At 43.3% G+C, this 144,179-nt stretch overlaps 2 protein-coding genes across 2 annotated transcripts; one reads left to right on the top strand and one right to left on the bottom strand.

The window, feature by feature from the left end:
* Positions 1–28,546: 28,546 nt before the first annotated feature.
* LOC308301277 (inactive hydroxysteroid dehydrogenase-like protein 1) lies at positions 28,547–42,536 on the bottom strand. The gene is made up of 7 exons (XM_080745201.1): positions 42,383–42,536; positions 41,146–41,326; positions 38,807–39,075; positions 36,242–36,430; positions 33,553–33,636; positions 32,121–32,240; positions 28,547–30,081 (listed from the first exon to the last, which is right to left on the bottom strand). The coding sequence occupies exons 1-7, from the start codon at positions 42,422–42,424 to the stop codon at positions 30,010–30,012; spliced, it is 957 nt and encodes a 318-aa protein (XP_080601327.1). The 5' UTR covers positions 42,425–42,536; the 3' UTR covers positions 28,547–30,009.
* A 1,197-nt stretch (positions 42,537–43,733) lies between these two features.
* Positions 43,734–125,546, top strand: tbc1d32 (TBC1 domain family, member 32). Its single transcript, XM_080744668.1, has 35 exons — positions 43,734–43,759; positions 45,705–45,873; positions 48,518–48,685; positions 49,440–49,605; positions 51,313–51,384; positions 53,234–53,359; positions 53,778–53,856; positions 54,081–54,184; positions 54,730–54,791; positions 55,835–56,342; positions 60,065–60,124; positions 60,615–60,699; positions 61,136–61,273; positions 62,264–62,329; positions 64,379–64,524; positions 79,097–79,230; positions 81,252–81,486; positions 82,445–82,524; positions 83,530–83,668; positions 84,895–84,982; positions 85,460–85,563; positions 86,850–86,969; positions 87,524–87,612; positions 105,630–105,740; positions 106,184–106,292; positions 107,048–107,141; positions 107,683–107,802; positions 109,431–109,514; positions 111,896–111,951; positions 114,560–114,585; positions 115,777–115,880; positions 116,894–117,036; positions 121,142–121,264; positions 123,257–123,445; positions 125,328–125,546. Exons 2-35 carry the CDS (start codon positions 45,719–45,721, stop codon positions 125,445–125,447), a joined length of 4,203 nt encoding a protein of 1,400 aa, XP_080600794.1. The 5' UTR covers positions 43,734–43,759; positions 45,705–45,718; the 3' UTR covers positions 125,448–125,546.
* The last annotated feature ends 18,633 nt before the right edge of the window (positions 125,547–144,179 follow it).

The following is a 144,179-nucleotide window of genomic DNA, read 5'->3' as shown; positions in this document are numbered from 1 at the left end:
ACATCTCAGGTATTGAATTGAATGGTGAATGTCAGATCATATTGTATTATGGTGTTACGGCCAGCAGTAAACCTGCACCCAAGTCCTTATCGTATCACTTAAGAAAACAACAAAAAGACTTTGTCTCTTTTGTCTCTGCTAAAACATGATAAAATAAATTCATTGTTGAAAAGCTGTTGTCCTCCAACATATGCATGGAACTACAATCAGAATTCTTATCAACAAGACATTAAATCAAGTAATTTGATTGGCAAAGTTACCAATATTCTGTTTGGCCAGAGTGTCCACTGCAGCCTGGAGCTCGGTCAGCTTCTTGTCCATCGTGGATTTCAGAGATCTGATGTTTTTGGAGTTAGTTGTCGCTCGGCCTGACTGCAGAGGTGTCCAAGTCAAGAGGATCAAGATGCCTTCAAGAGGATCTCTAAGTTCCCTAAGCATCTGTTGGGTACTGCTCACACTGGGCCCAGAGAAGGCCTTTTTAAATAGGCAGGCAGGACAACTAACTCCTCCCCTTTACCTTCTATTGGGAAACACTTGGTGGTGGAAAGTTACCCAAGTACTGTACTTAAAGCTTTCCTTTTTTGAACCCAACTTGTTTTGTAGCCCAGTTCAGATGTATTCCACTCCATAGAATGGATGCTTTAATCAATGCTTTGCTTGATTGATTGATTGATTGAATACTTTATTAACTGTTTGCTAAAGAGTACGAGGTTCAGTTGTACAATAACATACTTGGGTGGTCCCCAGTTCAAATATGATTATTTATTTCGTGATCCCCAGTTCAAATCTGATTATTTTATTCTGGGTGGTCCCCAGTTCCAATATGATTGTTTTGGGTGTGTTCCAAGTTCAAATTATGAGTATTTTGCGGGGTCCCCAGTTCAGGTCATACGTTTTGCTAACTGCAACATGTGTGACATGCAGTCACTCTCTCAACCCATCAACTAGGTGCCAGACAAGCTGATAAACAACTGGCTGTGGGTGTGAATAAGCTCAGATCGTTTCATCAGAATTAAGATAACTGATAACGTATGATGACTCATCAATGTTGACAGTTACTGAGAAGTCAGACTTCCACAGAAAAGGTAGTTTGAATTTCAAAGGAGAGTGAACCGGAATTTCAAAGGAGAGTATTTTGGAGGTGAATGCTGGGAGAGAATCTTGACCTTTTAACGGTTTGTTACCTAGAATTAAAGATAACTCGCAAGTTTCGTCATGAATTGAAACACGCACATTCATTTAACCACGTGAACGAAACATAATAGGTGAAAATAGTGCTTGTGTGTTCATTCGTGCATGTGTGCATGTGCGTGTGCGTGTGCATGTGCGTGTGCGTGTGCGTGTGCGTGTGTTCCCCTGCAGTAGACTGAATTAGCCCAACCCATTGGTGTGTGATGTACCTTGACCACAGAGATTACTACCTTGGAAGTTGTGAAAAAACAAGACAATAAAATATCTTGTCAGGTTACATAATAGACCCTATTCACGGCCCGCCCACGCACTCAGCTAATTTCTCAGCAACTTCCTGGTGCTGACGTCAGCTTTGAAGGGTAAAATAACGCAGAAATTGCTGGACTTAAAGCCAACAAATCATTATTTTGAACGGTAAAGTAAATTATAACGCTTTGTGCCTTTTACTATCTTGTGTTCTTGATCATGCTAGCAGGGCCGTAGCGCGTCTAATCAGCGCTCTATGCGAGCTCTCTCGAATGCGCCTCTCTCCACTCGCGAGCGCATGTTTTGGCGTGATTTTAGTCGGTTTTGGGCCGGTTTGGGGCTGGTTTGGGTCCACTCCCTCCATTTCGGCGCCCCCTCTAGGATGGCGCTCTAGGCAGCCACAAGCTTGCCTATAGCTAAAACGGCCCTGCATGCTAGCCGTATTTATACTTCACTATTCGGAAATTGCATTAAATTTGCGATTTCTGTGTTAACTCTATGAGCTTTTAGGGGAAACCCTTCGACCGTGACGTCAGCACCAGGAAGTTGCGTAACGTGAATTCGGTCAATAACAACAAACAAATGAAGCTGCCTTCTCACGCTTTGGCTTAAATAACCCACCAGCTGCCAGTAGAGGACGAGGTCTTCACGGGTCCAATTGTAACTACCCGAACCCAAAAGGACCCGGGGAAAATGGAGCCGGACCCATTTGGACCCGTCTATAATTTGGAATTTCAGAACCGTTACCCGTCTCGCCCCGAAACGTGACGGACCCGGTCCGACGGCCCCGTACTATTAATAGGCAAATTAGATCCGATACCCGCGCAGAACGAGAGGTCCGAGACCCGAACCTGTGGCCCCGAAATGAGGGAATGCCAACGTTATTATTAAGAGTTGTATGAGACTTCTTTCTTACCTAAACGTCGCCATGGTAATGGTTGCAGCAGCAGCTGCTGCTGCTGCTGTCAGCGCGGCGCTGCGTCTCGTCACAACATGATCTTTTCCCAGACCAGTAAGTCAATCAATGTGGACAGTTTGTAAATACAAATAAATCCATGTCTTCTTTATTCCTTCTTCTTTGGCTAGCCAATGATGCTAATGCTATCATTTTCTGTCGCATGTTGTTGATAATAGTCTGCTTTGAAGTTTCCATTATGCTTTGCAGAGCATGACAAAACGCGATGACAACTCCATTGTGATTGTGAACCACAAACCAACACGTTACGTTAATATCTTTGATAATAATACTATAATTGCCCCAGACACGGCAGACAGTGGTGTCCTCCTCCTGAGGCTGAGTTTCTAAACAACTTTATTTCACTATATCTAGGCTTAAGATTACCTGCTGTATCATTTAGGGCCATCTTGTGGCGAAATCGTTGTAGTGCACTTATATGCATCTTTTTTCAATCTCGGCTGACTCGGTTCCCCTCGGGTATCAGGAACCGGCATTTTCACTATCAAATACCCAGGACCCGTGACATACGGCGGCGGCTCCGACCCGGCCCCGACCTCACTGCGCATAAACGGCCCCGTTACCCGGCTCGGGGCGGGTCGGACCCCGGGTAATTTCGGATCTCGGGCAGGTCCGAAGACCTCTAGCTGCCAGTAATCATTTGATTAACTGCTGATAGGCAACACTTGAAGAAATCTGGCAGCTGGTGTTTTTTTTTTAAGTCATAGCGTGCAATTCTTCCTTGTTTGTTCCTTCATGTGAGTTATTGTGTAACCTAATATGTGTGATGTTTTCGTGTCTTGTTTTTTCACGACTTCCAAGCTTGGGAGGATATTATTTTCTCTGGTCACGGTACATCCCATAGTAGCGCTCACTGGCCGTCCACCGCGCCGAAAGCCGGACGCTCTTTGGCACTCGCCCTCTCTCAACCCCGGGGCAGACCGAGGGCCAGATGGAGGGATTAAATCTCCACACTGGCCTGGGAATGCCTCGGGATCCCCCAGGAGGAAGTTGCTAATGTTGCTCTGGAAAGGGAAGTTTGGAGCTGCTGCCCCTGCGACCCGACACCGGATAAGCGGTTGAAGATGGATGGATGGATGGATGGATGGATGGACTTATATTTAGTGGCGTAAAATCATGGTGATAGGCCCACCTCCACCCTAGACACAAGTGCAGCTTGTGCGCACTGCGCACACACAGCTTGGACACACACACACACACACACACACACACACACACACACACACACACACACACACACACACACACACACACACACACACACACACACACAGCTGTTGTCACCATGTAATCACTTACACACACTATCTAATCCTGCAAACCAGTCTGTCAGCACCACGGACAGCGACCAAAGCTTACACTTACACTATCTAACATCAGGATGCCCATCGACTTTCTATACGGGAGAAAGATGCCCAGAACATTTTTTTTTCTGGGTATTTAAGTAGGATGTGAGGGGTCTACTCGGGGCCGACTAGGGCGCCCTAGCTAAATCATTAGAGCATGCCCTGGGCTACATCTGTGCAAAACTTGGCGCTTTTAGACTGATTAGCACGAAATATCCCTAAGGCCTCGACTAACCACAGCTGATGATGTCTCCAAACTATTAAAAGTTAGAATAGATTCGACACAAGATATCTTGCACAGTATGTCCATAAGCATCCAGAAATACACAGCTCATTATACAGTATGCCTTACACAAACACAGCATTAATGAATGGATATGGTGGCACGTATAACACACATTTTTCAAACATGAGATTACAACTAGAAAATATTGTTCCTTCGAAACAATTGTGGGCTCGCTTCAAGCCAGAAAACAATGGCTATAAAAGTACAAAATGTCAAGATCGCAGGCAGTGCTCTCTTTGACGTTACTGACGCAATCGGACGCTGCATGCGTGATTTGAGGCATTTTGTTCCAAAAATGTGTTATGCTAAAGTTGACCAGCTGGTGGCGCTATAACAGGCCAATGTGAGAAGGGTGGCATCTGTTCCTTGACCTAGTGTGAATGTGCTTGCAAGATGTCACGCACATCGCAGGCTGTGTTCATGATTTGAGCTGTTTTTGGCCACTTTATCGCTGCTTGCAGCTATATATTTTTTTTATTTTTATTTTTTTGTGCAATTCATAGGTATGTTAGATAAAGGTCCTTAGATTGCGTCTAGAATGTTTCATGCAAATTGCTAAAAAAAATCCTAGAATAAAAACGGGTTTAAGCGTTTCACGAACTGCTCAAAATGATATAGCGCCCCCCTTTGGCCAATTGGGGTAAGATTGGTTTTAGTGATATTTGGACTACCACTCTACATCTTTGCCAACTGTTACTTTGCATGTATGATTTAGAGGCAGAAGAATAATTTGCATAAAACTGCAATATTCATTGAATTATTAAAAAAGCATGTTTCAATTAAAAAAAATCCGATCTGACAGATCTTTAGATATTGGTCCAAAGTTTATGTAAAAAAGGTTTTGTGCACGTGACGCGAAAATTCCCGAATAAAAGCGGGTTTAAGCGTTTTACAAACTGCTCAAAATGGCGGAAAATCGAAAGGGCGGAGCTTACGTAACAAAGACACAGATGTCTTCCGCTTGAGTCAAAGCACGCGTGTAAGCAAGTTGCATGTCTTCAAATGAAACGAGTCATGACTTATACCTGTTTGAAGTTTGAATTTTCAAACGCTTCGTATAGCGCCCCCCTTTGGCCAATTGGAATAAGATTGGTTTCAGTGATATGTTGACTAACCCTCTACAATGTAGATCATTGTAGATCGTGCATGGCATTTGGCAAGATGTAGAGTCTACATCTTGCCAAATGCCATGAACGTGTAACTTTGCATGTATTGCAATATTCAGTGAATTATTAAAAAAATAGTGTTTCACTTTTAAAAAAATCTGGTTACCGCATTGGTCCAAAGTTAATGTAAAAAAAAAACGTACGTGTAACACAAAAATCCCAGGAGGAGATAGATTTTTACTGTTTTTCATATAATTCAAAATGGCGGGAGAACTAAAGGTCAGAGGTCAAAAGTCAGAGCGTACAGGTTGTTCGGCATGAGGAGACTCATAAGTGTATACAGGTTTCATGGCTGTACCTCAAACAGAGCATGAGCTATGTTCAAAGATTGCACTTTCGAAGGCTTCCTACAGCGCCGCCATTTGGCCGATTGCTGTAAAAAGTAATAGCACACGTCGCCACTGTAAGCTGAACACATTGATGTTTTTATTTTAATTTTCTGTCTAAGTATGTAGGAGTAGAAAGGAACCAAAGTTTGAGGAGAACTTGCACTGAGTGATTGACATACGGACCCATTATTCTCATAATGGACTAACCCACACCGGCAGCAGCAGACACGCGCAGCCGCGGGTCTGCCGCCTCGCCTGCCACGCCGATACGCAGCTGTTTTATTTTTCCAGCGTTGCCGCGTGGTGAACATGTTCTCCAATGGTTGTCCCCACCGGGGGAAATGAATGTGCTGTGTGGCAGCGCGTCGCATCCAGTTGGGGTTCACGTGCGTCGATACCGCAATGCGAAGCTGCGCAACCGCCCGCGTCCAGTGTGTGCTCCCCTTTAGTCTCCCTTAAGCCGGGTCCAACAGGCCTGTGTGGGAACATGGCTCTTCTGCTGTGTGTGTGTGTGTGTGTGTGTGTGTGTGTGTGTGTGTGTGTGTGTGTGTGTGTGTGTGTGTGTGTGTGTGTGTGTGTGTGTGTGTGTGTGTGTGTGTGTGTGTGTGTGTGTGTGTGTGTGTGTGTGTGTGTGTGTGTGCGTGCGTGCGTGCGTGCGTGCGTGCGTGCGTGCGCGTGTGTGCACTTTGGTCCTTTGGTTCTTGACTCCTCTGTAGTGTCAAAATGGACCGAATTAGAATTAGTGATACAGTACGTAGGTATACAGTGATTGTCAAAGTGTAACTAGTTAATAAGGCATCAGTAGTTGAACCACTTAAACCAGTTTGCCGGGTCTGCTTTTTATAAACCACTGTGAGCCTCATTCTCTGTACAGTTGCTTGTAAGTATTGAGTAGTTGGGAGTTGCCGTTGTTTTGGCCTGGTTTCTAAAGTGTTGCTGCTTTAATATTTTGTTGTTCAAACCAGTGGTTCTCGGTCATGTCAAGGACCCCCAAAATGTATTTGTCCATGGACAAATACATCTGCTACTAATATTTGACAATTTGGCCAGTGTTTAATTTGTCATTTTAGAGATATTAAAAAGTCCTTAAATTGTCACTTTAGAAATGTGCAGATACCGCCTATCTCACTACCTATTCAGAATCGTACCACAAAATAGTGTGTTTGTATGTTTGTCCATCTGTTCAGCAGTTGTTCAATTGTCTAAAAATCATAATACCAAAATCTATAACGCCGAGCCTTGCTGACCATCTACTTTTCCACCTTCAGATGTGTCTCTACTTCTCATAATCACAAAATGTTTACAAACTTTCTCCAAATATTGGCCTGTAAGCGGCGCAGGGCCAGACAGGGGCACCACACAGTATAGGTAGTGCAGGGCCAGACTGGGGCCCCACACAGTATAGATAGTGGCGGGCCACACTGGGGCCCCACACAGTAGGCGGTGCAGGGCCGGGACAGACAGACACCTGGGCACTAGGGACACTTGAAGAGGTGGACACCTGGACAACACAGCACTAGGGACATGGGGGCACTTGGGGAGGTGGGCACCTGGATAACTGGGTACTAGGGACATGTGGGCATTTGGAAAGGTGGGCACCTGGACAACTGGGTACTAGGGACATGTGGGCATTTGGAAAGGTGGGCACCTGGACAACTGGGTACTAGGGACATGTGGGCACTTGGAGAGGTGGGCACCTGGACACCTGGGCACTTGGAGAGGTGGGCACCTGGGGATTGGTGGGCACCTGGACAACTGGGCACTATGGACATGTGGGCACTTGGGGAGGTGGACACCTGGACAACTGGGCACTAGGGACATGTGGGCACTTGGGGAGGTGGGCACCTGAACAACTGGGCACTTGGGACATGTGGGCACTTGGAGAGGTGGCCACCTGGACAACTGGGCACTAGGGACATGTGGGCACTTGGAGAGATGGGCACCTGGACAACTGGGCACTTGGGAGAGGTGGACACCTGGACAACTGGGCACTTGAGACATGTGGACACTTGGAGAGGTGCGCACCTGGACTACTGGGTACTAGGGACATGTGGGCACCTGACCAGCTGGGTACTAGGGGTATGTGTGCAAGGACTGACTGGAGATACAGATCTCCATATATGGCCATATCAATTGGATCACTGCCGTAGCCGATCTAGATGTGAGCGGCCCGAAGGGCCGCGAACTTCTAGTACACCTAAACTTTATGTTGGTTTGTTTATTATTGAGAGAGAAAAAACAATCTTGCACATTAAGTTCATCTGGGGACCCCTCCAAATAATTTGGGGACCCGTCTGGGGGTCCCGACCCACAGGTTGAGAACCACTGATCTAATCGTCAGACTGGCTACAGTGGCCAGGGGTCGTCTAAATGTCCTTGCACGGACAAATGTGTCCGTGGAAAGACTTGTCCAATTGGCAAATTCTAGATTCAATTTTACATTTATAGGGTGCGGTGGTCCCCAGCTGAAGACCCTGCAGCTAAACCTCTTTATTGGTATGTGGTCAGGTTTAGGCTTAGAGCAGGGCTACTCAACATAAGATGGCTCAGAGAGGCCACTCAGCAAAATACCAAAAGTCCAAAGGCCGCAAGCTAAACATGACGGTCCTATTTTGGATGTTTATTTTACAACACACTACATGAGTAGTCAAAACACACAGAAAAACAGCCACATTTACTATCTATAAGGCCAAACCTCATTGAACAAAAATATTGTCATGACTAATGATGAACATACAAAATAGCAAAAAAAGAGGTCTTGTATAAAACACGACAAAAATTGTTTCCTAGTGGCTGTGGAGAGAAATGTATCCGAAATAATTTGTCCACACTGAAATTAGACCAAATATATTTCATTGGTTTGACCATAGCGGGCTGCATAGACACTGAGGTTGGATAGCGCTGGCTTAGAGCAGTGGTTCTCGACCTGTGGGTCGGGACCCCAAATTATTTTGCGGGGTCCCCAGATGATTAACTTAATGTGCAACATTGTTTTCCTCACTCAAGTAAACAGTAGACAAACCAACATCAAGTTTAAGTGTATATTGGGTATCTGCACATTATCTTAAGTGACAATTTAATTACTTTTTAATACCCCTAAAATAACACTGGCCAAATTGTCAAATATTAGAGGCAGCAATTGTGAAAATAGCCGATCTACATGCTCAGAACGCCTCGCAAGCTCTTAAAGGAAATTGTTGGAAAATGGAAATAAGGCATTGAATTTCTTTATTCTATGTGTACTGTGCAGTGTGCATGCATGGATATGCTATTCATTATCTGGGTTAGGCAGGCAGTGGACCTAATGGAGTAATATCGATATCGAGGTATTCGACAACGTAATCAAATATCAAAGGTTTTCCTAATATCGCCCAGCCTTAATTTGTACGTCCATTGTCCAAACATTGCAAACATTCACCGGGCTAGGCTAACAATAGCCATGTTGGCTATTTAGGTATTACAGCTGTAAATCTTACATTAACAAGCTGTCACTTCAGAAGCATCACACATAACCCAACAATAACAGACCACACAAACTTATACATTCCTTTATTTATGGCACTATAAATTGTGATATGCATCACATTTGCATAGTATATACTTTAGGGTTGATGGAGTGACAGCCTCCATCACTTTCTTTATTGTTTTTATTCTTGTTAAAAAAAAAAAAAAAACAACAACAACATTGTTTTAACAGTCGTGAATCCTTACTCCTTCAGCCACGTAAAGGTGGCTGCAATTCAAGACTGGCCCCTGTAAAAAGTCGAGAGACATTTAACCTCTTAAACCCTCAATACTTAGTAAACCTGAACGTAGTCTCAGTACTCAGTCTGCCCCCCCCCCCCCCCCCCCCCCCCCCACACACACACACACACACCAACCCCTTTGCCGAAAATAACCCCCCGAGAATAGAATAGGGATATGATGGTTCAAAATGGTTAACAGACCACAGATTTGGCGACCCCACCGGTCTGCAGCAGTATCTCTGAGGACCCCCTAGGGTTCCCGGACCCCCTATTGAAGACCCCTGCATTATACCATCCAGGAGAGAAACACATGCATACTGTATCACACAGTGGCGTCAGAAAAAGCTAACGTCTTGAAGACACCAGTCATGTTGCCATACCTTATCAACAGGCATGATTCATTCATTTTGAGAAGTACATTTTCTTTTTTTTCCCCTGTTTTTAAGGTTTCTTGGGCTGCATATGGCAGCCTGGAACAGTTGTTCAAGTGCAGCTAAACTTGGCATGTTAGTAACTGTGCCACAATTAACAATAATGCATTGCACCTGTGGAGCTGAAATGTGGAGAATACAATTATAAAACCTGGTTGAAGTGACCCTTTTGTAAAATTTTGCATTTGTAGTTATTTTACTGTATTTTAACAACATAATAACCAGCACAGATAGACAAAGAGACATTCATGTATTTATATTTAAAAGTAACTTTCATTTTCCCCCCTGAACCCAGGGTATGGCAGCTGCATACCCCTGCCATACCCAATTGACGCCCCTGGTATCACAGTATGCCTGGCACTTTCAAGTGACATCAGAGTGACATCAGAGAACAGTAACAGTTAATGTCACTGGGAGAGCTTCATGGCTCCTCCCCTGCCGTGCCGTCTACAGTTCATCGGTGTGGGCTCTGCCTGCTCCTTCACCGCTAGAGAGGAGGGAAGCACATACAAATACTGCAGTGTTCAGTTTGTTGACTAAGACCAAAAGATTTTGATACCTAGTCGACTAAGACTATAAATCAGAACTTGCTGTCAAAATTAACACTTATTCTGTACAGTCAACTTGCTTTAAACCATAAAAAAGCATGCTTTAAAACCCAACAAACTAACTGTAGTCTACACCCCCTCATTGAGATTATTTGTATTAGTTTGTTTGTTTGTGTTTGTCCCATTCCTAAGGCCGCGCTCACACATGTGCGTCACGCATCATCATCTTATCGTCTGAGAATGGCCACTGGGAGCGCCGTACTAATGCATTCTCAATGCAAGGTTGTTTGGTATTTTGTCGTTGCCGTGTCTCTAGCTCAACCGCAGCCTGTACGCTCTTGAGAGACACGGCAACGACAAAATACCAAACAACCTTGCATTGAGAATGCATTAGTGCGGCGCCCCCAGTGGCCATTCTCAGACGATAAGATGATGATGCGTGACGCAGATGTCTGTACGGCGCCTAAGCCAATAACTGGCAGAAGACTCAATGACTCTTCCAGGAGTCTCCTACTTGGAGTGGGAATGCATATATATATATATATATATATATATATATGTATGTATGTATGTATGTATGTATGTATGTATGACACACACACACACACACACACACACACACACACACACACACACACACACACACACACACACACACACACACACACACACACACACACACCAAAACAAAAAAACCAAACAAAAATCTAATCATTTAACCCTTAAAGTTCTGTTCGCGGGTCATTTTGACCCGGGGGATATTTGGTTTAAAAAAACAATTACTTAACAAATCATCATCATCATACATTGACTTTGTCTCAATTCCAAACAATTCATATGATCTATTATGGTAAAATAAACAGTTAATTTGGAGCATCTGGCAAGAGAAAGCACTGTTCAGTGTGTCCTACACCAGACGGGAAGACACAGACTGCTTGCAGGAGGTGCAAGAAGCTCATCTGTGCCTAGGGCTGTCACGATTAGGAATTTCTGGAGACGATTAATTGTCATACAAATAATTGCCGATTGACGATATTATTGTCTATTTTTTATTATTTTTTTGCCACTATGATAGGAAAAGCTTTTATAATACACATACTGTAATTATATTAATGAAGTGCAATGTAATTGCTTTTTGGACATCTAACCCTAACTTCTAAGTTCTCTGTCCATTTTATTTGTAAACAAACCCTGCAACAGTGTAGGGTTTTAGCCTGATGTAAATATAATTGCACAGGCAGATAGACCTTTTTGACTCTTTGACTTCAGTCATTAAACAAAGTTAACAGGTCAGGAAAGAAAATCACTTTCTTAACAAACTTAGTGCATACAGCAGCATTCAAGCTTCTCTTTTTCTCTTAGGCTTTGAAAACAGTAGAAAACATCACAGGGAGGGGACAAGTAAACCATTCTCCTTGGTGTACAGTAACAGTTGTAAAAGTGTAAACTTTAAAATTAGCGCATACACAGCAGCAGTCAAGCTTCTCTTAGGCTTTGAAAGCTGTAAAACTGTAGAAAACAGTAGAAAACATCACAGGGGACAAGTAAACCATTTCTCCTTGGTGTACAGTTGTAAAATTGTAAACTGTAAAAAAGAAAACCTAAACATAACAGGAGGCAAGTATACATACATTCCTTTTTGCTACTTATAAACTATAAATAAAAATTGCACAGGATCAACAAAAATATCTCTGCCTTTTAGGCTTAAGCTCTGTAAACATAAATTGCACAGGTACTGAATAGCTTTGGTCCCCCCCCAACAAAAGGGTAAAGAAAAATAAATATACAAAACAATACTATGGCCTTAATGGCCTAAACATAGGCCTATCCCTGTCATTAATCACATCATCAGCAGCCCATCAATCTTTTCACTGCTTGCTAGCCTGGGCTGCCTGGGCTGCCTCGCTTGCCTGGCTACGTAGGTTTCTGGCAAGGAATACCAACATATTGACCTTGTTTGGTTTAAGGCAATTTCTCACTTGGCTCACAATGTTTCCAGCTGTACTAAATACTCTTTCGGAGGCAGTACTAGTTGCACAAATGCACATGTACTTTTTTGCTAGCCTGCTCATCAAAGGGAACTTTTTTTGGTTATCACGCCACCATATCAGAGGATCTCCCTCAATAGGCTCCAACTCTTCTTGCAGGTACCGTTTCATTTCATTTTCTGCTCGCACTCTTTTTGAAACCACCTGAGTAGCATTTTGGACTCTCCTTTTCTGCAGCAGGTCGCACAGCCGCTTCTTCTTGGGTGCAGGAGGAGGGGGTGCAGGTACTACATCACCTTGTACTACCTCAGCAGCTCTGTCACCGTCTTCACCTCCATCACCGTCGTCGGCGTCGCCTCCTTCCTCTGGCTCTCTCATCCCAGTCATCTCCTCTAGAATATGGCTCCTAGTACCGTCATCTCCGATGTCCTCCTCCTTGTACCTGTAGTAGAAATTTATTGAGTAACAAAAATGTGTGTATTATATACTTGTTTTCTTTCCATTCAATCAGTGGTCAAGGTCAACCAGCTACAGCTGTCAAATCTTAACAGCTGAGTTCTCCCCCACGCTTACTCTCTCACTCAACAGTTGTTCTCGAGCCTAGAATACACAACACTAACCCAATGACATGACCTTCTGGTTACCTTAGGGACAAAATAAAGATTACATTTATAGAATTCTATAACATACCTTGGATCGAGGAAGGTGGCCTTTTTTTCAAAAGGAGTTGCGGTGGAGGCGCGCTGTACTTTTCATCAAGAACACTGCCCATTTTTTGCTTAATGTTTTCTGTGAGTGTGGTCTCATCTGGTTGTGGGGAGAGTGTATCTTTGACAAGTTCCAGCACAGGCTTCACAGCTAGAGGACACGGTCACATACTTTTCCCCACCCATGACATCAGTGAGATCAGCCACCGGTTTCAGCGCAGCGTTGATGGATTCTAAGACGGCAGCGTCCTGCCAGGTCGGGTTGAGGTGCCCATGTTCTCGGTCAGGGACGTGCTGGGTCCCTGATTCAGCCCGGGAAAAAGAGTTGGAGAGGCCCTCATTTGTTTTAAATTTAGTTATATTTCGTCGTTGTCGGGTGGAAACCTTATGTCCAAAACCGTTTGTTTTGTATTTATCATTTTAAAAATGATTTAAACTAGTGAAAACAGCCGATCTACATGCACACAACGCCGCGAGGCGTTGTGTGCTTGTAGATCTGCTGTTTTCACTACTTTTGTGCAACGGCCTTGTATGATGAAGCAGGGCTTTGCTTTGCGAAAAAATTTCTACATTTGAGATACAAGGTTTCTGCCCGACAGTGACGATTTACTTTGTTGGCCGCACAGCCCCCAAAATGGAACGAAGGCAGACATTTTATTTTTATTTTTTTCCTAATGGCCAGCCTGGACCCGCCGGGAATGAACCGGCCGTTCGGGAGTTGTCCCGCTTTTCCCAATGGCCAGCACGTCCCTGTTCTCGGTCATCTATCAGGACACGTCTTATGGCAGGGAGCTGCTGAAGTGTCCTCTCTACCATCTGTTGTTTGGTACCCCATCGTGTAGCAACATCCTCACAAGAAAGATACGATTGTTTAGGCCTTTGTTCATTATATGAAGAATGAAGATTACATAACCCGATATTTATTCAAAATGCTGTTTATAGAGAATGTTTCTACATTTACACTACACTATTTATGAATGTTGACACACTACTAAATGCATTTAGCAATGGTGTGTGTGTGTGTGTGTGTGTGTGTATGTGTGTGTGTGTGTGTGTGTGTGTGTGTGTGTGTGTGTGTGTGTGTGTGTGTGTGTGTGTGTGTGTGTGTGTGTGTGTGTGTGTGTGTGTGTGTGTGCCAAAATGTGTGTGTTTCTAACAAAATATGAATTAATGTCTTGATAAAAAACGTATATAGGTTCTATGTAAACTATTACACAAGTCGGAATTTGTTAATATATTTAATGTATTTATATTTTCTACACCATGTTGTGTTTGTCTGTGATAATATAGTCATTCTAATGTTTTTAAATTAATAATTTACCAGAATTAGACTGCGATCTGGGAGATTGGCTGCGCCTTCTTCAGGTCTCTCCTCTTTAACCAGCTCAGGTTGAAAGTCTTGACCAGATTCCTACACAGTCCCAAGGCCCGACTTGTTTTCTCATTTTGGGACGCTATGGCGTTTGTGACAGCCAAGTGGAGGTTGTGGCCAAAACAATTCAGCCATGGCCAATCGAGTTGTCTCACTGCAGCTTTGATGTTGGCCCCATTATCAGTGGTTATGCAGGAGATTTTCTTCTCGTCTAATCCCCAGTCTGCCAAACAAGACTTGAGGGATTCAGCAAGAACATCTGCTGTGTGGTTTTCTGGAGTCTATTTTGTCTCCAAACACCTGGACCGCAGAGTCCAGTCAGCTGAGAGGTAGTGGACAGTTAGGCTCATGTACGGCGTCATAATGATGCTTGACCACATGTCTGTGGTGAGTGAGAAAAAAATCAACTTTACTCAACTCCCTGAGAATGTCATCCTTGACATTGTTATACATATTCGGGATCGCCGTCTGGGAGATGTATGTTTTGCCTGGAGGGTCGTACTGCTTATCAAACGTGAGGAGCATTTCTTTAAACGCTGGTTTCTCAACCGTATTGAACGGCAGCATTTCCATGGCAATGTACCGCGTTACACTGTCTGTTAACGCAGTGGTTCTCAACCTGTGGGTCGCGACCCCCAGGGGGGTCGCCAAAAAATTTGGGGGGGTCGCCAGATTTTTTGGTAAAAAAAAAAAAAAAGAAAAATGCCTGGAAAACATTTTTATAAAAACATTTCATAGCGAAAAATCGACAAAGTGGAATGGATGTGTGTGTGACAGTGTGTCCTTGGCCTGGCTATGTATACATGCATTGTGTGTAGCAGCACGTGATCCTCCTCCTCCCTTAACCCGGAAACTCACTAATCTCAATTTAACTGGACAGCCACGCACATGAGCGAAATGCACCCAGGTAGAAAATAAATAAAACATTGTATGACCACGATATAAAAGTCATGGACAAGTGGGTTATCAGAAAACGTCCGCACCCTGAAACAGGCCAAGAACAAGCGTCTCAGGAGGAGCCACCAACAACAGGTGAAGATAAAGATGAAGATGAGCCGGCATGTTCTGCAAACATTGCTGCAAAACGAAAACATGTGTCAAAGTCGGCAAATCCCACGTCCACGTCCAAGCGCCGAAAATATCAAGCAGAGTTTTTGCAGTATGGGTTTACGTGCCATGTGAAGGATAACATTGATTACCCACTGTGTGTTCTTTGTAATGAGTTACTTGCTAACGAGAGCTTGAAACCCTTCCAACTTAAAAGACATTTGCAAACGAGACATGAGGATGATATCAACCAACCATTGGAATATTTTCGTGAAAAGGAGAGTGGCCTGGGCGGACTACAGACAAGAATAACTGAATATGTGTCAATCCCTTCCAAAGCACTGGCAGCTTCTTTTGAAGTGGCACATCTTGTGGCCAAACAAAAAAAAACATACACAATCGCAGAAGAGCTCATCCGCCCAGCAGCCCAGGCAATGGCAAGGCATATGCATGGAGACGCAATAGCAAAATCATTTGAGACCATCCCGTTGTCAGATGACACTATGTGCAGGCGTATTGGTGAAATGGCAAATGACATTAAATGTCAGGTCACTGAGCGAATGAAGAAAAGTGGGTCGTTTTCACTGCAGATGGACGAATCAACGGACGTTGCCAACTGCGCCAATTTGCTTGTCTTTGCAAGGTACAGCCACGAAGGAAAAATAAATGAAGAGCTGCTGTTTTGCGTGTCCCTGGAGGGGACGTGCACGGGACAGGACATCTTTAATGCAGTGGACAGTAAACTGCGCGAAGAGGGACTAAGTTGGAAACACTGCAAATCTGTGTGCACAGATGGAGCTGGTGCTATGCAGGGATCAAGAAAGGGATTAAAAGCCAAAGTTAGGGAGGTGGCGCCCCATATTAAATTCACCCATTGTATGATTCACCGCGAATCACTGGCGAGTAAGCCCCTAACCCCAGAGCTGCAGGAGGTGCTACAAACGGCAGTTAAAATAGTAAATTTTATCAAATCCCGCCCTTTACAGTCCAGATTATTTGCAACACTTTGCCAAGAAATGGGATCTGAGCATGAAACCCTACTTTTCCACACAGAGGTGATGTTAAGAGCATATGAATGCAGCTGTCAGTGCTGTCAGATACGGTTACATTATATTGTTTGGAAACCAGTGCATAGTTTCCCATATTTGTTTCCCCTTTGTTTGCTGGACAGTTTCATGTAACGTTACGAGCATAATTAATGCAGCCGTCAGATCCAGTTAAATAATATATTGTTTCTCCCTTTTTTTTTTGCTTTTATTGCTGGACAGTTTCATGTGGCTAAAAACGTTAAGAGCATAATTAATGCAGCAATAAGAAAATAAATGCGTCATTATTCATATCACGTGTCAGTGTTGTTTTCTCTGCATAACTTTAAGACGTAGCCTAGTAGTGAAAACAGCCGATCTACGAGCTCACAATGCGGCGCGGTGAGGCGGGGCGGGGGGGGGGGTCCGTAAGGGCCGGGGGTCGCGAGTCAAAATGTGATTATTTTGGGGGTCGCGGCCAGAAAAGGTTGAGGACCCCTGTGTTAACGCACGCCATCTGACACTGCTTTGTTTGTATTTGTAGGCTGAGGATCGGGTGAAAGACTCACCAAGAGCCAGTTGACGGGCTGGCCCACCTACTGTTGGGGTGGCTGCTGCCGCTTTCTTTCCAAGTTCAGCGTATTGTAGTGGGTGGTGGGTTTGCAGATGTTGTTTCAGATTTGTTGTATTCGAACTTTTGACTGGCACCTTTTTCGGCAAAGTTTACAGATCGCCTCTTCCACGTTGCTGGGCTCCCCTTTAGCGTTCGGTTTAAAACCGAAATGTTCCCACAGCGGTGCAACGGTACGTGGCTTTGAAACCAAAATGTCAATGTCAGCTGTGTCACCCTCCATGACTCAAACTAGTAATCCTAGCCAAGGCTACAGTAGCTCAAAACTACGAAAACACATCCACATGGCAAAACCGTGTTGTTGTTGCTCTGTCTGCATGCTGGAGTGGCTGCTGACTTCTGGTGCGTCGCTGCCGTCGCAACACGAGGACGTAAAACATATAACTTTGTGGATAGAGTTACACTTCTGTTCATTTCAGCCAAGGTTCAAGTTTATTTTATTTGTGATTCCCCCAAATCCATATAAAAATACACATGAAAGATGATAAAACATTTTTTTTTGCTTTTTTTTTTTATGATAATCGCGAATATGGAAAATATTCGCGAATATGAAAAATAATCGCGAATAGACGATTATGTATTAATCGTGACAGCCAAATCTGTGCCTCACATGCAGTCCGTGTTTGTGAAGCATGTGTCTCCGATACATACAAGTGTACATTCATATGTGACGTTCATGTGTGTTCACATGAAGATCATTTTGTAACAGCAGTACATTTTACATGAATTTCAGCTATCAGTAAAAACACCTAGCTTTCAGTAGTTAATGTGATATAGCAAAGCATAAATGCAAACATGTACCATTTATATCATATGAATTGTTGGAATTGAGACAAAGTCAATGCATGATGATGAATTGTTAAGTTAAAATGTATATTAGTATTGTTTTTTAAACCAACAGAGTACAGCAACTTGCAATGGGCCTGGTGTACAAGATACACTACACCACTATGATACCCAAGTACCTGTCAAAATACTTTATAAACATTAAGGATGTCCATAATTACAACACCAGAGGCAGCACCACAGATCACTTTCAACCCAGAGTCAAAACCAACAAAGGGTCAAACTCTTTTTTTTCTGCTATACCACCAAAATGTGGAAAGCCTTACCGAAGGCCATAAAGGAGTGTGGATCACTAGCATCCTTTAAAATTGCCCTGAAAAACCACTTACAGGCAGCAGCCGTTCGCAACTGGTAAAAAAAAAACTAACCTAGCCCAACCCTACCCTCCCCTGCCCCTTCTTTGTATGACCCGTGAACAGAACCAAGGTGAAGTGAATCTGAACAGAACATAAGGGTTAAAGGTGCCATGAAAGCAGCTTGAGCAACACTTACCCCTTGGCATCTTTGCAGAAGCCCACCGCAGTGCAGATAGCCTTGGCATCAGCATTCTGTTCCACCAACGGGGCGATCTTGTCAATAGAAGAGTCGACCAGATGCTCACACTTTTTCTCAAAGTAGGAGGGCAACTTAGCACACGCTGTGTCAAGTGCATGGATTACTGCCGCCTGAGAGAAATACAGAGAGGTTCAAAGCAGTGTAATTGCTAATCATTTGCATCACAGGCTGAGGCTATGACATACTGTACATAGATATGACAGATACATCAGGCTATGACAGATGCTTAGATATGACATTAAGACATGCACACAACTCACCTTTGTTTTATCGTTCTCCAGCTCTCTCAAAGCAGCCGTGATGACAAACTTACATGTGGGACAGCTGATACCAGATGCACCATCGTCAAATGCAGCAAAGGTATCTGAAATCATTTACATTTAAATTAAATTACATTTCTTAATTTCTTGAATTTTCTTTCTTTTTTCTTTCTTTCTTTCTTTCTTTCTCTTTCTTTCTTTCTTTCTTTCTTTCTTTCTTTCTTTCTTTCTTTCTTTCTTTCTTTCTTTCTTTCTTTCTTTCTTTCTCTTTCTTTCTTTCTTTCTTTCTTTCTTATGTATTTATTTCGAACATCATACAATACAAAGTCACAATAAAAACAATAGTAAAAATATAATATAAAAACAATTCCCATCATCTCAAACAATAAATCATAAATGTGTTTTTTTTTCCAGAGAGTACAATTCCAGAGGACGCAGCAGCAGAATAGTTCTGTACAGAGATCTATGCAGAACTCTGTATTTATGGCTGTCTTTTTCCCCAGCTGTCCAATCACAGTGGAGGAGAGGCGTGGACTAACACCATGCACTAAAACAACATCTGAGAGAGCCGAAGAATAAAATAAAAACATTTTCATGAAACATTAACATTAGGGTTATTGATCATGTTATTGATCATATTCCACATTGTAATGGCTCTACCTGCTAGTGTGACTGATGATTGCGACCGCCAGGTCGCAAGTTACTATGAAAAGCTCCACCGGCTGTCAGTCTCTGCCTGTCTGTCTGTCCGTCACATCACACTTTTGGCCTATACTCTTATCTCCGGCACCGTTGCCCCTATCCGTGCCAAACTTTGTACACACACTCCTTGGCTGGCAAACCACAACCTCCATCCCTGATTTCTCACATGGCCCTCTTCTAGCGCCACCAGCATCAGGCAGATTTGAGCAAACCCCATTTGTGGACACTGCTCCTACAGATTTTGGCCTAAAATCACACAAAGCGGTACACTACACAGTATCTCTAAAGTCATGTCATCAACATGGATCTGTCCCATTTCCCATATTCCCTCCTGATTGGTGACAAATTGCCTTCTAAAGTTTGTGTATGTGACCTGACGGTCGCTTATTTCCCGATTAGGGAGTCTTACTCGTGTATGTGCCATTTCACTGTCACTGTTGTGACACTGCGTTCCATTCAAATGAAGTCAGGCCCTTCATTAATCACTCATCATGTACATCAGACAATTGGACTCGAGTCATGATGACTCGACTTGACTCGGACCCGAGTCATATTTTTGACGACTTGCGACTTGATCGGACATAAGGACAAAAACTTGAGACTCGACTTGACTTGGAAGACAATGACTCCCGACTCGACTCGACTTGAGACACGCTGACTCGGACGACTTGCCGCTACGCCACTCACCAAAGCAGTCGTGAACGCCACGCTAGGTTCACACTTTTATTGATTGATTGATTTGATTGATTGGAGACAGGCATGTAAGTGAGAGCACAAGCACCAGACACACACACACACACACACACACACAGCATGAATGGCTACTGCTGCACCCCAGCCTGATGCAGCCACTGCCAGTTCTGCTGCTACAGTTCCGTGCAGTTTGCATATAAAAACTTCCACTCCGATGGTAAACAGAGGAACACTCAATGCAAGATATGCAACGCTAAAATCAAAGACAAAGAGGGAACGACATCAAACTTTATCCGCCACTTGAAGACTGCGCATGAAGACAAGTAAAACCAAACATAAGAAGATAACATTAGAACTAAGTGTGTGTGCGCGTGTGCATGTGTGTGTTGGTGATATACTGTCGGTCGATCGTGTTTTGAACATTAATAAGACAACAATGTCACTCACCACTGTCACGAACGTTGATCTGTGACTGCATAAATAATTATCCAATTATCCATCATGGTAGCAAGCCTCCGTCTTCCAACACTTTCTCACTTTTCATAACATACATCCCATCCAGTCGTCAGCAGGGTTAAGAACTTCACTAAATAACTCCCACGCAAAAGCTTTATTCCTTTTCATTTAGCCTCCGACAAGTTTTCCACTCCACTGTTATTCTTGGGAGCTTTTCGCATGGCCCGTAATGTTACACAGACAAATGTGACCGACCAGAAATGTGTTGCCAGCCTGTGGTGGTTGCGTAGTCATTCTATAGTTTACGACGGGTAACGACATTTGGTGTAACTTGGGGTTACTTGCGGTCATGAATGGGACCCCATGCCAGCAAAACAAATGATGCACGTGTTGTGGAGTAGGCAGCTAAATTTGTGCCTGATGAGAAATGACTTTAAAATACAGTACTAGTAGTACAAAACAAAGCATGCACGTTAAGATTATTGTGTCTTGTTTGTTTTTGTTTTTAAAGCAATAGGCCTGTAGCAGTTTTGTAGTCTATTTTTTTTTCAGAGGATATACCAGCCAGGGGTCTAAATTGACCCTTACAGGTCTGTACTGACAGTGTACAACCAAATCCATTTGGTTCTAGGGGAGAGAGACCTCGGAATTTAAAAGTTTGAGAACCTCTGCCATGATAGAGTATTATGGTCAGAGGGTAGGCTTAGTGTTAGGCTACTGTTTTTTTCCTACTGAATGTTAATTACTTAATAGTTATGGTCACAGAGGTATCATTTACTCAACTTGACAACCTTGTGACTTGACTTGACTTGACAACCTTGTGACTCGACTCGACGCGACTCGACTCGACGCGACGCGACTTGACATGACAACCTTGTGACTCGACTCGACTTGACTTGACAACCTTGTGACTCGACTTGACTTGACTTGCCCACAACAGAACAACTTGAGACTTGCTTGAGACTTGGACCAGATGACTTGTGACTCGACTTGGACTCGGATCAGAGGGACTTGTACAATTGTCTGATGTACATTTCTGGTTGTTAAACACAAGGAAATTGGCACTGAGAAATGAGTTCACCCACATTGTTGTTTGAGGGGAATGCCAAACGCAGTCATGCTGTCACGTTATAGTTTGACAACTTAATGTTGCAAAAGGTTTAGCTGGTAGAACTTGATCTCCTCTTGTCCTTTCAAAAGCCAGCAAATCTCTATGACTATCATTACCTGGGGATGTGCACATACTCAAAGTATTTGCAGACCTTAGGTTATGTGCTGTGTGCATGTAAATCAAAAGACATGAAAAAACGTTTATAAGGATTCATTTTCACAATAATGTCACGCTCGTGTGAACATTCTCTCTGAGATGTATAGCGCTCTCTCGGCTACACTACACACAATTTGAATGCTGAAACATACTGTAGCACTCTCCCACGCACCGAGTCAGAGTCTCGGAGAAGTCTCTCTCTCTCTCTCTCTCTCTCTCTCTCTCTCTCTCTCTCTCTCTCTCTCTCTCTCTCTCTCTCTCAAAGGCTAGCCTAGTGCAGCTAGACTCTATCTGACAGTGTTGTTTTTGACAGCAAATTTTGATTTAGTTTTAGTCATAGTCTTTTGAATAAAATGTCTTTTAGTTTTAGTCATAATTTAGTCACCTGAAAAGTTTTAGTTTTAGTCTAATTTAATTGAATAAATATAAGGTTTTATAGGCGACTAAATCTACAGTTGATTTAGTCAACTAAAATTTATTTTGACAGGCCTAGTCCTTCCCTAACGTTTTAGTCTAGTTTTTATTTTGTTGACGAAAATGTCAATATATTTAGTCTTAGTTTTAGTCATCACAGCTTAGTTTTTATTTCGTTTTTATTTCGTTTTCGTCAGTGAAAAAAATGCAGTCGACAAACATTTTTCCTCATAGTTTTAGTCGACAAAATCAACACTGCTATCTGACTGCCATTTACTGTAACACACAAGGGCAGTGTGGCAGGAACGGACTGAATGTGAACGGAGATGCAGTGACTGTTGTTGCCACGTCTGGTCTGATTATTATAAGCCATGTTGACGTTGGGCTTGTTTTTACGTAAAGATGCTTGTAAATAATGGTGGTTGCGGTTGTGAGCTTGTAGATTGGATCGGCTATTTTCAAATAGCAGCTAGTAGGCCTATATAGGTTTAAAGTGCTCATGTGGCCAATATTCACTTCTCTTGGGCAAAACGGGTACCCCTGTCCCGCATTGGGCCTGTTTGGAGGTGGTAAGGGTATAACGATAACGTAACTGAATCGAAAAATCGATTTGCAATCATCTACTATATCGATATGCAAAAGCAAAATATCATAATGTTTTACCATGCAGTCAATCGATATCGAATCGTTTTGCAATGCAAATAATCAATTTTATGGAAACTAAGTATTTTGCCTGGTATTTGGCATTTTTAAGAGGGAAGATAAAAAAGTGGGGTCTAACTACTTTTTTTTTTACTAATTCCATTCGATAAATGTGTGTAATCTCTCTGTTCATGTCAAGGTGCGGGTTTGTCCATATGTGTTGAAATATAATGTCCATATATTTGCTGGAGAATCCATAGAATCCATAATAATAGATATTCCCTTAAAAAACATGCACTATTGACACGTTTCACACGTATTTAATTTCTTTGCTAAATAGTTACTATACCGATTTTAAATCATTGAATCGAATCGTATCGCCATGAATGAACCAATATCGTCCATGTATCGTATTGTCAACCATGTATCGTGATGCGTATTGTATATCGCTTTTAAATGTATCGTTACACCCTTATGAGCATGCATTGCATTTGTATTGCTGAACATCCCTAAACAATGTAGTTGTAGCAACTACTACCATTCAGGCAACAATTCAGGTGAATGAGGCTTTTGTATTAGGCAGATCGACCCCCTGCGAATGTTTTGCGGACCCCTTGGGGGCCTACTGTGTAATATGTGGAATATAAACATCTTTTACATCACATACCTCAGAAGTAATGTCCATGGCTAAGGCTGCCGTGTGCATGCATGCACACGCATGCATGTGTGTTTGTGTACATGCAGTGTTAACTACTATTAGTAAGGGGAACATAAGAAAATCTGCAAAGTAAATCGTTACCAAGAAATTTCTCCACCAATGTGTTTCTAAAGGTGTATAATAATGTGTACTAACTAACTTTACTATACAGGAAAAAAATAGAAAAAATAAATCTGCTTTAAGTAACATGTGAGGGGTCAAACTAGGGTTTTTTCATGATGCTGAATCCATTGCAAGCATTTGTTTTGCACGCAAAACATTCCATGGGCTACAAATGGCCCCCACAAAACGGTGAAAAGTGATGATTCGTCACTAAACCATCGTTTTGTGGGTCCGATTTTAGCCCAAGGAAGGGACTTTTATAGGCGATGTCACCTGTGCTATCACCTGTGTCACAGTGACATGGAACAACCCAAATAGTGTACGTACTGACTGACTGACAAGCTGTCGCAATTAGACAAAAATGTGACAAAACATGGTTCAAGTCAAAGGCCCACTTAGCTGTAATAGCTGCAAACGGGGGGGGGGGGGGGGGGGGGGGGGGGGGGGGGCATATTGTACATCATAGAGATGCTGTATTCTATAAAGACAGAGTTACTTGAGGACAGGAGATCAAGTTCTACCAGCTAAACCTTTGTTTTTGGCAAGGCAACAGGCATTCTCTAAGACACACCTGTAGAACAATGGATGGATACACTACAATGTGATTTAATTTATTAGACAGGAAGAATGCTTCTCACAGAACTGCCAAGGATACAAACACAGCAACTTGAAGAGAAAATCTAAGATATGCCGATTGAGCAATGGAAAAAAAAAACTTGAGAGTCTAAACAGATTATACCTACATGATGAGTGATTAATGAAGGGCCTGACATAATTTAAATGGAACGCAGTGTCACAACAGTGACAGTGACATGAACTGAATTGAACTGAACAACCAGTTTAGTTTTTCTTTTTACTAGGACTGGGACTGGGGGAAAAATCGAATTAATTAGAGGCTTTGTAATTAATAAATTGAAATTAATCGCATGTTTAATTGACCTGAGAAGCAATTTTATTTGAAACACATTTTGGTATGCACATTTTTTAAACCAATTTTTCCCATCCACTGGGCTGAGCAAGCAAGCGGTCTGATCGGTGGTTTCTCCCATTGCGTGCACTGGGGTTTGTTGACTGTTGGTTACCAGTATGATCGCTACACCTGAAACTTGTCCAGTGAGTTCTATGGTGCACTCCAGGAAGTGTAGCTGCTACTTTGATGGCAGCTAATGGGGATCTTAACCAGCGGCGTCAGTTCAGAAAAAGCTAAGGTATGGCAACATGACTGGTGTCTTGCACGCGCACGTGCAAGACACCAGTCATGTTGCCATACCTTAGCAACAGGCATGATACATTTATTTTAAGAAGAACATTGCATTTTTTTGCCTACATTTCTATGGTTTCTTGTGCTGGATATGGCAGCCTGGAAAAGTTATTCAAGTGCATTGCACCTGTGCAGCTGACCTGCGGAACCTAGGAATATACAATTTTCTCAAAATGGGGAGAATAAAAGTGTGGAGAATATAATTATAATACCTTGTGAAAGTGACTATTTTGTAACATTGTGCATTTGTAGTTATTTTACTGTAATTTAACAACATAATAACGAGCACAGATAGACAAAGACACATTCAATTCATGGATTTATATTTAAAAGTAACTTTTCCTCCTGGACCCAGGGTATGGCAGCTGCATACCTAGGCCTACCATACCTACCATACCCAATTGACGCCCCTGATCTGAACAATGAATACAGGGTTAGAATATTTTCATGCAAATGTTTCTAACTTTGATCAGAGGTGAGCAAACGTTTAGGTTTGAGGTGTGATGGTGGTTGCAGAGCGCCAGGGGATCCATCGTGGATCAAGGGTAATTCCATGCATTTTGATCGTATTCGTAGTTTATTCTTGTAGTTGTTATATTGTCATTATTGGACACTTTGAAACACTTTCTCACATAACTGTTGGGAATCAGCTTTACTTTTACGGTTCTGCCCTCCTTTGCATTGACCTCGCGTCACCAGTCTCTCCACCTCTGAGGAAAAAGCAGTAGCGTAAGTTCAGAAAAAGCTAAGGTATGGCAACATGACTGGTGTCTTGCATGCGCGCCTTCATGCGCATGCAAGACACCAGTCATGTTGCCATACCAATCACCCGACCGGATCAAACCCAGACATTGGAAGGGATCCCTGGCTACCTTTGCATTAGTAGCAAATACTGTAGCTCCTTCTGAACAGATGACATGTTTTTTTCCCCTGCATCATTTTGCAATGTTGTCTTTCACAGCATGCTGTCTGACCACACCAGCACAGGGCAGCAGTGGCTCAGGAGGTAGAGCGGCCAAATGGTAACCACAAGGTTCGCTGTTTGATCCCAGGCTCCCCCAGAGTTAGTGTGGAAGAGTCCTTGAGCAAGACTCTGAACCCCTAACTGCTCCTGATGAGCAGGTTGGTGCCTTGCATGGTGTGTGTAAATGGGTGAATGTAATGCACAATCTATGTACCATTTACCACCACACTCCATGAATCAATTAAACAAATAAAACAAAGGATTGAAGCAGAACATGTTTGGCTATATTCAGGGAATTAAGAGAGGCCTGCTACAGGTCTGTTGGAGGCCTATTGAAAAGAGCATTATGTGGCGCTCAGTCCTGGAAAAGAAAAGCCACAAATGTCTTCTAAATCCTACCCACTAAACAACTTATACTAGACGTCTAAGTTTATACGTATAAAAAATGGTCTACCCAGAGGTGCACGTTTAAACTTAGACTAGACGTCTAATATACGTCTAATAGACGTCTAAGTTTATACCTGGGTCTAAATTTAGACGTCTGATAGACGTCTATATTTAGACCTTAACGGCCGGCAAAAGTAGTGAAAAACTGACCTTAACGGCCGTCAAAAGTAGTGAAAAACTGATGCCTCTGGTGCTTGAGTTCTGTTCTGATGCTCTGCATTTTTTCACTACTTTTGACCCAGGTTTAAACTTAGACGTCTATTAGACGTATATTAGACGTCTAGTCTAAGTTTAGACGTCTAAAAAAACGTGCATATCTATACCTCTGGTAGACCATTTTTTATACGTATAAACTTAGACGTCTAGTATAAGTTTAGACGTATATTAGACGTCTAATATACCTAAACAATGTTGCTGGGTAGGTTTGCTTGGGGGGAAAGCCATAACGTTTCTATATCTGTGGTTGAGTTTCTGATGTCAATGATATGTATCAGACCCCTATCAATAAATATTTTTGTTCCAGAGACCACCAGAAGCAGACTTGAGCTTGTAGATCTGCTATTGTTTAATAGCCAACCAATGTGCTATATTGTGTAGCTAAACTCTAAAATGGCACATACGCTTTCCTGGTTTCAATGGCTTAAACAACATTAGGAAGGAAGCCCAAATAAGCACCTACACCTGACTACAAACAATTAAAATGTCATCCAGTGTCAGTGGTTGGATCTCGCCCCCTCCTGGAATTGTCTGGTAGGACACGTAGCAATGCATGGGAATCATAAGAATTCCCTGTTGGAAGAGCAGAAGTTTACCAGGTTCAATCATAAACCGTGTGTACTGGACTTTACCTAAACAGTTAGGGTCAGGGTTATGGTGAACTAACAACAGACTTTAACACAATATTACCATGAAAATATTGATGTAGGCCTATACTCTGTTGTATTATAATGTAACTAGCCCTTACCCGTTCAAAGATATGAGCTCCGAAATGATGTGTAGTGTGTGGGTTATGGGATGTGCACTGTGCACACAGTATATGAGGGATGGAAAGTAACTTTAACTGGTGCTTGCATGATAATATGTAGGAGCATCAATGTAAGAAATACCCGTTTCATTTAATGGCTATAGAGATACTGTGTACCGATCTGCATGATTTTTGGACAACATCTGTAACAGGGCAAGACAAACGACCCCCCTCCCCGCCCACCCGCCTGCCTGCCCACCCGCCTACACACACACACACACACACACACACACACACACACACACACACACAGCTGGTTAAACATGTTGCCTCATGCTAGATGCAGAATAGATATGCCTCATGCTAGATGCAGAATAGATAGTAGATACACCATAAAAATGCTAATATACAGCATACGATTTGTGAAAGTGACAAACGGGCTTCACAGTTATGTCAGGTGTGTTCATATGCTAATGGTGATGCGATTTCAGATCAATTGCTCCAGCCACTGAGGAGAAACACTGTTACAGACGGACACTCAGACAGACGGACGGACGGACGGACGGACAGACAGACAGACAGACAGACAGACATTCGGAAAATTATATGTTTGATAATAGGTCTGTTCACATTGTGGTGCTCCCTGTAACTCATTAGATCAGGGGTTCCCAAACATCTTTTTTTCAGGGCACCCCTATGAATATTATTTTCATCCGAGGCACCCCTACAATATATTCATACTTTCCACTCCCAACACCTTATATTTATGCCATATTTTAGTGATTATGTTGCGAGGAAAACTTTGAAAACAATAGCCATTTTGATTAGAACTGACTGAAAATAACTTTGTACTTCAAGTTTAAAATTATACTAAATATTGTCCAAATAACTTCCAAATATTATCAAATAATCTCGCGGCACCCCTGGACTGCCGTCACGGCACCCCAGGGTGCCCCGTCACCCACTTTGAAAACCCCTGCATTAGATAATACATCCTTTATGTCAGTTAATTACCATTGTCCCCCCTATGCCTATGGACTGAGGGAGATACTAGACTTTTGAGGCCATCAGGCTGAGCTGAGGCTGTGAGTCAATCTGCTACACTATAGGAACAACATATTGACTCTTGATTGGAACATCAAACACACAGTGATACAAGACACCCATCAGATTATACTGTTGTTACTTTATGGAATCAGATATTATTTCAACCCTCTACAATGACACACTGTCTCTCTGATTCACAATAATACATACACTATATCGTCGTTGTCGGGTGGAAACCTTGTCCAAAACCGTTGGTTTTGCTTTTATCATTTTAAAAAATGATTTACACACAACGGCGTTGTGTGCTTGTAGATCTGCTGTTTTCACTACCTTTGTGCGACAGCCTTGTATGATGAAGCAGGGCTTTACTTTGCGAAAGAACATACACATTTGAAACTTGGAGACACGAGGTTTCCGCCCGACAACAACGATATTATACACTGGCTCATGTTTGAGCACATTTAAAGAGCTTGTTCTGTGTTCAACAAAAATAGAAAACAGATTTTCTGAAAACAATGTCAATGTGCAAGTACAGTATGCGTTCTTAATGTATACTTAGAGCAGTGGTTCTCAACCTGTTGGTCGGGAGCCCTGGGGGAGGGGGGGTCCCCAGATGATTAACTTAATGTGCAACAGTGTTTTCTCACTCAACAGTAAACAAACCAACATAAAATTTAAAGGGATATTCCACTTTCAACAGGGAGCAGTGGTAGGGCTTCTCTCCACATACACACCCATTGTAACTTCAAACTCCATTTTAACCATGATAGATTCATTAAAAACACCCATAATTTTTTCTGGTGACTCATAATACCCTCCTAATACGTGAGCAGGCTGTGTTTTTTCTTTAACTTTTTTCATATATTTTTAATAATTATTTGGGAAAATGGAAAAAACTAAATACAAAAAAAATATTATTAAAAATAAATAAATAATGGGTGTTTTTAATGAATCTATCATGGTTTAAATGAAGTTTGAGGTTACAATGGGTGTGTGTGGGGAGAGGCCCTGGGCCTGGAGGGCCTGGTAACATTTACATCAAATATCTAAATATTCAATCAAGCAAATTAAAAACTGTTTTGAATTCATGTCAATTTGTGTTTTCAGATATTTAACCACTTGAACCATCAATACTTAACAAACTTGACCTTTTACTCTGTACTTAGTGTGCTCTTTTTCCCCTCTACACCAAACCTCTTTGCCAAAAATAGCTGATATAAGCTCACAAGCTAGTAGATCGGCTATTTTTGGCTAAAGTTCTCAGAATATGGACGCTGGGGTTCAAGTGGTTAATATAAAAAAGGTGAAAAAAAGTTACTACCACACAAAGATTTGGAGGACCCCCTGTAGTAACTGTGAGGACCCACTAGGGGTCCCGGACCCCCTGTTCAAGACCCCTGTTCTAAAAGTCTTAGGTGTGTTTGTTCAAGTACATCAGTGCATCGGAAACATCATGAACTATCAACTGTTTACCAGAACTTCAAGAACTATTAACTTCTGTGTCATAACTTTACGAACAACCACTACAGCAGTTAAAGAATGTATGTTTCACATAGGGTGATGGTCCTGTTGTCATGGTTGTCTTCTGTAGTCAGGAGAAAGCTGATCTCCAGGTGAAAGTGAAGACTGCTCTTCTTTATGTTAAGATCAGGACCATTCGTGACGCCAGCAGCCAAATCCACTCTGGAATGAATTGCATCACTCCAAACTGTAAAACATAAACATTATGTAAATATAATGAGTAACTGAGACGAATAGTCTAATGCTGCATTCACACTGAGAGAAGCCAAGCTAATGGTTGGCTTGGTAATTCAATGTAATCTCTATGCAAACCAGCTTTAAAAATGTCCATGCTCGAAAAAAAGCTTGGAAATTTTAAAAGCTGCTTTGCATAGAGATTACATTGAATTACCAAGCCAACCATTAGCTTGGCTTTTCTATATGTGAATGAGGCATAAGTCTGTATTTTAACATTTTGGATAAAAACATTTTTTTTTATTTACCAGACTGTAAACCACAAACTAGAAGTTTTAATTTCTTAAAGTCTTAATGTACTCTCCCCTCATTTTGTTGAGTTAGATTTTTTTACTTAAATCATATATATTAGGAATTATAAGACATAATACTTATGGAAAGTGGAGAAACAGTATATCTCCAGCAGTTTGTGGAACAAGTCAATTATGGACTTATACTGTTATTCGTCTCAGGTACTCATATTTAACAGATTAAAAAGGACTAGTTTGTGGTTTACAGTCTGGTAAATCCAAAAATATATATATATAAAAAAAGAAAATTACTTATACTGTTATTCGTCTCAGGTACTCAATTATAATGAATAAACACAACATTCCATACTGTAAATTATAAACACTATGTAAAATATAATCATTACAAATAAACACTCTGGAATGCACAGCGATGATGTATTTCAGGGATATCAGCAGGAAGTTTTCATGGTCTTGACAGTCAGCGTGCCATGCCAACATGAAGTTGAATCATGACAGTCACAGGTGACTACGTGCTGTTTGAATACTAATGAAGAGTGGCAGATCTATACGTTCGTGTCAATTCTCTCGCCAGCGGCCATTAACCCATTGACTGCCCCGAAAAAACGGCGTCTCCAGATACTCCAGAAATAGTTTCTTTCAACTCAGGATGTAATGATCACTGGAACCATTAGATAGTAGTCATTAGATCAGGTCAGCCAACACAGGGATGCTGACGGAACCCTCGCTAAAAACCCCAGGACAAAAATCCACTCGTCCAAGACACTTTGCCCACCTGGCTCCCAAAAGCAGATAGCACTTACCGTAGCACTCACCTTCCCTCGATGACCATACATGAAGCTAGATAGCATTATTAGGTTTTAGAAATGTTTTTTTTTTTACTGATTAGGTACTTGGTCTACCTATGTTATTGTTTTTCTAGATTGATATTTCTATGCATTTGTTGTATTGTTGATGTATTGACATATTATTTATTGCCTTGCTTATTATATTGATGTATTACCGTGTTTATTATAAGTCAATCTGGATTAAAAGCATCTGCTAAATGCCTAAACTGTAAATTGTAATTACATCAGGATGTACAGTAATGATCATTGGAGCGATTAGATAGTAGTAATAAGCCACCTATCTTGTTCACACCAGGGTGTTTTAATGCCATAGAACCAATCCTGGAGTGTATTGTTGGAAAATATGCATCGTAACGCATATTCTGTTGCGGATCTTTTGCTTTTTGCAGACTCTTATCTCCGGCACCGTTGCCCCTATCCATGCCAAACTTTGCACACACACTCCTTGGCTGCCAAACCACAGATATAAAAAGCTAGATGCCTCCTCCGCCGCTGCAGTAGGACAAACAGGACTGGCGGAAGTGTGGAACTGTGGAAGGCACTCTGCCCCCTGCAGTGGGAAAGAGGGAGTCCCGCATCTGACTGGCCTACCGAGCGTCTCATTCTGTGACGCCCAAGAAAGCGTCCTTCAGAATGACGGAAGCTTGCCAGTCCTCTTTTACCAACGCCCCCAGAGCGGAGGAGGCGTCTACCTTTTTATGTCTATGTGGCAAACCACAACCTCCGCCCCTGATTTCTCACATGCCCCTCTTCTAGCGCCACCATGAGGTTGCTTTTAATGCCACTTACAGGCCGATTTGTGTATACATTACATGCTTATCTCCCGATTAGGGAGTCTTACTGGTATATAGGTGAACTGACAAAACCATTTTTTTGAATATTGAATTGCTAACCTGTAGAGCATGGAGCCAGTACCCGGTGGTGTGGTGAGAGATGCCCAGGGTAGTGATGGCATGGCGGGCATAAACCTCTGGGGTGGGCACCAACCATCCTAGAGATCCACTGGACGATATCTGGATGAGAGATTACATTTATCATGGATTATATTTAAAGGACAACTTTGTTTTTTTACAAGAAGGGTTCATATTTTAGATTGTAATTAGAGAAAAGAAAAAGTGAGTGTTAAAACGTTTTCATTTGCTTCGTTCTATTGTTTTATCGCGGCTACCGTGCTAAAATGTTGGGCATGCATACGCATGGGGGCATGCGTACAAGTGGCTAAATATGTATTTTTAGACACAATAAGCCAGCAGTTTCTTTATTGCTATTTACAGTAACACTACTAGCCCCCATAAGTCACATTCAACCATGAAAGGTTGCGTTGTATCTTGGGAATGGGCTTATTCTGTGTAATATGACATATTTAGCCACTTGTACGCATGCCCCCAACCACTGAAATAAGAATCTCTAAAACAATAGAAAGAAGTAAATGAAATCAATTTAACACTCATCTTTTATATTCTTTAATTACAATCTAACTTATGAACCCTTGTTGTAAAAAACTAAAGTTGTCCTTTAACACTGTCACACTGTATGATGGATTACATTTAACAAATGGAACTAAAGCCCATTTTCCACTGGCCCAACTCCACACCACACCGCCCACTTGTGCCAGGTTTTCCACTACAAGGACCTGGGTAGAGTGGTGTGAAAGTGGTACTAAACAGTGTACTAAAAAGTATCCACTCTAGAGTAGGCCAAATAGGGCCAAACACTTCATAATGACTCACTGACTTTTCATTTAGACCACCAGGATATAGTTGTAATACATGATAATAGATTCTATTGTGTTATAACCACTATTATAATCTATCATAGTGTATTTTAATTATCATAGTAATACATTAATACTTTATAATGTATTATAATCACAGTTATAATCCATTACAGTGCATTATAATTAGGATAGTTGTAATACAAATTTATATTGTATTATAATCACAGTTAAAAGGGTCAATTTGTTTCTTACCGATAGGGGTACTTTTTTGTAATGGAAAATGTAGATATTTTATGTGGTGCGGTGTGGTGTGGTGCTAAAACTGCAGTCGAAAAGGGGCTTATATGGACCCTTACAGGTCTGTAACTCTGAGAGTGTACACATGGAACCAAATCCATTTGGTTCCTTGTGTACACTCTCAGAGTTAAAGGAGAACAGGTGACCAGTTAGGGTTAGGTAACTATGGTTACTGGTATGGTAACTAACCAGGTGAACAGTTTTAGGGTTAGGTAACTATGGTTACTGGTGTGGTAACTAACCAGGTGAACAGTTTTAGGGTTAGGTAACCATGGTTACTGGTATGGTAACTAACCATGTGAGCAGCGTACCTGGAAAGGGATCAGGCTCTGGATGAAGATGCCGTGAGGAGCGTACTCATGATGCAACGCTCTGGAGAACTGTTCCATGTAGCCCTGGAGAAGAGACACATTCACTACTTTATGATTTATTACTTCATGAAAACTGTTCCATGAAACCCTGGAGGAGATGAGAAACATAGTCACTAATGTATGTTTTTTATGCGATTAATTTTTTTTATCTAATTAATTACAGGCTCTGTGATTAATTAAAATTGTAATCTAATTAATTACAGGCTCTGTGATTAATTAATCACATTTTAATTACACATCGAGTTTTTTAAATCAAAATTTCCCATCCAATGGGCCAAGCAAAGCACTCTGATCGGCTACTTCTCCCTTTGCGTTTGTTGTCTCTTCTTGGTTGGTGCATCGCTATGATCGGTATGCCCGAAACTGAAGGTTCTGTGGTGCAAAAACTAAGTGTGATTAAAATGCATTAATTGTTTTAATTAATTAATCGCAATTAATCAGTTAAAGTCCCAGCCTTAATGTTTTTATTTAGTTTAAACCAGGGGTCTTCAACGTTTTCAGGCCGAGGAATAGATTCCATATAGTTTCATTGTTTGACAGCACAATCATCAGTGTATGTTGGATTCATGTCAATGTGTGTTTTCAGATATTTAACCACTTCAATACACACAATACAATATCCCAGAGACTCAAATAAGGGACACCTTCTGGCCGCCCGCCGAAGGTGGGTGGCCGAAAAAAATATTGTGTTTTGAGGGGGGTCAACAGACTCAACACGCCTGAAATGCATAGAAAACTGCATTTTGGCACAGTCAGACACTCAGAGAGTTATCCCTACGGTACAGTCACAGACACTCAGACAGTTATACCTACAGTATAACACACAATACATTACAAACACGACAACAGGTCTTACATCTGCATCAGGCTACATCTGCATCAGGTTACACTTACTGTAACATCGCATACATATCATAATCATAAGGAAATTAAATGCTTCAACCACACACCAGATATATCTAGCCCATAATAAACCCATGGCTTGCCATGTAGACCTACATTTTACTATAAGATACACTTCAATTGAGGCATAGGGCCTACTGTACATAGTCTACAACACTGGTTCCCAAACACTGTGTCCCATTTGTGAGTCACATAATTATTTTTATAGGTCCTTTAATTTTTTGTTTTCTTCATTTTATTTTCATGATTTAGTAATTTTATGAATAACTAAAATGAAAGTCTAAGACATTCCATAAATTAGAAAACACATATTTAAGAAGTAGTGAAAATAGCCGATCTACAAGTTCTCAACAGCTGTGCATAGTGATGTGTTGTGAGCTTGTAGATCTGCTATTTTCACTAGTTTGGGTAAATGTTTCATTTCTCTTTTTGGTCTTGGGCTAAAATGTTTTGGAGCCACTGGTCAACAATATACTGCTACAGAGAAAGGGGGAACAAGTAATCTGCTTGGAGCTCTTCAACATCCAGATTCTCAAGAACCCATAGATAGTATTATAGCATTTTGCCACATACAGAGTACAGAGTACAGACACACAGACACACACAGCTCACCTGCTGCAGAAGAGACTCATTCTTTCAGAATGTCCCACAGTTTTGGGGCAAAACGAGCTTTGGCTAACAAACCTCATCTCACATGCAGGTACTTATTTAATTTCGGTAGAGAAATGTTAGTTGCAACTTTAGTTTTGTGTCGCCCGCGCTGGCTCTCATTCAACAACGCACAGCAGCTGAGTTCATGTTACACAAGGACTCGCGCAGCACGCACGTAAGTGACGAGGCACCCCCAGGGTCCTAGAGCCCTTCAGATACAGCACACACACACAAAGGCAGGCAGACGATGCCTGGCGCACGCACAGAAAAATATATATTTTATGTGCATAGTCCCTTTACCGGGACAAGCGCATTCCCTTACGGGAAGCGCCTCTTTCAGTCAGAATACGGGGCGTCCCGGCCAATACGGGGCGTCCCGGCCAATACGGGACGGTTGGCAACCCTACCGTCAATACTTAATAAACTTGACCTTTCAGTCTGCTCTTTTTCCCCCTCTACACCAAACCTCTTTCTTTCCAGTACCTCCAAATTTAAGCTAGTTGCACTGCTGCGTTTTAGTTGCTTTTTTCAGGCAAAGGAGAGAGAGAGGAGAGAGAGAGAGAGAGAGAGCAAGGGACCCAGTGGCAACAGTTGCACAAATCGGAAAGAATCTACCCTCTAACCTGAAAATAAATACGAAACGGGCGGCAGTGTGCAATTTTCGTGCTCCGTAATTTGCGCCAATATAGGCCCGAAAAACTGCAGCAATGTGCAAAGACCTTTCCAGTCAAACCCACATCATATATTCATCCAAAAACTCGAAACATTATTTCCCGCTGTGTAGCTGCTTTTTGGGGCGTAGTTGGGGTACCATTAACCTTGGGATAATAAAGGTATCTATCTATCTATCTATAACCTTATTATGTAGGTAATTATGCGAGGCGACGCAGTGTGAGCTTGTAGATCTGCTATTTTCACTAGTTTGGGTCCTAGTTGTGACGTGACGACTGAAAACTTGATTCCATACTTAAGTCTCCTTTAATGTGTGTGTGTGTGTGTGTGTGTGTGTGTGTGTGTGTGTGTGTGTGTGTGTGTGTGTGTGTGTGTGCGTGTGCGTGCGTGCGCGTGTCCTCACACAGGTGGAAGCCAGCATCACCCTCCCAGCCACCGGGCGGCAGCGGTGAGCTCCAGATGAGATGTTGACCAGGGCTCCTCTGTGGCGCGCCACCATGCCAGGCAGCACGCAGCGCGCCAACAGGCTGGCACACACCATGTTGGCACCCAGCGCACGCCACAACTGATCCTCTGATTGGTCCACCAGGTTCTGAGAGGAGGCCAAGAGTTAATAACAGTGATGATAAGTGTAATAATAATAATAATAACTAGTGAGACACCTAAGGGAAAATAGCAGATCTACATGCTCACAACGCCTCGCGTTGCGAGGCTTTGTGAGCATGTAGATCTGCTATTTTCACAATATTTATCTGTGGAACCGAGTCACATTAAATGTAAAACCTACAATTCCAAGTGCTTGTAAGGGTGTAGGTCCCCAGTTCAAATATGTTTATTTTGGGGTCACGGCCTAAAAAGGTTTGAGAAGCCCTGGTATAGAGCATTAACAAAATCATCCACCAGGGGCATTGACAACTCATTCTTATGAATAAATAAAAAAAATAAGCGAATATTCGACTTCGGTGAACAACGTCGAATAGTGACTTTGATATTCGAATATTTTGTGAATGCCCTATTACCCATATATGGAGTCCCCTGGTACCCATATATGGAGATCCATGTACTGAATGGAGATATGCTGTGAGAGCCCAAACATGCTTGCTCAGTTATTCGTTATGTGAAAGTCCTATGACGTCTATGGCATCTGACATCATACATACAATCCCTATTATGCCCATACATGGAGATCCCTGTCTGTAGAACCAGCCACACAGATATGGGCTTATATATGGGCATTCCCATATGAAGTCCTGTTAGATATGGGCTTAATATTGATGACATCAGGGATCTCCATATATGGGCATAAAAGGGATTCTGTTAGTGTGGTTCCCCTGACATCACATCACAGTGATGTCAGAGCGTGATGTCAGACTGTAAAATAATACTTTTTATTATTTATAACACACTAGGGATGGATGGATGGACAATTAATTGGTCATCATATCTGTATCGGCCGATTTTGGCCTTACATTACCGGTATGGAAACAATATCAAAATTATATTTAGATTTTAGACAATATTTTATTTTATAATAATTACGTTGAAATGTATATAATATATTTTTTAAAGCCTTTTGTGATGATGAAGGCTGCAGATATCTGTGTTTTCTGGGGAATCTTTCAAAAGGGTCAAGTTGGAACATTTCTAAATAAAAGTATATACATTCAAGGTGTGTTTATGTTGGGATACGAGCCACCATTTCAATAAGGATGCATCCATAGTTTTGGAATAAAGAGGCATTGCTTTTTCAAATTCAGTGTTTGTATGCCTTAACCCAACTCGGCTGGACTAAATAAAGCAGTATGCCTTAACCCAACTAGGCTGACTAAATAAAGCAGTATGCCTTAACCCAACTAGGCTGAACTAAATAAAGCGGTATGCCTTAACCCAACTAGGCTGAACTAAATAAAGCAGTATGCCTTAACCCAACAAGGCTGGACTAAATAAAGCAGTATGCCTTAACCCAACTAGGCTGAACTAAATAAAGCAGTATGCCTTAACCCAACAAGGCTGGACTAAATAAAGCAGTATGCCTTAACCCAACTAGGCTGAACTAAATAAAGCAGTATGCCTTAACCCAACAAGGCTGGACTAAATAAAGCAGTATGCCTTAACCCAACAAGGCTGGACTAAATAAAGCAGGGCATTTCCGAAAGCATCGGTGGACTGTGGCACCCTCAGGTGTTCAGAAGAAGTACTTCTTCTTAGTGTTTTACTAGAGTAAAAGTAGAAAGCCCATATTCAACACGTACTTGAGCAAAAGTACAAAAGTTATGGACATCAAAATAGTAGTAAAGTACAGTGCAGCATGTCCCGTTTCACAAGTTCAAACTGTATTAACAATAAAAATAAAAAATCTTTCTGTTCCTATAATTGGTCTTCAGTAATGCTCATTATAGCATTTTACGTTAAGGCATTTTACAATGCCTTTTACGACCTTGCAGACGTATTCGACGGGAATCGAACCTGCGACACGCTGTCAGGTTGCGTGGATGACTCCTGGTGACGGCCCTAGTATCAGTGGTTCTCAACCTGTAGGTCGGGACCCAAGGGAGTCCCCAGATGATTAACTTAATGTGAAACATTGTTTTCTCACTCAATAGTAAACAAACCAACACAAAGTTTAAGTGTATAGAGGGTATCTGCACATTTCTAAAGTGACAATTTAAGGACTTTTTAATACCTCTGAAATGAAAAATTAAACATTGGCCAAAGTGTCAAATATTAGAGGCAGAAATTGTGAAAATAGCCGATCTACATGCTGCTCACAGTATGTAGATCTGCTATTTTCACAGAGAGAAAATAACGAGTTATACAAAATGTAATGCCTCAACTCTTAGTGCTCGTCATGGTGGGGGGTTCCCCAGTTAAAATATAATTGTTTTGGGGGTCCCCAGTTAAAATATGATTATTTTGGGGGGTCGCGGCCTGAAAAGGTTGAGAACCACTGGTCTAAATGACCTCTGACCTGTGATGTGTCCAGGGCGGGCTCCAGACAGGTGACCAGCAGGCCGACGTCCTTGTCCCTCACGGCCAGCAGGACGGCCTTGGAGGCGGCGTGTCCCAGCAGGGAGAAGTCTACCTTCAGCACCTCCACCTCCACCCCGTAGCGCTGGGACAGCCCCGCCCACAGCTCCTCCTCCTCCCCCTCCTCCTCTGATTGGCTGACGAGCAGCAGGTTGACGCCCCGCCGGGCCAGTTCCTCCGCGTACGCCCGGCACACCTCTGAGGACGTTCCTGAGGATGACGATGACAGATCGAAGATGACTGTATTATTTAACGAACGACCTCTCTGATTGACCGAATTCGCGTTACGCAACTTCCTGGTGCTGACGTCACGGTTGAAGGGGAAAAACTACTAATATCCCATAGAGTTAACACAGAAATCGCAAATTTAATGCAATTTCCGAATAGTAATGTATAAAAAACGGCTAGCATGATCAAGAAAACAAGATAGTAAAAGGCACAAAGTGTTATAATTTGCTTTATCGTTCGAAATAATGATTTTTGGCTTTAAGTCCAGTGATTTCTATGTTATTTTACCCTCCAAAGCTGACGTCAGCACCAGGAAGTTGCTGAGAAATTTGCTGAGTTTGCGTGCGTGGGCGGGCCGTGAATAGGGTCTATAATAGAGACATCTACAGTAGGGCATTAACGAAAAAGTCGACAAGTCGACTCAGTCGACTTCATTACACAAGTCAACTCCCACCAGAGAAAGTCAAAAGTCGAAGTTGAAAAAAATATCATGTATGTTTAGGCTGTCTGATTCTGCAAACAGTGTCGTTTTAATTCTGACTAACCCTTTATTGAGCTCAGTTAATAAAGGGTAACCCTAACTGTGGAACCATTGGCGTGTGAGCCTGTATAAGCATTTATGATTTTATGTGGACTATCTCTGCCTTTATTTGTTATGTTTATGTTGCTATGGACCAAGTGTCCTTAATAAAGTTAGGTTGATTGAACCACTTGCATCCCTATTCCGGGAGGGGAACGCTCACCAAAAAAAAAAAAACAGATCTACAAGCTCACAGCGTGTCACAGTCACACACCATGACGCGTTGTGAGCTTGTATATCTGTTGTTTTTGGTGACGAGATTCTGTGTCTGATCGATGAAGAACGCAGTACGCAGTACAGTGCGACTCAGGTCCGTTTTACTAAGTGGTTAAACTGAAGTGATATTGATGATAAATTCCAAATATGATCAAAGTATTCTGAGATCACCCCTCGACTGGCATCAGGGCACCCTAGGGTGCAGCGGCACCCCCTTTGAGAACCCCTGGACTATAGGACAATGTGTCCTAACTTAACTTAACCCTCAAAGACCTGGAACGCGCCCACGTCACGTTAGATTTTAACCATTATTTTATGCTTTAACTATTGAAAAATAGCAGATATACAAGCTCACAGCGCGGCACCGAGTGCCGCGCTGCGAGCTTGTAGATCTGCTATTTTTTTTAAATCGTGAAAATGTGTGCAAGATCTTTGACCCGACTTCTAAATCCTTCCTCTAAATCAGCTGTTCTCAAACTTTTTTGTGTTGAGGACCCCCAAAATTACAGGTATTTGGCCACATCTCAAAATATGCCGTTCCAGGGACCACCCAGAAGCAAATATTTGAGTTACAAATGTTCGCTTTTAAATAGATGTATTCAAAGACATGCAAAAAACAAATCATGATTTTTCTAAAATAGCAGATCTACAAGCTCTGTGAGCTTGTAGATCTGCTATTTTTCAATAGTTAAAGCATTCAATATTTCTAGGCCTAAATGGCTTTAGAATGAATGATTGGGTGAGTTATACCAGCAGCGCAGAATGGTTTTAAAGTCACAAGGATCAGTCTGTCACGCATGGTAGTGACCTATGATCTATGGCTGTGTATGTTATTTTTGCTATTTTGGAAATGGGCCATGGCAATGCCAACCCCTATGAATTGAGTACAAAGGACCCCATTGCTAACAAGCCATAGTGCTTTCTTGTGGTTTAAATCCTATCAGTAGACAATGTATCTGGACTCTTCTGTCCTGTACTTTTACTATGAAAACTGATAATAAAGTAATCAATCAATCAATCAATCAATCAATCAATTAATTTCTTTCTGAGATTATGCCTCTGTAATGATGTGATGTAATGATGTTATTATAAAGATTAAATGTGTGCAGCCTGTTGCAACATAGTAGCCTTCTTTTTTATGTATTATGAACAATAAAGATCTAGGATTCAATTGTGATATGTTTCTATTGCCATTCTGTGCCACACACACACACACACACACACACACACACACACACACACACAGTTTCCCTTACCGCTCAGGACGGCCCAGGCGCCGTACCTCTCCCTCAGCGGGGGTCCGCGCCTCACGCGCGGCAGCACGTGCACGCGCAGCATGGTGCACGCGCCCCGCAGCAGCACCAGAGCCCGACCGCACACGTACAGCGCACCCACCACCACCAGGGGCTCGAACCAGCCGCTGACGCACGATGACACCTTCACACACACACACACACACACACACACACACACACACACACACACACACACGCACACGCACACGCACACGCACACACACACACACACACACACACACACACACACAGAGAGAGAGCGATACCGAATTGTTATTCAGGGAGAATCAGTCAGAGGACAACTTCACACAGGTGAATGCTACTCTTAAACTGGTAGGAAAGTCCAGTGGTGGAAAAAGTACTCAAATGTTTTACTGAAGTAAAAGTATCAATACTGCAATGTAGAAATACTCTACAAGTACAATATTTGGATCCGAGATGTAGTGGAGTAGAAGTAAAAGTATTGGACATTGGAAATACTCAAGTAAAGTACAAATAACTCAAAACTGTACTTAAGTACAGTACTTAATTAAAAGTACTTAGTTACTTTACACCACTGGGATGACAAAGCATATCCTTACCTCCCCGTGGCCATTTTACTGTAAACACCAGTTATTATCAGTGGTCCCGGGACCACCAGTGGTCCTTAAGGGGTTCCAGGTGGTCCCCAGCTAAATGACGGAGAGTTGGTAACCAAATGGACCCTTGTAGATCTTTAACTTGAGAGTGTAAAATGAAACCAAATAGGTCCATTTGGTTAAATTTTACGCTCTCAAGAGTTAAAATATTGTTCAACATCTGCATGAATTGATCTACAAGCACTCTACACAATTAGAGAATGTAGAAGAGTTATTATTTTGCTATGGTACCAACATCAATACAGCAAGGAATTGTGGACAAAATCTGCTCCAATGATGACAACATATTCTATAGTTTTGGGTCTGAGAGGCTAAATGTCATCAAATGGTGGTTCTGTCGCTCAAATGCTGAATAAATATTGGATAAATGAATAAATATGAGATACATAAAGTGGTTCCAGTGTACCGATAAATAAGCCAACAAGCTTACAATGATCTCATTTTAGTTGACCTTGTACCAGTGCAAACTTCTAATAAAGTCTTCAATCAATCAATCAATCAATCAATCAATCAATCAATAAATCAATCAATCAATCAATCTATTAATCAATCCATCAAACCTCTCTGTAGAGCAGGGAGAAGCTGTCCACCGCCGCTGCCATGGTAACCAGGTAAACAAACTAATGAACTAACGACAGATCTGTAGACCCATATGAAACCATTAATAATACTGTTAATAAACAGATCTCCTCATCATAATCGCGTCCTCTTCAGTTCAGGACACATACGGAACACGGAAGAGAACCACAACAACAATGGCACGTGGGAGGGTCACGTGACTGACTGACGGGCTCGGCTGTCACATGACGTCACCGTACCATCCTGACCGGAGAGTCATATAATGTATTTTAAATAATTATTGTATGTTTTATATTTATATGTTAATGAGGTCTGCGTGTCTGCTGGTTCCCATACGTTGTTTTATGTGTTTTCATTATAATTACCGAGAATTCATAGCGATAAATAAAAAACTCCATATCCCACAATGCACCCTGGTGTTTGGGCTCGGTGTTGTTGCCATGTCTGCTTTTTCCCCCGGTGAGCAGCATGGTTTGCATGGCAACAGCTTGCATGCAGTAGTGGTGTAAAGTAACTACCGTTATAGCCTAAGTACATTTAATCAAGTACAGTCTGTACCTAAGTACAATTTTGAGGTATTTGTACTTTAGCCTACCTTGAGTATTCCCAATTTCCAATATTTTACTTCTACTCCTACATCTCGGATCTAAATATTGTACTTTTACTCCACTATAATTATTTGACAGCTTTGTTACTTAATTATTTACATGCTGACAGTTTTAAAATAGCAGATCTACAAGCTCACAATGTGTCGTGATGCGACACATTATGAGCTTCTAGATCTGCTATTTTCAAAATATTTGTACTTTTACTTTTGGTACTTTATTTAAGTACATTTTGATACTACATGTTTGTAGTTTTACTCAAGTAGGCCTACATTTTAAATTCCAGACTTTTACTTGCAGCAGAGTATTGATACTTTTACTTAAAGGAGTAGTTCACCAACCACTGGGCTCAAAACTTTCTATTGACAGTTGACACTCATGCCATGGAGACTTGAGTTCAATAATATGTTTTTTGTGTTTGTCACATTCCTAAGCTAATAATTTGATTACCCCCATTGATTCTGGATGGAGACCCAAATGCATGAATCAATGGGGTACATTTACTACAATCAAAATGTTGTTGGGAAAAGGAATGCGACAAAAAAACAAAACAAAACAAAATGATATATATATATTATTGAACTAAAGTCCACATGCCATGAGTAATCAATAGGGGAAAAAAGAAAACTACTACATGGGGGTGAACTACGTTTTCCACCACTGGTCTGGACCTGGCCGCCTGTTTCTCACACAGCGTGGCAACCCTGTAGTGGTTTCCTTGGCGACGGGGTAATCCTGTGTAGCGTGTGAACAGTGAGTAACAACAACATTTTATGACTGATTACCCTTTTATTACTGTTTACTTCTGATGTTTATTTGTTTTCATATGGTTTATGACTGGCTGAGGGTTTAAACACACACGCACGGTGCTTTCTTTTGCTGGCGTGCATGAATGAGGTGGATATAGGCTAAAGCTAATGCTAAGTTAACACACACACACGCACGCACGCACGCACGCACACACACACACACACACACACACACACACACACACACACACACACACACACACACACACACCTCTAGCTGTGAGGCTCACGCACGCGCATGGCGTTGATAGACCCCCTGTAATCATTTAAATTCAGTTAAATTCAAAGGAGTTTTATTGGCATGAGAACACATACGTTTAACATTGCCAAAGCAAGTGTCAAAATATAATAAACTGTTGTTAAAGGGGAACATATTTACAGTTGGAGGGGTAGAGCATTGTGTAAACAGAACAGTTGGAGGGGGTACAGCATTGTGTAAACAGAACATACTGTATATATACAGTTGGAGGGGTACAGCATTGTGTAAACAGAACATACAGTTGGATGGGGTACAGTATTGTGTAAACAAAGCTATGTCACATTTGTCTAGTTATGTACACTATATACAGGGTATGAAGCTTTTTGGAACAAATAGCAGCATTTATTTTTGTCTCCATATTGTCAATAGTATACAAATGAAAGAAAAGAAACGTGTTTAACGGTAGCAGCTCTGTTTATACTGTATGTGCAGTAGGTCCGGATGCCGTTCAATGGTTTGTAGACCTTAGGGTGGTTGTATCCCATTCTCTATAGCCTTTGGCCCTTTTATCTCAACAGTTCTCAAATATTGCTGCTGTGTTCAGTCATTGTTGTATTTCTCCCAGTATATGGGAGTTTTTTTGTTGTCTCCCAGTATGTATGGGAGTTTTCAAACTCACAGGTGTGTGTAATTTGTGGGAAGTATGTGTCTCTGTCTCTGATGTCTTGGTATAGTGGGCAGGTGGTTAGAAAGTGTAGCTCTGTTTTTCCACCACATTTTGTGTGCAGTGGGTGCTTGGAAGTGGGGTCTGTGAAGGCCTTTCTCTATTGCAAGGCTGTGTTCGCTGAGTCTGTATAGTCAATGCTTTCCTACGTTGTTTTGCTATCAGATTATATTAAATAACGCCAATCTACCAACATTGCGGCTGTGCGGCAAGTTTGACTTATCCTCTTTCTATCTGCAAAGTATTTGTTTCATAAACCCAACGTAGACATGTTATGATGCCACATCCCGCTGCCTCCTGCATTATTATGTGACATTTAGAACCAGGTGGTACACAGGACCGCTGAGTGATTTCACACGAACACTTCAAAACTCCACCATGATGTCGCAACTGTTTTGAATCGCTATTGTTGTTCATAATCAACAGAAACCAACGATTACATATTTCAAGAGTGAGAAATCACAGTAAATTTCCTCAACATTCTCCCGCCACACTGGGAGAAAAAAAACAGCATCTGAAAGTTTGATGGAATGCATTTTTTAAACGTGAGTGCAGTGACCACTTATCCATTGCATCCTATGAGCGGTGGGGTTCATTTGGTGCCGACCGGCGTGCTGCAGACTGGTTCTTATCAGTGTGACGTGGAACATTAAGGCATCTATGTGTTTGCCTTGATTACTATAAGTCACTCATAGCATAGGACTTTGTGGCCTGACAAACATTTTTTTTTGGGGGGGGGGGGGACTTTTATGCCTTTATTGACAGGACAGTAGACTGACAGGAACTGGGGGGAGAGATGGGGAGCGACACGCGTCAAAGGTCGCCCGGATCGGGAATCGAACCGGCGACACCGCCAGGCAATGCCTAAGTGGTATGCACCTGGACCAGTAGGTCAGCAGGCGCTCCCCCTGACAAACGATTTCAGTGATCATGAGATGTTTATCTTTTCCTTCTCCCATCCTCCAGGGGCACTGTCAATCATGTCTCAGCTGTCAGCGGAGGAGGAGGCGGAGCTTGCGGGTCTCCTCAGACAGCTGCTGCAGAGCGTTCAGGACCGCATCACTGGCGCCCCCTCTGTCCAGTCAGCAGAAGACATGCTGCTGCACCTGGAAGAAACCGACAAAAACTACCACAAGTATGTCAATGTAAATTCCACAAATATGTAAATATAAATGTACATAAAAACTACCCCTAAAAACTACCACACTACCACGTATGTAAATATAAGTTGTAAAAACTGGGAAAGTGGGAGACTTGAGTTCAATAATATTTCTGTGTATGTCTGTGTCACATTCCTAAGACAAAACATATTATGATAAATTTACCCCCATTGATTCCAGATGGGGACCCGGAATGGGAGTAATGCATTTGGGTCCCCATCCAGAATCAACGCAGGTAAATTTACTATAATCTTTATTTTATTGTTGTCTTAGGAATGCAACAAATACAACACAATATTATTTAACTTAATTTTAGTCTCCATGGCATGAGTAATCAATAGAAAAAGTGTCATTTTGGGGGTGAACTACTCCTTTAAATATATATTTTATATAAATATTGGTCCATAATACGGTTTTATACAGGTTTTAGCCTAAACAACCACTCGGATGTTTCAATTTCATGTCTGTCTCTAATTCCAAGCCATTTCAGATGCAATACCAAATTGCCCTTTGTTGGCAACATGGTGCTGTCTTTGGGCTGAAATTTGAACAATACAGAGAAGATTAACATGGTACCGTGATGAGAACCATGTAGAGTCAACGGGGCACTGTATACTTTGCTGTCTTTGGGCTAAAATTGGAACGATACAGAGAAGATTAGCATGGTACCACGATGAGAAACACGTGGTACCGCGATGAGAACCATGTAGAGTCAACGGGGCGCTGTATACTTGGCTGTCTTTGGGCTAAAATTGGAACGATACAGAGAAGATTGGCATCGTACCACGATGAGAACCACATGGAGTCAATCCAATCCAAGGGAATTTTAGTACCACTTTACCTCATGGTTCCACCTCATATATATATATATATATATATTTATATATATATATAGTGATAGTGCGGTTTTCTGGGATGTACATATAGTACATCTCGGAGGCAAACGGTGTTTAGAGTTGTTTCAAATAAGGACAACTGGGTCTGGCTTTCTGGTGTATTTTATTGTTCACGAACACAGTCAAATGGATACTCTGTCTCATTGACAAAGTCTGCCAATGAGAGAAGCATAGCTGTGTCCGGGCCCATTTGTCTACCAACAGCACGTGGCTGTGAGCAGAGAATGAAGGCCCAGAATGTCAGCTAACACACCGTATATATTGCATAGGTGAACTCCTACCTCCAGGAGGACAGATACAATAGTGGGAGGGATCATACAAACAGATCAAGCCTACATTAGCTGGCAATTGTCAGACGGTATATACATACAGTATATTGATTAATTGTCAATCATCAAATACATCAATACATTACAACATGGTACATGATGTTAAACTATATGAAAATACATACTGTAAGATAGACAGAATATATATATTTGAGACACAGAGAGGCAGAGGGGGAAAGGGGGACAGAGGAGAGTTACAGGACAGCTGTGTGTGTGTGTGTGTGTGTGTGTGTGTGTGTGTGTGTGTGTGTGTGTGTGTGTGTGTGTGTGTGTGTGTGTGTGTGTGTGTGTGTGTGTGTGTGTGTGTGTGTGAGAGGGAGGGGAGGGAGAGAGGGAGGGAGGGGAAGAGAGGGGGAGAGTAACCTCAAAGAGTACTGGAGATCAAAGGTTATATCACAGGGCAGCTGTAAGACAGTCTCACAGCAGGTAGTAACAGGTCAGGGTGTGTGTGTGTGTGCCTAAGGTCAACAGAAGGGGAATTATAATTATATTTATTGCCATATCAATAGTGTCAATAGAATATAGCCTCCCAAAAAGTACCGCTCCCTTCTCGAGGGGGCCCAATAGGAAATGAGCCCCTTTGTGACATAAAGAAGGGCTTGTGACATAAACAAGGGCTCGATTTAAAAAGAAGAAGGGCTTGTGACATAAACAAGGGCTCGATTTCAAAAGAGTACCGTTCAGACCAGGGGCATAGTTCTGCCGATTTAAAATGACTCCAATACGGAACTAAAACTTCCTATGATTGGCCGCTAGTAGCGCTGTTTTCCCCCCCGGCCGATCGCAAAAAGAATTTCCCACTATTGGATCCCATTCATTTTCCCCTTTTGTTTTCTAACCTTAATTAACATTTTCATGAATACTGTATGGTTCCTATCGCTAGTTAAAAAATGCCTTTCAATCACCATCATATTCGTTTTGTCGAAATGTGGTCCAATGTATTTTAAAATAAATGATAAATTTGCGGGGGGGGCGTGGCCAACTAAACTGATACCAGTCGGCTGTGTTCTTCTTCGTGTGCTGTATTTCGGGAGGCTTCGACCACATTCTCCCATGCATCCCTGTGTTGCACGTGACCGTTGGCAGCCAATAGCATCTCTGATGCTTTTACAATTCTATGATGGCGACACCCATTCCAAGGGGTAGAAAGGGCCATTTGCGCTGCATAGAAACCAATGGCTTCGCTTCGTCCATATTTTTCTACAGTCTATGGTTCAGACCCGCCCATTCAGAAAATCACTGAAATGAAAGGCAAGGCTTAGAGTGTTTTTTTTTGGGGGGGCTGGAAGAGACACTGGGAAGACCAAAAAACAAGAACAAATTAAAAATGTGAAATTCATGGTGGGGCCCCTTTATGTACGTTTGTGTTCAACGTACTCTCTGGTTTCTCCTAGCTACGAGTTCGTCAAGTACGTGCGGCGGTACGTAGAGAGCTCATTGGCTGCCGTGGTGGAGGCGGAGACGGAGAAGTGCGTCGTCAGAGGAGATGACGGACACGCCGTAAGCTCCGCCCACGACACGCTCATCAGCGCCATCACCAGGACAACCAGAGCATCGCCACAGTGAGTATGAACCACCCTTTACACCAGAACCACACTTTACTAGGGCTGTCACAATTATTACATAATCGTCTAATCGCCATTATTTGACATAATTGCAATTATTTTGTCATTATCGTCATAATCGTTTACATTTTGATTTTTTTTTACATTTTCAAACATTTCCAAAAATAGTGGGAATAGCAGATCTACAAGCTCACAACGCGTTGTGATGTGGTGCGTTTTGAGCTTGTAGATCGTCTATTTCCACTATCGTTGTTCCTTTTAAAGTTTAAAGTTGTCAAATATGTCCTTCATTTCTTTGTATATTTAGGTTATGTGTCATAATTGCCAGGTGCAACTTCAAAGCGTACAAGCTAAACAGAAATGTGATGGTCAACGCCAAAAACACAATTAAATCGTTAATCGCAATTATTTGAGTGACAATTAATCGTCATGTAAAATTTCATAATCGTGACAGCCCTAGTTGGAGTATAAACCACCCTTTACGCCAGTGTTGCCAGGTCTGCCTATTGTAAGCGACTTTGGGCTTGTTTTTCTGTAAAGTCGCTTGTAAATATTAGTAGTTGTGAATCGCAGTTTTTTTGGAGCTTGTTTCTAAGTGTGTGTGTGTGCGTGCATGCAAGCGTGCGTGCGTGCAAGCGTGCGTGCATGCAAGCGTGTGTGCATGCGTGCATGCTTGTGCGCGCGCGTGTGTGTGTGTGCAGGTACGACCAGATGATTGGCTTAATGAAGGTGTGTGTGTGTGTGTGTGCAGGTACCACCAGATGATTGGCTCATTGAAGGCCTCCATGCATCAGGTGATCGAGTCTCTCACCAATCAGTACGAAGAGGGGGCGGGGCTAAGGACGCAGCACAGAGGAGGCGGCGGAGCCACCACCATGATGGACAACTGTTCCGACAGCGACTCCTCCTTCAACCAGGTCCTCATAGACTACACTACCCATAGTGCACTGCACCGCTAGGGTTGGGATCCTCCCATTCCTCATAGACTGCACTACCCATGCACCACTCCTCTATACCATAGATATACTACACTACCCATTCACTACCCATACACTTGCCTGGCTCCAGCCCATAGACCCGCCCACTCTCTGAGCGGACTGGTTCTCTTGTCTGGTGTTGTCATATGACGCTTAACTCAGGGTTGTCAACATTGGACTGTCAGAATCCAGGAGATTTATTTTTTTGGGGGTGCGCGGAACTCCCCAACCAGGGTCTGGGGGGTGCTCTCCCTAAAACGTATTAATAGATATATTTTCCTGTGTTCTGTTGAATTGTGTGCATGTTTGATACATTTATCAGGATTACTTTACTAGCATGTGTACAATTTCAGCCTAAAATGCCAAATGTAGGTGTACAGATTTGATGACTGCAGCAAAGTAAGACATCTTTAATAATGATGTCTCATCTGTAAGTCATTACTTAAGTGAATATCTGTATGATCTTGCATGAATTGCCCCCACCCCTAAAGCGGGGGGTCTGGGGGTCCTCCCCCAGAATTTTTTTAACATAGTAGATTTAATCTCCTGTGTTGTGGTGAATTTTGTGCATGTTTGATACTTTTATCAGGCTTGCTTTACTAGCATGGGTACAATTTCAGCCTAAACTGCCAAATTTAGGTGTACAGATTTGATGACTGAAGCAAAGGACATCTTTAATAATGACTTCTCATCTTTAAGTCATTACTTAAGTGAATATCTGTATGATCTTTCTTGCATGCATTGCCCCCACCCCTAAAGCGGGGGGTCTGGGGGTCCTCCCCCAGAAGAAAATTAACATAGTAGATGTAATTTCCTGTGTTCTGGTGAATTTTGGGAGTTTGATACAAAATCCAGGAGAAATCCAGGAGATTTGCCAATCCAGGAGCATGCCAGGAGATGGGGTCAAAATCCAGGAGACTCCTGGGAAATCCAGGAGAGTTGACAGGCCTGGCTTAACTTGATATGGTATCTTGGCGTACCAGCCAATGAAATCAATGCAAGACGGAGGAGGGGGTAGGTCTAACTTTTGAAAATCAACAGAAACAGTGGAGGGGGGAGCTCAGCCAAAGCTCTTAATTGCTCCCTTTGAACTTCAAAGGGGGGTTGTGCACACCTCGTTAGCATCAAAGACAACGACCTGTTTGATGTCTGTCATAGGGGGGGGGGGGGGGAATGTTTTTGTGTACACACAAGTCAAACACAACCCCTCCCAGTCCCACCAGATCTCTCTGTGAATTTCACATTTCAAATCCCCTCCCCTTTGAAATCTCTTGTCAATGGGACAATTTCAGACTCAAGCTCAGCGCAGAGTCTGAAATCAGGCTACCCATACACCCAGATCCTTCTCTTTTCTTTAATATCATTAAACATTTTAAACATTACTATATTCTAGATTTATTGTGCAGTGACAATAAAAAAAACCTTTTTTTTATTTGTATGGCATACAGCTCATGAAAATCTCAAAATAAATAGTGGAAGATGGATGGATGGATGGATCTATGGATGGATGGATGGATGTGATTTGTATAGATGTGAGAACTGACTAAACTTTATTTGTATTTTTTTTGTCTCTCACACTTATGGCTGTGTGCCATTCTGTTTTCTATGTGATGTAACAATTTCATTTATTTTTCCTTTCCTTTTCAGAGCTATGCGTTCATCAAACAAGAACAGCTACAAGTTCTGGCTGAAAACCTGGACCCCAGTCGGCCTAAAGAGGTAGAAATAAGCATTTCTGTTTAATTATAGACACAACCTATAATCTGATAATCTGTTCATTTATAGACCCAAAACATACTCAATGAAATGTCCTTCAGAACTTCAGCAGGGACCATCAGAACTTAAATGACAACTTGGATTGTTTACAACAAGGGTTCACATTTTAGATAGTAATTAAAGAATATAAAAGATGAGAGTTAAAATGTTTACTGCTTCCTATCGTTTTAGATATTTTAATTATTATGATTTCAGTGGCTGGGGGCATGCATACAAGTGGCTAAATATGTCTTTTTACACAGAATAAGCCCATTCCCAAGATGCACCACAATCTTTCATGGGCAGATGTGACTTCTGGGGTTACTGTAAATAGCAAAAAAGAAATTGCAGGCTTATTGTGTCTAAAAAGACATATTTAGCCACTTGCGTATGCATGCCCCCACGTTAAAAAAATAAATAAAAAACAATAGAACGAAGTAAATGAAACATTTCTCTATTTTTCTTTTCTCTAATTACAATCTAAACTATGAACACTTATTGTAAAAAAACAAAGTTGTCCTTTAACTCATTTGCTGCCAAAAACGAGGAACCCGAGAATTTCGCGATGTACCTCCCTGCCATGCCCGAGGAACCCGAGAATTTTGAAAAAAAAAATGTTTGACCCCAAAAACGATAGTAGGCATGATAGCGATCGCGAAATCGCATGTTTAACCCCCATAGCAACCCCATCTTTCAAGCATGGCAGCCATTTTTGTTTACATTATAGGAAAACATAGTGGCTGTTAACTCATGAATGCCTGAACGGATTTCCATTCTGATTTTTTTGTTTGAAAGCTGTGAGCAATGTGGACACACGTGGTGCATGATCTAGGCATGGGTGTGCATTATCCGTGCACTACTGATTACATGGAAGTCTATGGAGACTCATGGCATGATTGGAGTACGAAGGTATTGTTAAATGGCAGCAAGTGAGTTAATAATGTCATCAGAACTTAATGAGATGTCATTCAGAACTTCAGCAGTGTCCATCAGAACTTTGTTGGACTGCAAGATGTTCTTATTGGGCAGGGCAAGGCCATGTTCTTTGTAAAGCTCATTTCAACAGCATAAAGGCAACATTTTACAATTTATAGTTTACAATTTAGGCATTTAGCAGACACTCTTAGTCTTATCACTTTGGATACCGATATTAAATCCATTAAACTTACCGCACGCGTGCGTGTTCGATGTGCGCGCCAATGTCAAAAAAGTTGTAAGCAACAACACATTTGGAGTAACACCCACTCACATGGGTCTGTGCTGTGTCACTGATGGGCTGTGCCTTTCACAGACACCGAACGCGCGCGTGTGTGTGTGTGCGCGTGTGCGTGTGTGTGTGTGTGTGTGTGCTTGTTTTTATTACTTTGTGGGGACCACATGTCCCCACAACGATAGTAGAATTGGAGAAATAGACATTGTGGGGATCCAATAGTAGGTCCCCACAAGGTTTAGGGGTTAGGTTTAGGGTTAGGGTTAGGGTTAGGGTTAGGGGTTAGGTTTAGGGATAGAGGTTAGGGTAAGACCACAGAAAATGAATGGAAGTCTATGTAATGTCCCCTCAAGCCTGTGTGTGTGTGTGTGTGTGTGTGTGTGTGTTGGGGGAAGTTGACGGTCGCTTCTCGCCCTTGCGGCGTGTTACTTGTCATTATTAATCACGAATATCACTACACAGCATGTCTACACTCATGTCATCAACATGGATCAGGAAGATTTTGGAAAAACACATTTTTGCCCTATTTGTGGAGATAAGCCACCTACGGTCACTTATCTCCCGATTAGGGAGTCTTACTGGTTTATATATCTATGGTTCCAGGTGCGGTGGGAAGCTCTCCAGGCGTTGTGTCAGGCCCCGCCCTCTGACGTGCTGAGCAGTGAGAGTTGGAGCGCGCTCAGTAAGAACCTCACCGCTGCTCTGAGCGACCCTGACCCCGCCCTCTCTGTGAGTACTGGCCACGCCCCTTTTATCATATCCCCTCCCACTCTGACATCATAGCCCCTACCCTCTGACATCATAACCCTGCTCGTTTCAGGCCACCTTGAGCCACGTGAGACAGTAGTGAGCTAGTCACCATGTCAAGTGTTGTGAAGGTCACATGAGCCGACTCAGCGCCGTCCGAGTTACATACACTGTGGGACAGAATAGTAAATCTTTGTCCCCCCGACTTTCGGCACCTTCGCGCGGTCCAAGTGAACAGCGGAGCGCTCCCGACCTCCGGTTCAGCCAATCACAAGCCGCGGCTTCTAATTTATTCACCCCCGTAACCTACGGATTCCATTGTCGCGTTCTGTGCAGATGCAAATGCCTGTGTCTCACTTTCTGCTTCCTGTCCCCCTACTTCCTGCTTCCTGTCCCCCAGGATAAAGTTCTTCGGTTCTTCTCCAAAACCTTCTCCTCGTCTCCTCTGAATGTCACCAGAGAGATCTACACCAGTCTAGGTAAGCTGGTCCTAAACTAGAGATGTACACCAGTCTAGGTAAGCTGGTCCTAAACTAGAGATGTACACCAGTCTAGGTAAGGTAGTCCTAAACTAGAGATATCTACACCAGTCTAGGTAAGATAGTCCTAAACTAGAGATCTACACCAGTCTAGGTAAGCTGGTCCTAAACTAGAGATCTACACAATGTTGACAGTGTGTAACTTCCTGTGTGTATCTTCTCAGCCCAAAGTGTCCAGTGTAACTTCCTGTCCAACAAGTTGACCTTTCCAACGGGGTCAGCTGCTCTGGACGTCAACACACACACCATCTGCTGTCTGCTCAAACAGGTGCACGCACGTACACACACACGCATGCATGCATGCACGCACGCACGCACGCACGCACGCACGCACGCACGCACACACGCACACACACACACACACACACACACACATTTGAAATGTTTATTTATGTCCACATAAGCAGAAGTACAAGAATGCCTTGTACAAAGGACATAAACAATATCAGTGCAGTCAGATAATTAGGAAAACCACGAAAGCGCATGTAGGGCAGAACATTGTTACATACAAACTGTCTATGGAGTTAACATTACTCTAATAGACCACCGGGTGGGGTTATACTGTGACAGATTTGCCTTCCCTGTGTATTTTTGGTTTCTTCCTGAAAGCTGAAAGCCCCAACTGAAAAACACTGATTAAATGACATATAATCATCCCCTCCCCTTTACCAAAAAAATACAAAAAAAAACATTCACCCAACAATGTGGGTGTGGCTAACAGCGGGGTCACCATGACAACCAGGCATACTCTCTCTCTCTCTCTCTCTCTCTCTCTCTCTCTCTCTCTCTCTCTCTCTCTCTCTCTCTCTCCAGCTCCGCCTGATGAATGAGTTCCAGAAAGACGTCACCACCTTCTGGATCCGACACCCCGAGAAGTAAGTGAGCAGTGAGCTGTAGTGATGTGTCCTTGAGGAGAAATACGTGAGTTTTTGATTGATTGAATATTTTATTAGACAAAAATGGAGAACAGTACTAGTATAGTCAATACAATACAAACATGTAGTACAGTTAAACACCCTGACTAAAAGGAGGTCCTTGGTACTCAATTCATGGACATACCGTAATTGCTGGACTATAAGCCGCACCTGAATATATGCCGCACCTGCTAAATGTAGAACGAAAAACTAATGTGTATATAGTATACAGGCCACAATTGACTATAAGCCGCAGGTGTCCTTCCTGCTTCCTGCTATTTCCATTTTTAAGCCGCCGCGGGATGGCGCGGGCGGTAGCGCATCGTCGGCCGGGGGCGGCGATGACGGGCAAGCGGAGTCACTACCAAGCGAGGCTTCGGCCGCCGATGTAGGCCACGATATCTGCGGAGGTGGTTTCGTCCGCCGTTTCATGTCTTTAGCATCTTTTGACATTCTGAACGGCCAGAAATCGAAGTTAAGCTTGTTTATGTAAGAATATTACCGCGTTGGTTCAATTTGTGAGCATGTAGTGTGCTTATTTTTGCATTTAGGAGTTATCTCTGCAGGAGCTGTGGGAGATGCGATTCACACCATTGCACGCTACAAAGTCCCTGCTTCCTGCTAGAGCGCCCCTGCCACCTGGTGGCCGTTAGCTATAAAAATCTACCGCATCTTTGTATAGGCCGCAAGGTTCAAAACATGGAAAAAACAAACAAACTGCGGTTTATAGTCCGTCAACAAATAGCAAGCAAAAAAAAGTGCGCTTGTGAGCTTGTAGATCGGCTATTTTCACTACTTCTTGATGCCCACCTGCAGCGAGTTTGTACACAAAGCAATGAGAATCGGATATCCGCGGAATGCTATTCTCACTAGGAGTCATGGGAAATTTTGTTTTTCGCTCACAGGCGGCTTCCGCAAAGCGGGGGCTATCGGTTACCATGGTAGCCAGACATCTTAGCGGGGCCGTGGCGCTCCATGTTAACACCTGTGTGTTGTCTGTCCAGGTACATGGAGGAGATCATAGAAAGCACCCTGGCACTGCTGTCCTCCCAGCCTGAGCAGGGTGCATCCTCCTCAGGGGGTCCAGAGAGGTCCTCCCAGCAGGGTGCATCCTCCACAGGGGGTCCAGAGAGGTCCTCCCAGCCCCAGCAAGGTGCATCCTCCACAGGGGGGACAGAGAGGTCCTCCAAGCCCCAGCAGGGTGCATCCTCAGGGGGTCCAGAGATGTCCTCACATCAGGGTGCATCCTCCACAGGGGGTCCAGAGAGGTCCTCACACCAGGGTGCATCCTCCACAGGGGGTCCAGAGAGGTCCTCCCAGCCCCAGCAAGGTGCATCCTCCACAGGGGGTTCAGAGAGGTCCTCCAAGCCCCAGCAGGGTGCATCCTCAGGGGGTCCAGAGATGTCCTCACACCAGGGTGCATCCTCCACAGGGGGTCCAGAGAGGCGTCTGCAGCCCGTCCATCTCCTCACCTTGCTGGACATCAAAGCCAGCTGGTTTAAGACGTGGATGGTAAGGCGTTCTGCACATCCACATTATTGCGACGGGTGCTGGGGATCAAAGATGGAAACCTGAAGGAAATGATAGATCCGCACACTGTCTTAAATGCTCCCCAAATCATCTATACTATAATTTTGCGAATGTCTGAGTGAGTGAGTGAGTGAGTGTCTGTCTGTCTGTCTGTCTGAAACAGCGTTTCTCCTCAGTGGCTGGAGCAATTGATCTGAAATCGCATCACCATTAGCATATGAACACACCTAACATAACTGTGAAGCCCGTTTGTCACTTTCACAAATCATATACTGTATATTAGCATTTTTATGGTGTATCTACTATCTATTCTGCATCTAGCATGAGGCAACATGTTTAACCAGCTCTCTCTGTGTGTGTGTGTGTGTGTGTGTGTGTGTGTGTGTGTGCAGGCAGGCGGGTGTGTGCGCAGGCGGGTGGGCGGGTGGGCGGGCGGGCGGGCTGGGGGGGGTAGCCATTAAACGAAACGGGTATTTCTTACATTGATGCTCCTACATATTATCATGCAAGCACCAGTTAAAGTTACTTTCCATCCCTCATATACTGTATGCACAGTGCACATCCCATAACCCACACACTGCACATCATTTTGGAGCTCATATCTTTGAACGGGTAAGGGCTAGTTTTATTAACCAAGCGGTATAAAACCACAACGTTTGGGCCTCTCTGGCCTTCTTCAGGTCACGTGTACACTGAACAATGTGTCAAGCGTGCAGCTAGTATATAGCAGTGTTTCTCAACCTTTTTTTCTGCTTGGGCACACTTCATGTCCCAAGAATCCATGTGCACACCAACATAATACAGGGATGTAAATATCGTCACTGTCGGGAAGAAACCTTGTATCTCCAAGTTTCAAATGTGTACGTTTCTTTGCAAAGTAAAGCCCTGCTTCATCATACAAGGCTGTCGCACAACAGTAGTGAAAACAGCCGATCTACAAGCACACAAGGCCTGTAGATCAGCTGTTTTCACTAGTTTAAATCATTTTTTAAAATGATAAATAGCAATACTGGCTTTCAAGCAGTTTCAAGGAGCACACTTGACCCTTCTCAGGGGCACACCAAAGGTCCCCAGGCACAGTAGTTGAGAAACACTGGTATATAGGGCAGCGCTATTCAGCCTGCGGCCCCTTCGGCATGTCTATGCGGCCCCTCATGGTCATACCAATAAACATATATTTTGTCTATTTTCAGTGTGGACAAATAATGTATGATGTAATTTTTCCAAAAATACTAGGAAACTATTTATTTTGTTTTACAAGACTTTGTGTTTGTTCCAAAAGAAGAAACTCTCATCGGGATGCCCCGATCACGTTTTTTTGCTCCTGATCTCGATCACATATTTTTGCTCCCGATTCGATCCCGATCCTTCCCGATCCGATCTTTCGGCAATGCATTAAGGAAAAAGAAAAGAAAGATGCTTTTATGGTGGTGATAATTATCGTTGAGACCAGGGTGTCCGCGGATCTTGAAAAGCATTGAAAAGTATTGAATTTAGTTTTGCAAATTCAAGGCCTTAAAATGTCTTAAAAAGTATGGAATAGTGTGAGTGGGGGTATTGAATTTTATCTGGGGCAGAATGAATAAACGTGTCGCAAACAGACTTGTTGCGTTTATTTCACTCCGTAGTTTTTTCTTCCTCGTTCTGAGCCGTCCGACGTAATCCAATCAAAGTAATGTAATGATTGCTTTGATGTGACCAAAACGGCCGGTCGAGTGGACCGAAACAAACGCTCCCTGCTGTTGCATGAGCCGACTCAGCGCCGTCCGAGTTACATCTACTGGGGGACAGAATAGTAAATAATGTTTGGGGGGGAAAGCGTCACTCAAAGTGCCTCTGGCAAACCACAGCGCGTCTTTTACGGGACTTGCCTGACTGTCGCTATCTTTCACTAAAACGCGTCCCCTCTGAGCTTCAGAAGTCCTTAGATAGATGCTAATCTAATAGCATGTAGCGTGTTGGTTGACACAACAGAGCGATGCGGGGGCATCGCGGATCGCCGACGTTCCAGCGCTTTGTCATTGCTGTGCCGCTTGTCAGAAAGCAGCCTACTTTATTAGAAGTAAGTTGAGAAACAAACCAGCTGCATGCCTTTACCACGGAGACTGGGAGGAAGATAAACTATTTCTCTCTGTGTGTGAGACGGACAGACGGTTGTCTCTGTGTGTGAACGAGAAGGGAGGCGGGGCTGTGTGTGTGTGTGTGTGTGTGTGTGTGTGTGTGTGTGTGTGTGTGTGTGTGTGTGTGTGTGTGTGTGTGTGTGTGTGTGTGTGTGTGTGTGTGTGTGTGTGTGTGTGTGTGTGTGTGTGTGTGTGTGTGTGTGTGCGTGCGTGCACAAGGCATGCAACACAAGTTACTGTATTGGGGCAAATGGGTTTCAAAACGTTTGTAATTATTCTCAAGAAATGTATATGCCAACATAAAAAACCTGATCAGTGTGCATTGTTTGTCCACATTTGAAGTGAGTAGGCTCTCGTAATATAAATATAATGGCATTTTCTACACCCTCATAAAGCATGTTATGTTATTATTTACATTGCAATTATTTTATAGCTACAAATGTGAATTATATTATCCATATAAAGGCTATGAAGGTTAACAAAAAAAAACAAATGAATATGTGATTGGAATCAATGGAGGGGTCTCATCTGGAGATATTTTATGTGGGTTACTTTCTGACGACATGGATGGATGAGGGACTATAGGCCCTACAGTTTAAATTCTGGACCCAGGTGATTTCATAAAGCCCCAGAGGTGTCCTACCATGCATTTGTAAGGCTCCTTTCACCATTTGATGTTATATTGTTTTTTATTCATGGGTCATGAATTGGGCCAAATTGGACAGGTATTGGTCCTGGGCAGTATTGCTGTGAGTACTGGGATTGTACTAAAATTAATTGGGAGAGATATTTTCCTTTTGGATTTAAAAGGTTAAAGACAAAGTTACAATGAAGACCGGAATACGAATATTGGTTGGCCAGGTTTGCATGTGCATTTGATTATTCCTACTGTATATGTGGTAGCGTTTTACTGACACTCTGCTTTGTCTCTGATTCATGAATTTGGCCTTACATTTGTCGATTCCTTTGCCGCGGTAATGGTATTGAATTTGTCATTTTAGAGGTATTAAAAAGCCTTAAAAAGTATTGAATTTGTACTTGGGAAATGTGCAGATACCCTGGTTGAGACGATACAATGTCTCCACGATATGCCTTTTCAGAGATATTGTTATGTCGTGATACAATTGATTGAGCATTATAAAAAATCTTGTTTAATCGTTAATACAGAGATTCATTTGCAGAATTCAATTTGAACCTGCATTTTGGTCTAGATCAGTAGTTCTCACACTTTAAAATGTCACTCCACTTAACTCTGACAGTATACAAATGAAACCAAATGGACCCATAAGGGTCCATTTGGTTTCATTTGTATACTGTCAGAGTTACTCCCAAAAGGAACCCAGAGAGTCTAGTTTTTGTCAAGTAACTTGAAAATTAACCATAAAACCAAAGTGAAAAAAGAATTGTGATAAAATCGTGTATCGTGATATTGTATTTTTCCATATCGCCCACCCCTATATACAACTATAACAATGATCAGCGTAGAAAATACACAAAGTCAGATATCTAAATGGACACTTTTAATTTAAGGAATGTAATATCTCTCTCTCTCTCTCTCTCTCTCTCTCTCTCTCTCTCTCTCAGCATGGCTACTACAGCAGGACTGTAGTGCTGAAACTCCTGCAGAGAAAGTACAAGTCTCTGGTGAGTAAAAATACTCATTAACACAGGAGTAAAAAAATACTCATTAATACTCTCTGGTGAGTAAAAATACTCATTAACACATGAGTAAAAATACTCATTAATACTCACTGGTGTGTAAAATTACTCCACAGTATGAAGATGTGTGTCCTCCCTAAAATCACTGATCTACAAGCTAACAACCTCTCTGTCTCAGATCACTGATCTACAAGCTAACCACCTCTCTGTCTCAGATCACTGATCTACAAGCTAACAACCTTTCTTTTCTCAGATCACTGATCTACAAGCTAACAACCTCTCTGTCTCAGATCACTGATCTACAAGCTAACAACCTCTCTGTCTCTGATCACTGATCTACAAGCTAACAACCTCTCTGTCTCTGATCACTGATCTACAAGCTAACAACCTCTCTGTCCCAGATCACTGATCTACAAGCTAACAACCTCTCTGTCTCAGATCACTGATCTACAAGCTAACAACCTCTCTGTCTCAGGTCGCAGCAGCCGTGCAGCAATGCATTCATTACAACGAGTCATGTGCACGAGATGCAACGTGCACAACTGAGACTTATAATATATGTAAGTACACATATATTCTATATATAATATACTTATGATATATGTAGCATGATTATAATTTATGTCAATACAATCTCTATGCCAGGTGTCTTCAACAGGGGGTCCGGGACCCCTAGGGGGTCCTCAGAGTTACTACAGGGGGTCCTCCAAATCTTTGTGTGATAGAAACCTTTTTTCAATTGTTTTTATAATAACCACTTGAACCCTAGTGTCCATATTCTGATAACTTCTCTCTTACGATGGTTTTGATCATGTTTTGAGAGAGAGGGGGGGGGGGCGGGGGGGGCAGACAGACATGTTTTATCCTTTTTTTTAATATAAAAGGTATGGTAACTGATTTCCTTTCCCTAAGTAACTGTGTGTGTGTGTGCGTGTGTGCGTGTGTGCGTGTCCGTGCGTGCGTGCGTGCGTGCGTGCGTGCGTGCTCTCTATCCAGCCTCGGTGCAGCGCAGGGTCTACAGCGGTCCAGAGATCGACTACGCCTACTTCGTCCACTCCCTGTGCATTCTGGGAAAACTCATGGTTTACGCCGACGGCAGGAAACTGTTCCCCGTTACCGTCAGCATGTGTAGAGGTACACTATACTAGTTAAACTAGTTACCATGTGTAGAGGTACACTATACTAGTTAAACTAGTTACCATGTGTAGAGGTACACTATACTTTAAACTAGTTACCATGTGTAGAGGTACACTATACTAGTTAAACTAGTTACCATGTGTAGAGGTACACTATACTAGTTAAACTAGTTACCATGTGTAGAGGTACACTATACTAGTTAAACTAGTTACCATGTGTAGAGGTACACTATACTAGTTAAACTAGTTACCATGTGTAGAGGTACACTATACTAGTTAAACTAGTTACCATGTGTAGAGGTACACTATACTAGTTAAACTAGTTACCATGTGTAGAGGTACACTATACTAGTTAAACTAGTTACCATGTGTAGAGGTACACTATACTAGTTAACCTAGTTACCATGTGTAGAGGTACACTATACTAGTTAAACTAGTCAATACCTAAACCAGTCAGCATGTGTATAGGTACACAAGTTACTAGTTAAACTAGTTACCTTGTGTAGAGGTGAACTAGAAAATATTGTTCCTTTGAAACAATTGTGGGCTCGCTTCAAGCATAAAAGGATTATTTGTGATTTTTCTTTATATTTTTCTTTATATTGTAACTACTTATTGTTGGGGGAATGTCATATGGTGTCATATGGTGCAGTAGATCACAGCCTACGGCTAGATTTGTGATCTACTGCTAGATTACAATGTACCTTTTGGGCAGCCCTGCTATATAGCACTGATTACTGTTACAATATGGAGTTTAAATCATTGATTAATCTCTCTATAGCAATGATTACTGTTACAATATAGAGTTTAAATCATTGATTAATCTCTCTATAGCAATGATTACTGCTACAATATAAAGTTTAAATCATTAATCTCTCTATAGCAATGATTACTATTACAAAATAGAGTTTAAATCTGTGATTAATCTCTCTATAGCAATGATTACCGTTGCAATATACAGTTTAAAGCATTTAATTTTATGTTTCAGATCCAGTCAGTCTGACAGACCTGCTGGTGATCCTCATTAACATAATGTTCCAACACCCTGACTCAGGTAAACATCATTAATATAATGTTAATTAATATGTTAATTAGTATTTTAATTAACATAATGTTCCACCACCCTGACTCAGGTAAACATCATTCATATAATGTTAATTAATATACTAATTAATATGTTAATCCTGACTACTAATTGAAGCCGAGGCCGAATTGGGCCAATCCCACGAAAGAGTCCTGACAGCACATGGTTGGTTCTACAGCCTCCGAATTTCGGTCACAGATAGCTCAGATCTTTGCCTACATTCTTAGCGAGGCCTCGACCCGACCCGATATGCGGTTTTCCGGAACCTACGCGAAAGGTTCGGAATTTGGGCCCGAATCGCATGAAAGAGCCCTCACAGAACATGGTTGGTGCTACAGACTCCACATTTCGCACACAGATAGCTCAGACCGCAGCAGGGATTGTAGTGCCCGGCCTCGACCCGACCCGATACACGGTTTTACGGAACCGCTGCAAAAGTTTCGTAATCTCCGTCTGACATCAGTGTTTTCCGGACCCGGCACTGTGTCTGCAGAGATCTCCATATGGGCATAAAATGGATGCAGACTGACAGATACAGATATCTCCATATATGGGCATAAATGGACACAGGCAAACAGATGGTCAAACGGATCCTATGACAACAGGTACAATGGAGTTTGCATTAAAGGGTGGGACAGTTGACAGGTTACCATGGTTACATATTGAATGTTGAAATCCATATATGGAGATACCCGAAACATCTCATTAAGTCTGACCTCACAAGCCCCATATTTGGACCTGGACGACCTCATGCTGCTTAGAAACCTGCAAGCAGCCACTCTCAAGAATGGCACCAGAATGGTGGTAATGCAAATGATGAACAGAGTCATTGAGTGTGAGATTGTAGTAGGCACAAAGAGGAGTGAAACAATCTTCCTACCAAGAATACCTCACTATGACAGAGGTGAGCTTCCCTTCACCTTCATTAGACGACAGTTCCCTATCCGTTTAGCTTTCTCTGTTACCATCAATAAGGGTCAGGACCAAGAGAATGAACGAGTTGGCATCTACTTGCCTCAACCTGTGTTCGCTCATGGCCAACTCCAGAGGTTGTAAAAGTTGTCATTGTGGATAATGACAAGGGCATTACTGACAACAACATTGTTTATAGCAAACTCATTTAGGATAATGAGCATAAAGGGACACAGACAGATGCAGAGATGTCCATATATGGGCATAAAATGGACGCACACAGACACAGATATCTCCATATATGGGCATAAATGCACACAGATGGTCAAAACGGGTCCTATGACAACAGGTATAATGTGTTTGCATTAAAGGTGGGGCATTCATTCCCTATTTACATCTTTTCCAACTTAAGCATGCCAGGCTCCGACCCGGGCGGCCGAGCTTCTAGTTATCATAATATCAGGTAAAAAATTATTTGTGTAGATCATAGAACGTAGAAAATATGGACGATGGGAAGTGATGACGTTGTTTCTATTGGAGGGAATTTTTTTTTTTTTGCCCTCGTATGGGTGTCGCCGTCATTGTATTGGTACCCAAGGAATTACGATTGGCTGCCAACGGTCACGCGCAACCACAGGGATACATGGGAGCTTGCCGAAAATAAAACAGGCGAAGTAGAAGGAGGGCGGGATGCACCTATTTAGCGGTCTATATGCGCATACCCTGCTTTAACATCAATTATAAAATAAATGGGACCATATTTTAACAAAACACATATCATGGTGATTGAAACGCTAGCGACAGGATAGGAACCACAAAGTATTTGTGACAATGTTTATTAAGGTAAGAAAATCTAATGTAAAGTTGGGGGGAAATGAATGGGGTCCAATGGAGAACATTTTCCTTTTGGTACCAGCCGGGGGGGAAACAGCGACACTATCGGCCGATCGTAGGAACCTTTAGTTCCGGGTTTGTTTCATGTTAAATCTGGAGAACTGGACTCCTTATGTAGACCCCCTGTGTGTCTATGTGTGTGTGTGTGTGTGTGTGTGTGTGTGTGTGTGTGTGTGTGTGTGTGTGTGTGTGTGTGTGTGTGTGTGTGTGCAGACCCCCTCTCCCCCTCCTCTCTGGTCCTGGGCGTGTTGCGGACCCTGTGTGAACACAGCCAGTGTGCCGACGCCCACTTCCTCCATGGGACCCCCGTCATCCAGACCCTGCTGACGCCCGTGATCCGCCTGCTCAACGGCCACGCGGTACGCACACACGCACACACATGCACGCACACGCGCGCACACAACGGTTTTCAATTTAGGCATTTAGCAGACGTTCTTAATCCAGAGCGATTTGCAATAAGCAATTCAATACAAAGGAGCTTTATTGGCATGAAAAACATACGTTTACATTGCCAAAGCATGTGTCAAAATATAATAAAAAAAACTGTTAAAAACAGAGCTATGTCGCATTGTGCCATTATATATTGTGCTGAACACAGGATTAACTGGACCAAACCAATACACAACACAGTTCTAGATGCAAGCCATCAGGCACCTTTATTACAGCTTTTTTGGTTACAGAGTCAAAAGGGCCGGTGCTGCCGGCAAACAAAAAGATCAGGTTTAAGGCAAACTGAGTTAGTCTCGTTCTTTCCGCTGAGGCATAAACTAAAGTCTTTCTTCCTCTCACTTCCAGGTGAATAAGCCTGAGCAGCTCCCTCTCACGCTAAACTTAAATAATAAAGGGGAATAAGGAGCCCAGGGGCTAGGGAGCTCTCGGGCGTTCTGTTGTTAAAGTAAGGGGTGAGTATCGTACTCAAAATAAGGGGGATGCGTGTCTTAGCTCAACCGTTTCCAATACAGTCTGTCTTCGCTGTATTTCTCAACTAAGGGGGGGCTGAGCCTCAGCTCCAAAGCTCTCCAGTCCAGTCCATTTCCTTCTCCTCCTTTTTGCCAGGACGGCTCACAGCCATGAGGTTTCCTAGGGTAGGATACGAGACAGTGAATATATGGAATTTCTATTCAGAAATGAGCAAGAGTGTGTGGAGTTTTCTCTTACCGCTAGGGCTGCACGATTTTGGGAAAAAATCTAATTGCGATTTTTCTGACTAATATTGCGATTGCGATTTTATTCGCGATATTTACAGGGGCTAAAGCAAAAAGCAAAAAATAAAAAATAAATCCTAAGACGGAAATTTATTTTGACTTGACTAGCAAGTATTATGCTGCATTTTGACGATTTCGGTCATGTTATTAACATCACGGCCATGGCTACACCCCCCCCCCACTCCCATGTTTTGTTTTATTTTTTAGCAAATCTGCCTTGATCTCATAAATGGCCCCTAGGGACTCCTCAGGACGGAAATCCGTCCCCAGGACGGAGAACCTTAACCCCTGTATATTTATTTCAAGGTAGGATAAGTGATAGTTTTTTTTTTTTCACCCCCAAAATGACTTTTTTCTATTGATTACCCATGTCATGGAGAGTAGAGTTCAATAATATTTTTTGGTTTTTGTCACATTCCTAAGACAAAAATGTGATAACAAAAAATTTCCCCCCATTGATTACGGATGGTGACCCGTTTCGAAACGGGTCACCATCCGGAATCAATGGGGGAAAATTTACTCGAATCAAATTTTTGTCTCCTAGAACTCGGCCCAGGAACCACTCACCGTCTTGGTTCACACTTTAAATAGTTCAAGGGCACTGGACCCAGGTGTCAATACCAGTTTTGTGTCTGTAACTCATTCTAGGGGTGAGTTAAACAAGGCAGAAATCGCCATGACACTACAGTATTTATGGACTGCCACTGCCATTCCATGTATTTTGGGTCACCAGGGGCCAGGGGTCAAATGGACAGCCTACTTATTATGTGAGCATATACTTCTGTATTTTAGATGTGCTAGGGATGCCAAATATACTTATAAGTAGAAAAGAACAGAAAAAATGAGGGGAAGTGTGTGGACCCCTTTGAGTACTAAACCGTTTTCTGTTGCCCCCTAATTTGCATTTTTTGGAGTAGACTTAACCCTAATTACATTAAAAATGCCTTAATCACATTGTCTGACCTTCATAACATAGAAATGGACAATTTATGTGTCAGTTTGGTTTGCCTTGTTACAGAGTTATTGAAAGGGACTTAATTTTAAATAACCATGATAGATTAAATGAAAACACATATCCTTTTTTCTGGTGACTCCTGATGCTCTTCTAATACACGAACAGGTAGCATTTTTTCGATTACTTTTTTTGTTTATTTTCAATAATTTTGGGGAAAAAAATAAATAAACACAATAAAATTATTATTACAAATAAATGAAAAGAGTTATCGAGAAAACAACCTGCTCAGGTATTAGGAGGGCGTCAGGAGTCACCAGAAAAAAGGACAGGTTTTTTCATTAAATCTATCATGGTTAAAATGGAGTTTAACGTTACAATGGGTTTGTATAGGAAGGGGGCGTGGCTGATAAAATGAATATGAAATATCTAAATCTAAACTGAACCAAGCAACTCAAAAACTGTCCTGGGTGTTCCCAAAAGCCTGATTATACGATAAAATTACCAAAAGTTTGAATTAGAAATATCCCTTGAATGAATACTATAAAATGTATAATGTGGCAGCCACTTGGATATGCAAATTAGGTGGTAATTTAGCTTGGGTACCAGGTTTTTCAGATTCGGCACCCTTGAATTATGTAAAATGGCCTGGTACCCCACTTTTACTCCCAAATGCCTCTAACAATCACATCTTTTTTAAATCCCACCCGACTATTAAATCTGTATGAAATGTATGAAATAGTGTGTTCCTTTTAGCAAAAAAATTATAATTCAGAGAAAAATCAGGGATTGTATTTTTCGGCAAAATGGTAAAGCCCTATCCTAAAGTTGTTGGTCTTTCTTATTTATCATGGCTGCCAGTTCCCGTCTGATGTCCCGTGGGAGTTCAGACTGCTCCAGACCATACTGAATAACTGCCAGCTTACATAAAGTCTTCAGACTAGGACTCAAGTCTAAGATAAAAAGGCCATCCCTGTATCCTCCAAAGAGGATGACATGATCTCCCATCATGGAACAGCAGCCACCAATCATCCATAACGGGCCGTTCCCCTTGGGCTTCACCTTCTTCCAAGAGAAGGTCTCTGGACAGAATTTCCACAGATCTTTGAGAGACTTAGAGTTCACACCTCCAAATATGTACAGCTCTCCATTGTAGGTAAAGGCTGAATGATTCCTGCGTCTTTCTGGAAGGAGCTTTACAGAAGGGTTAGGGTTCATCCAGCAGTTGGTCTCTGTGTCAAACACTCTGATGGAGTTGTAGAGGCGGTACCTCCCCCCCTGTTCCCCACAGCCCCCAAATACAAACATCTTTCTCCCAATGATGGTGGCAGAGTGCCATGCTGAAGCAGGTGCTGTAGTGTCTCTGGTGATAATTAAATCCCAGACCATTATGGTGGTGTCCAACTTGTACGTGTCATTAGTATATCCAGCCAGCTGGTTCCTTCCTCCATGGATAAACATGACCTTCCCCAAGGCACAGGCTGAGTGGCCGTACCTCCCCTCTGGAACAGACCCAGAAACCCTGGGTTCGAACCATGTGTGGGCGTCGACATCAAATGCATAAAGCACGTTGCCGTAAACTGGGTGAGTACACCCTCCCCAGATGTAGACGATATCTCCTACCAGCACAGCTGTGTGGCCGGAGCGCTTGGACGGAACCTCAAGGTGGTACTCTCCCCTTCCAGGTGTGTCTGGCAGCCACTTCCTCCAGACTAAAGACACTGTGTTGAAGACATGCACATCAATATGATCACAGCTGTTCCAGTAGGAGTTAATGAAGGCATAAACTTTATGTCCAATCGCTACGGCAGCAACAAATCCCTTTGGTCCTTTGATCTTGGCCACTGTGTAGTGAAACATGTCTCTGTCTGTCTCTCACTCAACACTAGTGTTCTATGTAAGCAGCTTTTATAGAGTGACCAGGCTGTGGTATGACACTGCATAAACATGACATCACATGACATCACGCATGCACACAATACTTGTCCTGGACAGGTTGTTTTTAGCTAATAAATAGAGGCTATACGCGTGACATCATCAACATACCCAGAAGTTATGCGGGGACGCCTACTGAATGGTAAAAAAAATACTTTCTGGCCTTGACAGCCCCATACATCCAAAATTAAAAGTCTTATCTGATTGCATTAAACAACATCAAACTCACTTTGACACTCAATTTGCCATTCACTTTATGCATGCGCATACCCTCCATAAGTATATTTTATTTACTAGCACTCCTAAATCCTAACCTCGCGTAGCCAGGCTTACTCATCTGCGAAAAAAAAACCTGGGTGCGACATAAGTCAGAGAGTTAGAAAGGTGGGAATTACACAGATATCGCAATAAACAATATCCAAACAAAACATGGATTCCAACAAAGTTACACCTATTATTAAGAGTGAGTTAAGAGCTGCAATCTACAGTGTCTGTTTAACTGGGGGATGTAAACAGACCTGGACCTCGAGACGTAACTTCCCTCAAACGCAAAACTTACGCCAAATTCAAGAACTTCCGTTAAGCCAACGAACAGTGCATGTCGTGGCCAGGTTATATGGAATTCCTAGATGTCATCAGTACAAGAATGGGCATGCTTATATGCCCTTATATGGAGATCTCTGTACCTTTCAGCGCTTGTCCCTGTCATGCCTATTTATGGAGATACCGTATCTGTCGGTCCTTGTCCCTTTTATGCCCATATATGGACATCTAAGTATAAGCAGTATAAGCATGGGCATGCTGATAAACCCGTATATGCAGATATCTGTACGTGTCAGCCCTTGTCCCGTTCATGCTCATATATAGAGTTTTCTGTATGTGCCAGTCCTTGTCCCATTTATGTCCATATATAGAGATCCCTAATGTCATTTGTAAATTGTCCTTATATGGGTTTGCTGATAATTGAAGTCATTCCCCTCCTCTCCAGAGTAAGTTAGGGTTATTTTTTTTGTCCTTCTATTGATTACTCACCTCATGGAGAATTGAATTCACAGGTATTATTTTTTAGTTTTTGTAGATGGTCTATTTTCTGGCTGGCTGTCAGACATTCAGAGACTAATAATAATGTAAAGGTTACTAAAGTAACCCAGGTTGTCAGACACAATCTCTAAATCGATCAAATTTAGATATTTGGCTGTATTTTCAAGCTATGTTGTTTCAGTTGGACCTAGCGGTCGCTTCTCTCCCTTAGGGCGTGTGAATTGTATGTGTGAGCGGTGCAAACCGCTCCAAGTTTCACGTTTGTCAGCTAAATAGTTACCCTGGATCTCCATATATGTATATTTATACACACAAAGTAACTGACGTCATGGACAGAATGGCCCATATAAGGACATGTTTGCACTGCTCACTTTGCACCGGTAGGATTTTGTTATGTTGATGGAATGAATACATAGGACCTCAATGGAAACAAGTCCACTGGACTTTATGTGTGATCCTTTTAGACGGAGTCTTTGACTTACGTTGTGCTGCGATGAGTTGTAAGCTTGTAGATTGGCATTGTTTTCTGAAGCATAAAATCTGTTTTCCACTATAGTCCTAAACATTTGTATACAGTTTGTATTTGTTGACAAGTTGTCATCATTAAGTTATAGTTGTAGTCATCATAGCTTATTTTAGGCAAAACAGCCCATAAAAGGAGATATGCACGTTTGTCCTGTGTGATACAATGTGAAGTTAGCACTGCTCACTTTGCACAGGTGTGATTTAATTAATAAGCGTCTTGCCCAAGTGTCCTTGTCGTCATGGCATCAGTCAGCTCCATGACCACAAGAGGGGGCAAAGTATGTCTGGGGCATGCCCATACATGTGCATAATATACTGAGGACATCAGAGATGTCCATATATGGGCGTGAGGGCTTTCATATTGTAAAAGTTGTCACTTTAATATTAATCCTAATCTTTTTTTTTTTTTTTTTTTTTTTTTAATTAAACTTAATTCCCTTAATATGGTTTCATCTGTAGTCCAAAACGGCCATGTTGAGGACCAACACAGATGTTTCAATGTGTCTGATTGGTTTAGAACTAATGTTCTACACCAATCAGAGCACTTGTCTTGGTCCTCACCATGACCTGTGTAGAACTACAAATGGAATGGGGAATAGGGATTTTTTATTTCGGGTGCAAGCGGACAAAATGGGTTTCCTCAGACGAGTGGCAGGTATCTCCCTTAGAGATAGGGTGAGAAGTTCAGTCCCCCGAGAGAGACTTGGAGTAGAACCGCTGCTTCTACACTTGGAAAGGATTCAGCTTCGGGAATCTAGTATGGATAGCGATGCCTCCTGAGCGCCTTCCTAGGAAGGTCCTCGATGCACGTCCCACTGGGAGGAGACCCTGTGGCAGACAAAAGACCAGATGGAAGATTTATATCTCCACACTGGCTTGGGAACGCCTCGGTATACTCCCTGAGGGAGTGGAGGAAGTTGCTTGGGATAAGGAAATCCGGAAGTCTCAGTTGGAACTGTTACCCCCGCGAACTACAGACCCATCAGCATCCTCCCTAGCTTATCTAAGATTGCGGAGAAGTGGGTTGCCAAGCAAATGATTAAACATCTCAATAAGGGGGAGACACCACTCCATCCAATGCAATTTGGCTTTCGAACACAACACTCAACTGAAACGGCAAATAGTGTATTCATTGAAAGGACTACAGTCTGGATACAAACCCATATGTAGGTGCTGTGTTTCTGGACTTCAGACGGGCTTTTGACACCGTGAATCACCACGTCCTCCTCACAAAATTATCATACTTCAACTTCTCCATAAATTCAATTAATTGGATACAATCATATCAAACCGTAAACAGTGTGTGGTGATAAACGGTGTCCGGTCCCCGTTTGTTGATAATCCAGTAGGAGTTCCGCAGGGATCCATCTTAGGCCCTTTATTGTTTTCTTTATTGCGACCGTCAGGTCGCAGTTACTACCAAAACCTCGACAGGCTGTCTGTCAGTCTGTCCGTCAGTCTGTCAGTCTGTCAGTCTGTCAGTCACGTCACACTTTTCCCCAACTCATATCTCCGCCACCGTTGCCCCAATCCATGCCAAACTTTGCACACACACTCCTTGCCTGCCAATCCACAACCTCCACCCCTCCCGGGACCCCCGGAGCTCCAGGGACCCCCAGGGACCCCCTGTCGCCGCCGCCAAAAAGTGCTAAAATTACCAATGACCACCCCAACGGGGCTGTTCACGGGGAATTCCCAGGGACCACCGACTCCTGGTGCTCCAGAATGGATGCAAAAGTGGTCGCACCCCTAGTGGAGGACCCCGAGGACACTGCTCCAACAGATTTTGCCCTAAAATCACGCAAATCGGTACACAGTATGTCTACACTCATGCCATCAACATTGATCTGTCCCATATAGCGCCACCATCAGGCCGACTTTTTCAAACACATTTTTGGACACTGCCCCTACAGATTTTGCCCTAAAATTACGCAAATCGGTACACAGTATGTCTACACTACACTCATGTCATCAACATGGATCTGTCCCATATATTTTTTCAAACACATTTTTTGGACACTGCTCCTACACATTTTGCCCTAAAATCACGCTTCGACCTGACGGTCGCTTATCTCCCGATTAGGGAGTCTTACTGGTATATCAATGATTTACCGGATGTGTGCCCAGATTGCAATGTACAAATGTATGCCGATGACGCCGTCATCACTGTCCATGGCAAGACCACTGAGCAAATCTCTGAGAGTCTAACTAGTGCACTTGACAGGGTACACACCTGGCTAGGCAACGCCTGCCTCATGCTTAATTGCGACCGTCAGGGAGCAGTTTACTATGAAAACCTCCACCGTCCGTCCGTCCGTCCGTCCGTCACACCTTTGTGACCATCAACAAACGTCACACCTTTGTTGATGTTTAAATCGAAGAGTCTTGGTCAAATACTTCTGTTGGTTTCTGCACTGATCATTTATACAATTCAGCTGTGTTTGCTCGTGTCATCATGATGAGGTCATAAATCAGCCATGCCCAAATATAGATTTTACGGGTTTACATGCTTACTCAGTTATTCGTTATGTGAAAGTCCTATGATGTCTATGATATCTGACATCATCATACATACATTCCCTTTTATGCCCATAAATGGAGATCCCCTCTGTAGAACCAGCCACTGACATCACTGTAATGTCAGGGGAACCAAATCCCTTTTATGCCCATATATGGAGATCCCTCTGATGCCAGGGGAACCAAATCCCTTTTATGCCCATATATGGAGATATGGAGATCCCCGTGTTGCCAGGGTAACCAAATCCATTTTATGCCCATATATGGAGATCCCTGTGATGCCAGGGGAACCAAATCCCTTTTACGCCCATATATGGAGATCCCTTATGTCATCAATATTAAGCCCATATCTGTGAATATCTTTGGGTACCAGATGTCTCCATATATGGTTAAATGGTCCGATATACATCACTGGCCAGAAGACCAAGAAATGGTGCAACCTCGCCCTTTGCTTTTCTCCCTATAGGCATCTTACTGGTAGGTAGTTTAATGAGGAATGCAGTATGGTGGTAGGTAGGTAGTTATGGCCTTTGATGTAAGATTTTCACTTTCTAGGATAACTATATTTGCTATTCCCAGATGATGCCCTTTTAGGGTACCCCTCATGCCCATATATGGAGATCCCCAGGCTTTACTAATTAACATAAGTTTTATGCCCATATATGGAGATCAGTGTCCCAATGTCATCAGATATATGGGCATAAATGGACACAGGCAAACTAGATGGGCTGTATGGATATCCAGATGTGTGATGTAAGTGTTTTATTCCAAATGTGGCACCCCACAGACATATTTCCAGAAACAAAATCCCTTTCATGCCCATATATGGAGATTTCTGATGTCATCAATCCCAGGCCCTGTAAAAAACATGGTTGCTATGGTATGAGCAACTTATGTCTCCATATATGGAGATTCAACTTCAATGAGTAACCATGGCAAACTGTCAACTGCCCGTATGTCTTGATAATTGGTAAAACAAACTTTTGGCCTATTTGTGGAGATAAGCGACCGACGGTCGCTTATCTCTCGATTAGGGAGTCTTACTGGTGTGAAGAAAACAGTGTTTATGTTGTTCAGCAAGAGACCAGTCACCATTGTGAGATCTGGTGTATTCTCGAAGGGGGTGGAATTGGAGTATGTGTCACATTTCAAATATCTCGGTGTGATCTTGGACTCCAATCTTACCTTCAAGAAGCACATAAAAAAAGTAACTAATACTATTAATTACAATCTGCGAAACTTCAAACAAATTCGACCCTACCTAGCAATAGAAGCAGCCAAAACGTACCTTCATTGCATGATTTTCTCTCACATGGAATACTGTTTTACAAACTCGTCTTTTGCTAATACAACAACCATCAAACCCATTGAACAGGTATTTAAAAGGGCTATTAAAATACTAGACAAAAAACCAAACTCCTATCACCACTGTAACATCCTAGAACAGTATCACCTTCTCAGCTTTGAAAATTTTAGGAAATTTAAAATATAAATGCCTTAATGATCTGGCTCCCCCTCCTCTTATGGAATTCATCCACAAGAAGAGGGATATTGGACGCAGTACTAGGTCAACATCCAGGGGAGACTGTGAAATAGATTTTAGAAAAACTACTTTTAGTAAAAACGTTCTCTCCATAAATGGATGTCAATATTGGAACCAGATCCCTACCTCAATTAGAGAGATCCCCACATTCGGTGCTTTTAAAGGGCAGTTGAAGCAATGGTTAAAACGATCACAAACATGTAACCACCTATAAGAACTTTTTAATGCCGGTACGAATTACTCTGCCAGGCTAGTTTTTCCTATATGGTTTTTATCTTACTTCTGGCACTAAGCACTTTGTCGCACTAGGCACTCTGTTGCGCCAAGCACCTTATTCTTGTTGTGTTTTGTTCAACACTAGTGGACCGTACTGAATAACACTAGTGTTCTATGTAAGCTGCTTTTATAGAGTGACCAGGGCTATGGTGTGACACTGCATAAACATGACATCACATGACATCACGCACGCACACACACAGTACTTGTCCTGGACAGGTTTTTTTTAGCTAACCAATAGAGGCTATGCGCGTGACATCATCAACATACCCGGAGGTTATGTGGGAACGCCCACTGAGTGGCAAAAAAAAACCTACTTTCTGGTCTTGACAGCCTATACATCCAAAAATATAAGTCTTATCTGATTGCATTAAACGTTAAACTCACTTTTCCACTCGCTTTGCCACTCGATTTGCCATTCACTTTATGCATGTGCATACCCTCCATAAGTATATTTTATTTACTAGCACTGCTAAATCCTAACTTCGCGTAGCCAGGCTTACTTATCTGCAAAGAGACAAACCTGGGCATAAGGCAGAGAGTTAGAAAGGTGGGACTTACACGGATATCGCAATAAACAATCTCCCAACAAAATATGGATTCTAACAAAGTTACACCTATTATTAAGAGTGAGTTAAGAGTTGCAAAATCTATTTGTGTCTGTTTCACTGGGGGATTTAAACAGACCTGCACCTCGTGACGTAACCTCCCTCAAACGCAGAACTTACGCCAAATTCAAGAACTTCCGTTAAGCCAACTTAATCGCCCTGTACTGTTCTGTTCTTGTTATTGCTAGTCTTGTTTTGTTTCATGTTTTATGTGAGGACAACGGATGAAATTTAGCTCTAAGCTAACTCCGGCTGGTTTACACTGACATTTTGTATGTTTGTATTTATTATGCAACATGGCAATGTCAATGTGTCCATTAACTGGTACTGTCCTGTTCAAATAAATAAATAAAGTAAGTAAAGACCCAATTCCCGATAAGCGGTTGAAGTTGGATGGATGGATGTTCCTTTTAGCAAAAGAAAAAAAAAGAAAAAGAAAACATGATCAAAAGATTTCACTGAAGTAATCCAGGATTGTATAGGTACAGCTCTATCCTAAAGGTCCATAACCTTACAGTCAAAACCCTGGATGTTGTGTCTTCTCATTCTTCATGGCTGCCAGTTCCCACCTGATGTCCTGTGGGAGTTCAGACTGCTCCAGACCGTACTGAATAACTGCCAGCTTACATAATGTCTTCAGACTAGGACGCAAGTCTAAGATAAACAGCTCATCCGATCTGAATCCTGCAAAGAGGATGATACAATCTCCCATTATGCAACATATGCCACTAGTCATCCATAACGGGCCGTTCCCCTTGGGCTTCACCTCCTTCCAGGAGAAGGTCTCTGGATTGAATTTCCACAGATCATTGAGAGACTTAGACTTAGACTTATAACCACCAAATATGTACAGCTCTCCATTGTAGGTAAAGGCTGAATGACTCCTGCGTTCTTCTGGAAGAATCTGTGCTGAAGGTGTTTTCATCCAGCAGTTGGTCTCTGTGTCAAAAACTCTGATGGTGTTGCAGTAGCGGTTCCACCTCCCTTGGTCCCCACAGCCCCCAAATACAAACATCTTTGTCCCGATGAGGGTGGCAGAGTGACACCATGAAACAGGTGCTGTTGTGTCCCTGGTGTTAATTATAGACCAGACCATAGTGGTGGTCTCCAACTTGTAGATGTCATTAGTGTGTCCAGTCAGTTTGTTGCATCCTCCATGGATAAAAATGACCTTTTCCAACACACAGGTTGCGTGGTAGCTCCTCCCCTCAGGAACATTCCCAGAAACACTGGGTTTGAACCATGTGTGGGCGTCGACATCAAATGCATAAAGCACGTTGCAGTAACCTGGGTAATCTATGTAAGTGTACCCTCCCCAGATGTAGATGATATCTCCTACAAGCACAGCTGTGTGGCCGTAGCGGCTTAAGGGAACCTCAGGGTGGCGCTCTCCCCTTCCAGGTGTCACTGGAGGCAACTTCCTCCAGACTAAAGACACTGTGTTGAAGACATGCACTTCAATATGACCACTACTGTTCCTTAAGAAGGCATAAACTTTATGTCCAACCGCTACGGCATTACCGCATCCCGTTGGTCCTTTGATCTTGGCCACTGTGTAGTGAAACATGTCTCTGTCGGTCTCTCACTCAACACTAGTGTTCTATGTAAGCCGCTTTTATAGAGTGACCGGGGCTATGGTGTGACACTGCATAAACATGACATCACATGACATCACGCACGCACACAGTACTTGTCCTGGACAGGTTTTTTTTAGCTAACCAATAGAGGCTATGCGCGTGACATCATCAACATACCCGGAGGTTATGTGGGAACGCCCACTGAGTGGCAAAAAAAAACTACTTTCTGGTCTTGACAGCCCAGACAGCCCATACATCCAAAAATATAAGTCTTATCTGATTGCATTAAACGTTAAACTCACTTTTCCACTCGCTTTGCCACTCGATTTGCCATTCACTTTATGTACCGTATGTGCATACCCTCCATAAGTATATTTTATTTACTAGCACTGCTAAATCCTAACTTCGCGCAGCCAGGCTTACTCATCTGCAAAGAGACAAACCTGGGCGCGACATAAAGCAGAGAGTTAGAAAGGTGGGACTTACACGGATATCGCAATAAACAATCTCCCAACAAAATATGGATTCTAACAAAGTTACACCTATTATTAAGAGTGAGTTAAGAGTTGCAAAATCTATTTGTGTCTGTTTCACTAGGGGATTTAAACAGACCTGCACCTCGTGACGTAACCTCCCTCAAACGCAGAACTTACGCCAAATTCAAGAACTTCCGTTAAGCCAACGAACAGTGCATGTCGCGGCCAGGTTGGATATGACCATATATGGAAATTCCAGATGTCATCAGTACAATAATGGGCAGGCTTATATGCCCGTATATAGAGATCTCTGTACCTTTCAGTGCTTGTCCCTTTCATGCCCATATATGGAGATATCTTTATCTGTCGGTCCTTGTCCCTTTTATGCCCATATATGGAAAACCCTCTTGTCATCAGTATATGCATGGGCATGCTGATAAACCCGTATATGAAGATCTCTGTACCTGTCAGCCCTTGTCCGGTTCATGCTCATATATGGAGTTGTCTGTATGTGCCAGTCCCTGTCCCATTTATGTCCACAAGAGATCCCTAATGTCATTTGTAAATTGTCCTTATATGGGCTAATTGAAGTCATTCCCCTCCTCTCCAGAGTACCGTAAGTTGGGGTTATTTTTTTTCCTTCTATTGATTACTCACCTCATGGAGAATTTAATTCACAGATATTATTTTTAGTTTTAGCAGATGGTCTATCTTCTGGCTGACTTTCAGACATTCAGAGGCTAATAATAATGTAAACGATACTAAAGGATTCAGCTTAGGTAGTTGGGGCATCTATTATGGATACTAATGCCTCCCGAGCGCCTTCTAAAGGAAGGTCAATAAGGAAGGTCATATATGGGCATACAGTAAATGGACACAGGCAAACAGATGGTCAAAACGGGTCCTATGACAACAGGTATAATGGGGTTTGCATTACACAGACTACAGCACCCGCGCTCCCCGCCGTAGCAGGGAGTGCAGTGCCCAGTCTCGACCCGACCCGATATGTGGTTTTCCGGAACCGGCGCAAAAGGCTCGGAATCTCCGTATGCGGAGCTGATGTCTGACATCAGGGTTTTCCAGAACCGGCACTGTGTCAGCAGAGATCTCTGTATATGGGCATAAAATGGACGCAGACAGAAAGATACATATATCTCCATATATGGGCATACAGTAAATGGACACAGGCAAACAGATGGTCAAAACGGGTCCTATGACAACAGGTATTATGGGGTTTGCATTAAATTGTGGGCATTCATTCCCTATTTACATCGTTCCCAAGTAGGCTGGTCCCCGACTAGACGCTCGGCCGCCCGACATACAGATACAGAGATCTCCATATATGGAAATAAGATGGACGCAAACAGATGGTCAAAACGGGTCCTATGACAACAGGTATAATGGGGTTTGCATTAAAGGGCAGAGCATTCATTCCCTATTTACATCGTCCCCGAGTTGGCCGGCCCCTGACTAGACGCTCGGGCGGCCACACATCTAGTAACGTGTAAGTTAACTGCAGATGGCTTTGATTATTTATGCCACTACAGATAACATGAAGGGTTTTGGCTGTGGAGAGGAGGGGCATTTGATTAGGTCGTGCCCAGAACGGGCGCACACTGCGGCCGGTGCAGGGGGGAGTGGGAAAGGGGGGAGGAGGGGTGCTCCATGGGGGCATCCTGCTGCTACGGCAGAGACGAGGAGGTTGTTGGACAGGAGGATGAAGCTGAAGAACAGCATTCTTTTTAATTTTTTTCTTAATTTATATCCCACGGTTTCGCAACCCATTTTCTCAACCAGTGCCAAATACCTAACCTGTAGTCCTGGTTTCCGCTCTCTCCCTGCCACGCCAGGGGAATTGGGGAGCACCTGGCTGGCTAGGGGGAGGTAGTATAGAAACCAGGACTACTGCATGTTTTTGTGAGGGCATCTACCCTAGGATACACGGGGAGAACATGCAAACTCCACACAGAAAGGCCCTAGCGTCAACCCCACCTAGGATGTGGGTGCTGATGACGCGGAGGCAGGAACACGCCCCCAGCTGTCACAATTATTACATAATTGTACATAATGTTTCTGAAGAAAAGCGCCTGGAGCATTTATTTTATCGTTATTGTTGTGCTGATGTGAGAGAACAACATAAACAGTTTTGGGACAATATTGTTTAAATAAAGGGATTTTTTTTTTTTAAGTCCGGAAACTCGTGTTTGGCACCAAATTAAAGGGTCTCTGTCTCTCTCTCTCTCTCTCTCTGTCTCTCTCTCTCTCTCTCTCTCCAGTCTCAGTTAAAGCGTCCCTCTGTTTCGTTGACTCACATGGCGGACATCTTGGCTCGCCTGGCGTCCACCGACCGAGGTCTGGCGCTCTTCCTCTACGAGCACACCCTGACCCCCGACCCCGACCTCCCAGAGCGGTAAGAGTGTGTGTGTGTGTGCGTGCGTGCGTGTGGGTGTGCGTGCATGTGCTAGTGTTGTCACAATACTGTATTTCTAACTTTGATACGGTATCTTCAGAATATCGATATTCTGAAGCTGTCTAGCAGTGGTCCTCAAGCCTTTTCTTTATTTATTATTTATGTATTTGTGCTACTGCCATCAAAGGAGCTTAAAAGTAGCTTACATTTGCGATGTTATAGAACATTATCTATGCATTATTTCCAAACAAAATCTTTTTTAATACACATCCATAGATGTAACCGAGCCAAACTGACTGCAGGGGGGCAGCCATATGCAATGAAAGAGGCTGCAATTGTCACTTGCCAGGAATAAATAAATCCACTTTTGTCAATCTCACAACGCTGGCCTGTATAGGGGAACCGGACTTCCTGATCACGTTATCTCCCGTTGCATTGTGGGAATTGGAGTTTCTCTCTTCAGCCGCGGCTGCCCCAGACAGCAAGCTACGGTTTAATATAAAACCCTTTCAGACGCGTCAAAATGTGTCGACGGCACAGAGAGACATCAAAGAGTTTTGTGCACCCCGGTGAGTTAGCATGCTCTGTAGCATATTGAGTACTATCGACTTCTGCCATCTGTCTGTGAACCAGATCTGACTGTCGTAGACTCAGGCTCTGCTTTTGCCCAATGCCCACAGCTGGAGCAAATGACCTTAACAAGCGACACATTCAGCATCACTGTGTGCACCGACGGCCAAGTAACGATACATGCTCGTCGTTAGCTAGCTGCCCCAGCTGCCTGCGAGTGGAGCTAAATCAGGGGTGGGCAACTTGGATGATGGAGAGGGCCACTATATTTTAACTCCAGAGGGCCACAATGCATATATGCAGTCAAAAATAGCAAAAATAGCAGATCTACAAGCTCAAAACGCGTCACACTGTCTTGTAGATCTGCTATTTTTTAATTGGAATCCTGAATTATTTTAAGCATTTTTTTAATTGGAATCCTGAAAAGTTAAAATTGTATTTAATGTCAAATGCAATTATATGTTCTTATGTTAACTTTATGACTTAAATACAAATAGGCCTGCATTGGACATAAAAAGGAAAAGAAAAAAATGTTTTAATACTAGTAGTAGTAGTAATACATAATATGGACTTAAGTAATTAAAGCAGGACATTTTTCCATGCTTTGAATTGTAACCGCTTGAAATCAATGACATATCAGTATTCTGATATTAACCTGCTGTGGGCCACATTAAGTGAAGGTGGGGGCCGCATGTGGCCCCTGGGCCGCCAGTTGCCCATGTATGAGCTAAATGAATGAGAGAGAGAGAGAGAGGCGGGACTTTTAGCCTCTGACTGCAACTGCCTATCTCACTCAATTCCACGTTTCAATACAAATGGCTTTATTGGCATGAATGTAACACTTACAATATTGCCAAAGCATTGAAGTCTCAGCCGCACAGGGAGAGACGGGGGAGCGTATCGATATTATGGAAAACTCGTACTGAAGTAGTTTCAGATGTTCAGGATCGATACTTATCTGTAAATCTGTATTTTTGTCAGAATTAAGGGGGTTCCACACGGTACGCGGTCACCGCCTGCTAGTAATTCATTTTCAATGAGAGGCGGGCGGCTTTTTCGGCCGCGCAGCGAAGGTTTTGGGCGGCGAGGTCGAGCGGGCGCGGTCCCGTGAAATCCACCGTGAGCGTACTTGTTTGTGCATGCGTACGCGGGCGGTGAAAGACGGATTGTGTTCATCTTTGTTCGTCATCTTTGTTCATCTTTTTACTCACTGAGCGAGTGTGTTTGTGTCTCTCCGCGGTGCGGCCATTGCTGATCCTAGCGGCAGCCCCGGCGGCAACCGTGTACCGTGTGGAACCCCCTTTAGAGAAGACAGACATTTTCTTGGTCCTACATCAAACTCACTCTCTCTCTCTCTCTCTCTCTCTCTCTCTCTCTCTCTCTCTTTCTCTCACTCTCTCTCTCTCTCTCCTTCTCTCTCTATGTCTCTCTCTCTCCTCTCTCTCTCTCAGCACGTCGGCGGGTCATGTCATCGTGCGGTTCACCCAGAGGGTCCTGGGTGAGGACCTCGTGCGGTCGCTGGGTTCCGGCTCGGGGGACCCAGCAGCGGAGGAGGAGGGCGTGGCCTCCATGGTGGTGGGCGGGGCCTTGGTCCTGGTGTGCAGGCAGATGTACAACACCTGCGCCGGGCTGCAGGTCCTAATGCCCTACGGGTTGCACGCCTCGCTGAGCCGCGCATGGACGCAGGTCGGTTTACAGTTCATTAAAACACCGGTTCTCAACCTGTGGGATGATTCATTTAATGTGCAACATTGTTTTCTCACTCAACAGTAAACAAACCAACATAAAGTTTAACTGTATAGACTAGAGGGTATCTGCACATTTCTAAAGTGACAATTTTAGGACTTTTTAATAACACTAAAATGACAAATTAAACATTGGCTAAATTGCCAAATATTAGATTATAACAACGCCTCGCAACCCGAGGCATTGTGAGCATGTAGTGCATGTATCTGCTGTTTATATATATTTTAATAGCCAAAAAATAGCAGATCTACATGCTCATCCAAGCTGATCCCACAAGTGTTCAACTGGGTTGAGGTCTGGACTCACGGCAGGGCATTCCATCCTCTCCACTCCCACATTCTGGAGGTACTCTCTGATGATCCTGGCTCTGTGGGGGCGAGCCTTGCCATCCTGGAGGATAGCATAATGTCCCAAATTCTGGCAGAACCCATGCTCAGGTGCCTGGCACACACCTGTGACTGGCACACGCCTGTGACTGGTACATACCTGTGACTGGCACACACTGTGACTGGCATGCGCCTGTGACTGGCACACACTGTGACTGGCACACACTGTAACTGGCACATATATGTGACTAAGGGGACTATGTGGCAAAAGGGGAGGGGATGGATTTTATGATGTCATTAACTCAGTTTTCTTTCCTTTTTTCGACCTTTTGACTCAGAGTCTTTCAGGAAGTAACCAAAAGTACACAGGGAGGGCAGATTTGCACATTATAACCCCAGCCCGTGGTCTATTAGAGTAATGTTACCTCCATAGACACAACTCTGCTATGGCACCACCTCTTTAATGCTCGTTATGATGTCACAGTAATGTTTAATGTTTGATTCTTCAACTCTCACAGGTCAGTTTGATTCTTCAACTCTCATTGGTCAGTTTGATTCTTCAACTCTCATAGGTCAGTTCCTTGACAGACAGGGTGCCGACGCCCACTCCTGGCTCCGCCCCCTCCGGAACGTCACAGGAACTGAAGACCATGTAAGGATGCACGCACGCACGCACGCACAAGAGTCAGTAGCATTTAAGATAACCCAAAAACCTACCACTTCCATACATAATGGGATGAAGACTTTTACCTACTCTATTTCCCATTCCGAGTGTGTGTTTGTGTCATATACAAAAAGAAAGGAAACTTGACTTAGGTCCATTATATCTGCCCTTTAATAATACCAATTTGTATTGTGCTTTATATCATTTTTTATCTTTGATTCATCACCTTTACAACAAGGTACAGTGTGTAAGCATCGAGCATTCGTGGAATGAGCACCACAGCCAAACGTGTAGGTAGCGCCGACCTGACATTTGCCAACATTCGGTCGGCACTAGCTGCTGAGTTTATTTAAGGCCAGTGCTGCCATTCCAAAGCACCTCGGGTAGATCATGTTGAGCTGGTCGTTTTAACACATCGGGTGCCCAGAATTATTCGACGTTTAATTTGCTGGTGCCCATGGCAACCCGCCATTTTACCTACCTTCGAAGTACTGGCAAGAAAAGTAATCCGAGTAAATGTAATCCAAGTATGTCCTGTTTATTTCGCGAAAATCTTTTCTTTCAGTCAGGACCGTTTTTTATCAATTCTAAGCCACAGTGTTTGTGTTATGGCCGGTAGAAGAGGCTGCCGTTTTGAGAAAAAAAAGAAAAAAGGAAGAGAATCCGGAGAAAACAGCATTTTTGTGCAGCCGCTAAACAGGAAGTCAACGAGACAGACAGCACATCCGGGTGACGTAATTTCGCGCTGCATGTTGGGAAATGGAGTTTGTTTCATCACCGAGGTAGCCAAGTGCAGTAGCTACAGTACAGTATAGTTTACTGTACAACGCGTCGACCGCGTCGTGGGCACACGTAAACATCAAAGAGATTGGCGCGTGGGCACCACGTGGGCGCCCGATGTGTTAAAGGAGCTCTCAAGTCAAAAATGTGACCATCCATTCATAAACACGTTCTATATGTCTACTGTGTGTTTGCGTGCGTGTGTGTTCTCAGGTTGCTGTGGGAGGAGACTCTCTTGGACAGTTTGCTGAACTTCGCTGCCACGCCTAAAGGAGTTCTGCTGCTGCACCAGACCGGAGCCATGACGCAGTGTGTCCGTCACATGTTCACCAGATACATGAAGAAACTACAGGTCCCATAATGCACTCTGTATGTCCATCACATGTTCACCAGATACATGAAGAAACTACAGGTCCCATAATGCACTCTGTCTGTCCATCACATGTTCACCAGATACATGAAGAAACTACAGGTCCCATAATGCACTCTGTCTGTCCATCACATGTTCACCAGATGCATGAAGAAACTACAGGTCCCATAATGCACTTTGTCTGTCTGTCCGTCACATGTTCACCAGATACATGAAGAAACTCCAGGTCCCATAATGCACTCTGTATGTCTGTCCATCACATGTTCACTAGATACTGTACAAGTACATGAATAAACTACAGGTACAACCAGTAAGACTCCCTAATCGGGAGATCAGCGACTGCCAGGTCGCATACACAAACTTTAGAAGGCAATGGTAGCCAATCAGGAGGGAATATGGGAAAAGGGACAGATCCATGACTTTAGAGATACTGTGTACCGCTTTGTGTGATTTTAGGCCAACATCTGTAGGAGCAGTGTCAAAAAATGAGTTTTGCAAAAATCGGCCTGATGGTGGCGCTAGAAGAGGGCCATGTGAGAATTGAGGTTGTGGTTTGGCAGCCAAGGAGTGTGTGTGCAAAGTTTGGCATGGATAGGGGCAACGGTGGTGGAGATATTAGTAGGACCAAAAGTGTGACGTGACGGTGACGGGATTTGATGTGACAGACAGACTGACAGACAGCCGGCCGGTAGAGGTTTTGATAGTAGTAGTAACTGCGACCTGACGGTCGCAATGATGCACTCTGTCCATCGCATGTTCACTAGGGCTAGGGTGATCACTTCTGGCCTGTCTAGCTCCACCTCTGGCCTCATGAAGTGATCACTAGCTCCACCCCTGGCCTCATGAAGTGATAACTAGCTCCACCTCTGGCCTCATGAAGTGATAACTAGCTCCACCTCTGGCCTCATGAAGTGATAACTAACTCCACCTCTGGCCTCATGAAGTGATCATTAGCTCCACCTCTGGCCTCATGAAAGGAGAATGTTCAGTGCAGGTTTGAAGGAAGCCAGTGATCTTTGTGTTTTAAGGGTTATTTAATTTTGTATTTAATTTTAAATCTGGCTTGTGTGTGTGTGTGTGTGTGTGTGTGTGTGTGTGTGTGTGTGTGTGTGTGTGTGTGTGTGTGTGTGTGTGTGTGTGTGTGTGTGTGTGTGTGGCGGGCGTGGGCGGGCGTGGGTGCACGTGCGTGCGTGGTGTGTAACCTCCAGGTGAGTCGGTGTGAGAGGTTTGGATACGGGGTGATGGTGACACAGATCGCTGCCACAACGCCAGGGGCCATGGCCCTGCACAGCTCAGGTACACACACACACGCACGCACGCACGCACGCACACACACACACACACACACACACTCTCATATGTTTCTATGTCAGTAGTGCTCAAACCTTTTCATGTGAAGGACCCCCAAAATGATATGTATTTGGCCACGGACCCCCTTCTCAAAATATTTAGTTCAAGGGACCCCTCAGAAGCAAAAAAATAATAAAATACATACATTCAAAGATTTGCAAACATTTTCATGACTTAAAAAAAATAGTAGATCTACAAGCTCACAGCGCGGCACTCGGTGCCGCTCTGTGAGATTGAATATCTGCTATTTTTCAATAGCTAAAGTATAAAATAATTAAGGCCCCTCCACCTTGGAGATGATGTCACTGGGAGGTGGGTTTCTGAACTGTACATGATTACATTTATTTGTGCTGCTATGAGTATTTAGAGTAATTTCACGGGTGTTGCTGTGAGTATTAGAGTAATTAACTACTTTCCCGGCAGGTTTTGTCCAGGCTCTGGTGGTGGAGATGTGGGCGTGTCTGGAATGTGGGCGGGACCATGTGAGGGTGGAGCCCCCACAATGCACCCTGATGGACCGATCCAAGGTACACTAACACCCCCACAATGGACTGTACCAAGTACAACATTTTACACCCCCCACAATGGACCATACCAAGTACAACATTTTTACACCCCCACAATGGACCATACCAAGTACAACATTATACATCCCCACAATGGACCGTACGAAGTACAACATTATACACCCCCAGAATGGACCGTACCAAGTACAATAACACCCCCACAATGGACTGTACCAAGTACAATATTATGCACCCCCCCTCAACATCAATACAAGCTAACACTGCAATATATCCACTCAAATACATGGAATGCAAAGATATAGTAATCTAAGAAAAACATAGGTAGCCCACTCACCTGTTCAGTATTTTAGAAAAAAGCGAAGAAATATGTTAAAAATGCTATATAAATGGCATGTATGGTCATTGACGGTAGGCGAGTGCTACGGTAAGTGCTCTGGGCTAAGGTGGAGTCTGAAGAGGTGAGTCTTCAGACCACGGTGGAAGCTAGGGAGTGAGTCTGTAGTTCTAATGGAAGCTAGGGAGTGAGTCTGTTGTTCTAATGGAAGCTAGGGAGTGAGTCTGTAGTTCTAATGGAAGCAAGGGAGTGAGTCTGTAGTTCTAATGGAAGCTAGGGAGTGAGTCTGTTGTTTTAATGGAAGCTAGGGAGTGAGTCTGCAGTTCTAATGGAAGCTAGGGAGTGAGTCTGTAGTTCTAATGGAAGCTAGGGAGTGAGTCTGTTGTTTTAATGGAAGCTAGGGAGTGAGTCTGCAGTTCTAATGGAAGCTAGGGAGTGAGTCTGTAGTTCTAATGGAAGCTAGGGAGTGACTCTGTTGTTTTAATGGAAGCTAGGGAGCGAGTCTGCAGTTCTAATGGAAGCTAGGGAGTGAGTCTGCAGTTCTAATGGAAGCTAGGGAGTGAGTCTGTAGTTCTAATGGAAGCTAGGGAGTGAGTCTGTAGTTCCAAGTGCGACATGGAGTTTTTCCACAGTTTGGGGGCCAGGAGGGAGAAGAGTCCAGGACGAGTGGATTTTTGTCCTGGGGTTTTTAGCGAGGGTTCTGTCAGCATCCCTGTGTTGGCTGATCTGAGCGAACGGGTGGTGTTGTAGGGGTTGATCAGGTTTTGGAGGTATGGAGGAGCCGTACCTTTGGCTGCTTTGAAGACCCCCCCCCCCTTCCTTCCTACTCCCTGTTGAATAGATAACGCTTTTATTTTATGATTATATTGTCACTATTACATTTTGACATTTTTTAAATGTAATCTCTCTCTCTCTCTCTCTCTCTCTCTCTCTCTCTCTCTCTCTCCCCCAGTCGTTCTTGTCTCTAGTGAACTTGTTGTCGTCCTTCCATTGCGTTGTGGAGCTGCTGGGCCAGAAGACCCTCCCCAACAAGACGGAGTACAGCCTGAGAGAGATGCCCCGGAGCATACCTGTAAGATCCATGACCCTAATTACCCTTACCCCTACCCCTGACCTTATCCCTATAACCCTTACCTAAACCCTATAACCCTACCCCTACAGCCTGAGAGAGACCCTGACCCTAATTACCCTTACCCCTAACCCAAATGCATTTGGGTCAGAATCAATGGGGGTACATTTAGGGTCAGGGGTTAGGGTCAGGGTTACATTCACCCCCATTGATTCTCACACAAATGCATTTTTTCCAATGTGACAAATACAAAAAAATATTATTGAACTCAAGTCTCCGTGGTGTGACTAATCAATAGAAAAAATAGATTTGGGGGGTGACCTCCTCCTTTAACAAATTGGGACTGTATGTTTGGGGTTTTCAAGTTTTCGTTTCACTCATTGAATGCATCTATAACTCAGGACTTTTAATTTGGTGATACCGGTCACTCGTTGAATGCATCTATAACTCAGGACTTTTAATTTGGTGATACCGGCGGTCACTCATTGAATGCATCTATAACTCAGGACTTTTAATTTGGTGATAGCGGTCACTCATAAGCTGCATTTCCTCCACAGGACTTGTTTGACAGACTGATCGCTGTCAACTCTGATGCAAAGATCCACTCTCTGTTCAACTATGAGCAGTCACACACATTTGGACTGAGGTGAGAATGATGGCGGCATTACATTACACCAGTAAGACTCCCTAATCACAAATAGGCCAAAAGTTTGTTTTACCAATTATTACACTCTATGTGAACATTTACATCAACAAATCCCAAGTACTATGCAGAACGACCCATTTCAAGTTTTTAATGTACAACAATATTTAGAAAATAGGTCTACAAGCTGACAGTCCTCGTCCCTTATATTCCCATAGGTTATATGGAGATCTCAGTGTTTGTCAGTCCTTGTTCATTTATGCCCATATATGGACATCTCTATATCTACTGTAACAGTCCTTGTCCCTTTATGCCCATATATGGAGATCTCTTAACTGTAAGTCCTTGTCCCTTTTATGCCCATATATGGATATTCCTGATGTCATCAGTATATGAACATATATGGGCTTTCTGATATGCCCATATATGGAGATCTCTTAACTGTAAGCCCTTGTCCCTTTTATGCCCATATATGGATATCCCTGATGTCATCCGTATATGCCCATATATGGGCTTTCTAATATGCCCATATATGGAGATCTCTGTATCTCCATATATGGGTATACAAGGATACTTCAGGTCTGACATCAGGTTTGTTTATATTGGGTTGCTAGGTTTGACATCACAAACTCTATGGGCCATCTGACCTAGAAATCTATATTTGGGCATAGATGACTCATCGTGACCTCATCACACGTCGACCGCACGTGTGACGTGCGGTCGACCGCACGTGTGACCGACGGACGGCCGGTGGAGGTTTTCATACTAAACTGCGACCTTACGGTCGCAATTACATTACATTACATGCATGCAGGCAGGCAGGCAGGCGGGCAGACTAACAGGCATGCCTGTAGTGGTGTAAAGTTACATTTACTTAAGTACTGTACTTTGAGGTATTCGTACTTTTACTTTTACTCCACTACATTTTTTAAACCTTTAGGTACTAGTTACTTTGCAGATATACATTATAATATTACCAGTAAGACTCCCTAATCGGGAGATAAGCGACCGTTGGTCGCTTATCTACACAAATATCACAACCTCCACCTCTCACGTCATACGGGTAGCCATAGTTACACCTGGAATGTTGAATCTCCATATATGGAGATAACCTACGCATCACACAAAGTCTGACCTCACCAGCCCATACTTGGGCATGGACGACTTATATCTCCATATACGGAGATGGCCATATATGGAGATACGATGACATCACAGAGTCCACAGCTGATGATGTGGCGTGATGTCATACAATACACAAACAAGCCCTATATAAAGGGGCAATTCTCACCAGGGAAGAGAGCATTGCCTGGAATGTTGAATCTCCATATATGGAGATAACCTACGCATCACACGAAGTCTGACCTCACCAGCCCATACTTGGGCATGGACGACTTATATCTCCATATACGGAGATGGCCATATATGGAGATACGATGACATCACAGAGTCCACAGCTGATGATGTGGCGTGATGTCATACAATAAACAAACAAGCCCTATATACTGATGCGATACGATGACATCACAGAGTCCACAGCTGATGATGTGGCGTGATGTCATACAATAAACAAACAAGCCCTATATACTGATGCGGAGATATGAGCAGGGCAAAGGTGTGACGTGTGACGTGTGACCGACCGACGGACGGACGGCCGGTGGAGGTTTTCATTGCGACCGTCAGGGAGCAGTTTACTATGAAAACCTCCACCGGCCGTCCGTCCGTCCGTCCGTCCGTCGTAAGACTCCCTAATCGGGAGATAAGCGACCGTTGGTCGCTTATCTCCACAAATATCACAACCTCCACCTCTCACGTCATACGGGTAGCCATAGTTACACCTGGAATGTTGAATCTCCATATATGGAGATAACCTACGCATCACACAAAGTCTGACCTCACCAGCCCATACTTGGGCATGGACGACTTATATCTCCATATACGGAGATGGCCATATATGGAGATACGATGACATCACAGAGTCCACAGCTGATGATGTGGCGTGATGTCATACAATACACAAACAAGCCCTATATAAAGGGGCAATTCTCACCAGGGAAGAGAGCATTGCCTAGAATGTTGAATCTCCATATATGGAGATAACCTACGCATCACACAAAGTCTGACCTCACCAGCCCATACTTGGGCATGGACGACTTATATCTCCATATACGGAGATGGCCATATATGGAGATACGATGACATCACAGAGTCCACAGCTGATGATGTGGCGTGATGTCATACAATAAACAAACAAGCCCTATATACTGATGCGATACGATGACATCACAGAGTCCACAGCTGATGATGTGGCGTGATGTCATACAATAAACAAACAAGCCCTATATACTGATGCGGAGATATGAGCAGGGCAAAGGTGTGACGTGTGACGTGTGACCGACCGACCGACCGACCGACGGACGGACGGCCGGTGGAGGTTTTCATAGTAAACTGCTCCCTGACGGTCGACTCCCTAATCGGGAGATAAGCGACCGTTGGTCGCTTATCTCCACAAATATCACAACCTCCACCTCTCACGTCATACGGGTAGCCATAGTTACACCTGGAATGTTGAATCTCCATATATGGAGATAACCTACGCATCACACAAAGTCTGACCTCACCAGCCCATACTTGGGCATGGACGACTTATATCTCCATATACGGAGATGGCCATATATGGAGATACGATGACATCATACGATGACATCACAGAGTCCACAGCTGATGATGTGGCGTGATGTCATACAATAAACAAACAAGCCCTATATACTGATGCGATACGATGACATCACAGAGTCCACAGCTGATGATGTGGCGTGATGTCATACAATAAACAAACAAGCCCTATATACTGATGCGGAGATATGAGCAGGGCAAAGGTGTGACGTGTGACGTGTGACCGACCGACGGACGGACGGCCGGTGGAGGTTTTCATAGTAAACTGCTCCCTGACGGTCGCAAATACACAAACAAGCCCTATATAAAGGGGCAATTCTCACCAGGGAAGAGAGCATTGCCTGGAATGTTGAATCTCCATATATGGAGATAACCTACGCATCACACAAAGTCTGACCTCACCAGCCCATACTTGGGCATGGACGACTTATATCTCCATATACGGAGATGGCCATATATGGAGATACGATGACATCACAGAGTCCACAGCTGATGATGTGGCGTGATGTCATACAATAAACAAACAAGCCCTATATACTGATGCGATACGATGACATCACAGAGTCCACAGCTGATGATGTGGCGTGATGTCATACAATAAACAAACAAGCCCTATATACTGATGCGGAGATATGAGCAGGGCAAAGGTGTGACGTGTGACGTGTGACCGACCGACCGACGGACGGACGGACGGAAGGTTTTCATAGTAAACTGCTCCCTGACGGTCGCAATAAATAAATACATAACCACTTTAGCCCTATCTTATACCGTCGCTATTTGAAAATAGCAGATCTCCAAACTCACAATGTGTTTTTTTTACTTCATTTTTTTTCTTTTTTTTTACATTTTACACGTTTACTTTTACTTTTGTGATGCCAGTTCCCCTGGTATCACAGGGATCTCCATATATGGCAATAAAGGGGATTTGGTTCCCCTGACATCACAGTGATTATATATTGGCATTCACAGATATGGGCTTAATATTGATGACTTCAGGGATCTCCATATATGGGCATAAAAGGGATTTGGTTCCCCTGGCACCACAGGGATCTCCATATCTCCATATATGGGCATAAAGGGATTTGGTTCCCCTGACATCACAAGGATCTCCATTTATGGCAATAAGATGGATTTGGTTCCCATGACATCACAGTGATGACAGAGCGTGATGTCAGAGCATGAAAGTCAGTCAACAGAAAAGACAAGCGTTACCCATACAGACACGGGCAAGATGTGGCGGTTCTGATGGTAAACTGAAACCTATGTTCGCAACAAAAATGGGTGAAAGAAAATACAATCGCGATGAAAAAGCCATAGTTAGTAGGCCATACATGCCCTGCTTGTGCGAAAGGCGCAAGTTGGCACTAGGGTTGTTAGATGTGGCCTAAAAATAAAATCTCTATTTATTTCTCAGAAAATTCGATTTTCGATTCCGATTTCGATTTTTGGGGTAAAAAATAATACATTGTTTCAACTATGTTGTTTTCATTTAAAAATGCAAGGAAATGATTTTTATTTATTGTTTTATGTTTATTTTTTATACATAGCCAAATAGCAAAATGTAATAAAATAATAATAATAAAAATAAGGGTAATAATAATAATCAAAGTCGTGTACACTGTAGGGAGCTACAATGGAAAAAACTATGGCTCGTGGACCAACCGGTGACTTTGTACACGACTTCGTACATTTCCCATAGATTCTATGGGACTTGACCACTTGCTCCTGCCCTTCGTGTACACGGTCTGTGCCGTCTATAGTTTCTTAATGGGGGGCAGCAGAGAGCCATATGTACACAGGCCCTAGGTGGTGTCCACGACCAGTAGTTTTACATGAACCCTCAGAGGGACACTGTGGGCTTATCAAGTGGTCCGTGGTGGTTCTCAAAGTGAGGTCGGGGGACCCTCAGAGGGACACTGTGGGCTTATCCATACCTTGGCTACAGGGGGGAAATAATTAAATGTACTTTTCATCGTGCCTGTTGCTAAGGTATGGCAACATGATTGGTGTCTTGCAAGACACCAGTCATGTTGCCATACCTTAGCCTTTCCTGAACTGACGCCGCTGTGAACATGTGTACACAGCCAGCATATTACTCAATGCCAAACTTTGCACACACACTCCTTGCCTGCCAATCCACAACCTCCACCCCTCCAGGGACCCCCAGGGCTTATCTCCCGATTAGGACACTTTCCAGCATAGTGACATAAAGAATAAACTGTCCATATAGTATGGTTTACATAAAAGTCAGTTGTCTTTCACACACACACACACACACACACACACATTTCATAAATATTTTTCATCACAATTGGGTTTGTGGGGAGCCATCCCTGCTTCAAGCTGTCACAGCACAGCACCAACACTTCAAACTAGTTAAAAAACCCAATACAGCAGATCTACAAGCACCTCACAGATCTACAAGCACCTCGCACATGCCAGGGACAGAGTAGGTTGGCCTGCATAAGCCTTGCTGTCAACACACTATACTACACCACTCAGGCCACCAAGCCAGGTGTGGTCAATTAGTGCCTTCTTTTGATCAGTGGCTTCTGCTTGATGAGTGGCACCAGTCTGTCTTTGTTCCCTGGTCAGTCAAGTTCACTGGGAGAGAATGTTTCAGATCAGTGCAAGTGTATTTGTTTTCCATTTGGACTTACTGTGTTTTGTTGGTACAGTATGCGTGCGACTAACTAATATTTCTGATAATTCCAATTTGTTTGTTGTTTAATTAGCCGGATTGTGAATGCCCTGCATTTTTCTTTCATCTTTAGAACCCCACGTGTGTAACAAAACAGAGTGGTGATCATTTGGTGTGGGTGAAGAGAAGAAAAACATTTCATTAAAGGAGTAGTTCACCCCCAAAGTGACTTTTTTTCTATTGAACTCAAGTCTCCATGGCGTGAGTAATACATTGAAAAAATAAGTCATTTTGGGGGTGAACTACTCCTTGAATGTCAGTTTTGTGGTGTTTTGACTGGACACCCTGAGGATATTGCCAGACAGACAGACAGACAGACAGACAGACAGACAGACAGACAGACAGACAGACAGAGAATTGTAGGCCTTGCATTTATTTGACTTGGTTCCAACAGATGGCGAAAATAGCTAATCTTCAAGCTCACAATGCCTCACTGTTTGGACAAAGAGTTGAGGCGTTACATTTTGTAAAACACGGCCTTGTGAAAATAGCAGATCTACATGCTCACAACACCTCACAACGCAGGGCGGCGTGAGCATGTAGATCTGATATTTTCACAATTTCTGCCCCTAATATTTAATTTATCATTTTAAAAGTATTAAAAAGTCCTTAAATTGTCTCTTTAGAAATGTGCAGATAGCCTCTGTATACTGTTGAGTGGAAAAACAATGTTTCACATTAAGCTAAACATTTGGGACCACCCAAGATCATTTGGAGACCCCTCTAGGGGTCCCATAGTTGAACCACTGACTTATAAGGGGAGTATGGAGACCCCTCTAGGGGTCCCATAGTTGAACCACTGACTTATAAGGGGAGTATATGAGGCTGGATCCGTCTGGAACACTGCACTAGGCTCTCGCCAGCTCTGTAGCTCTCCACACTTGAACAGTTGTGTCCTTAAATTCAATTATAATAATTAACCCCTGTATATACGGGCAATAGTTTTACATGACTTTGTGTACACAGCCAATAGTTTTACATGAACATGTTCAGGCTTTAGTACTGTACTGTCTCGTGTAGCCCAACAGAGCCCATCACAGCACAACACGGCCCACCAGAGCCCAATACAGCCTACCAGAGCCCAATAGACTCCAGCAAACCTAAGTCCAGCCCAGTCCTGCCCAATAGGAGTATAGACCAGGGAAGGGGGGTAGTTAGATGACTGCACCAGACTCCACCAGGCTGCTCCATGCTCCAGCCAGCTCTGTAGATCCTGTGTACACGGCACTCCTAACTCGAAAGGTCAAGGAAAAGGGTCGTTTTAGGCGTCAAAACAGGCCCTTTGTCCTTAAAATGAATAAAAAAATCAAAAAAATATGTTTTGTTTCAGGCAGGACAACGTTTCATATTTGAAGCATGCCCGATCTGATGGAATGGGTTTCGTGTCTCTCCGACACTTTGAACCCTTTACGATTGCGAAAAAGACACCGAAACCCGGATTTTTGTCCTTAAAATCAATTAAAAAATCTGTTTGTTTTACGCAGGAAACACTTTTCATATTTGAAGGATGCCTGATCCGATGGAATGGGTTTCGTGTCTCTCCGACACTTTGAACCCTTTATGATTGCGAAAAAGACACGAAATTTGCACGCCACCAACACGATTACACATTCTTTCGGATAAAAGACACTTATTCTGACTTACTTTTTGACGCTGAATCCAACAAACCCGGTCTCGTGTCTCTACGACACTCCTAACTCGAAAGGTCAAGGAAAAAGCCACTGTGTACACAGGCAATAGTTTTACATGACTTTGTGTACACGGCCAATAGTTTTACATGAACATGTCTAGGCTTTAGTACTGTACTGCCTCGTATAGCCCAACAGAGCCCAGCACAGAACAGCACAGCCCACCAGAGCCCAATACAGCCCCCCAGAGCCCAACAGAGTCCAGCAAACCTAAGTCCAGCCCAGTCCTGCCGAGTAGGAGTATAGACCGGGGAAAGGGGGTAGTTAGATGACTCCACCAGGCCATTACTGTCCAGATCTGGCTTGAATAGGCCAGACCAGGGTAGACAGGACTGCACCAGACTCCACCAGGCTGCTCCAGCCAGCTCTGTAGATCCTTGCACATGCGATTAACCACTGTGTACACGGGCAATAGTTTTAAGTTTTACATGAACCCTCAGAGGGACACTGTGGGCTTATCAAGTGGTCCATGGCCGGTTCTCAAAGTGAGGTCGGGGGGCCCACAGTGTCCCTCTGAGGGGACACGGCACAGACCGTGTACACGAAGGGCAGGAGCAAGTGTTCAAGTCCCATAGAATCTATGGGAAATGTACACAGGCGTGTACAAAGTCACCAGTAGTTTTACATGAACCCTCAGAGGGACACTGTGGGCTTATCAAGTGGTCCATGGTCGGTTCTCAAAGTGAGGTCGGGGACCCTCAGAGGGACACTGTGGGCTTATCAAGTGGTCCATGGTCGGTTCTCAAAGTGAGGTCGGGGGACCCTCAGAGGGACACTGTGGGCTTATCAAGTGGTCCATGGTCAGTTCTCAAAGTGAGGTCAGGGGACCCTCAGAGGGACACTGTGGGCTTATCAAGTGGTCCATGGTCGGTTCTCAAAGTGAGGTCGAGGGACCCTCAGAGGGACACTGGGCTTATCAAGTGGGAGCACAAAGTTGGTGAGGGGGGTACTAGCTATAGTAGGATGATCAGGCTTGTCGAGGCCAAAGGGTGTACTAGAGTCTTAATAGGCACCATTAGGTTGTTCTAGGCCGTTGTCTGCCCTTTAGCTGCTCACACAATTGAGACCAAACACTGTGTACAGGAGCCTTAGTTTGTGTGTACATGACCAATAGTTTTAAATGGATATTTCTAGTCCATCGCACACCGCTGCCTTGTGCACCCTTGGTTGGTTCGTCTTTGTTTGGGAAGGAGGGACTTTGAGGATGTACCTCACTTTGAGAACCGACCATGGACCACTTGATAAGCCCACAGTGTCCCTCTGAGGGTTCATGTAAAACTACTGGTGACTTTGTACACGCCTGTGTACATTTCCCATAGATTCTATGGGACTTGAACACTTGCTCCTGCCCTTCGTGTACACAATCTGTGCCGTGTCCCCTCAGAGGGACATTGTGGGCCCCCCGACCTCACTTTGAGAACCGGCCATGGACCACTTGATAAGCCCACAGTGTCCCTCTGAGGGTCCCCCGACCTCACTTTGAGAACCGACCATGGACCACTTGATAAGCCCACAGTGTCCCTCTGAGGGTTCATGTAAAACTACTGGTGACTTTGTACACGCCTGTGTACATTTCCCATAGATTCTATGGGACTTGAACACTTGCTCCTGCCCTTCGTGTACACGGTCTGTGCCGTGTCCCCTCAGAGGGACACTGTGGGCCCCCGACCTCACTTTGAGAACCGACCATGGACCACTTGATAAGCCCACAGTGTCCCTCTGAGGGTCCCCCGACCTCACTTTGAGGACCGACCATGGACCACTTGATAAGCCCACAGTGTCCCTCTGAGGGTCCCCGACCTCACTTTGAGAACCGACCATGGACCACTTGATAAGCCCACAGTGTCCCTCTGAGGGTTCATGTAAAACTACTGGTGACTTTGTACACGCCTGTGTACATTTCCCATAGATTCTATGGGACTTGAACACTTGCTCCTGCCCTTCGTGTACACGGTCTGTGCCGTGTCCCCTCAGAGGGACACTGTGGGCCCCCCGACCTCACTTTGAGAACCGGCCATGGACCACTTGATAAGCCCACAGTGTCCCTCTGAGGGTTCATGTAAAACTTAAAACTATTGCCCGTGTACACAGTGGTTAATCGCATGTGCAAGGATCTACAGAGCTGGCTGGAGCAGCCTGGTGGAGTCTGGTGCAGTCCTGTCTACCCTGGTCTGGCCTATTCAAGCCAGATCTGGACAGTAATGGCCTGGTGGAGTCATCTAACTACCCCCTTTCCCCGGTCTATACTCCTACTCGGCAGGACTGGGCTGGACTTAGGTTTGCTGGACTCTGTTGGGCTCTGGGGGGCTGTATTGGGCTCTGGTGGGCTGTGCTGTTCTGTGCTGGGCTCTGTTGGGCTATACGAGGCAGTACAGTACTAAAGCCTAGACATGTTCATGTAAAACTATTGGCTGTGTACACAAAGTCATGTAAAACTATTGCCCGTATATACAGGGGTTAATTATTATAATTGAATTTAAGGACACAACTGTTCAAGTGTGGAGAGCTACAGAGCTGGCGAGAGCCTAGTGCAGTGTTCCAGACGGATCCAGCCTCATATACTCCCCTTATAAGTCAGTGGTTCAACTATGGGACCCCTAGAGGGGTCTCCATACTCCCCTTATAAGTCAGTGGTTCAACTATGGGACCCCTAGAGGGGTCTCCAAATGATCTTGGGTGGTCCCAAATGTTTAGCTTAATGTGAAACATTGTTTTTCCACTCAACAGTATACAGAGGCTATCTGCACATTTCTAAAGAGACAATTTAAGGACTTTTTAATACTTTTAAAATTATAAATTAAATATTAGGGGCAGAAATTGTGAAAATATCAGATCTACATGCTCACGCCGCCCTGCGTTGTGAGGTGTTGTGAGCATGTAGATCTGCTATTTTCACAAGGCCGTGTTTTACAAAATGTAACGCCTCAACTCTTTGTCCAAACAGTGAGGCATTGTGAGCTTGAAGATTAGCTATTTTCGCCATCTGTTGGAACCAAGTCAAATAAATGCAAGGCCTACAATTCTCTGTCTGTCTGTCTGTCTGTCTGTCTGTCTGTCTGTCTGTCTATCTATCTGGCAATATCCTCAGGGTGTCCAGTCAAAACACCACAAAACTGACATTCAAGGAGTAGTTCACCCCCAAAATGACTTATTTTTTCAATGTATTACTCACGCCATGGAGACTTGAGTTCAATAGAAAAAAAGTCACTTTGGGGGTGAACTACTCCTTTAATGAAATGTTTTTCTTCTCTTCACCCACACCAAATGATCACCACTCTGTTTTGTTACACACGTGTGGTTCTAAAGATGAAAGAAAAATGCAGGGCATTCACAATCCGGCTAATTAAACAACAAACAAATTGGAATTATCAGAAATATTAGTTAGTCGCACGCATACTGTACCAACAAAACACAGTAAGTCCAAATGGAAAACAAATACACTTGCACTGATCTGAAACATTCTCTCCCAGTGAACTTGACTGACCAGGGAACAAAGACAGACTGGTGCCACTCATCAAGCAGAAGCCACTGATCAAAAGAAGGCACTAATTGACCACACCTGGCTTGGTGTGTTGACAGCAAGGCTTATGCAGGCCAACCTACTCTGTCCCTGGCATGTGCGAGGTGCTTGTAGATCTGTGAGGTGCTTGTAGATCTGCTGTATTGGGTTTTTTAACTAGTTTGAAGTGTTGGTGCCGTGCTGTGACAGCTTGAAGCAGGGATGGCTCCCCACAAACCCAATTGTGATGAAAAATATTTATGAAATAAATAAATGAAATATATATATATATATATATATATATATATATATGTATATATATATATATATGTGTGTGTGTGTGTGTGTGTGTGTGTGTGTGTGTGTGTGTGTGTGTGTGTGTGTGTGTGTGTGTGTGTGAAAGACAACTGACTTTTATGTAAACCATACTATATGGACAGTTTGTTCTGCATGTCACTATGCTGGAAAGTGTCCTAATCGGGAGATAAGCCCTGGGGGTCCCTGGAGGGGTGGAGGTTGTGGATTGGCAGGCAAGGAGTGTGTGTGCAAAGTTTGGCATTGAGTAATATGCTGGCTGTGTACACATGTTCACAGCGGCGTCAGTTCAGGAAAGGCTAAGGTATGGCAACATGACTGGTGTCTTGCAAGACACCAATCATGTTGCCATACCTTAGCAACAGGCACGATGAAAAGTACATTTAATTATTTCCCCCCTGTAGCCAAGGTATGGCAGCTGCCATAGCTTGCCATACCCAATTGACGCCCCTGCATGTTCACCTCCTGTAGGTTGGGAAAGTAGCCTGCCACCCTGTGGAAATAGGCTTGAACTGCAAGATAGGACCCTAAAACAAATAAAATGGAATAAAAAAGCATCCGTAAGACGGATGGGCGAACAAGTGGTGTCCATACGTAGATGGGGTCCCAGAGGACATGTAGAGCCCACCCCCTTATTTTTCACGCCCCCAGGGAACACACAGCGGGGTTTGGAAATTTGTCGTGTACACCAGCCCTAGGACCTCGGCTTCGTGGACCGATTTAACGATAGGGGTAATAATAATAACATAATAATAATAACTTTAGTTGCGCAACAATCACATACAGAAGTTAACTTAGTCCTCAGTGTTTCATTAGCAATAATGAGTGACAAAACAGCTTGCCGTGGCAACAGAGGAACAAGGCAAGTTGAACAAGGCTTGCTGGCCAGCTCTTGGAGGACCGCTGGTGGCTGAGGCCCGTTTCAATTGAAACTGGTGAAACATAGCTAAGGCCGCCCCTGCACGGAGATGTTGATTGATTGTAAACGGATGCGAAGCGATTCGCTTCCCGACAGGGACAGTAGGACTACAGTAGGTGGGTAACACAGCATTAATAAGCTTCTTTCAAACTACAACAACAAGTTTACCAGCTCAGCAGCGTTTGTTCTGTTTGCTGCCTGTATGTAAGTGAGCGCGCATCAATGAGGTGAGCTCTGAGCTGGCCAGTCTGTGCGCTGCGCATCAAACAAAGGACACATCAGAGAGAAATTACATTAATTTGGTGTCTGACTTTGTCGTCCTGCTTTAGGAGGACTGGGCTGTGTACTTTTTGCCCTGTGCAAGGCTCCAATGAGTAAGAATTACCCTTATTAAAGTGAAACTCGATTTGACGATTTTCTTATTTTTTAAATCGTCCAATGAAAAAAAAACGGATTTCGATTAAAAATCTATTAATCAAAAAACCTGGGCAGAGTGCTGTTCTGATTGTATAAATGATACAGGTCAAGTAGGACACTTTCTGGTATAAAGGATATAAAAATGACCATTTATGGGCACAAAAGGGTAACAGACAGACAGATATAGACATATATGGGCATACAAGAAGACACATCAGATGACTATGGAAATGTCCTTATATGGGCCTAAAAGGGACACAGACAGACAGACAGACAGATATAGAGATGTTGGACGACACAGAAATTTGGACGTGAATAAAGACCCAAAATTCCATATATGGTAAATGACCTACCTGGTCATATTATGGGCATGAAGGGGACAAGGACTGACAGATATAGAATTGTCCATATACGGGCATAAAAGGACACAGACAGACAGATTTTTAGAAATGTCCATATTTGGACATAAAAGGGGCAAAGACAGACCTTTGCAGAAATCTCCATATATGGGCATAAAAGGGACACCGACAAATACAGACATCTCCATATATGGGCATAAAAGAGACACAGACATACAATGATCTCCATATATGGCCATAACTAACTAATCTATGTCTGACATCATGGACTCCATATGTGGGCGTGGCTTTCCTGGAACTACATTGGTGAGTCATGCTGACATCACTGTGACGAGGTCATAATGTATAGAGTATAAAGAGTGATGTCATGGCATGGTATGGTAAAGAGTGTCAGCCAGAGTCCAGAGTCTCAGTGTTGTCGACTCAAACAACCAACAAACACAACTTAAAGTCCCAAAGCCATTCTTCAGGACAGACATCCAACTTCTATCTGCTAGAAATGGCGTTTGGCAGCATTCTCCTGTCTGAAGAGCAGCTACGTTGTGTCATCTGTCAGGATGTGTTCACTGATCCAATCACCACTCCATGTGGACACAACTACTGCAGAAGCTGCATCACACGGTACTGGGAGACTAGTCATGTGTGTCGGTGTCCACTGTGTACAAAAACCTTCTATGATAGACTAACATTCTCTGTTAATAAATTCCTCTCTGAGATGGCCGATCAGTTCAGGGAGATACAGCAGAGAGCTGCTGCGCCAGATGAAGTCTCCTGTGGCTTCTGTTCTCCCTTCGTCAAGCTGAAGGCTGTGAAGTCCTGCCTGGTCTGTCAGATCTCCTACTGTGAGACTCACCTGGAGCCTCATCACAGAGTCACTGCGTTCAAACAACACAAGCTCATAGACCCTGTGAAGGACCTGGAGGACTTTATGTGTCCCAAACATGAGCGACCTCTGGAGCTGTTCTGTAAGACTGACCACATGTGTGTCTGTCAGTTCTGCACCGAGTCAGACCACAGGTCCCATCACACTGTATCTCTGGTTGAAGGAATGAAGGCTGAGCTCAGAAAGACAGAGGCTGAAGTCCAGCAGATGATCCAAGAGAGACTAGTGAAGATTCAGGAGGTCAAACACTCAGTAGAGCTCAGCCTTAAAGACACAGACAGAGAGAAAGCAGACAGTGTGCAGATCCTCACTGCTTTGTCTGTGAGGACAACTGTGGCTCAGCTGGAGAAGACTCTCTGTCAGGAGATGGAGAAGCTTTATGATGCTGAGCTGAGGAGCATCCAGCAATATGTAGTGGATGTGACTCTGGACCCTGATACATCTCATCCCTGGCTCACCCTGTCTGAGGATGGAAAACAAGTGAGTCATGGAGACATATGGAAGGATGTCCCAGACAACACAGAGAGATTCTCTCTGTATGTCGATGTATTAGGAAAACAAAGCATCTCCTCGGGAAGCTTTTACTATGAGGTTCAGGTTAAAGGGAAGACTGACTGGACTGTAGGAGTGGCCAGAGAGTACATCATCAGGAAGGGACGGATCACACTGATCCCCAACAATGGTTTCTGGACTATAGGGTTGATTACTAGAAATGAGTACTGGACTAATGCTGGCCCTGCTGTCCACCTCCTTGTAAGAGAGAAGCTCCAGAAAGTGGGAGTGTTTGTGGATTATGAGGAGGGTCTGGTCTCCTTTTATGATGTGGAGGCCAGAGTTCATCTCTACTCTTTCACTGGTTGCACCTTCACTGAGAAACTCTATCCATACTTCAGTCCCTGTCTTCATGATGGTGGTAGAAACTCTGCTCCTCTGATCATCTCTCCTGTCATTCCTTCCATTCAGGAGGTCAAACACTCAGTAGAGCTCAGGCAGAAGGACATTGACAAAGAGATAACAGACACATGTGTGCAGGTCTTTGCTGCTCTGAGGAGCTGTGTTGAAAAGCAGGCAACAACAGAGAAACAGGCTGAAGGCTTCATCAAAGATCTGCAAAATGAAATCACTCAGTTAGAGAAGAGAATCTGTGAGCTGAAGCAGCTCTCACACACTGAAGACCTCCTCCACCTCCTCCAGAACTTCACATCCATCAACACCCCTCCACCCACCAAGGACTGGACAAAGGTCACTGTCCATCAGTCTTCGTATGTGGGGACTGTGAGGACACCCGTGGCTCAGCTGGAGAAGACACTCAGTCACGTGATAGAGATGACATTCACTGCAATATGCAGTGAATATGACTCCGGACCCTGATATAGCACATCCCAAACTCACCCTGTCTGAGGATGTAAAACAAGTGAATAATGTGAATAATCTACAAAACAAAATCAAGAGATTCTCACAAATCTCACGAATACAAATAGATTATATACAGGTCACTGTGTTTTAGGAAGACAAAACGTCACTTCAGAAAGGTTTTACTATGAGGTTCAGGTTAAAGGGAAGACTGAATGGGATGTAAGAGTTCAAGGATCAAGGGTTCAAGGTTGTACTTTATTTATTGTTGTGTCTTTTGTACAGGTACATAAGAGTAAAACTTTTTTTTGTTCGGCTTCCTTCAGACAATGCAGTGGTATAAAATAACAGCAAAACAACAAAAACAACCCATCTAAAGATAAAATTGTCCCATCCTAATTTACGGTACACTTTAAGACATAATAAAGCCATAATAAGAAATAATGTGTTGGTAATTAGAACTAATATGTTTTATTAGACAGAAACAAAGACAGAATAGCAGAAAGAGCGGATACATTCTCTGGCACCGGGCACCTGGCAGTTCGACCATCAGTCGTGCTGCACCGCTGGCGATAGGACCGGCGGCCGCCGCACGGAACTGTAGGTAGGACCGGCATCGCTGGTAACTGTAGTGGCAGCCACCACCGTACGGAACGGCAGTTTACTGCAACCGAACACATCACGTCTTGCTTAGTGTTCCCTGATTTTGCTCAGCATGCTCAGAAAGCTTGCACGAAATGCAGGGAACATCTCAGAAAGCGGAGCCCTTTAACGCCAAGATTAAATGAAAAATATGCAAGTTTTTGTGTACACAAAAACATTCCCCCCTCCGCCTCCCCTCTATGACAGGCATCAAACAGGTAGTTGTCTTTGATGCTTTCATTGATTAAAGAGATCACTAACGAGGACTTGACAATTTTATGGCCCAATCAATTACCTTAGTGCACAACCCCTTTGAAGTTCAAAGGGAGCAATTAAGAGCTCTGGCTGAGCTCCCCCTGACAAAAACGTCCCTCCACTGTTTCTGTTGACATTTAATGTCAACATAAAGAGTGGAACAGAACAGAAATACAGCCAGGGGATGTGTCTTTCTGCAAGGAAACACCCCAACACAATAATATAGTTACTGATGAAGGGAAATGACTGCTAGAAATGTATATTTTTGAATAGTCTTAAAGTTACATATACGTAATTCCTTTAAAGGTGATACACCATGCATTTAAAAAGTATTTATGTCATATTGTTTATGTCCCAAAAACGTTTTTCAAAAGGTTTGAGGCTAAATTACCACTCCTGAATAGAGAGCCTCTCTCATTTTTGAATGGCTCTCAGAGCATTTTCAGCTGCAGTACCACCTTTGACCTGAACTGCGCCACCACCCCCCCTCCCAAAAAGTTTTTTTTTTCTTCAAAAACCAGAGAAAGACACAATGGTCAGAAATGGGACTTTGTGAGGATAGAAGGTGCTAGTGTAGCATCTGACATGAAAAATAATACTGATATTAATACTAGATACTAATATCAAAAAATAGGGATTGTCCACAGAACTTCAAAAGTAAATGTTGCTTGTTTATTCATCGTCCAACAAAAGTATACATCCTTAATCAAAGTAAAAATCTTCTTCTGAGGTTCCTTTCCAATTCTTAGCAAATAGCATATTTTCCTTTTAATGTTGAACTCACAACATTGTTTCCCCAATTAGAATTTAGCTCCGGACCGGTACGGAGGAGCCATGTCAACCTCCGTTTCTGTTGACAATGACTCCCGATTGACAGTGAATACCCCGTTATATGGGCCAGAGCCGACCATAAAGCAAGCCCCCACAATAGAGGAGAGAGGAGGCAGGTGGCAGTTCTCATCAGCTGATTGCCCAGCTTTGTATGTCAAAGTACATATGAAAATTCTTAATTTACGTGTCATGTTAAGTGCCTATGGTCAGCTAATCTAATTAATGTCTGACCATCCCCACTGACCCGGGGTTACTTAGAAGTTATAACCCTTGCTGCAGGAGAATAGAACCAACTAAGCAATATCATTAGCTATTTGCTGAGAACTCAAAGATACATCACACAGATATATTAACATATTAGTTCGTTTATATGCATCACTAGTGGGACCACAAAAAAAGGTTTTAAAATAGGAAAAGTGAAATTTCATGGTGTATCACCTTTAACTGTATTCCATTTATGCAATAAATGGTTAAACCTAGCCTGATACTTCAGTCCGCACATCACCACCCCCTGTTAGTGGGTGGTGTGTAGTGTGGACTGAACCCGGAGATATTTTATTTTATTTCAAGCGCGCCTGAAGAGCGGGCGCATTGAATGGGCCAATCAGGGCTGTAGACTTGAGGCACGTGGTATGCTGGTCCGGTCCCAGCCCCCTCCCTTCGGAGCTGTTCTGCCCACGTGAGATTCCGTAGTGGACTCTGATTGGTGCTCTTCTGCCCACGTGAGCCTCTAGTGGACTCTGATTGGTCCGTGAAAACTGTCATGGCGGAGTCAGACTCGACTCGAATTCTTTTAATAAACAATACAATAGTGCCGTTTCATTACGTTTTAATACCATTTTGCACTAACGTAAACATGCAGTCATATAATATGTTATGAGAAATAACGTATTTTTGCAATGTCACGCCGCGTCGCCGTCTGCGACACACGGGGCTGTGTGTGTGTATGTGTGTGTGTGTGTGTGACGTCAATAGGCTTTACCCCGCCCCCGCTGAAGTAGAATCTCCGTCCCCAGGCTCAGACTCAATCCCAAAACGAAGTGTGTGATTGAGTCTGGCGCTGGCAGTCAGGCTAGGTTAAACCTACTTTGACGTGAGTGGTCCTGACTAAATTAACCATTAACGTGTGTGTGTTATGCTTTTGAAACTGATATTATCCTAGATAAAGTACTATGTTCTATCTGTCTGTCTTTCAATGTTATATGAGATACTTAAAGTGTGGTTCCTGTGGAAATAAGCCTCGGCTTTCCAGGATCTCCTTTTAGTTGACCTTGTACCAGTGATTTGTACTGTCATGAAACTGTACTTTTTTCTATTGCAAACTTCTAATAAATTCTTCAATCAATCAATCAATCAATCTGTGTGTGTGTGTGTGTGTGTGTGTGTGTGTGTGTGTGTGTGTGTGTGTGTGTGTGTGTGTGTGTGTGTGTGTGTGTGTGTGTGTGTGTGTGTGTGTGTTGCGTGTGTGTGCGTGCGTGTCAGGTTGCTCAGTGTTCTTTGCAGTAATCTGGACACCTTCCTGCTGTTGGAGACTCAGTACAACGTGGTTAGCATGATGCTAACTAGCCAGACTGACAACTGTACTGAGGAGGGGTACGCGCACGCACACACACACACATGCACACACATACACACGCGCACACACACAGACACACACTCACGTGCGCACACACACACACACACACACACACACACACACACACCCTAGTGTCCATATTCTGAGAACTTTAGCCAAAAATAGCAGATCTACAAGCTCACAAGAGCTTGTAGAGCGGCTATTTTTGGCAAAGAGGTTTAGTGTAGAGGGGAAAAAGAGCAGTCTAAGTACAGAGTGAAAGGTCAAGTTTATTAAGTATTGACGGTTCAAGTGGTTAAATATCTGAAAACACAAATTGACATGAATCCAAAATACACTGATGATTGTGCTGTCAAACTGCTTTTTGGACACATTTATATTTTATAGCTGTTTAAATGATTCGTTTTCCTGTGTGTGTGTGTGTGTGTGTGTGTGTGTGTGTGTGTGTGTGTGTGTCCAGAGTGTGTATCATTGACAGTGTGTCGGTGGAAAGGAATCACGTTCTGGTTCAGGTCGGAGTGATCGGAGGTCCGTCAGAGCGATGGCTGCCCCCTAGAGACCTGCAAGAGGTACTGCACCTACAATTTTATTATTTTTACACACCTAGCTTATATAGTTATTTTTTTTCTTGCAAGAGGATAGCAGATCTACAAGCTCACAACGCGTCACATCGCGACGCGTTGTGAGCTTGTAGATCGGCTATTTCCACTATCAATGTTATTTTTTAAGTATAAATTTGTCAAATATGTCGGATCATGCACACCCATGCCTAGATCATGCACCATGTGTGTCCACATTGCTCACAGCTTTCAAACAAAAAAATCTGAATGGAAATCCGTTCAGGCATTCATGAGATAGCAGCCATTATGTTTTCCTAAAATGTAAACAAAGATGGCTGCCATGTTTGAAAGATGGGGTTGCTATGGGGGTTAAACATGCAATTTCGCGATTGCTATCATGCCTACTACATTTTTTGGGGTCAAATTTTTTTAAACGGGAAATTCTCGGGACTATCGGGCCAGGCAGGTAGAGACATTAAAATATTCTCGGGACTATGAGTTAAGGTCCACAGAATGAGAGGCCTGCTCTGCCGGAAACATTGCGGAAAAAAAGTTATGGACATTTGTATATTCACTGTCACTATACAGGAAAAGAGGGGTCATGTGAGGGACTCTGAATCCATTGCAAGCATTTGTTTTGCATGAAAAACATTCCTTGGGCTAAAATTTGGCCTCTGAAAACTGTGAAAAGTGATGAGTCATCACTTTTTTTGATGACTCATCACTTTTCACCGTTTTGTGAAAAAAGGTGTTCTCTTCAACAGGGTCCAGACCCGTACCCCTGGCCCATGTTCTGCTGCTACCCTGTACCCCGCTGTTATACCCTGGACCCCCCACACACACACCACAGCAAACCAGGTATGTTACTGTAGCCCCCTGTTACCCCCCTGTTATACCCTGTACCCCGCTGTTATACCCTGGACCCCCCACACACACACCACAGCAAACCAGGTATGTTACTGTAGCCCCCTGTTACCCCCCTGTGTGTGTGTGTGTGTGTGTGTGTGTGTGTGTGTGTGTGTGTGTGTGTGTGTGTGTGTGTGTGTGTGTGTGTGTGTGTCTGTGTCTGTGTCTGTGTCTGTGTGTGTGTGTGTGTGTGTGTGTCTTGCTATACTTATGGGGACTAAACACATGTTCACACAGTCACCTGCAGGGGACCTCTGACAGTGTGGGGACAAAATAGTAGGTCCCCACAACGGTTAGGGTAAGGGGTTAGGTTTAGGGATAGAGGTTAGGGTAAGGCCACAGGACTTGCATAAAAATGAATGGAAGTCTATGTAATGTCCCCACAAGTGATGTGATGTGTGTGTGTGTGTGTGTGTGTGTGTGTGTGTGTGTGTGTGTGTGTGTGTGTGCGTGTGCGTGTGTGCGTGTGTGTGTGTGTGTGTGTGTGTTCCAGATTCAGCGATCAGTGCGTTTTTATCTTCATCATCTTCATCATCAGAGAGCTGGGTGGAGGAGTGTAGGAGACACTACTGCATTACCATGGCGACCACACCCACCGCTCTCACCTCATCTGGTGAGTGATTGGTCCGTCGGGCAGTCAATCATCCGCCCTGTCAGGCACGTGCACACATAGACATCAAAGGAGGATTGAGCCCCTGCCCTTTTACCCGTCTGTAAAAAGTGCCCTCTCCAGACCATGAATGCAGTTTTTACTATGGTGAAAGAAATGCAAATGCCCCTCTTTCCATGCCATGCCTGAAGGCAGCATTCAAGAGAATGTCCTTGTCCAAACTCTCCTGAACTTGAACTGTGTGTAGAAATCCATGCCGTTACGCCACCTCTCCATTATTGACTTTATTATGCTTAGTTCAGTGTGGTATCAAGCACCGAAAATAGCCGACCTCCAAGCTCACAAAACGTTGCAGCACGACGCGTTGTGAGCTTGGAGGTCGGCTATTTTAGATATTTTCACCAAAAGGCCCTTTTAGGAATTTCAGCCCATTCTCTGCACGTCCCTGATTGTCAATCAGAATCAACTTTATTGTCACAGATTTGTAAAAGAGTGGGTTTTCCCTCAAGTTGAGTGATGTCCCTATAGATCAATTATGTGTTTACCAACATTGAGACTGAATGCACAGGTGTTTCATGTAATCATTTCCCAACAGATCCCCAAACCTGTCGTTTTGGGGAGCGCTGCTTTCAGTTCATTCAACCTCCTCTTGTGTGTTGGCTAGAGAGATCAGTGCGGCCTAGCGAGACACATATGCTTCATTGTCGCGTAGAGCAGTGTATCTCAACCTTTTTTTCTGCATGGGCACACTTTTCAAGTCCCAAGAATCCATGGGCACACCCACATAATTCGGGGGTGTAAATATCGACACTGTCGGGAAGAAACCTTGTATCTCCAAGTTTCAAATGTGTACGTTTCTTCGCAAAGTAAAGCCCTGCTTCATCATACAAGGCTGTCGGACAACAGTAGTGAAAACAGCAGATCTACAAGCACTCAACGCCTCGCACCGCGAGGTGTTGTGTGCTTGTAGATCGGCTGTTTTCACTAGTTTAAATCATTTTTAAAATGATAAATACAATACTGGCTTTCAAGCAGTTTCAAGGGGCACACTTGACCCTTCTCAGGGGCACACCAAAGGTCCCCAGGCACAGTGGTTGAGAAACACTGGTGTAGAGAGTAGCTAGATATACAAGTGCAAAAAAAAAAGAAAAAAAAAAAAACTGGTGGTCTTGTAGGAGTCCTAATCAGAGGAAAATGTAATGTTTTTTTTTTGTTTTAAGGTTTTATAGCCATGAATCATAAATCATGCTCTAATTAACATTTTGGGGATATTTCTGTTCTAGTCTTGGCATTCTAATGAACACCAAAAACATTATTACAGGCTTTTTACTTATGTTTTTGTGACGAATAGCTTCAGTGAAAAAGTGAGATTTTGTTCGTCCAGACTCTGGAATATCAGCCTCTGTGGGGGGTATTCATAATTTCATATGCAAATATCCTGGCGAATGGCATTGTAATACTAAACTATAGGATCCAATGGTGATGTTAATGTGAAAAAAGAACAGGAAAAGAAATTATTTAAACTCTTTTTGATCAAATATAAATGTGTCCAAAAAGCAACAGTGGGCCTTGCAGGGTTAATATATATTTTTATTTCAGTGTTTTAATGTTTTATTGTGTTCTGTATTCAGTGATTGCTGATCTCCTGGAACAGCTGGTAGATCATCTGTCCAGCTCCCAAACTCAACACTTCTTCCCTCCTCCTCGGTACAAAGGTCAGTGATGATGTCCCCATAAGGATTCATGTACAATGTAGTGCTTATGTCCCCACAAAGATTCATGTACACTGTAGTGATGATGTCCCCACAAGGATTCATGCACATTGTAGGACACAGACAGACTTTTGATTGATTGCATATTGTATCCGACAAAAATGGAGAACGGTACAAGTATAGTCAATACAATTAACTTGATGCGTGCCAAGGCCACTTGAGGGCGCCAAAGTGCCAGAGTCACTCCCATAGACAAGCGCTGTAACATACGGGGACCCACGTAGCAGTGACGCGCGTTTTCACGTTCGTGCGTGTCATGAAAATGACCCAGATGAAGATACCGGTAGCTACAAGATAGCCATAGGCTAACACTCATTTAGAAGACCGATTTTCAGGCGATTTAGCCGTAAATAAACCTTTTCCGCTTCCATAAGAACACAGTTCAGAGAAAAATGAGCTTCAAAGATGTGAGAATGAATTGGATTCGGCGGCGCGATGCGGCGGCGAGACACTCTCGCGGGCCGATGTAAACAGATCGCGGCCGGCGGCCTGGATGAAAATTTTGCCCCAGGCTTCGGTGAGGCCTCCGATTATTTAATTAATTTTATATAAAAAGCCGAACTAGTTCGGGATCGGCACCCCGTGAAACGTTGTGCCGCCGACAGCATAGATTCTGTAAAAATTGGGGGGCTGTAAACTTGGCATCTGGCCACTTTCAATGGAATAAATCATCGGAGCACGTAGGACGGCTCGTTGGAAAGCGTAGGACGAGCCAGGACCACCAACGGTCTTCACAAGCAGCTCAGGGTAAGTAAAATAACAAAAAAAATATTGTCTCTTGCCGAAAAAAAAGCCGACTTGTTCGGGATCGGCACTGGAAGGGTAAAAAAAAAAAAAAAAGTACAATTCAAGTACAGTTAAACACCCTGGCTAAAAGGAGCATCCCAAATAAGTCTGTTTACGGTCTTGTTTATGTCAGAAGTCCTTGGTATTCAATTTATGGACATAACAAATAAGCACAAAATAAAGAAAAAAACACTATGTACAGGATGGGGGAAACAAGGGGGTGGGGCTAAGGTAAGGGGCGGGGGGTTGCTCACTTCTTCTCGCCTGTCTATGGGAGAAGTGATAACTACCTCCTTCTCTTGCCTCATGCAAGGTGGGTTTTCAGGGCAGTTTTGAAGGATGCCAGCGAGCTACATGTTTTAAGGGAGGTAGTCAAGGTAATTCCACACCTGGGTGGCAGTGTTGTAGAAGGAGAATTTACCCATATTTGTCTTATGGGTCTGTGTTATCAGATCATTGTGTGCGCTCCCTCTGGTGTTGTGGCTGTGGGTGTCGCTAACTTTTTGGAGATGCTTGGTCAGATATGGTAGTTTTGGTAGTTTGTTTGTCTGTCTACAGTATTGGATCCATGTACACAGTAGGACACAGACAGACAAACATATTGGATCCATGTACACAGTAGGACACAGACAGACAAACATATTGGATTCATGTACACAGTAAGACACAGACAGACAGACACACAGACTTTGCTTTTATTCTTGGAGGTCCTCTATCTTCTTCATCAGTCATGGCTGATCTTATTTGCATCAGTCATGGCTGCCAGTTCCCACCTGGTGTTGTGTGGGACTCCAGACTGCTCCAGACCGTACTGAATAACTGCCAGCTTACATAATGTCTTCAGACTAGGACTCAAGTCTAAGATCAACAGCCCATCTGATCTGCATCCTCCTCCAAAGAGGATGACACGATCTCCCACAACGCAACAGCTGCTACCAATCATAGAAAATGGACCGTTCCCCTTGGGCTCCACCTCCTTCCAGGAGAAGGTCTCTGGACTGAATTTCCACAGATCATGTAAGCGGTCATGCTTCGAGTTCAAACCACTGAATATGTACAGCTCTTCCTTGTATGCAAAGGCTGAATGACCCTTGCGTCCTTCTGGAAGACGCTTTGCAGAATGCGTTTTCGTCCAGCAGTTGGTCTCTGTGTCAAACACTCTGATGGTGTACAACACCCCTCGTACCTCACAACACCCCTCGTACCTCACCTGCCCTTCGCCCCCAAATACAAACATCTTTGTCCCGATGATGTTGGCAGGGTGATATGCTGAAACAGGTGGAGGAGGTCCTCTGGTGTTAATTAAAGACCAGACCATTGTGGTGGTGTCCAACTTGTACATGTCATTAGTGTATCCATTCAGATGTGTCCTTCCTCCATGAATAATCATGACCTTCCCCAACACACAGGCTGAGTGGGCGTACCTCCTCTCTGGAACAGACCCAGAAACCTCGGGTTTGAACCATGTGTGGGCCTCGACCTCAAATGCATAAAGCACGTTGCAGTAACCTGGGTTAGTCCAACCTCCCCACATGTAGATGGTATCTTCTACCAGCACAGCAGTGTGGTACTGGCGCCTGCAGGGAACTTCAAGGTGACGTTCTCCTCTCTTCCTCTTCTTTTCCACTGGGGGCAGCGTCCTCCATCTCAGAGACACTGTGTTGAAGACGTACACATTCATTTGATCCTTTAGAGTTTCACTAGAGTCACCTCCAAATAAGTACACCTCGTGGCCCACGCTCACTGCAGATCCATCACCTGGTGCTTCTCTCAGATTCACCGTCCAGTGAAACATCATGTCAGCTGAAATGAATAGCTTCGGGAGTTCAGCTGGGTTTGTTGGTTGAGTGAAGTCTGGCGACAGTGGTTTTGAACCAGGATCAGATGTTTCGCCGATGGCAGCTAGAGAAGGCCTCAAACTCACGAGTAGAATCGACTAGAGAAAGGATGAAGTGATGTTTTCAGATTTGGATTTACTCAAAGCGAATGGGTCACCGTGATGCTCCAAAGACTAGTGTGAGTGTTGCTCGTCCATTTTATAGCGGGCCTAGTGGCGTGATGTCATCCCTATGATGTCACACCCATGATGTCATCATACAGTACGACGTTCTTTAATCGATTGAATATTGATTGATCCATTTAATGGTTCAATGTAGAGCATAGAGTTATTTTATATAAAATAGAGGAAGGACGGCCCCGCCCCCAGATATTCATTTCAATGCAAGTTGCTCAGTGGCATTTTGAAGCACCCGGAAGAAGCAGAATCCAGGTGCATTGTGGGGGAAATTGGCTCATCTGGATGAGACGATTTTTGTTACGTTGAGACGTAATTCACCGTTTGTCAGCCTTCTGATTGGTCCCTGAGACTCCCTGACTGGCCAACCAGAAAAATACATTCACTTTTTGCAAGCGGGGGTGGAGTTCTGCAGTCGGAGAAAGTGGCAGCCGTCTTTCACCGGCTGTCCGCACTGCGGAGCACGGCCAGGCCGCTCGCGACCATAGCGTTTGCGATCATTGTAATGAATAAGCTTCAACAAACTAGTTCACATGGACCTTATCAATGGTCTAAGAGTCACGATTGGGTACATATATTTTAAATGGGCAGAATTACGAAAAGCCAGCCTATTATGTGAGGAGAAACATTATAGTTCTGTCCTCTTCCTACCCAAGATGCAATGCGCTTCTCTTTCTATTTCTATTCTATCTCTGATCCAGAGGATTAAACTAATTAAAACATTTATTTTCGGGGGAAAACTACTGTTTTGCTATGTAATTACTGTACCTTTTTCTTCCCTTTTTATTAATATCACGTAGATGTGTTTTTTTTGGTACTTTATATAGCTGTAATGAGGCTATGAAGAAAAAAAAAATCCCATCCACTACCACTATAAAAGAATCTGCAAAGAGGATTCTGTCCCACTGGGATTAAACAAATTAAAACATATATTTTCGGGTAAACCCCTGTTTTGCAATGTAACTACTGTACCTTTGTCTTCCCTTTTTATTAATATCACCTAGATGTTTTTCCTTTGGTACTTTATATAGCTGTAATGAGGCTATGAAAAAATAAAAAAAATCCCATTCACTGCCACTATAAAAACAATCTGCCCAGGGTCAAATGTCCCATCATAGTAACAGGGCAGAATGGGGCGGGATTTGCAAAAGGGAGAATTACGCCACTAACGTCGAACGGCGTCTATTGAACCCCATGGCAAACCCCTCTTTTGCTCGTGCATGTATTTTTCACCCCGCCAGCAGTTCCAGCTTTGGCCAGCTTCAACATTTTGTGACTGTCCAAAACATTAAAAAAAAAACTCAGAGCTGTCATTTTATAGATGGCCAAAAGAAAAATCACACATATCGTGAAGTGAGCGATGCTGTTTATGAGTTTAATTTCATTAAGCGTCACACAAAGCTTGGCCAATGTGACCTGGGTGTACAGCAAACTACAGCAAAGATGTAGACCAGATGTAGGCCAGATGTAAGCCAGGTGTAGGTCAGATGTAGACCAGATGTAGGCCAGATAAAGGCCAGGTGTAGGTCAGATGTAGACCAGATGTAGGCGAGATAAAGGCCGGATGTAGGTCAGATGTAGGCCAGATGTAGGCCAGATGTAGACCAGATGTAGGCCAGATGTAGACCAGATGTGGGCCAGATGTGGGCCAGATGTAGGCCAGATGTAGACCAGATATAGGCCAGATGTAGACCAGATGTAGGCCAGTTGTAGTCCATATCTAGGCCAGATGTAGGCCATATCTAGGCCAGATGTATCAGGATGGATTGAAAGTAAAGGCAGCATTGGACGTGTATATAGGTTGTTTTTTTAGAGGCTTCAAACAACTTGGGATGCCAAATAAAGCAGCTAAACGGCTTGCAAGATTCTGTGCAATCTCTTCTACTATCTACTATGCCAAATATGACAAAGGCGCTGCTACTTGTACCCTTGAATTGGGGGTGTGGGTAATGGGTTATGTGCCCAAGATTAGCTGATTTGCTGTACATTATTTACAGCACCTTGTAATATGTTTGTCCTTGTAAATCCTATGTGGACATAAATTAATGATTAAATGTGTGTGTGTGCGTGTGTGTGCATGCGTGCGTGTGTGTGTGTGTGTGTGTGTGTGCGTGTGTGTGTCTGTGCGCACGTGTGTTTTACAGCTGAAGAGCAGAGTGTTGACGGTGTTGTCCTGTCTGATGTCCAGCAGCTAGGAGTCAACCTGTGTGTCAGGTATGTGAGAGCTTGTAGATCTGCTATTCTCACTAGTTTTGGTTCCAGGGCAAACGTCTAATTTATCCTTTTGGATTTTGAGCTGGAATGTTTGGGAAATACTGGACTGGATCAGTGGTTCCACTGGACTGGATCAGTTGAACACCTGTTTAGGCCTGTCCTCGACTCAGGATTTTTGAAGTCGACTCGAGTCGAGGGGTTCATTCCGACGCGTCGACGAATCGTTTTATAGTCTACTTTGTGTAAAAAAAAAGAAAAGAAAAAAAAGTGTTGCTTTAAACCACGTCAACATAATACAATAATACATTAAGATGAATTGAATACACAGTGTTTTCGGTGATATCGGTGCGCGAGCACAAATGTTATCTGCATAGCAGTGTACAACCATAGAGTTATAACACGCCGTTAAAACAAATAAAACATCTCCGCTGTTTCAACTCTGCCCCGTCTCTCGGCAGCGTGCAGTATAGATGAGACATTCGCGAACGATTCTGCTCTCTTGAACGGCTCTTTTAAATGAACGATGGGATCCAGTCCGCAGTCGCGGGACACAGAGCACTGACAGAGTAATGAGTCAGTGTCGAGAACGGATTCATTTCAGAAACGGATCATAAACAGGCGGAGGCACAGCTCCCGCTAGAGCCAGCGAAACACAATCATTCGACGGCAGTCCAGGGGTGCCGCGAGATCATTCGATAATATTCTGAATTTATTATTATTATTATTATTAATTTATTATCTCAACGTTTTCCTCACTAAAATATCGTCACTGTTGGGCAGAAACCTTGTATCTCCAAGTTTCAAATGTGTATGTCTTTTGGTGTCTTTTGGTAAAGCGATCTACAAGCACACAACACCTTGCGATGCGAGGCGTTGTGTGCTTATAGATCGTCTGTTTTCACTAGTTTAGTACATTTTATAGATGAGAAATACAAAACGAACGGTTTTGGATATACAAGGTTTCCACCCGTCAACGACGATATGCTGTGAGTGAAAATGATAAGGTAGGGGTGCCTCGGATTAAAAAAATATTTATGGGGTGCCCTGAGACAAAAAAGTTTGGGAACCCCTGTTTTAAACAACACTGTGGATCTCAAAGGTAATACATCAAATGTGTGTGTGTGTGTGTGTGTGTGTGTGTGTGTGGGTGTGTGTGTGTGCGTGTGCGTGTGCGTGTGCGTGTGTTTACAGGTATGGCAGGTATCTGCGGCTGCTTCCAGAAGACGCTGAACGAGGTCTCAGTCTGCTGCTTAAACACTGTCAGCTGTTCCTGTCCTCACAACACAGCAAAACCAGTATCCTACCATTTACACCAGGGGTCCTCGACGTTTTCAGGCCAAGGACCCCTTAGTTGAGAGAGAGATGAAGCAGGGACCCCCCACAACCTGTTCATAGATTCCATATAGTTTCATTGTTTGACAGCACAATCATCAGTGTATTTTGGACTCATGTCAATTTGTGTTTTCGGATACGTATTTAACCACTTGAATCGTCAATACATAACTCGACATTTCACTCTGTACTTAGTCTGCTTTTTTCCCCCTCTACACCAAACGTCTTTGCAGAAAATAGCAGATCTACAGCGCAGCGTGAGGCGTTGTGAGCTTGTAGATCTGCTATTTTTGGCTCAGAATATGGACGATATAGGGTTCAAGTGGTTAATATAAAAAAGAAGAAAAAGGTTTCTATCACACAAAGATTTGGAGGACCCCCTGTAGTAACTCTGAGCACCCCCTAGGGGTCCCAGACCCCCTGTTGAAGACCCCTGATTTACACCATATATGCGGTCAGTAGCGCTGGAACCTCACAGCTAGAAGGTCCTGGGTTCGATTCCCGCTGGGGGACGCTGGGGGCGTGTTCTCTCCTCCGCGTCATCAGTGCCTACACCCTAGGTGGGGTTGGCCAAAGGGCCTTTCTGTGGGGAGTTTGCATGTTCTCCCCGTGTCTCCTAGGGTAGATACCCTCACACAAAACATGCAGTAATCCTGGTCTCTATACTGCCTCCCCCTGGCCAGCCGGGGCGCCTGATGGAGGGGAAAAGGAACTGGTTGGAATAACGTGTTCCTTCCACGCGCTACGTCCAACCGTGGAAACTCCCCCCTGTCAGGTGATAAGAATTGGCTTGGACTCCTCATGCAAAGAAGGAAGCATGAGGTCAGTCCGTTGCTCTCCCCAGGTTGGCAAAGGGAGTGTAGCGCCCAGGATTACATTAGACAATGACAACGGGTAAAAAGACACAGATGTCGTCAGAAAGACGCGCATGGACCAACAAGCCCCTCCCACCTGGCTTCCTTGACTCCTCCTCCAGACGTGTATCCGGGCCATGATTGGCTGGTCTCCACCGTCTTCATCATGATGGGGGGACGCGTGGAGTGTTGTCTGCGCGTTCTCCTGAAACTCTGCTCTCTGCTGCCCTCTGCCTTCCTGTGGCCAGCCAGGGCACTGCACTCAGTGAGTACTAGCACTTATTATTCATTAACACAATATTTTTTTATATACATGAAAAAAGTTATAAAATAGTATAAAAAAGTAACATGGCTCCCTCATGCATTAGAAGGATAATATGAGTTACTAGAACCAAGAACGGGTTTTTTCCATGAATTTACCATGGTTAAAATAGAGTTTGAAGTTACAATGGGTTTGTATAGGAATTGTTTTCAGTGGATCTATCATGGTTAAAATAGAGTTTGAACTTACAATGGGTTTGTATAGGAAGGGGGCGTGTCTGTTAAAATGGATATCAAATGTCTAAATACTGAATCAAGCAACTTAAAAACTGTTTGGGTTGAGTAGACGACACCAAACATGTTTGAAGGTTAGGGGTGTGTATCCATCCCTACAAGGCGATTCGATACGTATCCGATACATAGGCTCCGATTCGATTCAGAGACAATACAGCTTACATACAGAACGATTCAATACGATTCGATTCGGTGCAATTTCGATACGATTTCGATTTTGTGGAATTTTATGCGATTCGATTGGATTCGATACGATTCGATGCGATACGGTGTGATCTGATATAGGGATGTCCCGATACCACTTTTTTGCTGACCGAGTACGAGTACAAGTACTTCATGTTGAGTACTCGCCGATACCGAGTACCGATACGAGTACAATTAATAATACAAAATGTATTTAAATTACGCTTTTTTTTTTTCTCTAAAAAAATATATTATCCAATTTCCGCAACTATAACATAATGTCAAATTATTATTTTTTTCTGGTATTCTCAGAAATGCATTCATTGATTTAGCCCACAGCAATCTGAGTTCCCAGAGGTAATTTCTTCCACCACTAGGTGGCGAAGCCCACAGAATCTCTATTCTCTTCAATCAATCGTCTTTTTGACAATTTGACATCAACGGGGGCTTGAGCCCCTGCCAGATCAGTCTGTAAAAAGTGTCCATGAATGCATTTTTTTACTATGGTAAAAAATGCAAATGTCCCCGGGCCCTTTCCATACCATAACTAACTGAAGGCTGCATTCAAGAGAATTGTCCACCAAAAGGCCCCTGCCTCTCTAAAATTTCTCTGCACGTCCCTGCAGACAGACACACACTTCACCGAGAGAGCGAGCTTGCAAGACAAGAGCGACAGAGACAAACAAACAAACACACACACACAGCTTTCTAGTGGGAAGTTTAACTTACCTACAGTAGCCTATACTTTGCAATTTGCGTGAGGTGGTGAAGGATATATGAAAGAGATTCAACTTTAGAGGTAAGTTTAGCGCAACAAGGCATGCCGTGATGCTGATGCCTTTAAGTGGTCGCAGCTGTATCGTTGGAGCACTGGTGCCTCGTTCGCAGTGCGGCACTGTGAGCTTGCATATCTGCTATTTTTCAATAGCAAAAGTATAAAATAATTAAGGCCCTGGCTTTCACCTTGAGCCCTAGTAGCTCAGTCCCACTTTTCTCCCCCTTGTGACGCCCCAGCAGAGTATCGGGCGCTGCCGTGAGAAGTATCTGGCGAGTACGAGTACAGCAAAATAGGGTTGTATCGGGTCGAGTACCGATACCACGAGTACCGATACCGCATCCCTAATCTGATACATACGTTTAATGAAAAATTAATTTTCCATTCAATTAACTCATTGACTGCCAAGGCACGAGTTTCACGAGTTATTACAGTAGTCCCAGGCTGCCACAGCCCGAGTTTCCCGAGTTGGAAGCCATTTTGAAAAAAGAAAAAAAAAAAATATATTTTTTTTTTTTTTCAAATTTTTTTTTTATAAAAAAATTTCTAAAAATGCCTCAAATGTATTAGTCATGATCGCAATTGCGAAATTGCATGTTTAGCCCCATAACAAACAAAATCTTTCAAAATGTCAAAAATGGCTGTTTTGTCTGACTTTGAAGGCTTGTATCTCATGAATGCCTGAACGGATTTCCAAGCGGATTTTTTTGTTTGAAAGCTGTTAAAAAGTACTACACATATGGTGCATGATCTAGGCATGGGCGTGCACGATCCGTGCACTAAAATTGATCCGTGCACTCGAAATTTAGGAAGGTGGCAGTGTTTGTTTTGTCTGACTTTGAAGGCTTCTATCTCATGAATGCCTGAACGGATTTCCAAGCGGATTTTTTTGTTTGAAAGCTGTTAAAAAGTACTACACATATGATGCATATATGGTGCATGGGCGTGCACGATCCGTGCACTAAAAAATGATCCGTGCACTAGAAATCTAGGATAGTGGCAGTCTGGTACTTGGGGGCCATCTTGAAATGGCATTCAATGGGTTAAGAAGCTATAATCTATAAAGTAGCATTGCTGACACTTCAAATAATGGATATCTCATAAAAGACCAAGGAATAACAGAAAATTGTAAATAAAGATGGATGACAAATCATTTTAGTATCATGTCATTGTTGTGTTCATTCTAAATAGACACAGACATGTATATACACAAAATAATTAATGTAAACTACAAAGCCTACTGACATGGTTTGAAAATCTGTCTCACACACCCATTTCAAAGAGCTTCACTTTAGCAGTTACAGTTGGTCAGGTGGAGAAATATAAAACAAACACACAAAAGGCCTGGCCCTTCAGGCTTCAGTACAGTGCAATAATTGTACTTTGCAAAGCTGCTATAATAACACTGAAAAACTAAAATATTACATCCTCACCAATGCCACAGATCAGATCAATCCTCAGCAATGCCACAGATCAGATCACCAAATAAAACTAGTAAAAGAGCCTGCTGTTATTCAGTCAATAAGATCATTTCAAAAAGATCCACTTTACAACAGTGAACAACAGCAGTATAAATTAAGTGCAACATTTGAAGTCTGGCACACATCATGTCTTCTTGTTATCTTATGGCTCTACTGCAGTAGTTCTAAAAAAAAAATCAATGTCAAGGACCCCCAGTTTGACATGGATCAGGCTCTTGTCTTAAGTTTAAATGGAACCAAATGGACCCATTAGGGTCCATTTGGTTCCATTTGTACACTCCCCTGAGTTACACATACCCAAGGGTCCATTTGGTTCCTATCATTTCGCCGAGGACCCCCTAGAACTCCCTCAAGGACCCTTGGTGGTCCCCGGACCCCACTTTGAAAACCAATACTCTATAGAAGCCCTTTGCAATAAAAGCTGATGCTGTGATTATTACCTTTGCTGTCGAAGTGCAGGGACTTCTGATGGTTCCACTGGGAAAAGTGTTATCCAATCCATTACTGTCGCATTCTTATAAACTCCAAACGTTGCATTTCTCCACTGGAATAATCCATAGTGTTATATGGAACTACCACGTTTTGGTTTGTTTACAAGTCGCTGTGTGTCGTGCAATTGCTAGCGTCATACACGCACGAGTGTGCTGCGTCGGAAGTAGCAGATCTATAAGTTTACAACCCATCCACATGCAACAGGCTGTGGGCTTATAGATCTGCGGCTTCCCGCAGGACAGTGACTGCAGTACGCAGAAACCCAGCTCTAACGGAGGACAGAGCAGCAGGCAGCTTTTTCTTTTTTTTTTTTTTCGTTGCACTGCAGCACTGACTGTGTAGCAGCGCTCACTTTTGAAGTAATGATTTGTAACAGTAAACGCAGAGTAAGTAAGTTCAGAATTTCACAGCAGGTTAATTATTTAATGCTAAAATCCAGTTAATCCGATTATTAACTTTAGGACCGATACATCGACCGATACGGCCGCGATTTGGACCGATGCGGGTAAACGCGCATCGATGCGGCCTTATCGCTAGTGTTGAAACCGATAATCGATTCATATAAATTTTTTCCGGCACCCTTATTAAATATGGTACCTCTTAAGGTACCTTTAAGTTACTTTCTATCCCTGGTGTCAGTTCCATGTTTACCAGATCTACAAGGTCATAACGGCAGGTTTACCAGATCTACAATTTAACATTTAAAATGTAAAATTTAAAAATGCAATCTAAATTACTTCATGGTCATTGAGGGTATAGGCAAGTGCTACGGTAAGTGCTATGGGCTTAGGTGGAGTCTTCCCTGTGTTAGTTAGCTGATCTCCTATTGGCTGGTGTCAGCATCCCTGTGTTAGTAAGCTGCTCTCCTATTGGCTGTGTTCCAGGGGGGCGGGGCTGGGATGTCTCCGGTCTACTGGTGCTCCGCCCACTACGTGGAGCTGATCCTGAAAGCTGAGCTCCCATTGGTCCACAGTGCCTTCAGAATGTCCGGATACGCCCCCTCACAGGTAGCACACGCACACACACACACACACACACACACACAAACGCACACGCACGCACGCATGCACGCACGTGCACGCACGCACAACGCACGCGCACGCACGACGGAGAAGAGATCCAGTAGAACTAAAATATGTCATTTTATTCCTGAGTGATCAGATTGATCAGTTTTTCCTGTTGTCCTTTTCTTTTGTTTGTTTTTCCTTGTTTACTTAATTTTTGATTGTTTTATTATTTATTTTAAATAACGTGAAAAGGGAAGTCAGAATAAACCATTGGCTTCAGCCTAAACCGTTTTGGTATACATTCTGCATGTGAAAGAAAAGCAAAGATATTAATACGTAAATATTCACGCTCAAAACTAAATAAAAATGTCCACCACAAGCGAGCATGGCGATGACTCCTGGCTAACATGCGTGCATGCGTGAGTACAGATAAAGCTAACCTTACACCTAACAACTTAGAAAAGATTTCTCAGTCGTAATAAAATCGAGACGAGTCCCGGCGCGCTCCCGTGATTCGGTTGTTACTCAATCGTTAAATGTGAGGTAGTGCTCCGACTCGATTTTTACCCCGACTTGAGACCCAGATTCTGTTACGAGAATATTAAACTGGTTTGATATTTTCACAAATCGGGGCTGAGTCTGACTGAATGTCGAGTACAATGACGTAACAACCAAAACAGAACGCTTTGAGCCAAAATAAAAGCCATTAATTCTCCAAGACACTGAGCTGCCTGCCAGACTGGTCGACTCGCCACTAGTAGCTGTTGGTGCGGCTACGGCAGCCCTTTATTTCACCGCGTATCATAATAGTACATTATTCCAAACATAAGAAGTTGACAATAATTTGTCAGAGGAATATGAACACATGGGCATGGCTATAGTAGGCCTATTTCAGTAAATAAAAGGGATCTTGAACCAGTCTTTACAAAATCTTTAGAGGCATCTCACATTTAACAACCGAAATCTTTTAAAAATCATCATTAAGTCTTTGGGGAGTCTTTCAAATCTTAGCGTGTGAGAGGGTAGTCTTTGAGAAATCTTTCCAAATCTTTCCAAAATCTTTTCAAAGTTGTTAGATGTAAGAGGGCCTTTAGGGCATTAACGAAAAAGTCGACTCAGTCGACTTCATTAAACAAGTCAACTCCCACCAGAGAAAGTCGAAAGTCGAAGTTGAAAAAAAAAAAAAAAAAATGCGTTGAGAGCATGTAGATCTGCTATTTTCACAATTTCTGCCTCTATATTGACAATTTGGACAATGTTTAGATGCCATTTTAGAGGTATTAAAAAGTCCTTAAATTGTCACTTTAGAAATGTGACGATACCCTCTATACACTTAAACTTTATGTTGGTTTGTTTACAGCTGAGTGAGAAAACAATGTTGCACATTAAGTTAATCATCTGGGGACCCCCCAAAATAATTAGGGGGTCGTGTGTGCTGTGATGACGTCATCAAACAATAAAGTCGACTTCAACTCAACTTTTTACTGAGTCGAGTCAACTTACAAAAATCACAAGTCATAAATGCCCTAGTACAGATGTGCTTCCAGTGTTGGAGTGTTTCTACCAGTGCTTTCTTCTTTCATCATTTTTATCCCACGATTTTGTAACCCATTTTTCACCCTGCAGTGCCAATGATCTAATCATGTAATCCTGGGCGCTACACTCCCTCTGCCAACCTGGGGAGAGCCCCGAACTGAGCTCATGCTTCCTTCTATGCATGAGGAGTCCAAGCCGCTTCTTTTCACCTGACATGGGGGGGGACTAATTTATCGTGCCTGCTGCTAAGATATGGCAACATGACTGGCGTCTTGACACCAGTCATGTTGCCATACCTTAGCTTTTGCTGAACTGACGCCACTGCTTTGTGTGTGTGTGTGTGTGTGTGTGTGTGTGTGTGTGTGTGTGTGTGTGTGTGTGTGTGTGTGTGTGTGTGTGTGTGTGTGTGTGTGTGTGTGTGTGTGTGTGTGTGTGTGTGCGTGCGCGCGCGTCCAGATGGTCATCCATTGGCTGGACCAGGTCTTGTGGAACTTTGTGGACTGGTCAGAGGTGTGTCAGTACGTTGCCGTGGTGACGCTGATGGGGACAGACTACCAGGTGTACCTGTGTGTGTCTCTGATGAAACACCTGCAGCCAGACATCCTCCAACGAGCACAGAGCAGCCAGCTGCAGCTGCACCTCAAGGTGACACGCCTTGTTTGTGTGTGTGTGTGCGTGTGTGTGTGTGTGTGCGTGTGTGTGTGTGTGCGTGTGCGTGCGTGCGCGTGTAGGTTGTACGTACGTGTGTGTGCATTAGAATTCTCAAATTCTGCCCGAACCTGACATTTAGGGTAGGGTAGGGCCTAAAATGTATGCTAACTAGTCGGGCTGGGTAGGGCCTCAGGCCGGCCCAGTTAGGGCCCAGTTAGGGTCAGGCCTTGACTTTCAGGCCTGTTGAGTACTAGTGTGCATTCACCAAATATTCGAATATTCGAATAATCGAATATCAAAGTCACTATTCGACGTTGTTCACCGAAGTCGAATATGCGCTTAAAAAGAAAAAAAAAATTGTCAGTGCCCCTGGTGGGTGAATTTGTTAATGCTCTATACCAGGGGTTCTCAAACCTTTTTAGGCTGTGACCCCCAAAATAAACATATTTGAACTGGGGACCACCCTGACAAACACTTGGAATCCACCGTTTGTCAGCCTTCTGATTGGTCCCTGAGACTCCCTGACTGGCCAACCAGAAAAAAACATTCACTTTTTGCTATCGGGGGTGGAGTTTGTGCAGTGGAGAATGTTGCTTCAGGCTTTCAACAACGGTCCGCTCTGCGGAGCACGGCGTTCGTGCAGTACGGCCGCGCGAGGTGATAGCGATTTCGCTCATTATAATGAATAAGCTTCAACAAACTAGTTCACATGGACCTTATCAATGTAACTAAGAGTTATGATTGGGTACATATATTTTAAATGGGCAGAATTACGAAAGCCAGCCTATTATGTGAGTAGAACTATAATCTGTCTGTCATCTTCCTACCCAAGATGCACTGCGCTTTCTCTTTCTATTTGTGTCCTCTATCTGATCCAGAGGATTAAACTAATTAAAACATATATTTTTGGGGGAAAACTACTGTTTTGCTATGTAATTACTGTACTTTTTTCTTCCCTTTTTATTAATATCACGTAGATGTGTTTTTTTTGGTACTTTATATAGCTGTAATGAGGCTATGAAAAAAAAATCCCATCCACTTCCACTATAAAAGAATCTGCAATGGTGATTCTGTCCCACTGGGATTAAACAAATTAAAACATATATTTTCGGGGGAAACCCCCTGTTTTGCAATGTAACTACTGTACCTTTGTCTTCCCTTTTTATTAATATCACCTAGATGTTTTTCCTTTGGTACTTTAAATTGCAATAATGAGGCAATGAAAATACCCTCTCCCCCCATTCACTGCCACTATAAAAACATTGCAATAATGAGGCAATGAAAATACCCTCTCCCCCCATTCACTGCCACTATAAAAACAATCTGCCCAGGGTCATCTGTACCACCATAGTAACAGGGCAGAATGGGGCGGGATTTGCAAATGAGAGAATTGTAGCTATTACATTTAATGTGACTCGGTTCCGCAGATACATATTGTGAAAATAGCCGATCTACATGCTCACAACGCCTCGCGTTGCGAGGTGTTTCACAATGTTCGCCTCTTGCTTACTTAATATTTGACAGTTTGGACAGTCCTGTCGAATATTCGACTATTCGAATACTTTGAGGTTGAATAATTCGAATACTAAAAATCATTATTTGTGAATGCCCTAGTGTGCGTGCGTGTGCGTGAGTGAGGTCATAGTGATGGGGGCATCGTCAGAGTGCCCGTTGTACCCCTCTGTCTGAGTCTGACTGACTAATGTGTTTGTGGTTTATGCCATGACGACACATTGACTCCATATATGGGCGTAGCTGCATTGGGAACTCCTTATATACAAGGTTATGGCTGAGTCAGAGTGACATCAGAGGCCCCTCCCAATGGCCAATTCTAACATAGGACGTCCTGTGTTGTTGTTCCATGTCTCCCCTCTAGGAGGAGCCGATCCGGGGGTTCCGGGTCTGTGACTACCTGGAATACATGCAGACGCTGGAGCGAAGATACCGCCATATGGTTCTAACCAACATGGAGAATATCACCAAACCACTGGCGTAGAAATGTTACCGAGAATATCAGCGTTGTGAGCATGTAGATCGGCTATTTTCACAATTTCTGCCTCTATATATTTGACAATTTGGACAATGTTTAATTTGCCATTTTAGATGTATTAAATAGTCCTTAAATTGGCACTTTAGAAATGTGAAGATACCCTCTATCTATATACGCTTTATGTTGGTTTGTTTACAGTTGGGTGAGAAAACAATGTTGCACATTAAGTTAATCATCTGGGGCCTCCCCTCCCCCCTCTGTCTGCGCCTGTCCGCTGTTCTGCTACTGCTGCTGCTGCCAACCGCGGTGGAAAACGACTGACAAAATCATAGCCCTTTTGATCATTCCAATGAATATAAACATAAACAAACCAGTTCACATGCACAATATCGATGTAAAATAAGATATCTGAGCGGCTACATATATTTTATATGCGCAAAATTACAATTAAAATGTTTCCTAGGATGAAACAGGGTGGTTATCCCCTTGTCATCCTAATGCCTCTATCATAGTCCAAGGCGAAGAGCTATCACCTCACCGCAGTGTTGTTTTCTAGCTATCACCTAGGCTTTGTTATACATTTTTAGGTGATAGCCAGTGTTGTTTTTGACAGAAATTTTTGATTTAGTTTTAGTCTTAGTCTTTTGAATAAAATGTCATTTAGTTTTAGTCATAATTTATAGTCACCTGAAAAGTTTTATTTTTAGTATAATTTTAGTCGACTAAATATCATTAGATTTTAGGCGACTAAATCAACAACTGAAATGTATTTTGGCAGGCCTTGATGGCATCGTAGTAACTGATTTTACATTTGGTTGTGTGCTGAAAATAGTAGATCTACAAGCTCACAACGCGTTGCGCTGCGACGCGTTGTGAGCTTGTAGATCTGCTATTTTCAGCATGTAACACCGGAGAGCAACCAAACATAAAATGACTCTCTTCTCCACGATAGTCCCTCCCGAACATTTTAGTCTAGTTTTTATTTTGTTGACGAAATTGTCAATATAGTTTTAGTCATCTTAGTTTTAGTCATCAAAGATTAGTTTTTATTTAGTTTTCGTCAGTGAAAAAAACGCAGTCGACAAACATTTTTCATCATAGTTTTAGTCGACAAAATCAACACTGGCTCTTCACCTTGGACCATGATAGAGGCTTAAGAATATTGTGTCCGTAGGCCGTGCCTTAACGGCCGCAGCTTGTGATTGGCTGAACCACAGTTACTGGGGGGATTTTCCAGGCTTTTCCTTTTGAATTCACCCTTTGTTAGCCTTCTGGTTCGTCCCTGACTGACCAACCATCTGCCTTGTCCCACACTGGTTCCGCCTTTTTTATGTTGAATTTGCTAAAACATAATTCTTGGAGAAATAAAAACATGCTGAGTCACTATACTGCCACTGAGCAGCTCCATTTTACTGAAACCAAGTTTGAAATGAGAATTGAATACACAGAATAACAATACAAAGCAACTGATTTACAATGGTAGTGGATGGAGTGTCCCACCAAGAGACAGCAACCAATGGGTGTGAAGAGGGGCGGGACAACGGGCGGGACTTGACAAAGGGTGAATTAGATGCCTGCATCCGAGGCTGCCAAACCACTGGCGTCGAAATGTTACCGAAAATAGCACCAAACTGGTGATATATCACCAAACTACTTTCTACTGGTGTAGAACATACGGATGCACCGATTAATCGGTCATCATATCAACGTCAGCAATATCTGCCTTAATATGAATAAATGCAATATTGGTATCGGAACTGAAATGAATATAATGGATCTCAGTGGATCTAAAATATGTTCATGTCAAGGACCCCCAAATTGCTATGCATTCTGGTTGCAGACCCCCGTCTGAAACTATCTTGTGCCAGGACAGAAGAGGTGTTGCTGTGGACTGTAGTGACCTGTTTTTATTCGGTTGGTTGTTATTTTGTGTTGTTCTGTTGTATTGTAAAAATAAAAGTGTAAAAAGATTAATAAAATACTAATTACAAAAGAAAGAATAAGTGAGGGTTTGTGTACAAGCCAGACAACTATTCTGGAACTACACCTCCTGAGTGTTATATAGAGTCTGGAATTACACCTCCTGAATGTTATATAGAGTCTGGAACTAAACCTCCTGAATGTTATATAGAGTCTGGAACTAAACCTCCTGAATGTTATATAGAGTCTGGAACTACACATCCTGAATGATATATAGAGTCTGGAACTACACCTCCTGAATGTTAGAGTCTGGAACCACACCTCCTGAATGTTATATAGAATCTGGAACTAGAGCGTAGCACGGGTCTTCCAGTACCCGATAACCCGAGACCCGAGCCGTTTGGGTCTAAAATATTCACTTGGCCCTCGGGTTAGGGTAGGGTAGGGTCTAATTGCCTCGGGTCCGTTCGGGCTGTCCAAAATGCATTTACCCACAAGGATCCGAGAGGACCCGAGATTTAAACATAATATATCCTTCAACTTTAAAATATATATTGTTTTTAATGAGACATGCATTGTAATTACGCTCCCAAATCCATATTATCGTCTATTCTCGTTTATTGAATGAGTCCCGTTCTCAAGCGTTGCGCTGCTGCTGCTGAAGTGAAAATCATGGAGGGCTTTTTTTGCGAGGTGAAACACAAACAAAGGCCACCTGGCTGGAAGATGCAGGTTGGAACGTCATTTAGCCTATATGGAACATGTTTCTGGACATCATCTGCGGGGACAGGCGACATAAAGTCGGTGAAAATCTGTATCTGCAACACAAACGCACCGACGCACGCAAGCCAGCTGAGTCTCATCTCAGTCTGTGATCACTCAGCCACGTGCACACATAGACATCAAAGGGGGCTTGAGCCCCTGCCCTTTTATCCGTCTGTAAAAAGTGCCCTCTTCAGACCATGAATGCATTTTTTTTCTATGGTCAAATAAATGCAAATGTCCCCGGGCCCTTTCCATATCATAACTGAAGGCTGCATTCATGAGAATGCAGCCTTCAGTTACATTTCTAAAAGGCCCTTTTAGAAATGTCTGCCCCTGCCTCTCTAACATTCTCTGTACGTCCCTGTCTGTGATTATTGTGACGGGCAGCCGAGAGCGCAGGAGGAGGAAAGTTTTGTGATGCGAGCTGTGGTGTCGTGGACACTTACTGGACAGTAACACACTCACTGGACAGGTTGGTGTTTGTTGTGGATATCACTGTGATTGTTTAGCTTGGGACTGAGCTGAAAATCGAACTGGCGCACGCAACCCTCCCCAATCGCACTCACCTCTCGGTCCTCGGAGCGGCGGCTACAGTGCGCTGCGCTCTAGTGTTTAGGCCAGGGTTCCCCAATTAGTTTTCCCCAAGGGCCGAATTATGTCTAGGGTACCAAGCCGAGGGCCACAACATTGCAGGGGGCGACGGTGGCGTTTCCGCTACTCCAGCAACAGTTCAGATATCGTTTCAAATGTGTACGTTTTTTGGTAAAGCAAAGCCCTGCTTCATCATACAAGACTGTCGCACAAAACTAGTGAAAACAGCAGATCTACAAGCACACAACGCCTCGGCAATGCGAGGCGTTGTGTGCTTGTAGATCGGCTGTTTTCACTAGTTTAGTAATTTTTTTAGATGATAAATACAAAACGAACGGTTTTGGACATACAAGGTTTCCACCCAACAACGACAATATACTAGTGTTGTTGCTGCTCTTATAATACCATTATTACTGGGGTTGGTGGGGGCCAGACAGTAGCCCCCCGCGGGCCGCAAATGGCTCGCGGGCCGCCTATTGGGGAACCCTGGTTTAGGCTATTAGTCTCAAAAGAAAAATAAGCATTATATAGCATCGGACACAGTTCGGGCCAAAGACCTGGCCAGATCGGGTCCGTTCCCCCCGGTTCCATTTTAGGGTCGGATCCAATAACTCTCGGATCCATTTCGGGCCGGGGCTAGAAAATCTGTATTTTTCTCGGGGCCATTCGGCTCTGTCCAAATTTTCTCTGCTCCATTTCGGCTCGGCTACCATTTTTTGGACCCGTGCTACCCTCTATCTGGAACTACACCTCCTGAATGTTATATAGAATCTGGAACTACACCTCTTGGAACTACACCTCCTGAACTTGTGTGCAGAGCGTGCCATGAGGAGATTTGAACATGTCCGCTTCACATGATCCGACTGTTCCAACCGTTCTATAGATAAATAGAAGTGCCATGAGATGTGCCCTGCTGGTCCCTCGTTGGCTGTTAATGATGACGTTACAAAGGGTGCTGGTCCCTGATTGGGCTACGCTCTTCAACAAGAGGAGACCCCAACAAACATACATACATACATACATACAAACATACATACATACATACGTACATACATAACATATATAGATACCAGGTACGCTGGTCCCTCATTGGACGTTGCCAGATTGCTGGTCTCTGATTGGGCTATGATCTTCAACAAGAGGAGACACCGACATACATACCAAGCCGAGCGCAGTACTTGTGCGCTCTGCTTGCGTTAGTAACTAGACTGCACTTTGGGAAGGTGCCAGCTTACGTCTTGTGCACTCATGGCACTGGCGCCTATTCAATGGAGCCAAGGGGAGCAATGGCTCCCCTTATTTGCCAGTAGGGGGAGCCCGGCTCCCCCTCTCTCCTTTTATTTATTTACGATCATATAATCACAAAATGTGATTAAGAAGAAGAACGTCAGAAATTCGCCTTGTTTGACCCTTTGAAGCACCCATAGTATGGCTAAGATGGCTTCTAAACCAATCACAGCGAATGGGGGGCGGGAGGTATAGGTCTACTGTGTTATATGCCAAGCCTGTGCCTTTAAGGGGGCGGGCTTAGGAGCAGTACGGGATGACGTTGACGCTGTGTTTTGGGACCAGCGCGGAAGTGAATGTGCGGGTGTAATGCTGCTGGGGAGAATATATTAGTGAGAAGTTAAGTTAATACAAGCGGATTAATAGTGAAAACGTGACGTTTATGCTCCTGCCTGGCCCTGGAAGTAATAAATCATCGTTATCTACACAGAAGTAGTATGGACTATTTGAATAAGTTACCACATGACACGAGCCAAGTTATTGCTACAAACAGTGGAAAAGGTAACAACTGGTTTCTCAACCAATCACAGTGACTGTCTGAACCTCGGCTGACAGAGCGCTGCACAACAACAAACAACATGGCATGGCTTTATCTAAATAACAGAATGAAACAGTTGTTTCACAGTGGAATATGCTACCTGGGGTTTAACTACAGACATCCATAGGACATGTGGATTGCTTTTACATTTACCATACGTGAACTAAACTTTTTGACGCTGTCAAAGAAGCTGGATGACATGGCTCGTTGTGTTGTGTGCCTCCAAGGAACTTTCTTCTGGGCACCTCAATATAAAATTGGATATTTTCTTGTAATTTTCTCAAGGTAAGACATGGCTTTATTTAACTAACTGTTCACTGGAGTTAGCCAGCCTCTCCTCTCCTCCTCTGTGTGTGTGTGTGTGTGTGTGTGTGTGTGTGTGATGAGATGCTTGCTTGCTTGCTTGTAAATATTGTTAGCTGCTGGTTGCAGATCTTTGGTCATGGTTGTGGACTTGTGGTTTTGTTGTGTTGTGTTGTGTGTTGGCTTGTTGGGTGCCCCGCGGACCGCGGTGCGTGTCCGAGCAGTGCTCGACTCATTTTAGACTCATTTTAGACCCATTTTAGACGACTTTATAACCGCAAATAACCGATTTTTCGCGGCGCCGCTTCGCGGCGCCAAAAAAAAAAAAAAAAAAAAAAAAAAATCCTGGATTTGTGCTCCCCCTAGTGGAGACAGAGTTAGGCGCCGGTGACTCATGGCCATGTATGGCCTACTTGTGCGCCAGCTGAGCATGCTTTATTAGTTATATCAGGTCCCACTTAGTGAATGTGACATCACTGAGAATGCTGGTCCCTCATTGGCTGTTGATGGTGACATCACCAAGAATGCCAGTCCCTGGTTGGCTACGGGCGTAAACATAAAAACAGGAAGCGACGTAAAGACATGTTTGTTTTTTTCCAAGGGTTTTCCCATTGGATGACATAAACACAGACACAGGACACGACAGAAACACTGAACGCAGTACTTGCACACTCTGCTGGAGCAAGTAATAAATGCATCCATCTATCTAGGAGGCTAGGGCTGAAACTTTGCCCAAATATGGTTATTCATGATGTCACAATAATGACGTCATAGATGACTGACCTCATAGACTGGCATCCTATATAAATGGTGTAGCACGTTATAAAAACACATTCTTTTACAGAAGAAGACACTAAGGATCAGTTCTTATTCAGAGTGTTGCTAGTGAGTCAAATGTTGCACTGGACGGTGAATCTGAGAGGAGCACCAGATCGTGGAGGTCTTCAGGCTGCAGTGACTGTCGGGAACAAGCTGTACTCATTTGGGGGTTCCTCTTGGGATCACATCAATGTGTACGTCTTCAACACAGTGTCTCTGAGATGGAGGACGCTGCCCCCAGTGGCAAAGAAGAGGAAGAGAGGAAGAACGTCACATTGAAGTTCCCTGCAGGCGCTCGTACCACACTGCTGTGCTGGTAGAAGATACCATCTACATGTGGGGAGGTTTGACTTACACAGGTTGCTGCAACGTGCTTTATGCATTTGATGTCGACGCCCACACATGGTTCAAACCCAGGGTTTCTGGGACTGTTCCAGAGGGGAGGTACGACCACTCAGCCTGTGTGTTGGATAAGGTAATGTTTATCCATGGAGGATACAACAAGCTGACCAGAACTAATGACATGTACAAGTTGGACACCACCACAATGGTCTGGTCTTTAATTAACACCAGAGAAACTCCTCCACCTGCTTCATCATGTCACTCTGCCACCATCATCGGGACAAAGATGTTTGTATTTGGGGGCTGTGGTAACCAGGCAGGGAGGAACCGCCACCACAACACCATCAGAGTGTTTGACACAGAGACCAACTGCTGGATGAAAACCCCTTCTGCACAGTGTCGTCCAAGAGTACGCAGGAGTCATTCAGCCTTTACCTACAATGGAGAGCTGTACATATTTGGTGGTGAGAACTCTAAGGATGTCTTACATGATCTGTGGAAATGTAATCCAGAGACCTTCTCCTGGAAAGAGGTGAAGCCCAAGGGGAACGGCCCTTTAAGGATGAGTGATGGCAGCTGCTGCATGATGGGAGATCGTGTCATCCTCTTTGGAGGATTTGGATCAGATGAGCTGTTTATCTTAGACTTGAGTCCAAGTCTGAAGGCATTATGTAAGCTGGCAGTTATTCAGTACGGTCTGGAGCAGTCTGAACTCCCACAGGACATCAGGTGGGAACTGGCAGCCATTAACTAATGGAACTCGAAGACTAAAATGAATATAAAATCAAAATAAAGTTGAACATAAGGCAGAGGAGTTCTATCCACCTGTTTCCGTGGTGATTTACCGTAGAATTATGTGTGGGACACATCCCGAGGACAGCTGACATACAAGCTCACGATTGCGTCGCAGATGCAACCGTTGTGAGCTTGTAGATCACACTCGGCTGCAACGCCGGAACTGCCGCACACATTCTGCGCCATGCACGACGGGAGAGCGCGAGCAGGGAAATGGCACACCAGATGGGCCACCGCTGGGCGGAACACTGGCGCTTCCTAGTCTGTTCTGTCGACCTGGCGACCGAGGAAGGACTGGACAGGCTGGAGGCTTGCCTGGAGGAGAGGGCTCGCCAGAACACTGGGGACGTTGATCTGAAACCTGCCTCCACACCCGGCAAAGGACATTTACCTCCACAGACGGCGCTGTGCCGCCATTGTGTGATCTGATACAACAGCTGGAGAATCTTTCAGTCTCACCGGACAACCAAGAAAAGGCAGACGGTACTAAACCTCTAACCACCTATAGAGGGTGTCAAAAGGCCCAGTTAAAATACACAGATTTAATGACATCATATTATCATCCCCTCTTCTTTTACCATCCAACAACAGCTGTGGGTGTGGCTAACTTCAGCTGGGTCACCACCCACCTGACAACTTAATGAACTGGTTGGGTGTGGCCACATAAAAAAAACATTTTAACACTTTCTAAACACCTTTTTGAAAAGAAAAAAATGTATATATTTTTCTTTTTGTTTATCAATTTCTCACCTCAGGGAGACTTGAATTCATGGATATTTATGAGCAGTGCTAACCACTCCTGCATATGGCTTTTGTGTGTATGTACTGTATGTATGTCCGTCCGTCCGTATGTCCGTCCTGCAAAGCAGGGCATTGACCGAGCTTCACGGGATGTTTAATGAAATGAATTCATAAACCTGCTCACTTCACACTTGGTGTGATTTTTTTTATTCCTAAGACAATAATTTGTTTGTAATAAATGTATCCCCACTGATTCCAAACGGAGACACAAGTGATTGCATTGGTGCTAATGCAAACAAATTATTGGCTAATTAATAAAAATAAAAAGTAGTGCATTCTATGTTTCTATAGGCCTATCAGGTGCAGGCCTGGCGCCACAGGGGTGCCAGAGGGGGCATAGCACCCTCAGTGGCAAATTCTGCCCCTTCGGTTTAGGTTTTATATACATATTATTTTACTAGGCTATATAAACAACTAGAAATACTGTTCCTACCAAACAGTGTGGGCTCGCATGGAACACCATGTATGGGCACAAAGATCTACCCAACAGGCACTCCAACGTATGTGGGCATAAAAATCTGCCCTACCGTCCCTACGGGCACTCCCAACATTACTTCTGAGACTCTTGCATTTCATATACTTTACATACTTTAGTATCTGAAGATTTGGGAGAACATACTACAAAAGATTTCATGTTGGTGTTGTTATAGGGTGTGCCAAATGTAGTTCTAAGAGCGGCCATTTCTTGGGTAAACACAGCCTTACACAGGTGTTCTGATTGGAGTAAAGCATTAGTTCTATGCAATCAAACCAATTGAAACACCTGTGTTTTTTTCCCAAAAGATGGCCTCTAAGGACTACAATGACGTAGCCGCTGGCACACACACACTATTGATATCAGTTCGCACTTGTTGGTGGTGATGTCACCAAGAACGCTGCTGCTCATTGGCTAAGGGCCCTGCCTTTGTACTGTCTGTCATTTCTGAAGCGGGGAAAGCCGCTTCCAAGGAGTGGCTTTGTGTGTCCCCCATGTCCATATATGGTCATTTCAGTCCAGAATGAACAGGTTTTATCTGTCCGTAAATGTGTGTCCCATGTGTGTCCCCTCATGTCCATATATGGTCATTTCAGTCCAGAATGAACAGGTTTTATCTGTCCCGTACGTCCAGAATATGTGTGTAGTGTCCGTCCCGGTCTGATGATTGGATGATTAAAAATGTCCAATGAGACCATACTTTGAGGATTGGTCAAGCTTCACATGACAATTCGGCCCTCCAGATAAAATTCAGAATTCAGAATTCTTAAACATAGAATAAAAGTTCACCGCTTCACTTCGAACTGAGGTTTGATTTGTTTTGAGGAGAAGAAACTTGACCTATAAAGATTAGGTATAACATACTGGTCTCGTCTTTCAGCGAGTCCACAATGATGTGCCATTTTCCATCTGCCTCCTCAGTCATTTCATCCTGGAGACGAGCCTAATCTGGCGGTATCTGTGCGTCTGTGTTTACAGCCGTAGCCAATCAGAGAGGGGGCCACCCAAACCGTAGCCAATGACGGACCAGCTTATAGGATAGGATACTGTAGCATTACTGTCTGTTGCCAAAATGCTCCATTTGTACTGTATGTGTGGACTTACAACCTGAGCTACTCTTATGCTAAGTAATCAGGGTACTTGGGGCAGGAATGGAGAGCTCCTGCTCAAAAAGACTTGGGAAGGCGTGGTACCACCGTGCAATGACCAATGCAACACTGCTGCACAGGATCCTTTGTGACTGTTTCATCTGCCAGCACAGACTGCACAGGATCCGTTGCTCATGCAGCCGCTCAAGCATCACAAAACTGTAATTCCACCAATGTGTGTATGTGGGTGGGCAAGTTGGCACTCTGTCGATGTGCCAACTTGCACCTTGTTATTTATATCTGGTCACACGTGTTGATGGTGATGTCATCAAGAATGCTGGTTCCTCAATGGCTGTTGATGGTGACATCACCAAGAATGCTGGTCCTTGATTGGCTACGGGCGTAAACAGAAAAACAGGACGTGACGTAAAGACATGTTTTTCCCAAGGGTTTTCCCATTGGATGACATAAACACAGACACAGGACACGACAGAAACACTGTACGCAGTGCTTGCTCACTCTGCTGGAGCAAGTAATAAATCCATCCAACTATCTAGGAGGCTCGGGATGAAACTTTGCCCAAATATGGTTATATATGATGTCACAATAATGACGTCATAGATGACTGACCTCATAGACTGGCATCCTATATAAATGGTGGAGCACGTTGTAAAAGCAATTTTTTTTACAGAGGAAGACACTAAGCCCCCTTTTAGATGAAAACAGGCTTCACTTTAAACGGCTAAGAGCCGTTTAGTTTTCATTTTTTATGTGGTCTTTAGATGAAAACGCAATTTGTCCCTAAACGCTGTAATTTGCATGCCAGGTCGCTAGGTGGCGCATGTCGCCATGACCGCACTGCCCAAGTTCCGTTCTACTTCCTAGCAGCCAGCAAAGAAGTCCTCCTCAGTCAGTCAACACAGAGGACTGGAGTCAATGTCTTTACTGCAGCTTATGGAGGGGATGATGATGATGATTACACACAGACGGCGACGAGCTATAGATGTTGGATCGTGTCATGATAAACATTATAGGCTACTGTCGCTATTTTCAGCGTCGGCTATTTTTGCAGTTGTCTGCTATTTTCACAACGCACCGCGACGCGTTGTGAGCTTGTAGGTCGGCTATTTTCACAACGCACCGCGACGCGTTGTGAGCTTGTAGATCGGCTATTTTCACAATGCACCGCGACGCGTTGTGAGCTTGTAGATCGGCTATTATCACAACGCACCGCGACGCGCTGTGAGCTTGTAGATCGGCTATTTTCACAACGCACCGCGACGCAGTGTTGTGAGCTTGTAGATCGGCTATTTTCAAATAGCTACGGTATAAATTAGGGCTAACGTTAGCAAATAAATGTACTTAATAGTTACTTTACAGTTTACACCACTGAACTGATGTTTAAAAAGCAATTAAATTGCTCTTCATTAAGGTACAGTATGAGTATGAGCTCAAAGCTATTTATCATAGTGGCATAAAATGAAGGGGGGGGGGGGGGAAGACGATATATTCGTCAATCGCCGATTATTTGTATGACAATTATAATCATCTGGAGAAATTCCTAATCGTGACAGCCCTAGGATGTCCCACATCTTATCATTTTCAGTAGTTTGCTGCGTTTACGGTATTTAGATGAAAGCGGGAGATACAAAGCGTTTTTACCTTTTCCACTTTCAAAGGGGGTTTCACTTTGTTACGGTTTCACCCCCCGAAGACTCCATTTTCGTCTAAATGACCCCCCACAAACGACTATAAATCATTACGTTTATAGTGAAGCCCGTTTTAATGTAATAGGGGCCTAAGGATCAGTTCTTATTCAGTGTTGCTGGTGAGTCAAATGTTGCACTGGACGGTGAATCTGAGAGTAGCAGAAAATAGTGGAGGTCATCAGGCTGCAGTGACTGTGGGGAACAAGCTGTACTCATTTGGAGGTAACTCTAGTTCCCTGTGGGCGCCGGTACCACACTGTTGTGCTGGTAGAAGATACCGTCTACATCTGGGGAGGTTGGACTAATTCAGGTCACTGCAACGTGCTTTATGCATATGATGTTGACACCCACACATGGTTCACACCTAGGGTTTCTGGGACTGTTCCAGAGGGGAGGCAGAGTCCCTCATCCTGTGTGTTGGAGAAGGTAATGTTTATCCATGGAGGATACAACCAGCTGACTGGATGGACTAATGACATCTACAAGTTGGACACCACCACAATGGTCTGGTCTTTAATTAACACCAGAGGAACTCCTCCACCTGCTTCAGCATATCAATCTGCCACCATCATCGGGACAAAGATGTTTGTATTTGGTGACCTGGGGAGCCACCACAACATCGTCAGAGTGTTTGACACAGAGACCAACTGCTGGATGAAAACACCTTTTTCACAGCGTCGTCCAAGAGTACGCAGGAGTCATGCAGCCTTTACCTACAATGGAGAGCTGTACATATTTGGTGGTTTGAACTTTAAGGGTGTCTTACATGATCTGTGGAAATTCAATCCAGAGACCTTCTCCTGGAAGGAGGTGAAGCCCAAGGGGAACGGCCCGTTAAAGATTATTGATGGCTGCTGTTGCATGATGGGAGATCGTGTCATCCTCTTTGGAGGATACAAAGATGAGCTGTTTATCTTAGACTTGAGTCCTAGTCTGAAGACATTGTGTAAGCTGGCAGTTATTCAGTACGGTCTGGAGCAGTCTGAACTCCCACACGACATCAGGTGGGAAATGGCAGCCATGACTGATGGAACTCGAAGACTAAAATAAACATAAAACCTAAACAATGTGGCATGCGCTCAGTGGAGCTCAAATATCCGCTCATATCTCCGCCAGGAGAGTGAAATAACTTTTAATAACATTTAAACGTTTTGCACCTGACACTTTAACGCTTGAAGTTAATTAATAGTGTGTAATGGAGAGTTCCTCCTTCTTTTCAGCTCCCTGCTGGGGTTGATGGTGTTGAAAATCATTGGATGAAAGACAGGCCAAAGTGTAACTCTCCACACTGCACTTCAGTAGCCTTTGCCAGGGGAGCTAACACAGGAATCAGTGGTTCTATCGTCTCCCAGTTTGACGCTTGCATCGTGAGTGACTCGAGAACCCTTGGCTTTGTGACTGTTTCATCTGCCAGGACAGACTGCGCAGCAGTGTTGCATTGGTGATTCAATGTCTGGTGGGGGGCTAATTTAAAGACCTCACACGCACTTGGCACATAGGTCACATGCAGGCGCACATGTGCACATCACTGCAGCTGGTTTAGACCTGGAGGTGTACGCATCATACCGTCATAGCAAAATAAGAGTTAGCTTTGAAGGAGTAACTTCTTTTTTAAAGATTTGTTTGGGGGCTTTTATGCCTTCATTGATGTGACAGTAGGCTGACAGGAAATGGGGAGAGAGATGGGGAGTGACTTGCAGCAAAGGTCGTCAGGAACGGAAATCGAACCTGTGACATGCTGTCTGGCATTAGAGCCTCTATGTGGTGTGTGCCTGGACCACTAGACCATGCGGGCGCCGCAGTAACGTCTTCTTCGATGCTGGCTGAGGCATCTTTGTTGCATGCCAGTAGGATAGTGTAGCAGTACTGTCTGTTGACAAGATGCTCCATTTATACTGTACTTACAACCTGAGCTACTGTTATGCAAAGTAACCAGGGTACTTGGGGCACGAATGGAGAGCTCCTGCTCAAAAAGACTTGGGAAGGTGTGGTACCGTGCAACACTGCTGCACAGGATCCTCTGTGACTGTTTCATCTGCCAGCACAGACTGCACAGGATTTTTTTCTCATGCAGGCGCTCAAGCATCACAAAACTGTAATTCCACCGAACCGCACGTAATTTTGGAATTTCTTGGGTTCCTGTTTTCTTTTTCTTTTACCATAGGCTGAATGGTGAAAATGATCTTCAACTTCTCTTGCTGCATCGACAGCCTTAATGATATCAGATAGGACCAATCCAGTGTTTTTTTGCATCCTAGGCCTTGTGGGGAAATCTCGCGAATCTCCAAAAAGTCATGATGTCGTACAAAACACCTGTAGGTCCCAGGCTTTCCTTTTCCACTTTTTTTTCACATAATTTTGGAATTTCTCAGGATAAAATGACTTACATCACGTCTTGCTGCATTGAAAGACCTGCAGATATCATAGGAACAATCCATCTTATTTTAGGAATATAAGGAGACAATGACGGATCTACATAATTTTCACATAGCATATCCATCCAAACGTTATGTACATGAGAGGTGCCAACTTGCTCCTTGTGCAACAGAGAGCACCATGATGTGCGCTCACCACGGGCATCACAGCTGGCGAAGGCAGTGACATAGCCCAGTACGCAAATAGCGCCATCTTCGTTATTGCTTAATGAATTCTGGGTATGCACAAAGGTTTCTGGGATTGTTTGGGTCCATGCGCAATGCGCATCCAACTCTAGAGGGCGCAACTCAGAGACGCATTGGGTTTGATAGTCTTGGAGGATGACAGACGCAGATGACCAATTTTAGTAGGTAGACTAAATTAATTTAAATTAAAGAAAGAAGGATTTATTTGCCCGTTGCCGTGCAGCATGTCTTTTAAATCTGCAACCTAACCAAAACAATATGCTCTATATGCTACAGAAATAGAGGACCAGAGGAGGTCCAAACTACTTTTGGCTTGTGCGTTGTGGTCGTACAGTAGCCTACCAATTAATATATGATTTGGGCTTTTACATCTCATTCAACTGTAATATGCAAAAATGTTTTGTTTTGTTATGCCATGATGCCGATGGTGCAAGCAACTTGCCTGCATCGTGAATCGTGTCACCAATTTTCACCCCTTGGTACTTAATCCATTGCTACGATCAGACAGTCACTGTGCTTACTCGTATCCAAGTTACGACCCATAGAAGTTTGGATCCCTGTTTTATTATCGTCAACTGAGCCGGCTTGGTTCTTCAGATCACGCCGGCCGGTTCTGTTTGTCATAACAGTAAAGCTAAACCCCTGACGCCGAGCGAACCAAGAAGTCCTGTACACAGCGCTGATAAACTGGAGAAGTCTTTGCCGTACAACAGTGTTTCTGCATAACTAAATGTCAGGCACACAATCTCACAACCTGCCGCGTTGCGACGTGTTGTGAGCCTGTAGCTCTTATATATATATTTCTTTATATTTTACTATATGATGCGAGGCTTGAGAGGAATGCGAGGAGCAGCAGCAGCAAGCTGCCAGGAACTAAACCAGCTAGTGACAGTGTCCGATCACGATACAAACTTGATTATCCCTTAACCTGTTAACAATCCTGTATAATTTGCAAAAAACGCCTATACACAGCGTACCCAAAGTAAATTGATTGTTGTTTTTAAACCATTTGGAGTAATGCATTGGGCATGGTCTCATTTTGAAGAAAACATTTTGAAGTTTTACCCAGAAATAAATAATCACTCTGTGTGCAACTGACATTGAGTAATGCAAGTTTTAACTTACTGGAATAGCAGGTTTTTAATCCTCGCCTAAATATTTTCAGTAAATAGATGCCTGCATAACACTGTTATTATCATATAGGAGCTGAAAAACACAATGTGGACAGTCTGGACACATTTTGAAGCCTTACCTAGCCCAATTTCAAAGGACATGATAAAACTACAAAATATGAATATTTTACACATGTTTTACTAAGTGTATGTTTATGCGTTTTCATTTGGAGACATTTGCATACATCATATAAAAAGGTCAAAAAAGGGCTAATAGACTGGATTTTTTTTTTTTTAATTTTGTATTATTTTTATTATTATTTAATTAATTTTTTTTACTGACGGCCCTAACACTCTTGGTCTGACATTCGGCTCGCTGCTGCGTATTTACGCACGGCCAGTAGTGCTGTTACGCAGGGTTTTTTGGGTATTGTAGTTCACTTCAGCCAAAATAAAGTAGACACATTTTGTGGAGAATTTCATTGGCTATAAGAAGTGCCAGTCATCAGAACAACCTGCTGCCATTGGCTAAATATATGAGTCAGGAAACTGAGTCATGGACCTCCTCTGAGAACATACTATTGGTTGCTATTGGGCGACTGGGAGACGACTGAGACAGGACTAGAAGCTCCAATTGGGTGAAATGAAGTGTCAATCATTGTGTGGAGCTTGGAGGCTATTTTAATAGTATTCAGTTGTAAAACTGAAAACCTGAACTGGAGTTAGAAGCAAAAACATGTGAAAGATTGTCATACTCTGACATCACGCTTGTATCCATGACTATAGTTGTACAGAGGTTTCTTGGCAGAAAATGTGGTTTGGACTTTGTACAAACAATGGATTTTATCATGTTTACCCTTCCTCTACACAAGAACATCATTGTTGTGGAAATATATGATGTTGTTGGAGTACAATCCAACTCTAAACGTGAGTAGCAGCAGATTTATGAATATTTGTTTGTTTGTTTATGTCGGACTTCTGCGTTGTTAGCGGCGTGAGTTTCGGCGCTATAATCAAATGGTTTGCGGATTCGGAATCACAATAATCTTAGCTTTAAAATGGTATACAGGTTGGCAATGCAATTAACACAGAGGCTTGTCTAAACGTGATTGTTTGTCAACAAACGGCCGGCGGGCCCACCGGCGGGCCTTATCTGGTTATGTTTAATATCTGTTTTGAATGGTTAAATAAGTGATTTGTTGATTGAATGTAATGTTACCAATATTACTGTATAGAAGGAGTAGCAAATACAGTGTCGGTACATTTTAAAGGAGTAGTTCACCCCCAAAATTACTATTATTATTTTTCTTCTATTGATTACTCACGCCATGGAGACTTGAGTTCAATAATATTTGTTTGTATTTGTCGCATTCCTAAGACAAATTAGAGTAAATTTACCTCCATTGATTCCGGATGGGGACCCGAATCAATGGGGGTACATTTATTGCCTTAGGAATGTGGCAAAAAACAAAACATATTGAACTCCAAGTCTCCATGGTGTGAGTAATCAATAGGAAAATTTTAATTTTGGGGGTGAACTACTCAAAGTAAATTATTTTTTTACAAACTGCTTTCAGCATAAGTGTTAATATACTTGTAGTGCACTAGCAGTATAGCACTAAAAAAGTAAACTGCAGACTAGTATATTACTAATACATTTGTAGTACAATACTATTAAATTACTAAAAAGTATACTTGAAACCAGTATTAACTAACAATATATTTTAAGTGTATTAGTATTTAGTATATTTTAAATGTATTTTTTGTATATGTACTCGATAAACATCTAAAAAATACACTTTAAATTTATTTTTTGTATACTTTATATGTACTTGATACACATCTAAAAAATACACTTTAAATGTATTTTTGTATACTTGATATGTACTTGATACACATTTAAAAAATACACTTTAGATACACTCAAAGTATATTTACATTTAATTTAAACACAACTTAAGTGGTTTCAGAAAAACACAACTTAAATACAACTTAATGGGTTTCAGAAAAACACAACTTAAGTACCATTTGTTTCAAGTACAAAGAAGTATATTTAGTATACTTACAGAAAATATACTTAAGTATATATTTTTTCCGCCTGGGTAAGGTGTGAAAATCTGCAAAGTAGCAGGAATGTGGATGAGTGAGACGACTCATTAGTCCATGGGCCATACGAGTTGTCGGTATCAAAAAAAAAGGTGGCAAAGGTTACCATGCATTTTTGAAAAGCTCTATATCTTATATTTTGGTATGATAACCCTTTCTTAGACACAGCTAAATTGGTGTTATCAGCCGCTAGAGTTGGTGTCCCATTAACTTTACATTACAGGAAAAAAAAGCTAAAAATTAATCTGCTTTAACTGTTATCAGTTCTCGGCCCGCCGGCGGGCCCGCCGGCCGTACTTTGACAAACATTCACGTCCACGCAAGCGTGTGTTTCACCTACACGGGCAAGTCGCATACCTATAGAACGCCACAAGTCTTGTGATCTATTTCCACAATAATGATGTTCTTATTTCGTGTAAAGTACACATAATCCAAGCCATTGATTGAAAGTAGTCCAAACCATGTTTTCCTTCATGCCATCACTGTTCTCCCATTGGCAGACATACAAACGTGATGACGACGAAAGACAATTCTTCACAGTGTTTTGCATGTAAATCCAGTCCACATTTTCAGTATAACCCTTTGGTTGCTCTCAAAATGGCCCCCAAACGATGCAGATTAGATTGACACTTCATTTCACCCAATTGGAGCTTCTAGTCCTGTCCCATCCCCCCAATAGCAACCAATGGTCTGTGTTCAGAGGCGGTGCATGGCCATGTTTCCTGTGCCATAGATTCAGCCAGTGGCAACAGGTTGTTCTGATGACTGGCACATCTTATAGCCAATAAAATTCTCAGAAAAATTAAGCCTATTTTTTTTGGCTGAAGTGAACTACAATACCCAAAAACGCCTGCGTAACAGCACTACTGGACTGCGTAAATACGCAGAAGCGCGTCGCATGTCAGACCAAGTGTTAGGAGTGTCAGTAAAAAAAAAAAAAACATTAAAAAAATAATAATAAATAAATAAAAATAATAAAAAAAAAAAAAAAAAAAAATCCAGTCTATTAGCCCTTTTTTTACCTTTTTATATGATATATGCAAATGTCTCCAAATGAAAACGTATAGACTTACACTTAGTACAACATGTGTAAAATATTCATATTCTGTAGTTTTATCATGTCCTTTGAAATTGGGCTAGGTAAGGCTTCAAAAGTGGCCACATTGTGTTTTTCAGCTCCTAGATGATAATAACAGTGTTATGCAGGCATCTATTTACTGAAAATATTTAGGCAAGGATTAAAAACCTGCTATTCCAGTAAGTTAAAACTTGCATTACTCAATGTCAGTTGCACACAAAGTAAACAACAATCAATTTGCTTTGGGTATGCTGCGTATAGGCGTTTTTTTTTTTTTTTTTACAAATTATACAGGATTGTTAACAGGTTAAGTAGCATAAGAGTGGTCAAACTAGGGGGTTTTCATGATGCTGAATCCATTGCAAGCATCTGTTTTGCACGAAAAACA

Source organism: Nannobrachium achirus (assembly GCF_963921795.1).
Source record: "Nannobrachium achirus genome assembly, chromosome: 16".
Lineage (NCBI taxonomy): Eukaryota > Metazoa > Chordata > Actinopteri > Myctophiformes > Myctophidae > Nannobrachium > Nannobrachium achirus.
The sequence above is the reverse complement of the archived record's forward strand: the minus strand, read 5'-3'. Positions and strand labels throughout refer to the sequence as shown.

Coding starts and splice junctions, on each gene's coding strand:
- tbc1d32 (XM_080744668.1), top strand. CDS start 45,719: ATGTCTCAGCTGTCAGCGGAGGAGGAGGCGGAGCTTGCGGGTCTCCTC. Junction 79,231..81,251: donor GACCCCGACCTCCCAGAGCG/GTAAGAGTGTGT, acceptor TCTCTCTCTCAG/CACGTCGGCGGGTCATGTCA. Junction 115,881..116,893: donor CTCACAACACAGCAAAACCA/GTATCCTACCAT, acceptor CTCCTCCTCCAG/ACGTGTATCCGGGCCATGAT.
- LOC308301277 (XM_080745201.1), bottom strand. CDS start 42,424: ATGGCAGCGGCGGTGGACAGCTTCTCCCTGCTCTACAGAGAG. Junction 39,076..41,145: donor CGCCTGGGCCGTCCTGAGCG/GTAAGGGAAACT, acceptor CGTCATCCTCAG/GAACGTCCTCAGAGGTGTGC. Junction 32,241..33,552: donor AGAGCCTGATCCCTTTCCAG/GTACGCTGCTCA, acceptor TCTCTCATCCAG/ATATCGTCCAGTGGATCTCT.